This window comes from Cervus elaphus, chromosome 14, assembly GCF_910594005.1.
Source record: "Cervus elaphus chromosome 14, mCerEla1.1, whole genome shotgun sequence".
Classification (NCBI taxonomy): Eukaryota; Metazoa; Chordata; class Mammalia; order Artiodactyla; family Cervidae; genus Cervus; species Cervus elaphus.
In genome coordinates, this window is record NC_057828.1 from 65,323,321 (window position 1) to 65,467,499 (window position 144,179).

At 38.7% G+C, this 144,179-nt stretch overlaps 2 protein-coding genes, 1 long non-coding RNA gene and 1 other non-coding gene across 5 annotated transcripts; 2 read left to right on the forward strand and 2 right to left on the reverse strand.

The window, feature by feature from the left end:
* Window positions 1–9,105: 9,105 nt before the first annotated feature.
* On the forward strand, window positions 9,106–52,715 carry DHX9 (DExH-box helicase 9). 2 transcript variants are annotated; one of them, XM_043923136.1, is made up of 28 exons: window positions 9,106–9,250; window positions 12,340–12,472; window positions 13,315–13,455; window positions 20,087–20,198; window positions 21,165–21,268; window positions 22,815–22,963; window positions 25,311–25,357; window positions 27,003–27,139; window positions 27,645–27,734; window positions 27,831–27,992; window positions 28,135–28,212; window positions 28,735–28,926; window positions 32,914–33,055; window positions 33,494–33,576; window positions 37,171–37,327; window positions 39,377–39,477; window positions 40,823–41,036; window positions 41,217–41,311; window positions 41,588–41,661; window positions 42,825–42,977; window positions 44,647–44,807; window positions 45,573–45,684; window positions 46,275–46,436; window positions 46,548–46,675; window positions 48,118–48,347; window positions 48,502–48,617; window positions 49,549–49,749; window positions 51,749–52,715. In XM_043923136.1, exons 2-28 carry the CDS (start codon window positions 12,362–12,364, stop codon window positions 52,155–52,157), a joined length of 3,861 nt encoding a protein of 1,286 aa, XP_043779071.1. In that variant the 5' UTR covers window positions 9,106–9,250; window positions 12,340–12,361; the 3' UTR covers window positions 52,158–52,715. The 2 variants fall into 2 exon arrangements, with proteins under 2 accessions (XP_043779071.1, XP_043779072.1); XM_043923137.1 differs by lacking the exons at window positions 9,106–9,250; window positions 12,340–12,472; window positions 13,315–13,455; ... (1 more) ...; window positions 21,165–21,268; window positions 22,815–22,963 and adding an exon at window positions 24,363–24,499.
* Window positions 52,716–56,403: 3,688 nt separating this feature from the next.
* On the reverse strand, window positions 56,404–82,052 carry SHCBP1L (SHC binding and spindle associated 1 like). Its single transcript, XM_043923138.1, has 10 exons — window positions 81,489–82,052; window positions 77,769–77,918; window positions 75,781–75,995; window positions 74,731–74,817; window positions 74,441–74,659; window positions 67,960–68,065; window positions 59,827–59,980; window positions 58,191–58,441; window positions 57,437–57,559; window positions 56,404–56,769 (listed from the first exon to the last, which is right to left on the reverse strand). The coding sequence occupies exons 1-10, from the start codon at window positions 81,909–81,911 to the stop codon at window positions 56,518–56,520; spliced, it is 1,980 nt and encodes a 659-aa protein (XP_043779073.1). The 5' UTR covers window positions 81,912–82,052; the 3' UTR covers window positions 56,404–56,517.
* TRNAV-UAC lies at window positions 72,201–72,273 on the reverse strand. Its single transcript has one exon. It is a non-coding gene; the product is annotated as a tRNA-Val (tRNA).
* A 31,370-nt stretch (window positions 82,053–113,422) lies between the features above and the next one.
* Window positions 113,423–114,393, forward strand: LOC122707873. Its single transcript, XR_006344942.1, has 3 exons — window positions 113,423–113,433; window positions 114,087–114,193; window positions 114,318–114,393. It is a non-coding gene; the product is annotated as an uncharacterized LOC122707873 (long non-coding RNA).
* The last annotated feature ends 29,786 nt before the right edge of the window (window positions 114,394–144,179 follow it).

The following is a 144,179-nucleotide window of genomic DNA, read 5'->3' on the forward strand; positions in this document are numbered from 1 at the left end:
GTTTGAAATTCATATCCGTTTACTCTGGTTTTTAATTTTAAAATTAACAAGAAAACTTGTTCAAAATGAGAATTCGAAATGAACAATGGATTCAGTTATCTTTGCTAACCCTTTTTAAAATTGGTTGGGTAGGCAACAGTTGTTATATTTATATCTCCTCCCTCCTTTTACTGACTCAATGGACATGAATGTGAGCAAACTCCAGGATACAGTGGTGGACAGAGGAACCTGGCATGCTGCAGTCCATGGGGTCACAAAGCGTCAGATACGTCTTAGTGACTCAACAACAACAATAGCACTCCTTTTTTGCCCAGGAATAACACATACTTTTTTTTTTTTTCATGTTTCTGTCTTCTTTGGGAATAAGGTATCTGAATTTGAAATTGAACCACAGTGGCTTATGTGAACTTATATTCTACCTCATTGAAACTTCTCTGTATAGCTGTTAACTTCCTAAATGAAGAAAAGTGAGGTTTTTGTTAGTGTTTGTTTCTGAGGATGTCATATCCCTATTTAATGATACTAAGGCCAAATTAATTTTTCAGTGAAAATAAATACTGGATATCCACTAAGCAAAGAGCTCTGTTTTTCTTTTTTTGCTCATCTGAAATTAGCACTTGGAGAGCTTTTAACATGATTAATGAGATCTTGTGAACACAAAGAGAAATATGATGGTTAAACACATGACCAGGGCTGAGTTTAAACTTTGTTATGTTGGGGTTTTTTTAATAATTTTTATTTTATTTTATTTCTTATTTTTGGCTGCTCTGGGTCTTTGCTGCTTTGCATACGCTTTTTCTAGTTGCAGCGAGTAGGGGCTGCTCTTTGTTGTGCTGCATAGGCTTCTCATTTCAGTGGTGTCTCTTGTTGCAGAGCACAGGCTCTAGGCATCCAGGCTCAGTAGCTGTGGCACACAGGCCTAGTTGTTCCGAGGCCATGAGGAATCTTCCCGGACCAGGGAATAAACATGCATCTCCTGCATTGGCAGACAGATTCTTTACCACTCAGCCACCAGGGAAGCCCCCAGTGTATGTTCTTTATACATCAGAGAGAAACATTACATTGCTGCTAAACTGCTAACTCAAAGGCTGGCAAAATAAAGTTGAAAATGATGCAAAACCCAAGAAGTGATATAGAAATTTGCATGTATTATCATCAGAGATCAGATCACAGTTCTACTCTCAGATTTTTTCCTAGGTTGCAAACTTTTGACTGTGCTTCTAACAGTGGCAGATGGGGAATGGAAAATATCTATGGACTCTTGAATGATCCATGTATCACTGTTTGGAACAGTGGCAAATACAATGAGAGAATGCCTTTTGCTAAGTGACTTTAGAGGAACAAGCAGGTCAAAGAGACATAGATTTAAAAAGTTACCATCACTGCAAGATTTGAAGTATTTATGTGTTTATGAGGCTTACTTATATGCAGAGTACATCATGAGAAACACTGGGCTGGATGAAGCACAAGCTGGAATCAATATTTCTGGGAGAAGTATCAATAACCTCAGATATGCAGATGACACCACCCTTATGGCAGAAAGCAAAGAAGAACTAAAGAGCCTCTTGATGAATGTTAAAGAGGAGAGTGAAAAAGTTGGCTTAAAGCTCAACATTCAGAAAACTAAGATCATGGCATCTGGTCCCATCACTTCATGGAAAATAGATGTGGAAACAGTGACAGACTTTATTTTGGGGGGCTCCAAAATCACTGCAGATGGTGACTGCAGCCATGAAATTAAAAGATGCTTACTCCTTGGAAGAAAAGTGATGACCAACCTAGATAGCATATTAAAAAGCAGAGACATTACTTGCCAACAAAGGTCTGTCTAGTCAAGGCTATGGTTTTTCTAGGAGTCATGTATGGATGTGAGAGTTGGACTATAAAGAAAGCTGAGCGCCAAAGAATTGATGCTTTTGAACTGTGGTGTTGGAGAAGACTCTTGAGAGTCCCTTGGATTGCAAGAAGATCCAACCAGTCCATCCTAAAGGAAATCAGTCCTGAATATTCATTGGAAGGACTGATGCTGAAGCTGAAACTCCAATACTTTGGCCACCTGATGAGAAGAACTGACTCATTTGAAAAGACCCTGATCCTGGGAAAGATTGAAGGCGGGAGGAGAAGGGGATGACAGAGGATGAGCTGGTTGGATGGCATCACCAACTCAATGGACATGAGGTTGAGTAAACTCTGGTAGTTGATGATGGACAGGGAGGCCTGGCATGCTGCAGTCCATGGGGTCGCAAAGAGTTGGACACGACTGATTGAACTGAACTGAATGTGTTTATAGGCTGGGAAGGTATGTGACATGACTTTTTGTTTTAAAAATGTCACTCTTGAAGTGGTGTGATGAGTAGATTAGAAGACAGACTGGGAACAGAGAAACCATTAGGTGGCCTATTGCAATTGGTAACTAGTGGTGGAGCCTCAAACTGAGGAAATGGCAGCGGTGATGGAGGGGAGGGAGTGGAATCAAAGATAATTGGAAAAAAGAATCAACAGAAGCTGGATACAGAAGATACAGCTGGCACTCCACATCTTTGAATATGCCACATACTGGTAACTATTTACATAACATTTACATTGTATTTACAACTATTTACATAGCACTTACATTGTAGTTATTAGAAATCTAGAGATGATTAAAATATACAGGATACCCTATAGGTTTTATGCAAATTTATGCCATTTATTTAGAGACTGGTGAATCTCCATAGATTGGTATCTGGGAGGGTCCTGGGACCAATCCCCTATGGATACTAAGGGACAATTGCACTTGTGTTTGTTATTTAGTTCCTGTAACAAATCACCCCTAAATGTAACAGTTTAACATTGGAAACATTAACTCATGTTTCTGCCCCTTAGGAATCTAGGAGCAGCTTAACTGGGTGATTCTGGTACAAAGTCTTTGAAAAAATTGCAGTCAAGCCATTGGCTAGAGCTTTATTCCTCTCAAGGTTGAACCGGAGCTGAAGAACCCGCTTCTGGGTTCACTTACGCAGCTGGGCAGGCCTCTGTTCCTTGCTGGCTATTGGCCAGAGACTTCAGTTTCTCACGACACTATGGCAGCTTTCTTACTCCAGAAAGATCTGAGAGAGTGATCCGAAAGATAGAGATGGCACACAAGTGAGCCAAAACTCAAAACAGAAGCCACAGTCTTTTAAAGCAATCTCAGAAGTGGCTTACTATCCCATTCCGTGTGCTTTAGTCAAAAAGACCAATCCTAGTAACAGTGTAGGATGGGACTACATGGGCTATGTATGCCAGGAGGAAAGGGTCGTTGTTGGCCATATTGAAGGCTGCCTACTCCAATAATAAAAGAATCAGGATTGAGACCCGAGACTCCAAAGCCTGGGGGACGTTAAGGAGAGAGGTTCACCAAGCATTTACATACGACCTGAAGTTCAAAAGAAAGTTTGGATAGGAGATTGAGGTTTAGAGGATATTCACACATTGATGGTAGTTGAAAGCATGTAAGACAGTCCAGGCAGAGTGTATATAGAGTGCTGAGAACAGAACCTGGGCATGACTGGCATTCGGTGTGCTTACAGAGGGAGCTTCATAGGAGTCTGAGATGGAGGGATTGGCGACATGGGAGCAGAGCTGCGCTCGGAGGAACTCCAAAAGCCTCAAATGTGAGGGGTGGTGATGTTCAGAGAAGTTCAGAAGTCTCTTCGTCAGAGGAGAATGTTAAAGCTCAGAGGGAAATGGGCAGTTGGCAGATGTCACCAGTCCCCAAAGGACCAGGGTCTCTCAATCACCCCTGAAGTCATCTTGCAAGCGTGGCAAATCCTGGAACCTCAGAAGTTGGGTACCACGTGAGGTTCCATTCCCAGTCACCTCATCACTGAGCCCCAGGCTCAGGACACAGGCTCTCTAGGGCAGCTCAGAAGTAGCACAACTCACCATCGGCTGCCTGAGCTGCAGGGCAGGAGGCTGGAGCTGAAAGACCAGCATCCAATTCACCCCTGGTTCAAGGGAAGGGAAGATTAAACCTGGGCAGCTGAAGGACTTGCCCAGGCTAAGGACAGTGATGAGCTGATAAATGGTTAACAATTGACTCTGGCAGAAGATTGGGTGGGGAGGTGGGGGTGGGGGGGTTCATGGCTCAGGGGAGGCCCAGGCTTGTAGCATTTGCCTAATTCCATAGTCTAAATATTCTCACCATGGGATGAGGATCAAGATGACAGACTAAGAAGATACAGAGCTTACTTCCCTCCGCAAATGTTACCGAGTCCAGGCTCAGTCTGCTTGCTGCATGACAGGCCGATAATCAGGAGACAAGATGCTGAGGCAAGGCGTAGCAATTTTACTACTCAGTTTTCTCAGGCATCCGAGAAGGTGGCGGACTAGAGTCCAAGACATCTTATGGGGTCTGGATGCTAGCTTCTTTTATAGAACAGAGGAGAGAAGGTGAGGAAGTAAAGTAAAAAGGCGGTAAGTCTTGTGAAGTATCTCCTGGTTTGGTCAGCCTCCATTAGGGAAAGTGTTAATTCCTTTTTTTTCTGCAGCCATTCACAGGTGGACAGGGTCAGGATGTCTCCCTATAAGCTGAATAAAAAGGCACTTTAACATTCTGGCAAAGGGGCAGGTGTTCCCCGAGGCCATGATATACGCTTATAGCTTCAGGCAGCATCTTCTTAGTGATTATAGAAACCAAAGGGATGGAAAGCAAAGGTTAGAGTAAAAGAAACAGATCGAATGTGGAATCAGATTTTATTCTTCCCTGTTACTCAAAGGAGTCAAAAATACATCTACATGTGGAACAACTGTTATGGAAAACTAACTGAAAACTGGCAGAAGAACTAAACAACTAAGGCTGCAAGAAAGACTCCCATATAATTGAGAAGAAAAGCATGGAGTGGAGACCTGTGACCTTGGGAGGCGACAAGGGGAAAAGGGAAATCACACAGGTGGCCCTAGGGAGTGAGCCGGTGAAGCCACAGACTGGGCCTCCCAGTCCTGGGGTCCTCCCAGGAGAGACAAGCCCCTTTGGCTACTTGACTGACCACTGGGACAGATAAAGAAGCTGGGGAAGCCTAGATTCCATTCATGAGGAGTGTGCAGATATTGGTCTGCCATCAGACAGGGTGGAGAGAAGTCTGCCCTAGTGGTTGCTTCTTTGCTGCTCTCCCTCATCTGAGCTGGCTTCCCTGATTTTCAGGTGGTAAAGTGTTGGTCCTTGAACGGACCGGAACCTGGTGGTCCGGAGTCGATGATGAGAGAGTGAAAGAAGGAAAGAGGCTTATAGTCCCTGGGTTATGCAGCCAGCTTCCGCGCTTCAGGGAATCAGCCACAAATAGAGAGAGAAAGAAAGAAAGAAAGACACTGGGACCAAAGCTCTGATGGAGCAAAGGTGTTTTAATCAACATGGCGTGGGCATATATACTGTCTTACAAGGTAGTTATTCTCAGCAAAGATAAAGATTAAAATTCCAGACTTACAAAACACAAGGCATCCCTATTAAAGAGAGAGGAGGGTACTTATCACCATAATGAGAAACTAACAAAGGAAATGCCTGGATTCCTCAGCTCCGGGAAAAGGTGTGCCTCTCCTCTTAATTCCTGAATATTCAGGAATTAATAAGGGCCAGAGGATTCCTGACAGTAAAGAATCCACCTGCCAATGTATCAGACCAGGGTTTGGTCCGTGGGTTTGATCCATCAGGAAGATCCCCTGGAGGAGGAAATGCAATTCACTCCAGTATTCTTGCCTGGAGAATTCCATGGACAGAGGAACCTGGCAGGCTACAGCTCATGGGGTTGCAAAGAGTCGGACATGACTGAGCAATTAACACTAGTCTGAGCTAAGAGAACACCCCAGCCCTACATACTCCACAGCACAGCTTGGCAATGAACCTAGTACCCCGAGACCTGGGAAAGACTTGATCTAAAGATGCAGAGGCAATGCAGGGGCCTGGGGTGGGTCTAGGTGGGGCAGCAGTGGCCATTGTTGGCACTCACTCAAATGGTGCCACTGAAGCCCAACCAGATTTCTGATAGCACGGTCACTTAAACCACCGTGACCCCTGGTCACGAGCTGGCGAATGCTCTGGCCCCACTCACTCCATACCACAGCATTGCATTAGATGTGGGATGGCCATAACAGGGGATAAGACATGACTCTGGGCTGCTTCTGAGCAGAGCCACAGATGCCTACACAGGCAGCGCACACAAGCCTGTCTTACTTCACCACTCCCCTCCTTTGAAGCAAAGGCTCCAGTGTGGGGAGAGGTAAAGATATACACACTTAGAGCCTTCCCTCATAGCTCAGATGGTAAAGAATCCATCTGCAACGCAGGAGACCCCGGTTTGATTCTTGGGTTGGGAAGATCCCCTGGAGAAGGGCTAGACTACCTACTCTAGTATTCTTGGGCTTCCCTTGTGGCTCAACTGGTAAAGAATCCGCCTGCAACATGGGGGACCTGGGTTTGATCCCTGGGTTGGGAAGATCCCCTGGAGAAGGGAAAGGCTACCTACTCCAGTATTCTTGGGCTTCCCTTGTGGCTAGCTGGTAAAGAATCTGCCTCCAACGCGGGAGACCTGGGTTCAGTCCCTGAGTTGGGAAGATCCCCTGGAGAAGGAAAGGCTACCCACTCCAGTACTCTGGCCTAGAGAATTCCATGGACTGTATAGTCCACGGGGTCACAAAGAGTCGGAGGTGACTGAGTGACTTTCACTTCACTTCAATTAAAAAACTTCAAAGATATACACTTAAAGGGAACAAAGCCAGACTGAGTCCAATCCCCAGGGCTTTGGCTCAAGCAGCTCAGAGGCAGACCAGTGACAGTGTGGTGACAGCCGCTGTGCAGAGCGAAAGTCCCACCTCACACCCTGCACAGGCTCTAGCTACTTCAGCACCAGCCATGACCCCCTGATAAGGTGATGATGGCAGGCCCACCCTGAGAAAAGACATCGCTGCTGGCACATCAAATCCAGCACTCACATCAAAGACACTGGGCACACAGTTTATATCGGATACTCCCACATACAAACACCTATTCAAGACCACAAGATAACTGTTTCACCTAAATTTATAGACACAGAGAAATGTAAGTAAAATGAAAAGACAGGAACCACTCTCAATTGAAAAAACAGGAGACAATCTCTGAGAAAATAATGAAAGATATATGTAATCCATCTACCAGGCTATGAGTTCAAAACATTGGTAATAAAAATGCTGTGTTTTTTATCTACAAGAAAACACCTGTAATTCATTTATGCTAGTTTGGTTTCCCTTATCACAAAATAAACAAAACAAAACAAAACCCTGCTGGTTTAAGTACCCTTGTAATGCAAGTTCGTGTGCCTGACAGTGAGGCCAAATAAACTGTTGTTTGCAGCAGAGAAAGGTTTACTGCAAAGCCATTCAAGGACACAGGAAGCCTATGCCTTAAAAGCCCTGAGCTCCCCAAAGGGTTTCCGCAAAGCACTTTTAAAAACCAGATGGGAGGGGGTGGTCTGCGATCAGCTTGTCACAATTCTCTGATTGGCTGAAGGTGAGGGTGGTGTCACAGGGGTTTAAAAAAATTGGTCCTTAGGCTCCAACTGACTCACGGTCATAATATCTTCCATTTGCTGGAGAGGGGAGGTTTTTTACGTCTGCAAAATAACTCAGGAAATGTGCATCAAACAGTATTGTCTAGATACTTCAGAGAGAAGCTTTGGGGGAAGATTTGGGGGAAGGCCTGTCCCAGGAAGCTCCCATGGCTCCAGCTCGGTTACACCCTGAAAGGGATAAAGAAACAAAAGATTAAGGTGTTTTCCTGAATGGTTTTGTTTTTAGTTGAAGACAGCAAACCCATGAGGAAAATAAGATTGAATAAATGCTGTGTTATTCTAATCATAGGAGAAATACAGTTTTAAAGTGATTAATCACAGTGAGCTAGAAGAATTAGGAAAAAACTTAGTGAAAGAGGTGAAAAATAAGGATGGTAGGTATGATGGGGTCAGATAATTGATTAGTCTGGATTCTCTGGAACAATCCCAACTTTAAATACTTTGTACTACTGACTCTGTGGGAAGCACTAGAGTTCAAAAATTTAAGTGACTACTACAGTAGTTAAGAATACAAATTATTCCAAAGACTGAAGACAAAAGGATATCCAATTTGAGCAAAAACCACCTTACAGTTTTTAATCTATTCATTTTAGTGAGTATGTGATATGTACCGCAGTGGTAGCAGGGGAAAACCAGTTCTGACTCCACTCTGGAACTATCTGACTTGCTTTTAGTTGCTTTTGATATTATAATCATACATAATGGCCTGCCTCAGAGAATCCTGCCCCTCTGCCTGTTAAAGTGTCTTTGTTCAGAACCCTGTCCAGCTGTAGATGGCAGGAAGGAAGAAATTAACACATCCCTGTCTGAAGCTTCTCTTTCTAGGAGATAGTTGCAAGATTAATGGCCTTTCTCCTTTGTTTCTTCACCTCCCCCAATCGTGAGTCATTTGACACACAGGAGACATTCCTCTTAAGAGTATTTGAATCACTACAGCAGCATCTGTTGAACACCTATTGTATGTCAGGAACACACAACAAGCCCACTTCACATGGAGCCTCATTTAACTACCCTAACAAGCCTCTGAGGTCTTCCCTGGAGGCTCACCAGGCAAAGAACTCACCTGGCAATGCAGGAGACCGGTTCCGTCCCCGGGTCGGGAGAAGGAAATGCAACCCACTCCAGTATTATGGCCTGGGAAATCCCATGGACAGAGGAGCTTGGCGGGCTACCGTCCAAGGCATCGCAGAGTCCGACACGACTTAGGAACTATAACAAAAACCCTATAAAGTTACCACCTAACATTTCAGTTCTGTCTTGGAAGGGCACCTCATCTACCACAGGTCCCTATGACAAAAGCTGCAAAACATTTTAATGCATTAAAATGCTACGGGGCCCCCCAAGTTCCCCCAAACGATCAAACAGGAGGTGGCTCTGCTACAGAAGCAAGCCAGGCTAGGACTGCGGGCGCCATTGGCGGACCCATCTCCCAGGCGACCAGAAGCTAACGGCCGCTACGTAGCCGCAGCCCCGCCCCTCCCTCGCGGCGCCCTGGGCCGCCCCAAGCCCCCAGCTCGCTTTCTGCGCAGGCGCAGAGCGCTGGCTCCGCCCCCTGGCGCCGAGATCGCAGCCATTTCGCAGCCGCTTTCTTGCAAGTTGCGGTTCGCTCGTCCGGTTTCCGTCGCTAAAGGCCGGTGCTACGGACGGTCCTAAGAGGGCTGTGCTCTCGGGCACCAGGAAAGCGGACGAAGGTAAGGGGAAGACGGCCTTGTGGTTCTCGTTGGGCCGGCGTGAGCCCCGCGGCTCTGCAGCCGGGCTTTGTTCGCTGGCGCGGGCGGTGGCGGATTAGGGTGGGGGTGGGGAGCCGCCCCCCAGGGTTCCCGGATTGCGGGCTGCGCGCTGCCCGCCGCGCTGCGCTTGCGCTGCAGGTGGGGTCGCGGGGGGCGGGGGCCGAGTTGTTGCCCTGGTTGTTCTCGCAGCCATTCTCGGCCGGGTCTGCGGAACAGCCAGGCCGCACTTCCTCCTTCGGCCTAGCGCGGCGGCGCGGCTCTCGCCGCAGAGGAAAAGGCGGGGGTGGGTGGGGGCGTTGAGTCGTCCTGTGGGGTTGAGCCCGCCGAGGCGCCACGCTCGCCTTAGGGCCCTTCGGTCGTTGAAGCCGCACAGAACGGGCTGTTGTCTCGGGGGCACTGTCCTGCGGCCGCTGTAGACAGAGTAAAGGGGTGAGGCAGCGTCCCGGCCCTTCCTCTCCAGAGATTGTGGTGGGGGTGGGGAGGCAGTCGGAAAACCGGCGTCTGCAGTTTTCCGTAAAGAGGTCGCGAGGAATTAGTGTCAAGGGAGAGAGCCGCTTGAGATCGGGTGGCGAGGGCAGGCGTCCGGGAGGAGGTAGACCTTTGAACTGTCGGCCGTGGGGCGGAGGATGCGTCAGCGACGGAGGAGGGGGCAGAACCGCAGAGGCCGAAGGGAGTAGTGTTAACGGGCAGGCGTTGGAAACTGAAAGAAGGCCATGTGACTGGAGTGTGGTGAGAATTTTAAGAGAAGCAAGGATTCGGGGGTAGCTAAAGTGGAGGAATCGTTGAGGACGTCATTCCCGGACTCCGGGTGTGCAGAGTGGTAGCAGGGAGATGGGACAGCTGCCTTGGAGGCCGAAGTGGGCAGTAGATGAGCAGTGGATCCGGACTACCTGGCTGGAAATTCTGGGTCCCCAAGGTAGGCGCTCTGTCTCTTGGGGCAGGTTATTCTTGACTTAGTTTACTCAGCTGTAAAAAGGGAATAATAATAATGCTTTTCTGCACAGTGTTAAGGTTAAGTAAAATAGTTCACATAGGTGCTCCTTTAAGGATACCGACTGGCACACAACGGGGGATAGCTCTAGAGGATCTTCAGGGACTGGGTAGATCCCAATTACCGTGAGTAACTTGGTGGATGGTGGTGCCATTTGGGGAGATGGGAAAACTGGGTTTGGGGGGAAGAACAGATTTGGGGAAGAAATTTAAAGTTGTTTTGACTGAGTATGCCAAGGTAGCATCCAAATGGGTCTGTTAGATGAACTTGGTTTTGGAGGTTAAAAAGACTATGAAGTTATAGTATATATTTGGTTATCATTAGGATATGGTTGGTGTTTAATATTACGGAGCTAGATGAGACTGCCGAGGGAAGAAGGAATTTGATAATGTAGTCCTTCGTATTTCATGTTACTCGTTCACCTTGAGGGTTTGTTTCTTAAGTTAATTATTCATGATTGGAATTTGTAGATAGATATTCTTAGTTTTCCACAGCTTTTCGTTAATAGGGTGTCTCCAGGTGTCTCCTTAGTTGGCAGACAAAGGCCCGCATCATCAAGGCTTGGTTTTTCCGATGGTCAATTGCAGACGTGAGAGTTGGATCCTAAAGAAGGGTGTGGGTGTTTGTGGTGTGTGAGTGTGTGTTAGTCATATCCAACTCCTCTTTGTGACCCAATCGACTGTAGCCCACCAGGCTCCTCTGTCCATGGAATTCTCCAGGCAAGAATACTAGAGAGGATTGCCATATCCTTCTTCAGGGGATCTTGCCCACCCAGGGCTTGAACCCTGGTCTCCTGCATTACGGGCAGCTTCTTTACCGTCAGAGCCCCAAGGAATTGATGCTTTCAGATTGTGGTGCTGGAGAAGACTCTTAAGAGTCCCTAGGAGTGCAAGGAGATCAAACTGCATCCTAAAGGAAATCAAGTATGAATATTTATTGGAAGGGCTGAAGTTGAAGCTCCAGTACTTTGGCCATCTGATGCTAAGAGCTGACTCATTGGAAAAGACCCCGATGCTGGAAAAGATTAAAGGCAAAAGAAGGGGGCTGCGGAGGATGACATGGTTGGATGGCATCACCGACTCAATGGATTTGAGTTTGAGCAAATTCCAGGAGATAGTGGAGGACTGTCTGCCTGGTGTGCTGCAGTCTGTTGGGTCAAAAAGAGTCCGACATGACTTAGCAACTGAACAACAGGGTGACTGTGACTACAAATTAAACTTTATACTAGGTCCAATTTGATGACACAACTTAGGTGCTAACAAAATACACTGAACATTATCAGAAGACAGGCTTAATGCTTGAAGTGGGGTTTCTTCTCGCATCACAGCAAAAATTGAATTTGTGGTATATTTTCTCTGGTTCTAAATTTAGTCTCAGATACTTAGCTAGTAATTTAAATTCAGATTTTAGACTTAGGCTAAATATCTTTTGCTATCTTATAGGGGGAGTAGAGGGAGAATGCTAACAAGTGCAATATGTTGTACTTCAAGAAGATGTAATATTGTCAAATTTTAATGAATATCAAGGCCTAAAGATTTGGTATAAAATATTTAGGTTCATTATTTTTAGTGTAAGTACTGATTAATTTATGTATTTGGACTTACTAACAATATATTGCCTACAGCTTTGAGGACAGTCTGCTAAGAGACCATGTATATCTCCCATTGTTGTGAGGATTAGACAAAACACATAAAGTGCCCCTTGTAAAAAGGAGATTACATAAAATGTCTTTTAAGAAGAGGTAAAAATCACATGTAGTTACCTAAAGATAACCATTTGGGGGGATAGTTCTTTTCCAGTCTTGATTTATTTATGCATACTTTCGTGTAGTACAAATTATACTTAGTATTCTGCTTTTTTTTTCTTTTAACAAAATGTGGTAGACTTTCCAATTTCATCATTAAAATTTCTTAATAGTCTATGTTAATAGCAGCATGATAGAATATCCTGTGCTTAACATAGATTTTCAGTAAATTTCAGCCATTGGGTATTTCCAGATTGGTAATTTCCACAGTTTACTCTTATAAATAATGCTGTTTCTAACTAACTTGTTTCTTAGGTCTTAAGAAGACACTTGAATCATGGGTGATGTTAAAAATTTTCTGTATGCCTGGTGTGGCAAAAGGAAGATGACCCCAGCATATGAAATCAGAGCAGTGGGGAACAAAAACAGACAGAAATTCATGTGCGAGGTATTTAAAAAAAATACAGCTTACATTTATGTGACTTTGAGGCTTATTTTTAATTGTTTATTATTATTAAATAATAATTAATATTAATAATTATTAAAATAATTATCTTAATAATTTATAATTATTTTTAATAATTTAAAAGAATAATGTTTTCTGTTTGGAAATGTTAATGTGTTGTACATTGGGATAGGTCCTTTATTGTGACTTGCCTGCTATTTCTGTCTCATTCTAAATCATTTTCAAGTGATGTGAAATCAATCTTTTTTTTTTTTTTTTTAATCAATCATTTTAAAAAAACTTTGGGCGGCACCACACAGCTTAGGGGAATCTCAGTTCCCTGAGCAGGGGTGGAAGCGATGCCACCTGCCGTGATGGCACGAGTCCTAACCAGGGGACAGCCAGGGAGTTCCCTGGGCATTACTTTTAAAACAACCTGGTAGAACAATGTGTTTTTCACACTTTATGCACTACCAGTAGTGCAGATTAGAAAAATTGGACTGTCTTAGTAGGTGCGTTCTCGTCAGAGTGCTTTAAAATAAATACAGGTAGTTTATTCTTTGGTCTTGTGAAATCAGATTTTAATGTGGGACTTAATGTTGCATGAGAAGAGATTATCTGAGCCACATAAGTTAGCATTCTTGTTTTTGGATTAGTTTATCACTGGACAGTATGAATTGCCATTTTTTTTATAAGATAGCCTGTGAATTCTCTTAAGTGTGTTATTTTCACTATGTTTATAAAGTATATCTCCAGTAATTAACTGTAATCCCTTAATGGTGTAGTGAAGTATGAATTTTTTAAATCCCCAAATTACCCAGGTCACTCTTATTTTTTTCTTGAAGGTTCGAGTGGAAGGATATAATTACACTGGCATGGGTAATTCCACCAATAAAAAAGATGCACAGAGCAATGCTGCCAGAGACTTTGTTAACTATTTGGTTCGAATAAATGAACTAAAGAGTGAAGAAGTCCCAGCTATTGGGGTAAGTATGGCCAAGCACTTGAGACATAAGGTTATGCTAATCCAGTATGTATGGAGGCGCAGCATGATAGTTTTTCGGTGTTGTTTTCAAATAGTATGTTAATGTGTTCCTTAGTGAACCTTGGGAGTGATGTATTTTCTCAGAAAACTGGGATAATTTTCTAAAGATTTGGATCTCGTTTTCGTTATATACCTGTCTTGGGGATTCCCTTGAGTCTGTATGTCTTAGGGTTTTACACATTGTCTTCATTCAAAACGGATTTTTCAGAGCCTGTTGTTTTCTGTGTACTTCAAAAATAACATTTTAAACAATGTAAAAATCAGTAACATTTTAAGATACATTTGCTCCCATTGACATTTTCTTAGCAGAGTTAAAGTAGTATTTAGTACAGTAGAATATCATTCTTGTGTTTTTGATAATGTAATTATTTTTAATTATATTGTGTGTGTGCAGCAAAAGTTACGAAAAAATAAACTCTTAACTAAAAAGTGAAAGTTTGAATTTTCACAAGAATAGTGGTACTGCTGATGTTTTTTAAAAACATTAAAAAAAATCACATGATTTAAGCAGATGCCTTAGGTGTTACATGAAAGATCCAGTTTTTATAAAACCTTTAGGAATAATATATTAATTTCAGCACCTTTCAATGGGTTTTTGTATTCTGACTTGCTTATAAAAGTAAAAATACATGTTTTTTACCTTTCCATTGCATTTACCCAGGAATTGAATTTACTATCTAGTATGGTGTACCACTATATAATTACAAGATTTTTAATTAGATTGGTTGAACCATCTGTAAAATGAAGAGATTGGACAAGACGACCTTGATTCTTTTTCAAATATTTGACCCATTGGCCTCTGTTCCCTGTGTTATGACCTGTTCTAGTTGTGTGTGTGTTTTTTTTTAAGCCTCTTCCTAGGTCTGTTGGTGGCAAACTCTTTCGTTTCTTTTATGTAAAAATGTTTTTATTTTACCTTGAATAGAAGAAAATGCAATTCTGAGGTGCCGGTTTTCTTTCAGCACTTCAAAGATCATGTTGCACTGTTGTCTTCCATTGTTGTCTGATGAGAAGTGGGCAAGTAATCAAATCATTTCCGCCTATATGTGTTTTTTTTGGTTGCTTTTTTCCTTTGGTTTCCAGTAGCTTGGCTATGATGTAACTAGACATGGTTTTCTTTGTATTCATCCTGCTTGGAGTTTGCTAAAATTCTTGAATCTGTAAATTTATGTCTTTCATCAAATATGGGAAACTTTTGGCTATTGTTGGGTTTTGTTTTGTTTTTTTCTCAAACATTTCTTAATTTTTTCTTCTTTTTCTGGGACTTTCATGTTGACATATGAGAAACCTTTTGAAACTATTTTGGAGGTCCTGGACAGTCTTTTTCTCCTCCTTTCTCTAATTTTCAGATTAGATGATTTCATGTATATGTTGAAGATAATCAGTATCTTCAAGTTCACTGATTGCTTTCACTGTTGGTTCCATTTTGCTCTTAAGTCTGTCAGTTTTTTTTTTTCCCAGATACTATCTTTTTTTTTTTCCCTAAGTTTATTGCTTTTTATTTTTTAAACAGGTTTTGTTTTTCTGGTGGCATTTCTTTTCATTCATTGTAAGCATACATTCATGATATGACTGAATTTCTTTTATGTCATTTAGCATAGCTACAATAGCTGCAATTAAAATTCTTAACTGCTAATTCGAACATTGGGGCCATCTCAGGGTTGGACTCTGTTGATTGTGCTTTTGAGATTTTTCCTCTTGGTATGTCAAATGATTTTGCATCATATCCTGGGCATTGTGACTGTTACGTTTTGGAGACTAAATGATGTTAGTCCTCCAAAGAGTATTTACTTTGTCATTGTGTTGTCCAGCAGTCAACTTAGATGGACTCAAGCGCCAGCACTATCTTTTGAGTGATAGTTCCAATCTCACTTAAGTTTTCTGATCCTGTGCTAGGAGGCTTGAAATCTCTCCTGCGTATATATAGTTTAAAGCTTAGCCAGATATTTGGGGAAAGTTTGTACACAGAGTTTGGGATTCCTGTTTGTTTCCTTTCCAAGATTTCTCACTTTCCAGCAGCTTTGGTTTCGCCAAATTCTTATCCTTTGATACTTCCGACCAGAAAGACTGAATTTTCTATTGAGTTTTAGCTGTCTCAGATGGTCTTCCCTAGTAATAAAAGGCATAATAACTGGAATTATACTTTCTATTTTTTGCTTTCTCATTTCAAGTTCCTTCTAGACTTTGCCAGATTTTGTTCACTTTTTAGTGCCTGTGTATAGCTGAGGGGAGTTTTAGGGTTTTTGTTTTTCTGGAGTTTATGTTAGCTGCAGGAGTCAGTGTAGTAGGAGCTACCGGGCCCTACCAGAAATAGCATCCTATTTTCAATTTTTTGTTGTTAGCATTGTAACACATTCAGATCTTTTCCATTAAGGCTCCAACTATGCATTTTCTGCTTTCTCCCTCACTTCCACACTGGCCTTCTTGCAATTCCTCAAGTTAGGCTAGCGCCTTTTCCATCTCAAGACTTTTGTACTTGACTATTCTTTCTGCCTAGAGTGCTCTTTCCCAGCCATTGAAAGTTGGAAATCTCTTGTTAATTACAAATTGAAAATTATAAATCTGCTGTTAGCCTGGTGTTCTATCTCCTTTCACTATTTGATTTTTCTCCATAGCACTTACTAACTTCTAGCCTGGTGTTTCTTAACTGGGAGTGATCTTGTCCCCCAGGAATGTTAGGCAGTATGTGGAGACATTTTCATTACAACTGGAAGGGGATGGTGGTCTTATTGACATCTCATGGGTAGAGGCCAGGGTTGCTGCTAGACATCATACAATATACAGGAGAAAGCTTCCTGAAACAAAGAATCACCCAACCCAAAATGTCATTTATACTGTAATTGAGGACCCCTCTTTTAACCTATTTTTTGCCCCTAGATCCTCATACTATAGTTCATGAGAGCAGGGGGGTGGGGGGGTGGTTCCTGTGTTTAATTTGTTGCTGTCTCCCTAGTATCTAGAATAGTTCTGGTCCATATAATAGGCACTTAATATTTTTTGGTTAGATGAATGAGGGATGAACTTGGAAAAATATTATATCACAAGCCAATCTTTCCCATACCATCTATATTTTACCTCCCCATCCTCACCAAACCCTGTGTCACTTCACTTGCCCTTTCATGCAACAGAATGTACTTGCCAAAAAATGACTTATTTCTAAATGCCAGGGATACTTAAAACTTTTCTTTATTGTGGAAAATGTCAGATGTGTGTCAAAGTAAGACTAGGAATAATACCATAAACCCCTGTGTTGCAGCACTTTTCACCATGACCAGTCATGATTCATCTCTTAATTTCTATCTGCCTTCTTCCTTTTGGATTATTTTTTGACAAATAATTAAAAAACCAAACATCCTGTCATTCATCTGTTACTATTTCAGTTTGTATTTCTAAAAGGTAATCCTTTTAAAAAACATAGCAATTCCATTATCAAACCTAAAAAAAATTGTTTCTTAACATCCCCAAACACCCAGTCAGTACTCAGATTTTCCTGATTGTTCCATGAGTCCATTTTTAGTAGTTTATTTAAATTATGTTCCGAATGTTGTCTGTGTGCTACAGTTGATTGATGTCTGGTGTTCCCATCAGTAGATCCTCTCTCCCTCCCCCTTTCTCTCAATTTTTCTTTGGAATTTGTTAAAGAAAGCATCTTGTTTATTTTTTAGTTTCTCACACTTCAGATCTTGCAGATACAGCCCCCAGGTATCATAAAGGATTTCTGTGTTCCTCTGTTTCCTGTAATTGGTGGTTAGAGACTTGATCAGATTCCAGTTTGATTGGAGTAGAGGGGCAGGCACAGGAAAGATGAAGTCTATTCTCCCATCAGGAGGAGGCGCGTGATGGGGCGTTAGCAGCCATTGATATCACTGTGGATTTAATTCTTCAGTAAATTTCTTTGATTTTTTTAGTTCAAATACTTTTATAACAAGAAACCGCCTTAAAAAAAAAACAGAACCTCTCTTTATCAATAATTTAGTTATTCTGAGGTATAATTTATGCATAAAATGTTAAGATAAATGTTTGATTCTTTCCCTTTAACAGTTAAGTTTGTCCCTAGTATCTTCTGCTGCTTGCTAAGTCACTTCAGTCATGTCCGACTCTGTGATCCCCTAGACAGCAGCCCACCAGGCTCCCCCGTCCCTGGGATTCTCCAGGCAAGAACACTGGAGTGGGTTGCCATTTCCTTCTCCAATGTGTGAAAGTGAAGTTGCTCAGTCGTGTCCGACTCTTAGTGACCCCATGGACCGCAGCCTACCAGGCTCCTCCATCCATGGGATTTTCCAGGCAAGAGTACTGGAGTGGGGTGCCATTGCCTTCTCCTCAATTAGGTATTATTCCCAGAATTGTTATGAACTCATTGATTCAAATATGTAACATGTTAATACATTCATTAATCTTTTTGTTGCTGTGTAAGTTAGCTAGTAGGATCTTCTTCAGATTGATTTTTCAGTGTGTTTAACCTTACCCTTACTCTGATCACTTTCTTGCTTTGTGGTGTATCATATGTTTGACTCAACTTGAATTTTACTATTACAGATGTGGAATCAGCCATTTGTTAAGATCCCTGGTTCTATTTACTGGGGGATGGTGTTTAGAGACCACAAATTGAGTGCCAAGAGTTATTACTACTAAATTGGTCATTGTTTTAGCCTTTCCAGTATACAAAGCTTGGGAAAATTTTTTCCAAGACAAGGTATATTTTGAGTTCAACCTAATGCTTCCAGTTTAAATTCAGAATGGCAGAGCTTTTTGTTCACCCTTTGTGTGCATCTGTCTGTCTATTATCCCCTCAAACCAAAACTGTGTTTCCTTGCAGTGCCCTAACATAATTACTCTCTTGCTTTATTCACCAATACATGTACAACAGTCTCATGCTGTAAATTCCAGTACTATTATCAATAATGCAATTACTGAAAAATTTAAGTTTTTGCAGTTCTTTTCATATTTAGGGTATATCCTACTTGGTGGTGTTTAGTCACTAAGTCATATCTGACTCTTTGCAACCCCATGGACTGTAGCCCATCAGACTCTTCTGTCCATGGGATTTCCCAGGCAAGCATTCTGGAGTGGGTTGCTATTTCCTTCTCCAGGGGATCTTAACAACTCAGGGATCAGACCACATCTCCTGCCTGGCAGGCGGATTCTATACTGCTGAGCCACCTGGGAAGAAGCCCCCATATCCTACTGCAGACTTACAAATGACTGCACTTTCACGTTAAATAATTCCTCTTTGTGATCATACTGTCATCTCTATCCTCTGGTTTGTTTTCATTTTGCTTTAACTTTTAGGGATCATCTTTGTAAAACTGGACAATTACATTAAATAGTTGCATAATTTTGTTAAATTAATGAAACAAGTGTATTTAGAAAAGTCTGACTTCTGTCCCTGCCTCCTCCATCTGTTTTCCTGTTGGGTTTTTGTTTTTTAGTTATTAGTCAGCCTTCTTTTTTCTAACTGTAAGCCAAAAAATGATGTATATTAATATTCCTTACCCCAGCTCTTTATTTTACTAACAGTATCTTGTGTACACTTTTCTTTTTCTTTACTTACCTGCTTTTCACTTCAATAGTACCATAGTTTATTCAGCTAACCTCTACTGACGGATTTTTGTGCTTTTTACTGTTACTTAGAATGCTAAAATGAATAGTCTATGTATTATGCATGTGTATGCATATAAATTTTTGTATTTCTGCTAATCTGTCTTGGGCAGAGATTCGTTGAAATTGAATTGCTGGATCAAAGGATATTGCATATGTGCTTTTGCAGGCTGTTACATTTTCTTTATCTAGGCAGGTTTCCGTAGTGTAGTGGTTATCACGTTCGCCTAACATTTTCTTTCTTTGTAGGATAAGAGTTGAATTATTTTGCATTTCAGTCATTTCCAGTGATTCTCAACAGGGGCAGTTTTGGCATGTCCCCCCAGCCCCCATTGCATTTTTGACTAAGAACAGGGGGAGGGTTGCTACTGGCATCTCGTTGGTAGTCCAGGGATATTGCTAGACATCCTGTGATCAAAGCATCATTCCCACTTTGGCCCAGCTGGTTCATTCTTACTGGAGCTGTTAGTAATTGCCCTCCACTCTTCCCCAGTAGTATATTGGACACCTTCCATCCTGGGGGGCTCATCCTTCAGGGTCATATCTTTCTGCCTTTTCATACTGTTTATGGGATTCTCCAGACAAGAATACTGGAGTGGGTTGCCATTTCCTCCGGTGGACCACATTTTGTCAGAACTCTTCACTATGACCTGTGCATCTTGGATGGCCTTGCACAGCATGGCTCATAGCTTTATTGGGTTATGCAAAAAGGTAAATGATCTATATAGCATAAAGTGATCCCAGTTTTTGTGTGAAAATTATATTCATCTACATAATTATGTAATCTCCAGAGAGAAAATTGCGGATATTTTTACTACCCTTACCTTTTCTGCCTGAAATGAGAACATAATAGTTTTATAATACTGAAAGCAACAATATTAATATTATGAGGAAAAGAGGGGGCCTCTTCCAAGTTTTAAAGAAGGTCTCTGAAGGCAAATTTACTGACCTTCCCTTGACTTTTCCTCTTGCAGGTAGCACCCCCTCCACCCTCAGCTACTGATTCATCTGATACCACAGCAGATGACGGAGGTTTACCAGCAACCCTGGGAGGACCTCTTCCTCCACATCTGGCTCTCCAGGCAGGTAAGGACTTGAATGTGTGCACATGACTGAGAATAAGATACACAGTCTTGCACAGTCATCATCTTTTTCTCACTTGGACAGATAGAAATAACTATTCTGAACTCCTAATGTGGAGAGAACCCAAGATCTTCATAAGTTTGCAGCTGCCACCGGGTTATTTAATCTCTTATAAAGTGGTACAGCTCAATTCCTTTCTGTCATTAGATTTTGATCTCTGGGTAGATTTTGCACAGGCTAGAATATTTGGTTAAGGGGGTTTTATTTACTGCCCTTTCTTGTTTTTAACTTGATTCCTGCCAAATATTGTAGGCTTGTTTGTTTGTCATAAGGGTCCCAGTCACTGCTGAATTCTGTATATATCAAAACTTCCATTAGTGTGTCAACTGTAGGGTCAATTACCTGGAATATTTGTCAAATTACCTATGTCTCAGATCCAGTGTTTATGAAACAAGGATAACAATGTTTACTTACAAGATTATTTGAGTAAACTTTTTAAAAGTATCAATAAACAGTTTTAGGCAATATTAACTACAATTTTTACTCTGGTTTCTCATTAAAATTCATCACTTTTTAACACCTTAACTTCTTATTTCCATCTCTAGCACTAGCATGTAGCTTTCTTACAGGGTCATATCTAGCGAAGAAACAGTTACCATTTAATCAGTTATTACATATGTAACAACTTAAAACAGCTACATGATAATGTATGCCAGGTTATCAGTCACTTTTTTTTTTTTTATCAGTCACTTATGATCATTACTAGCAGCACCCCACTGCATACCATCTTTGCAGTTAGTAATTTAGACCTGTATTCAGTGAGGTAACACTTTGTAAGTAAGTGAGAAATTTCAGGTCCGTTTCTAATAATAGAGCTCTGAAGTCTAAATTAGGAGTAGTTTTTAAAATTATTCAGGTTATTTGTACAATTTGATTCATTAAAAGAACATCATTTTCTTTCCATAATAGAAAATAATTCTGGAGGTGGGGGCTCTGGCTATGTGCCCACCTGGGATCGAGGTGCCAACTTGAAGGATTATTACTCAAGAAAAGAAGAACAGGAAGTCCAAGCGGTAAGGCTGTAAACCTGTGTCACATCTGCTAGAATGTGATTTAGGACTTGGTTCATGGCACGGTTTAAAATATTTGCAACTTTATAATTTAATGATTGTTTTAATTAATTATTTGAGACTGGTAGTTCACGCAAAACACCGACAACCTAAGCTTCCTGTTAATTCTGTTCAGTAGAATTGCCTATGAAATAAAACTTGTTTTTCCCTGGTATTAATAAAATGTCTCTTCATCTGCTTTGTAGGAAATTTAGTTGCCTCAATAAACCTCATTTCTTGAGCACTTGCAGTAAAAGTGCTTTGATAAGGCAGCTTACTTTTCTAACTTGATAGATCGATACTTTATTTTTTTGGCCGGATAGATAGATAGATACCTTATTTTTTTGGCTGTGTGTGCAGCATGCAGAATCTTAATTCCCTAACCAAGGATCAAACTCATGCCTCTTGTGGTGTGGAGTCTTAACCACTGGACCACCAGTGAAAATCTTTTCACTTTGTTCATTTAAAGTTTTCAGTTCAGTTCAGTTGCTCAGTCGTGTCCAACTCTTTGTGACCCCATGAATCACAGCACTCCAGGCCTCCCCGTCCATCACCAACTCCCGGAGTTTACTCAGACTCAGGCCCATCGAGTCGGTGATGCCATCCAGCCATCTCATCCTCTGTCGTCCCCTTCTCCTCCTGCCCCCAATCCCTCCAAGCATCAGGGTCTTTTCCAATGAGTCAACTCTTCGCGTGAGGTGGCCAAAGTACTAGAGTTTCGGCTTCAGCATCAGTCCTTCCAATGAACACCCAGGACTGATCTCCTTCAGGATGGACCGGTTGGATCTCCTTGCAGTCCAAGGGACTCTCAAGAGTCTTCTCCAACACCACAGTTCAAAAGTATAAATTCTTTGGCGCTCAGCTTTCTTCACAGTCCAACTTTCACATCCATACATGACCACTGGAAAAACCATAGCCTTGACTAGATGGACCTTTGTTGGCAAAGTAATGTCTCTGCTTTTTAATATGCTATCTAGGTTGGTCATAGCTTTCCTCCCAAGGAGTCTTTTTAATTTTATGGCTGCAGTCACCATCCGCAGTAATTTTGGAGCCCAAAAGAATAAAGTCTGACACTGTTTCCACTGTCTCCCCATCTATTTCCCATGAAATGATGGGACCAGATGCCATGATCTTAGTTTTCTGAATGTTAAGCTTTAAGCCAACTTTTTCACTTTCCTCTTTCACTTTCATCAAGAGGCTTTTTAGTTCCTCTTCATTCTTTGCCATAAGGATGGTGTCATCTGCATATCTGAGGTTACTGATATTTGAAGTTTTAAAACCAGCCTGAAAAAATTGGTCAAAGGTTTCTTAGGAACAGTTTAAATGTATAGTACATTAACCAATAGCTTGTTTGTACGATAGGACCGTCACATGGAGTAAAAACTAGTTCTGGCTCAGTTTTGACTAGGATCAGAAGCTGTTAAAAAGACAACTTTTGCACTTCAAAGCATGGTACAAAGAAATTGTTACAGAATCACGAAGCCAAATTTAATTATCATTGATTCAACAGACCCTTGAATCTGAAGAAGTGGATTTAAATGCTGGACTTCATGGAAACTGGACCTTGGAAAATGCTAAGGCTCGTCTGAACCAATATTTCCAAAAAGAAAAGATTCAAGGAGAATATAAGTACACCCAAGTGGGTCCTGATCACAACAGGTTTGCTTGGTTCACTCTTTTCCTTCTATAGTAAGTTAGGGTTTTGTAGTTATTGTTCTTGTATGTGGCATCTGGTTCAGTTTGTGGATGAGTAGCAGATGGTGAAAAGATAAGTTACATTGACCAAGAAAAATTGTCACTGATGTGTAATGTGTAGTTTGCTATGGTTTTCACTTAGGAGTGTGATTTTAAGAATAAAATCACAAAAGTATTCTGTATGAGAATAAAATCTGCAAAAAATCTGCTGTTTGTGTTGCTAGACTTCTGGTTCTCGTATGAATCTGAGAGGCAAAAAATTGTAGCCTCAAGTAGTGGTTTGTCCATGTTCGACTTAAAAGTCAGCCAGAGATAGTGGGTTTATTGTTCTCTGCGGTATTAGAAGTAGTTATAATATTTATTTCTTTAACGTGTCAAGTTAGACACTTAAAAGTTTAGAGTCTTCAGAGAGAGATGGTGTTGGATCTAGAACCAAATTTCCCATCGGCTTTGAAAGTTGGCTGTGTTCGAGTTCTATCAGTGAAGTTTTAAGGGCCTGTTGCGAAGCTGAAGGAGAGCCTCCGTCTTTGTATGTGAGTTAAATTAGCACACGTTTGTTCTGTTAAATTTCATAAAACTGAACATACAGGGAGGAGGAGGTTCTCACAGTGACAGTATGTTTCTCAGCCTGCTTGCTGTTCTTCCTGAGAGCATTCCAGGGTGTAGTAATTATTACTCCCAGGAAGGCTCATATGGATAAGACTCTTCTGGGGGCACTAATATTTTATTGAAAGGGAGGGGATGTTTTAATGAAAATCTGGATGATTTAATTTGCTGTCCTTACATGAACTAAGTCAAAATGCATCAAAACTGTTTTCCTTAAAAATAAGTGTTGCATCTAGCAACCCTAAAATAATTATTACTGAAATAAAACTTTGATATTGATCAAAATGATGTTCAGAGCATTGTTCCCCCTGCTTCCCAATGTTTTATTCAATCCTGAATTCTCAAATACTTAATTTTGACATCTGACTTTATTAAACCATCAGATTATAAAAGAAAGATTCGTTTGTTGATGATTTTTTAAATTTTGTTTTTCTACACTGATTGGGCTTGGTAGCACTTGATAACTTTAAGGGCAGTTAAATAATTTAAGTATGCCTGAAACTTACTGTAAATTTTTTTTTAATATCTTAATTGACTTCTGATACAAAGAGTTAAAGAATTCAGGCTGTGACAAGGAAGGCAGAGGCAGTTGGGGGAGCTTGGACAGCATTGCTCTTTGTATGTCCTTTAGAGGCATAACAGACAGCAACACTAGAGGTCTGTGTTCATACACACATGTGCTGCTGCTTAGGCTGAACTAAGCAATCACATGGGAAACTATTGTAAACTGATTTCTGGTGTTGCTGTTCCCCCCTAGGTGGAGGAGAATGAGATTGAGTGCTGACTTTAAGCCTGGCTGAGAAACATACTGGCATCGGTGTCATTAATGAAAGGGTGGATGTTGTTTCCCTGAAAGCCAGTGGCCTTTGACCCCTGAAGCCGCTGTGCCTGAAGGTCAGTTCACGAGGTATAGGAAGGAATCTTAACATTTTTTTTTTTTTAAGTCTCACCTGACCTTTTTATTCACAGCACAAAGCCAAGGTTAGAATATACCTGAGCAATGGAAGGATCAGAAAGCATAGTTTTCAAAGGGCAATTTTCCCCTTTTTAAAACCCAAATTTATTCCCTAGTGTCTGCTAGCTGTTTTAGCTATAGTTTTCAAAAATATTTTGTTCTCCAAGACTTGACTTAAATAACCTAATTTTTTTTGTTATTAAGGGCTACTTCCAACTGCAGGCAGATACCAGACCTCTGTCTCCAGCCACTGACATGGGCTCAGTGTTCGTATGCCCATGTGTATGTGTGCATACGAGCCTATTTTTAGCTGATCATAACAGATTGAAATCATTAGTGGGTGGCCCATGCAAAGGATCTTAACCACAACTATAGTTTAAGGAGAGTGTTGGACCTATTTTATTTCTTGGCCTCAAGCTAAGTGGAAAATTCCTTTTCACTAAATGTTTTCTAGCTATTCAGACGGCAGCCTTTGAAATACAGTTTAAAGTAAGTAAATATGGAATCAAAACTCCTAACATTTTCTTTCCATGAACAGTTGGCTCATCAACTTTGATTACAGCTGTCTCATGCCGTGTTGTACATTATTTGCCGTTTATATACTTCATTTGTTCTAGGAGTGAACAGAAATGTTTACAGTGGTTTTTTGCTTTGATTTGCCTAAGCAGTTGGAAAGCCTGATTTAAGAATCCTGGATTTAATAATTTCTAATGGTGAAATTTCTAACCTTGTTTGTATATGTTGTTACAGGAGCTTTATTGCAGAAATGACCATTTATATCAAGCAGATAGGCAGAAGTAAGTGTTGTTGCTTTCCTAATATTCTGAGTCTTGTATAGCGTAGTAGTATTCATTATAGTCTTGAGCCACATATATTATTAATTTGACAGAGTCCATGCTATAAAGTACCATTTAGGGTGTTTTAGAATATTAGTGATTAGCAGGCCCAGTTTCCCAATTTTACGTGTGAAAAGAGATTGTGCTAGTATTGTATTTCAAAGGGTAAGAGGTCGTAGGCTGTTGACGAATCTGCCAGTGTCAAAGAATTAATCTTTCCATTGATACAGAAAAGATAAAGCTCCTTCAGGTAAAACTTACTCAGTGACATTTAGAAAGGAGTTAGTCAGATGATAGGATTGGAGGTCTAAAGGTGAATGTGAACATTTAAGAGTCATAGAGTCAAGAAAGAAAGGTGAGAAAGTTACCCTTTAGGCATTTAAGGAACAGACTGGAGTTATTCATAAAGGAAGTAAAAAGACAAGCATATACATGAATTCTTTATTCTTAGTAAGTATAAAAGCAGGCAGTATGTCATGCTTGAAAGTAAAGAATAGCTCTGTGTACCTGATTTTCTTTTTTTTTTTTTTTTTTTCTGATTTTCTCACTAACAAGTTTTATGATTTCAACTAAATCATAACCTATGTTGCTGGGACTCAGTTTACCTCACTACAAGTTGAGGAAAGTGGGTAAAGATTCTTTCCAGCTTGAGAATTACACAGCTACCCCTCATGACTTCAGTGTATCAAAGACTTACGATAAAATCAAGTCTTTGAAAGAAGCCCTAGGAGATGATGTTTAATTTTTTTAATCCTAGACTTTTAAGAATAAATTACTGAGTGGATAGGAGTTTTAAGCTTTTTGGAACATAGCGACAGTCATTTGTTTACATTGCTGCTAAGTCGCTTCAGTCGTGTCCGACTCTGCGACCCCATAGATGGCAGCCCACCAGGCTCCCCCGTCCCTGAGTTTCTCCAGGCAAGAACAGTGCAGTGGGTTGCTATTTCCTTCCCCATTAGGGAATAGCAAACTTCTTCCAGATAAATATTTTAAGCTTGGTGGGTCACATATATGACACATTATTATTTCTGTCTTATATTTATGAACTCTTTACATGAGAACCTGTCTGTTCCTGGGCCCATAGTCAAACTCTAGTTGAAGTGTTCCTAGTGAATGGTTTCACTCTTGAGAGAGAGAATTGAGTAACTGTGACAGAGACTATGTGGCCTTAAAGCCTGAAATATTTTTTGACCCTTAATAGAAGAAGATTGCTTGACTCCTGGTCTAGGCACTTTGGACCCATTTTCATTCCTTTGATTTGCTCTTGATCCTTTATTTTTCAGAAGTTAAACTCTTCCGTTTTAATGCTATATGATGTTGATAATGACAGCTTCGTTGAAATAGTTTTATTTGCTTTTTAATGTAAAGATTTGTATGTGGTATGTGTCTTAGTGTGTGCCTATAACCAGGATGGTCAGTTATTTTGTTGATAAGCTGTTAATGATATTGGTTTGAGTTAGCAGTTAGAATGAAAAGGAGCTTAGAACTCATACTCTGTATTTTAGGTCAGCTTTTGTACCTAACCTCCTAGTTGCTTATGATGAGATATTTCTTTACTTAGACAATTTATCCTTTTATCTGTGGTAATTTTGAACTTAAATTATAGGGATTTTTGCACGTGAACATGGATCAAATAAAAAGCTGGCAGCACAGTCCTGTGCGCTGTCACTTGTCAGACAGCTCTACCACCTTGGCGTGATTGAACCTTACTCTGGACTTACAAAGAAGAAAGAAGGAGAAACAGTGAGTCTTTAGACTTAGTAGCCCAGAGAGATAATACGAGATTCAGTTTTGTTGTTGTTCAGTCACTAAGTCTTGTCCCACTCTTTGTGACCCCGTGGACTAGCCCGTCAGGCTCATCTGTCCATAGGATTTCCCAGGAAAGAATACTGGAGTGGGTTGCCGTTTCCTTCTCTAGGGGATCTTCCCAACCCAGAGATCAAACCCTGGTCTCCTGCATTGGCAGGCAGATTCTTTACCGCTGAGCCACCAGGGAAGCCCGTGAGATTCAGTTTAGCTCTTCTGTTTAATATTTGGCTAAAGGTGTTTGATCATTCTAGGACTCTTACCTCAAGAAATGGAAATGGCCATCGTTAAAGTAATTCTTTCATAAAGGAACTGACTTCTTGTTGACTTTAGGTCTATTGTAGGCCTAGTATCAACTCCATACTCTTAACCCTCCCGTAGTAGATTTGAGTAGTGTTCATATGTATGTTACACGATTCTGATGACTCTCCCTTTTCTATAGGTGGAGCCTTACAAAGTGAACCTTTCTCAAGATTTGGAGCATCAGCTGCAGAACATTGTTCAAGAGTTAAATCTTGAGATCGTGCCCCTAGTAAGCATACAGCTACTTAGTTCTTCACTTTTGTATTGACCTTCTTTAGTCAGACAAGCAACTGGTATTTTTGGTTTTCTTTGTTTTTTTTAATAGCCTGAAGATCCCTCTGTGCCTGTTGCACTCAACCTTGGCAAACTGGCTCAGTTTGAGCCATCTCAGCGGCAAAACCCAGTGGGTGTGGTTCCTTGGTCACCGCCACAATCCAACTGGAATCCTTGGACTAGCAGTAACATTGATGAGGGGCCTCTGGCTTATGTGAGTGCAACACTGTTGTTGAGATCAGACTTCTGTGTTTTACTTTTGAACATACTTCATTAGGATGTCTAGTTTTAAAGAAATGAATTCAGCTTCAAGCTGAATCATGCTTTTGTGTGACTGTTGCTTTCCCATTTTACAGGCTACTCCCGAACAAATTAGCATGGACCTCAAGAATGAATTAATGTATCAGCTGGAACAGGATCGTGATTTGCAAGCAGTAAGTCTGAAGTATTTAAGAGCTTCAAAACAGTGAATAACATATTTTACCCCTTTCTAGGAAGGAAAATCAAAGATACTAATTTAACTGCTAATCCTAGTTACCTCTGAGGGTAGTAGTAGTGAGTTAAGGGCCTGTGATTCTTAATGTAAATGAAGAGATGAGAGTGTAATAACTTTTCATGTGTGTGTGTGTTGGTGTTTTCTGAATAAAGGGACTTAAAATGTTAGAAGAAAGGGAGTGTATATGTAATGTCCAGGATAAAAATGAGGAAAATAAGGATGTGGATAAGGCCAAAAGATAGATTTTTTTCAGAAATTTAATGGAGAGAGGTTGTTCAATTAGATGTGTGTGTGTGTGTGTGTGTGTGTATATATTCTTCTATGAAAAAGTATTTTCTGAGTATCCAGGCAGTGGGAAGGAGTAACTTTTCCTAGAGATGGCAGCTTTTTTTTAGAATTAAAATAGTTGCTTCTAATATGTATATTGGTTGACATGTGAAGTGTAACTTTTCTAATACAGGTCTTACAGGAGAGAGAGTTACTGCCTGTGAAGAAATTTGAAAGTGAAATCCTGGAAGCAATTAGTCAGAATCCAGTTGTCATTATTCGAGGTGCTACTGGATGTGGTAAAACCACACAGGTTCCCCAGTTTATTCTAGATGACTGTATCCAGAATGACCGAGCAGCTGAGTGTAACATTGTAGTAACTCAGGTAAGTAACAAGCCAGTTTTATGAGGCATGTGCCTGTTGTGAATAGTGTTTGAGAGGTGGATGCATCTAGAAGCTGGAGCGTTCCTAGTTCTTTGATCAGCTTCCCTTTGTAGTGACATAAAAGTCTGAAAGTGGTAGAGCATTAGGCCCCTTTAAGTTAAAAACAGAAAAAAGGCATGAAAAGAATTTAAGTTTTGTGTTAATCTCCAGTATCTTTCACTGATAAGGTAAACTGAACCATATGGCAGATTCTCAGTGTCTGGGCTTGAGGGAGTCTTCAGGCCTCATTGAAGTTCAGTTCAGTCGCTCAGTCGTCTCCGACTCTTTGCGACCCCATGGACTGCAGCACGCCCGGCCTCCCTGTCCATCACCAACTTCCGGAGTTTACTCAAACTCGTGTCCATTGAGTCGGTGATGCCATCCAGCCAGCTCATCCTCTGTCACCCCCTTCTCCCTCCTTCGATCTTTCCCAGCATCAGGGTCTTCTCAAATGAGTCAGTTCTTTGCATCAGGGGGCCAAAGTATTAGTTTCAGCTTCAGCATCGGTCCTTCCAATGAATATTCAGGACTGATCTCCTTTAGGATGGACTGGTTGAATCTCCTTGCAATCCAAGGACTCAAGAGTCTTTTCCAACACAGTTCAAAAGCATCAATTCTTCGGCGCTCAGCCTTCTTTATAGTCCCAACTCTCAAATCCATACATGACCACTGGAAAAACCATAGCTTTGACTAGACAGACCTTTGTCGGTAAAATAATGTCTCTGCTTTTTAATATGCTGTCTAGGTTGGTCATAATTTTTTTCCCATGAGCAAGTGTCTTTTAATTTCATGGCTGCAGTCACCATCTTCTGTGACTTTGGAGCCCAAAAAACTGAAGTCTGTCACTGTTTACATTGTTTCCCCATCTATTTGCCATGAAGTGATGGGACCAGATGGCATGACCTTAGTTTTCTGAATGTTGAGTTTTAAGCCAACTTTTTCATTCTCCTCTTTCACTTTCATCAAGAGGCTCTTTATTTCTTCTTTGCTTTCTACCATAAGGGTGGTGTCATCTGCATATCTGAGGTTATTGATACTTCTCCCGGCAGTCTTGATTCCAGCTTGTGCTTCATCCAGTCCAGTGTTTCTCATGATGTACTCTGCATATAAGTTAAATAAGTAGGGTGACAATATACAGCCTTGATGTACTTTTCCTGATTTGGAATCAGTCTCTTGTTCTATGTCTAGTTCTAACTTGCTTCCTAACCTGCATACAGATTTCTCAAGAGGCAAGTCAGGTGGTCTGGTATTCCCATTTCTTTGGGCCTAAAATAAGATAAAACTGAGAGTACTTTGTCCTTAAGTTTACATCCAAACCTTGGTTCTCTTTATCTTATCATCTTAAGGTTCAATAAAAACCAATCAGAACAAGAGTAGACAAGATAGAAAAACAGATAAAGGATTGACTTTAGCAGAATGCTTATTATGTGCTGGGTTCTATTTTAAACAATTGATACCTTTGAGCTCATTTAAAGTTTATGACTCTTTAAGATGTAAGTACTGTATCATTTAGTATTTTTCTTTCAGTAACTTGAGGCACAAAGAGATTGAAAAATTGCCTAGGATTAACACAGGAAGTGGTTGAAACTAGTATTCACAACCAGTCTGCCTTCAGTATTCCCCGATTTGACTGCTACGTTCTGTTACCTTACCAGCTATAAGCAATGCCGGCAAGTCTGTCCCACTGTTAGGGAAGAGGTAATTACCCTTCCAAGTCTTCTTAGGTAAAGCAGTTCCTCTCAGCTGTAACCCTGTACTTCTGGCATTTGGAAGGAGAGCATTGCAGGTAGCCGGGTACCACCTCTGAGGCTAACTAGGTTTGTCTTAGGGATTCTTAACCTGGAAAGTATAATTGATACTCAGGGGAGTGTCTTGAACCTTGAACCTTGCGCTCCCCCCACCCCCGGCAAAAAAAAATTGTGCATATTCATTTATGTGGACATGTGCAAACCATGTTTTTAATGTGTTTGAAATGAATATGTGTCTTAAAATTGCCCTGTATATTTTATAGAAGAGTTGGGTTTGGGGAGGATCTAAAAATGTTGACCAAAGGAATGCATTTAAAATTGATGATATCAAAAGCTTGAAAAGAGGATTGGTGTCCATTTTTCTGGGATAGTACCCTGAGCTTTTTTCTTCTCAAACTGTTCCTTGGTTGTCCTTCTCACTCCCCAAACTAGCTATGATTTCTTTGCCTCACAAGAGACGTTCTAACTCCCAACTACACCTATCAGTAAAGTACTGTTCCTCTTAATACTTCTCTTCCAAGAGACGTGTTGTTCAGGAGGATGCCGTTGTACATAACATTTTGAGTTCTCTTCTGCCCTCCCTGTCCTGCCACTCTCCATTTTTACACTCAGAGCAATTCAGCAAGATGGGCAAAAATGCAGACTCCAAGAAATAAGCTGAACACCTATATTTTCACTCGGAAGTTGTTTGCATGTCATGAGTAGGAAAAAACTTAACTCCTGCTCGAGTAGGAAGTGATTTTTTTTCACCTCCTGTCTGACTTAGCAAATCCAAGTTGTTCCAGACAAAAATAGCTTCTGTTTGTTCTAAACAGAATAGTTTCTGCATTATGGTCTTCAACTTTGTATGATTTGCTCACTAACTTGTGCCCCCTCCCAAATAACTTGGATAGTTCCAGTGGGCTTCATCTGTAGAATTGCACAGATTTCTATAAGTAGCCTGTAACAAATATAAAAGCAAGGAAGCTAGTGTGGAATGGTGGATCGAGGGTTATTCTGTTTCTTTGCATGTAAAACAGCTTTCAGTTATTCACTAGTTTTCCTTTATTGTTACATCCTTCATAAAGTAGTAAACTTATGGAGTTGAAAAATGTTTCACAGAATTATTCCATCTTCCTTCTCAGGGTGGAGATGGTCACCTAACTTCTGCTTGAAAATTTCCAGTGGTGTGGAGGGATAGCCTATGTCTTCTGATTCCAAGGCAGCTTTCAGTTATTCACTAGTTTTCCTTTATTGTTATATCCTTCATAAAGTAGTAAACTTATGGAGTTGAAAAATGTTTCACAGAATTATTCCATCTTCCTTCTCAGGGTGGAGATGGTCACCTAACTTCTGCTTGAAAATTTCCAGTGGTGTGGAGGGGTAGCCTATGTCCTCTGATTCCAAGGCAGCCTGGAAACATTTAGTCTTAAGTCTACATGTACCTTTGTAGCTATACTCACAGGATATCATATTAGCCATAGTATCTACTAAGTATAATGCTGTTTTGTATACTTGGATGATAGGGAAATCTTTGGAAGTTTTCAGAAAAGTCAAGGCCCAACACTTAAAACATTAACCCATAGCATCATCCTTATGATTCAGCCTGTTTATTCCTACATTGCAGGAAATAGTTATATACATTCAGTTTTCCCAGCTACATAAGCTCATCAAAACTAGGAGTGATTTCATTCTGGTTTGTGGTTTTTGTTTGTTTTTTAATCTTTTTGTTTGTCTAGCACCTTCTGTGGCACCTGATACTAATGTGTTATGACTACTTACCTTATGAATTAATAAATGGGTGAATGGTAGATTCAGCAAAGGAGATTGTTCATGTTCATAATAACTTGTACATCTCAGTTAAATAGTTCTTTAAAGCTGTGCCTTCACTTAAAACAACAAGCTCTCCACCACATGTGATCGGTTTCCCTATTGAAAGATCACTTGATACCATTAAGAGTTAGGGCCAGTGGTGAAGAAATTTCTATGAAAACCTTGGAATCCCTTTATTTACAGTGTGAAAAACAGCATTTTAAACATGTCTGCCATAGGATTAAATTTTTTTTTTTTAATTTTGGATCTTTCTAAATGTATCACTATTATTCTTTCTATTGATTACTGAACTGGCAGTGGGTCAGGTTTACTACAGTAATTTAATAACCCTAATAAGTGTAACTAATTTTGTAGCATTTAAATCACTTTGTTTGTTTGTTTGTCTCAGCCCAGGAGAATCAGTGCAGTTTCCGTGGCAGAACGAGTTGCGTATGAGAGAGGAGAAGAGCCTGGAAAAAGCTGTGGCTATAGCGTTCGATTTGAGTCCATACTTCCTCGTCCTCATGCGAGTATAATGTTTTGTACTGTAGGTCAGTGACGTGTTTTATTTTTGCCTTTCACTTGGGGTGCACATTGTGGTGTTTGTGAAGAAAACTTGATAACAGCACAGAATGACTAGAAATGATAAATCAAGAGCCCAGTCTTGGAATTCTTGTTTAAACGGAACTTTTGACAGTTTTCCTCTTAGTATGATACACTTCTGGTTGTTGTAACACAGAGCAAATGAAATCAACTTAGGTTATGAGAGTAACATCTTTTTCATACTCTTCATTAGGCAAGTGTGTTTCAGAGTACAAATCACTTCTTAAATAATTTATGCCAGTGATTGTTTCTTTTCTGAAATGCTGGGGTTATAGTAGTTGAAGCATGGATGATTGTTTAGAAATTTATTTCTTTGCACTTTTCTGTACCTCCCTACTTTAACATAGAAGCTCATCTCTAGTGTTTACTCTGATTTTCTTTTCAAGGTGTGCTCCTGAGAAAATTAGAAGCAGGCATTCGAGGAATCAGTCATGTAATTGTAGATGAGATACATGAAAGAGACATAAATGTAAGTAACTTGAGAATTATAGTAAGGTACTGATACTAATACTCTGAACAAAGAGAGATGAAAGTAGAATATCTTTATTTCCATTTTCCCATACCTTACAACTTCTGACAAAATTATGTACTTTAGTCACTAAGATGTTGGCCATTCTATTTTAGCAAAGTCATTAAACCCTTTTGTTGTTAAAGCAGAGTTCTAAAAGTAAAGACCTCTTATTGTAAAGTATAATTTCAGTGATTACTAAGCTGTAGCATAATTCAGCAACTGAAGTGATTTATCACTGAATATCTGATGGAATATTAATAATCAGTTTTTCTTTGAATTGAAAATTTGTGATAAATTGTACTTATTTTTTCCTTTTGGCCATGTGGCTGGTGGCATCTTAGTTCTCTGACCAGCATTGAACCCATTGGACTGTTGGACCACTAGGGAATTTTAAAATTTAATACAGTTAACAGTGTTTTTTGGATTTTGTAGTTTTAGTCTTTTTTGATGTTAATGGTAATAATACCAGAATTAAGAAAAAAACTAGATTTTTCACATCTGATCTTCTTGGTTCTTAGCAAAACTTGCATAGAATTAACTTTTTATACAGTTAGTATAACTCAGAGATTGATCCCATAAAGCAGTGACTCTTTTCTATGACACTGTTTTACATATCTAAACGAAGATGTTAGTGGATGGATAGTAAGTCACATTCAAACTATTTCCAAATTGCTGTTACTTAAAACATTCGTTAGCGCTCCTCCTTCTTAGCAAATCCTTCCATCACCATTGTTGTTAATCATATAGTTTTAACAAAATTTTGATCGGTTGTGCTACAGCAAATTAAAAAAAGTTTGCCTGGATGACCTTTTTAAATCACAAATCTAGCTGTTTGGTTGGATGACATATTTGCTGCTTTTGTCATTCAAAATCCTTTGAAAACGCTCTAATTAATCAAAACTAAATGTTTCAGTATTATCTTTATTACTAATAGGTAACACGCAAATGTTCTTAGAGTTTAAATTATTCCAGATCATACTAGAAATATTATGGATCATTGTTACTAATTTCCCCCAAAATAAGTGGTTTCGGTTAGCTTTTCTTGAAAGCTTATCAGGTCTATATTAATGTATTGTTCATTTGGTAAAAATGGAAAAACAACTTGGCAGAAACTTATGTTCTCTTTCAAATGAACCTAATCTAAACTTGTTACTTTAAGAGGGAAAACCCCAAAGAACTTACGAGACCAATTACTGGAAACATTTAGCAGTGTGGCTGGATAAAAAGTTAATATACAAAAGTCAGTTGCATTGTATATGTTACCAACAGCTAGAAAACAACTAAAAAGAGACCACTGCACTGATCAGAATGTCCAACAACTAAGACTGACTCCAAAAAAAAGACATGCGGAACCTCTATAGGAAAAATAAAACTTCATAACAAAATTCTAGAAAAGAGCAGGTTGTATTCATGGCGAGAAGGACTTATGTCAGTTCATCTGAAGTTGATCCACATTTAAATGTAATTCTAATCATATTTCCGGTAGGTTTTTTTTTTTTTTTTTTTAATGGGATGATTGTAAATAGGGCAGATTTATGGCCAAAAATAACCAGGACTCCTATAGAAGGGCAGAATGAAGGCTCTTGCTTTACAGATGTCGGGACCTAATTTGAAGCTCTAGTAATTGAGATAGTGTGGCACATGGGATGACCGTTTGACTGACAGAGTAATACAGAGTATAGAAACAGATTGTGTTGTGTGGAGCTTTGGTGTAGTAGAATGAGTGATAGATGTCACGTCAGATCAGTGGGAAAGGGAATGGACTATTCAAGAAATGGAGCTGGAAACAAATGGTCATCTATAAGGAGATGCTTGAATAGTTTTCGATCCTTACCTCTTAGCCAGATATAAAAGATCAACTGCAGGTAGATAAGGATCTAAGTGCCAAAGCAATTTTAAAACTCTAAACCAGAATATGTAAGTAGACATCTAAACAGCAGTACCCAGTAAAAATATAATGTGGCCCACATGTGTGATTTTTAATTCTCTAGCCTTGTATTTTTTTAAAAGGTGAAGAGAAATATAAAATTAGTATATCTAAAATTTTCATCATGTGATCAATATAAAAAATATATCAAGGTTTTTTGCATTTTCTTTTTCATGTTGGGTCCTCAAAAATCTGTATTTTGCTCTTAGAGCACATCTTAGTTTAGATCAGGCACATGTCATGTCCTCAGTAGCCACAACTCTATGGGGCAACAATAGTCCCAGTCCTTCTAGAAGAATTTCTTAAAACGTGAGATGCATTAGCCATGAAACAAGACTGATGTGCTCATCTAAATTAAGATCAATTATTCATTCAAAAGATACTTTAAGGAAAACCACAAGCTTGAAGATTGCAATATAGCCAACAAAGGATTAGTAATATATAAACACCTGCAAGTTAGTAAGAAGAGTACAGATGGCTCAGTAGAGAAATTTGAAAGAGGAGTTATATTTGGCTAATAGACATGATGTGGTGGTGTGTCTCATTGGTGAATAGGAAAGTACAGACTTAAGACCATAAGATACTTCTTCATATCCATTTGATTAATAAAATACAAGTGATGATACCAAGTATTGAAGAATATAAATGTCATCTGGATCTCTTATCCATTGCTCCTGGTGGCTTATGAACCGGTGAAATGCCTTAGGAAAATACTTGAGCATTATCTCCCTAAGTTCAACATTTCACACCCTCTGAGTACAGTTCCACAGCTACACTTACTCATAGAAACTTGGATATGTACCACAGGAGGTACACACAAGAATGTTCAGAGTGGTGAATGTTTGGAAGATTAAGATCCTGAAGACGGCATAGATACCTGCAGAGGGTATCCCCAGAAATCTTCTGGTGAATTAATGGGTATATACACACATTGTGATATTTAAATAGTTTTGTCAGACTGGTTACACACGTGGGTGAATCTTAGCAGTGCTATAGTGTGTGAAAAAGGAAATCCCAAAAGGGGACGTAGAATATCGTACCTTCTCATAAAGTTAAGAATAGGTAAATTTAAAAATTCTGTGTATTCATGCATATATATGTCTGTGTATATATATTTAGATACACATGTAGATCAGAGGAAATACCATCTTCAAGTCCATCATTCTGCCTCCCCAAGCTAGAGAGATCCATCATTCTGAATCTTTTATTATTCCTTTTCATATACATTATTAAATAAGTGCCTTGATCATTAATTGTTTAAATGGACTAAGTACAACCTTTTCAACATTTTTAAAATTAGGTTTACAGGTGATTGGGAAACTGATTATAGGCTCATCGTGACTTTCCCCCTTTCTCTAGTTTGTGCAACTGAAAATGTAAATTTCATTGAAAATTTCCTCTCATTAAATTTTTTTCTTCTCCCTTCCCCTACTGTGACAGCACTCATTTCGAATTCCCACAACGAATAGGCTACAACTGTTAAAAGTGCTGTTACTGTATCCCACTGTAATCCCTCTTCTCACAAGCCACCTAAAAAACAAGTTTCACTGATGTCTTTTTAGGTATATCTCAAGAGCAAGGACTTCTTAATTCATTTGTTTCTCCGTTTGTGTTTGTTTTAATAGACTGACTTCCTTTTGGTAGTGCTGCGTGATGTGGTTCAGGCTTATCCTGAAGTTCGCATTGTTCTCATGTCTGCTACTATTGATACTAGCATGTTCTGTGAATATTTCTTCAATTGCCCAATCATTGAAGTTTATGGGAGGACTTTCCCAGTTCAAGGTAAATATTGTGGGGGTAGGGTGGGAGGGTGAACATTTTTTGTGCAGTAGTGTATAGTTTTCCTTAATCCTAGAGATTAGAGTAATAATCTCAAGGATATTTAAAATGAAGTCTAAATTAGGGTATCAAATACATCATAACATTCTTGGGATTTTAATCAAACAGTAGTGAATGATCACAACTTGAGTTTACTTATCCAGTAAATTGTGTATCCTTTACTTATAGCTAAACTTTTAAGATTCTGTACAGTCAAATGTAAATTACTATGGCCTATATATATTCATGGAAAATGCTGTTAAAAGTTTAAGCTGCTGGGGCCAAATTAACTAGAGAATCAATCAAGTAGAGCCAGAGCAGGCTGATTTTGAAATGAGGTTAAGGTGAATGTTTTGTCAAGTTCATGCATTTCTGATTGTTAAGAACTTCTTTATTTGGAAGATTTTTATCATCACCATATTCTATGATAGTCATCTAGTAGCTTGATTTTAAAAATAAATTACCTGGTACAGTCTAATTTGAGGACATGAAAATAAGCTAAAAAGTTTTCAGTGCACATATGGAATGATGAATAGCTGTGTCAAGATGCTAACTTTTGAAATTGAAAATGTAAGAGTAGCTCTGAAATAAAAGTCAGTGCACTCATATTTCGTGATGGTACAGGTTAATAATTCCCAAATGGCTTTGCCTGCATACTGGGATTCAGAAAATAAGTAAGTGGATGGCACATGGTGAGAACCAGGTTAGCTGCTGTAGTGAGAGGCTATATAGGTACATGTGAGGGAGGACTTGAGTAAACCCTGTGGTGTTAGATTACAGCTGTAGACATCTGTAAGAACTCATGTTTTAATAGAAGTGAATAAATGCAGACAAGTCTGGATCCATGAATTGGTATACATATATTTCCTAGCTTTGTCGGCCGAGTATACCTAGAAGTAACGACATTCTAGTATGATACCCAGATCTTGTTTCCAGTACCATTCTCCAATTAAAGGAACCAGATGTCCTTAAAGAAAACTGATTCTGAGGCAGGGAATACATAAGATGAGCCTGAAACATCTTGTAGTACCAGAAAATAAGGAAGTGCTTAAAAACAGTGAAGGAGTCAGAGGGACATAGGAATCAACGTGTAAGCTCTCAGTGGCCAAAAATGGAATAGTTAGAATAGAAAAATAAAAAACATAGTATTGGATTATAACCTGAAGTGTAAAAATGGGTATCCATGGGGTCGCAAAGATTTGGGCACGACTGAGCCACTGAACTGAACTGATTAATTTATGCAGTGGTTGAATAAAGATGTGGGTAATAAAGACACAACCCTCGTGTGAAGAATTACAGAAAAAATTATGTAGATACTCTCTTAAAAAGTGACTCTCTAACTCTGTATCTTCAGTGTGCTCTGCTTAACGACTTGCTTCCAAAGAGTAATGTAGGGAAATGGGGAAACGAGTAACTTGGCAAACACTGCCGCAGCATGATCAGGTTAATAACACCAGTGATGAGTCATGTTGATATGTACCTTTGATATAATGTGATGAGAATGGTACTCTGGGGCTTTTTGGTGTAGTGGGGAAGTGTTGAGAGTATGAGACATTTGCGAAACACTTCTGGAATGCCTCAGAGAACCTCAGGAGCATAATTGATTAGTAGATGTTCCAGCCTTTGCACCAAGGTCCTTCTTTAGTAACTGATAGGAACCCATTTTATAAGGATGAACTATGGTTTATTATTAATTCTATCCACATGTAACACACCACGGGAGTATACAACATAGAGCACAGTATACAGTCCGTGAATGTTAGTGGATACCCTGACTGGCTTTGTGGGAACACGTATGTATAGGAGATGTCTCACCCTCCTTCAAGGTTTAAGAAATGGGAACACTGAATTTGGTTGGGAAAACAGGTTATTGCGCCTGAAATTCCTTGGCAGTTGTGAAGAATCAGATTGAAGGGCATGAAAGTACTTTTGAATTGTGAATTAGAGGATGAGTTTTAAAGACTGCTCATTCTGAAAGTTGCTATTCCTTACCCGACTGCATTGTCCTGGCAGAATACTTTTTGGAAGATTGTATTCAGATGACCCACTTTGTTCCTCCACCAAAGGACAAGAAGAAGAAGGATAAGGATGATGATGGTGGTGAGGATGATGATGTAAGTGAACTTAAGGAAGAATTTTCATTATGGGCAAAATTTTTATTACAGAAAATGATTTCAGTGAAAAGATGAAACGAGTTAGCATTATTAAAAAAACCTCTAAAGATTGACTATAATGTCTATCATTGAATTCTCTGATGTATTTTAATTCACTGATGTATTTTACTCCAAAAAATTCCACATTCAGTGAAAAGTTTTTTTCATACGAGTTTTATCTCTGGCATAAAGGTTTTTAAAAAAAGGAAAGAGGAAGATATTTAGTAACTATTTTGTATGACTTTGCTGCTCTGTTTTCCATGAGTCATAGCACCTGGAAAACTGGTAGGTACAATCTTGTACCTCATCCCAGATGTACTGGGTCAAAATCCACATTTTAAGATCTCCAGGAGACCCATATGTACAGTAAAGTTTAAAGCAGCAGTTGTAGTCCTTGGTTACACAGACTATATGGTGATGATGTTAGCACATGGAGAGAGTATTAAAGTGGGGGGTAATGAGGGATATCCTAAGAAGAAACAGGAAAGAAAAGTTGACACTTATCTCATAGTGCTTAAGAGTTGGACCAGTGATATTTTAAAATGCGTCTTGAGTCTGGAAATGTGAGCAAAATGAAGACTACAAGGCAGCCAACAATGTAGAATATAATAAACATAACCTCAGATTTTTTTTTTTTTTTTGAGGATTGGTAGTTTTAATCAGATAATTTGAAGATATAAATGAATTATATTATGATTTATGTTCTCAAATCTGATGAATTAGAAAATTTATGGGGGGGTGGGAATCATAACACATTTGTTTCTCGTTACTGAAGGTTTGGGTTATCTTTGTTTCTCAGGCACACTTTTTGGAAAATACCAACCATAGTATTTCAGATGAAGGTGATCCAATATCCTGTCTGCAGGACTCATTTTAGAATTAAAGGACTTAATATTTAGGGTGAGATGAGTTTGGAAATTACACAGAGAAGCATTGTGTATATATAAAGTAATTATACAGTAATTGATACAAAGAGAGGATCATAGAAGCAGTTCATTAATCGGTAAGGAAAATATTTTTGAAAAACCAAGTTTATAGTCAAGAGAGAGAAACTTGGTAGAAGGAGCCGTTAGTAGTTTCAGTCAAATGAAGAGTTTGTGCTTTGAATTTTAGTTATAGGACATGTTGGTCAGTAGAAAAATTCAATGGTTTTTAAAAATTAAATTTCTTCTACATGCTAAATACAACTGAACAGCTAGAGATAATAAGGATATTTAGGTGTCATTTGAACATTGAGAACACATCTAGTTAGTTGTGAGTTGTGGTGATTGAGACAGTCCAAAATATGTTTCCCTATTTTTTGCAGGCAAATTGCAACCTGATCTGTGGTGATGAATATGGTGCAGAAACAAGAATAAGCATGGCTCAACTGAATGAAAAGGAAACTCCTTTTGAACTCATTGAAGCTCTGCTTCTGTATATTGAGACCCTTAATGTTCCTGGAGCGGTGTTGGTCTTTCTGCCTGGCTGGAATTTGATTTATACTATGCAGAAGCATTTGGAAATGAATCCACATTTTGGTATGAGTCTTTCTTGAATTTTCAACTACTTGAGAGTGGAAAATGAATGATTTTGCATGTTCCTAGCCAGTATGTGAAAACAAAGTTTAATGTATCAATTTTTGATTAAAAAGTACATAATGTAGGCAGTTTTAAACTAGGCTCCTTTTTTAAAACCTGAACTTTCCCATATTGTTACAGGAAGCCACCGGTATCAGATTCTACCTCTGCATTCTCAGATTCCGCGAGAGGAACAGCGCAAAGTATTTGATCCAGTACCAAGTGGAGTAACCAAGGTAACAGGAGTTACAGGGTTGCAAGTGCCTTAGATATTAAGTGGGACAGACCTTCAAAGAGCTATCCAAAAATGTTGTAAATGATCTAAATTGAGGAAGGAACACAGGTCTTTTCTTCATGAATTTAGTGGTTTTTCCGTTATACAGTCATTGAGTGATTTTTTCAAAAAACTTCTGTAATTCTGTTGTCACTTACTACATAGGCAGATCATTCTTTTTGAGTACATGATAAAATATTTTCCTAAGTGTAATTTTTTAAATATCATTTCTTCACAGATTATTTTGTCCACAAATATTGCTGAGACGAGCATTACCATAAATGATGTTGTTTATGTCATTGACTCCTGCAAGTAAGTTCACAAGGAACCCATTGCCTGGGATATAAGACAGCTTTAGAAAGTTTTATGTAGTGTCTAAAGTCAGTGAACAGAATCAGAACACTTGATTTTTAAAACTCTATTCTCTTACCATCAAAATTACTGTGCTGTATCTGTATGTACTGAGTTACAGGCTACTGAGTGATTCTTGGTGTTGATCATCATATCAGTTATGGTAGAAAGTGACAGAGCTTAACATTGGCTTCTAGCTGCTTCTCACTATTTTTATCTGTTGGTGTTTTTCTCATATGCCATTGGGTGTTTCCATTGACCACTGCAGTACAATAGTTAGCTGTTTGGTGTGTAAAGATATCCAATCTTTAGGTTGTGACAAATGTCCTACTTGTAGGACACTCACTTAGAATTAAGACTTCGTATTTGTATGAGATGGCCTAGGAAACAGCCAGGGAGGCGCTGTGTTATAGGTAAATAACACAGAGAGGACAGAAACGTCAAAGCTTAGTTCTGTCTAGCCAGCCTGTGCTCCTTGCCTTCTCTGTATAGCCCCTAGGCCTGTCCTGGAAGTTGAAAAAGATTTGCCAGTGCCCATGTCAGGCCAACCTCAGTCATTTAGTGACAGCTGCCTGTGTGTGACATTGACAAATTCTCAGTTTGCTACACGGCTCCAAGAGTACCTTGCTGACAATGCTTGGTGAGGTCATTTAATTAGAAGTACTACATGTTCCGGTTTAGCACATAGTCTTTCGATCATAGGTTGCCTAACAGTTACACTAAACTTTGGAATAGAATTGGCTTGATAATTATCATTCAGTTACCTGTATGCACCAGATCCTGTTTAAATGCTATATGTTCATTAATTCACAAAATGTTTATAAATAAAAGCACTATGAGGTAGGTGCTAGTATTATACACGTTTTCAGATGAGGAAAATGAATCACAGAAACATTAGTAACTTGGCCAAGATCATCCAGCTGGCAAGTGGCCCGTGTGTATTGTATCCCCTCATAGTAGGTTGACAGCTTAGGGAGTACCGAGTCAAATTCTTGGTGCTGCTCACAGACAGACCTTGCAGGTAGGCCTAACTATCTGGAAAGCACCTGCCACTTAGTGGAAATATAATAGCCATGTATTGATAGTACTGTGAGTTTTAGAATTAACCGCCCATTCCTATTTAGGCAAAAAGTGAAGCTGTTCACTGCTCACAACAATATGACCAATTATGCTACAGTGTGGGCATCTAAAACAAACCTTGAGCAGCGGAAAGGACGAGCTGGCCGTGTACGCCCTGGATTCTGCTTTCACCTCTGTAGCCGAGCTCGTTTTGAGAGGTAAGACCAAGTCTTGAGGGAAGAGAAAGATTTCCTTTCAGCCTTTTAACACACACAGCCCTTCCCACACCTCTGCCCTGACATAACGTAATGAATTCAGAACACAGTGCTTCAGTTACGTTCATTGCAGGAAACTTAGCTGAGATATAAGATTATGGTGAGAATGAAACGAAATTAGGAATTATCAACAGTGGCATATTTGATACTGGTATACTGTTTATTGATAACCTTTTAAAATAAGCATGACATGTTTTCCCCACCCAAAAAAAAAGAAATATGTGCATTATTCTGGCACCACATAGGGAGTACTGATATTTGTGAAATGATTAGCTTTCTGAAAAAATGTTAAGATAATAGCACTTTTGTGTTTATAGACCACACAACCACCCAGCACATCACCTCTGTCATATGATCTGCCTCATGTATGTGAGAGACAGAGGGCATTGTTCACCTAAGGAAACCAAAGCCTAAAGAGCTTAGCAGACTTCTCCAGTGCTGAAATCCAAGTCTGTTAATGCCTTTTCCATTTCCATTTATACCACAAAGCCTTTTGGGGAATGTTAGTGGATGAGACCAATTGCTTGGGAGAGACCAAGGGATGAGACCAGACTCTGGAGCATGAGTGCACCATCTTCTCAGTTTGTTGGCTCTCCAAATAAAGTTGTTATTCCCTGTGTGCCTCCCCGCCCGCCCCCCCCCCCCCCCCGATATTTTTACTATACTTCATCTTAGCCAAAAGGCCGAGACGCGATCCCCGATATTTTTAAATAAAAAAAGATACTGTCCCTGAATTATAGACTTAAGATATCTACTTAGTTGTATGTTTTCTGGAAGTCAGTGTGGTGTACATTAGCTTTAACAAGTTGATAATTTTAAGTGTAGGTTTATTTCAGCATCAGAAATTAATGCAGGCAACTGGCTGCAACATGGTACTTAGTTCTTTTTAAAGGTTGGATTTTCCTTTGAACTGAAGAAACATCTTAGAGTAAAATCAGCTCACAGCTAGTAACAGCATGAATAGATCTGAGATTTTTGTTCTTTTTTTCTGTAAGATAAGGTATAGGTATGCTATATGCGTTTATGTAAACCTGATTTAAGCTGATCTAAGTCGTGCCAGCAATGTTGGCATTCACCTCCAGATGGTCCCTCTGAATCTTCATTACAAATAGTTTATGTAGAATAAGCCTGAATTAGAAATGTAGGGACTTGCATTTTAATATTATTTGTACCTAATGTATCACATAACCTTAAACATTCACACTTTTTAGGCCTTTATTTCCCCATTCTACAAAATGAGATGTGAAGTTACTTAACCTTTTGGTGTCTCTTTCCTCAGTGGGGAAAAAAAGTAGTGTAATGCTAACTTCATAGGATTTGTTTGAGAATTAAGTATGTCAGTAATGGGAAGTATTGAGAACAGTGCTCGACACACAGTAAACTCTCAGTAAATACTATTATTATTGTTAATTTATTTTTAGTAGTTTTTATTAATAAAATTTTAAAAGGTTAGAGAGTCTTGTCCAAGAGAGTCTTTGTAGTAAATATAAGTGTTCTTTGGTAATTGTGGAAGGATGAGGGAAGGGCCTGATTTGCTCTCTGCAGTGTTTTTGTTAATTAAATGTCTGTGTACACAAAAGAAGATGGTTATTTTATGCTTATTTTCTCCTAGACTCGAAACCCACATGACACCAGAGATGTTCCGAACACCATTGCATGAAATTGCTTTGAGCATAAAACTTTTGCGTCTGGGAGGAATTGGCCAGTTTCTGGCCAAGGCAATTGAACCTCCGCCTTTGGATGCTGTGATTGAAGCAGAGCACACACTTAGAGGTACCCACAAATACAGATTTGCCTAACTCATGTGAACTATACCATCTGTCTTGTCCTGACAAATAACACTTGACAAAGGAGTCAAGAAGAGGATGCAGTCCATAGGACTGTGAAAGTAAAACTTCCAGTGTTGCTTAATGTACTTAGTATGATCAGTATATAAAATGAGCAACATTTTATATAATGTGAGTCTCATTTGGGGAAAAAGGGAGAAAAGGCAGGTGTTATTTCTTAACCAATATTTAAGATCAGACAGTGAATTATTCATGATGCCCACAGCATTTTATGTACATCTCTTAGAACCTCTGTTTTCTAATCACACTTAGAGAAGCAATGTATAGTGGGAAAATTAAGAGCATCAGAGCCAATTTGAATTTTTAATCTCATGCTCATCTGCTATGTGAACTTCAGAAATTTATTCTCCAGATTTCATTTCTTACTAAAAATTATTAACAGATGGTGTCAGACTTGTTACAGCATGTTTAAGCACCTATTATAGTTATTACTGTACTTACAGATTTCTCATGGACTGTACTCAGCTTTACAGCCTACAGGGCCTAATTCTAGTACTTTCTTCATGTTAATTTTGTTCTGTTTTTGAGTGAAGAGAATTGTTGATACGGTCATGATGCTGGGAGTTGGCTTGACAAATGATGAAAACTTCAGTCAGTATCTGAACCTTAATCTGTAAAGATAAGTTTCATCTTTGCCGGGGTTGAAGGGGTATTCGTTACTATTTCTGCTTACAAAGAAATCTCCCTACAGAGCTTGATGCATTAGATGCCAATGATGAGTTGACTCCTCTAGGACGAATCCTGGCTAAACTCCCCATTGAGCCTCGTTTTGGCAAAATGATGATAATGGGATGTATTTTCTAGTAAGTGCTTTGTTTTATTGCTTACAGTTAAATGGTAAAACAGTTTCAGAATTTTATCCCCCTCCCAGTAAAAACAGGATGGGCCCAAATAGAAGAAAAAGCTAAATATTCCTCAGTAGAGAAGTGGCATACGTCAGATGCTGAGGAAAGTGTGAAATGAGAAGAGACTATTCTAGTAGATAGATACCTGGGCCTAACTTGTTGAGACGAAGAGCACAGATTTATCACAAGAGAAGTGTGCAGTTCCTCTAGGAGGTTAAGCAGCTGTCCAAGAAAGAGAAAGATTAGGAAAACAGGTGTATTTTGTTCACAAGTTTTGAAGATTAAGAGATTTAGTAAGATGAGGGAGAATGGGAAAGGAAAATATAATACTGGTCAATTTATGGTAAATAAGCATCCATTAACATCAAAGCTCATTATGTTTTTTTCTTTTTGCATCTGGAGAGCAGCTGTAAAATTCTTTTTAAACCAGTTTCAGTACTAAAAAAGCAATATGATAGCTAATAAATACCCTGACCCACAATTGACTATACTACCCGAGTTGCTGGAACAAGAATGTGATTTAGACTGAATTTCCCTGTCTCTTTCAGTGTGGGAGATGCTATTTGTACCATCTCTGCTGCCACCTGCTTTCCAGAGCCTTTCATCAGTGAAGGAAAGCGACTGGGTTATATCCATCGAAATTTTGCTGGAAACAGATTTTCTGATCATGTGGCCCTTTTATCAGTATTCCAGGCTTGGGATGATGCTAGGTATGGGCTTGAAAGACAAAAGATTTGTGACATTTGAATGAACTGTCTTAGTTTGTAATCTGTATCAAGTTATTTAGGCTTTGAGCATAACTTCTTAACCTGTTTGTTTAGAATGGGTGGAGAAGAAGCAGAGATACGTTTTTGTGAGCACAAAAGACTCAATATGGCAACACTAAGAATGACCTGGGAAGCCAAAGTTCAGCTCAAAGAGATTCTGATTAATTCTGGATTTCCAGAAGGTAAGATTCTCATATCTAAAGTACCTTAATATTATACATTAACATTGACAGTGCAGTATATTTTAGCTTTAAACATAAGGCCTTCTGCTTTCTTTGTATTCCTAGCTATTTCTTAGTTTTTTGAACTCTGGTGATAATCAGTTTTTCACATTAATTGAATTTTTTTTAAGGGTGCAAAAGGTTATAATGTTCAAATTACAATTTTGTACAATTATGATTACTAGATGTTTTGAGAATTGTGCTCCTTTGGGAGGTTTTTTTTTGTTTTACTTTTATTGGATTATAGATGCTTTACAGTGTTGTGTTAGGTTCTGCTGTACGGCAAAGTGAATCAGTTCGTTATACATCACTGTCTTTCTTAGATGGAGGGGTGTGCTTTTATTTCCAGTCCATTTACTTTGTGAACAACAAAGGCCGAGCTTTTTGCACTTACAGAATGAGCAGTTTGTTGAATTAACCTCAGGTAGTGGTTTGTGAAGTGATGTATTAATTTGCCGATCTGTTCATTCTTAGATGTGAAGTAAACTATTGCGTTAAATTTTAATTGGCTTTGAGTAAGTTTTAATGGATAGCTAATCATAGAGGACTTTGATAAATGATATTGGAATAGTAACCCAACTGTTCATTTCCTGTGTGAATTTGAACTATTGTACTTCTCCAACTAGATTGAGACAGAGTTAATTTTCTGAAACATTGAGAATTGAAACACATAACCAGAAACAGCTAGTTGAGAGACAGAAGGACTACCTTCTGGGCCATATCTAAATAACTAAACATTTTTCTTCTGTTGTAAACTGACTAAATTTGTACTTTTTAAAATCAAAGGAAAATAGGACATTTTTGTATGATAGACTCTTTACAAAATTCCTGAGATGCAGATATGACCCCTGTTTTACAGGTGAGGCAACTGGCACAGAGGTTTTAATTTACTTGTCCGCACTCATTCAGTTTGGAAGTTTATAAGTGGTGTACAGGCTTTTTGGAACAAAGTTTATCCACACTCTTACCATCATACTTTCCATGTGATGGGCTGGGCATAAAGCATTGTTTGGGTGAAAACATCAGCATTTTCTAGTGTGTTCCTCTTGGTCACCATTTCATCTTCTGTAGAAGGAACAGCTTTTTAAGAGCAGCAGGTGGAACACTGGTCATATCAGTCTAGCTCTAATCTAAGAGGAGATGGTTAATTGGGACTTTTTTTTTTTTAAGTACTAGAAAACACATTTTAATTTTACTAAAATTGTGAAGACTCAGCAGAATTTCTCCTTGCATTAATCTGAGTGCAAGAATGCTAAGAACAGAGGCAGTTAGATGGGTTATTTGAAAAAGAGAGAATGAGGGAGGAGTTAATTCTTATAATTGTCATTTAATTTTGGTAAATGCAATGTGAGAATTAGCCAGATACTTGATTTTTTTTTTTTTAATCTCCTTCCTCTTAACAGAGTGTTTACTGACACAAGTGTTTACTAACACTGGACCAGACAATAATCTGGATGTAGTTATCTCTCTCCTGGCCTTTGGTGTGTACCCCAATGTGTGTTACCATAAGGAAAAGAGAAAGATTCTCACCACTGAAGGGCGTAATGCACTTATCCACAAGTCATCTGTTAATTGTCCTTTTAGCAGCCAAGACATGAAGTACCCATCTCCCTTCTTTGTATTTGGTGAAAAGGTAAGAAAAGAGAGGTTTAGAAAACTTTTACATTTAAAATCCAGATTACTTTATTAATATGTAGTGGGGACATGAGTTTTAGTTCATTATTATTATACAGTAGTTGACTGACAGTTGGAATGTCAACTTTTTCCTCTTGCCTCTTTATCTTCAGATTCGAACCCGGGCCATCTCTGCTAAAGGCATGACCTTAGTCACCCCCTTGCAGCTGCTTCTCTTTGCCTCCAAGAAAGTTCAGTCTGATGGACAGCTTGTGCTTGTAGACGACTGGTATGGATTATCAGATGTGAACTCACCTGAATTCTTAGAATTGAAATGTAGCAGAATTCAGCTGCCAATCTATTTGTGAAATATGGCAAAATTTGATGGCATAAAACAATGTTTTTTATGACACTGTCTTTTCTTGGAGAGTAGTATATCTTAGGCTTATGGTTCGTAGTTGATAGTGAAGTCTTAAATTGATTATACTTATAGAAGCAGATACATTAAATCAGAGGTGCCCACCCTCTGGGATCTAATGCCTGATGATGTGAGGTGGAGCTGATGTAGTAATAATAGGAATTCAATGCACAGTAAATATAATGCACTTGAACCATCCCAAACCATCCGCACCACCACCCCAGTCTGTGGAAAAAGTATCTTCCACAAAAATCAATTCCTGGTGCCAAAAATGTTGGGGACTGCTGCATTATTCATTGGAGTCCCATCCACTGCCATGAATACCACACTAAGGAGTTAGAATCTAATTTGAATTTATTTGGATGCCTCTTTTTTATGCACATTTCATATTGCTCAGAGACTAGTGGTGTCTGTGTAGTAAGCACTTCGCAGAATTGAACAGAATTTAATGGTTAGGAGGCTCAGTCATACTCATGGAAGTTTACAGAACTCTGAGTCTCCTGTTTCATTCTTTTATTGGAGGCTGAAGTGATCTGTATTGCTAAGAGGACTTCGCTTGGTAGACTTCGTGGTTCACAACTCCTGCCAGTAGCTAGCAGTGAAATTTAAGAAGTTGCTTTAGCTTATTGTTACTCTTCGTACCTGTGTTTGCTAAATCTAGGGCCATTACATTTGTTGAAAGTATTGTTACTTGGAAAAGAAGTTAAGTTTATCCCATCACTTGCCATGGGTGAAATTGGGAGGTAATAGTCTTTTTCTGTGTGTACCACCTCTCATTTTTAATCATTTTTCCCTAATTTAGGATCAGACTGCAAATATCTCATGAAGCTGCTGCCTGTATCACTGCTCTTAGAGCAGCCATGGAGGCTCTGGTTGTTGAAGTAACCAAACAGCCTGGTATCATCAGCCAGTTGGATCCCGTTAATGAACGTATGCTGAACACAATCCGCCAGATCTCTCGGCCCTCAGCTGCTGGTATCAACCTTATGATTGGCACTACACGGTGGGTACCACAGTAACTTTTCTTTGAACTAAGCAGAAGAGACAATAATGTTACTCTACATTTAGTTTATAGAGGCCTTGTTATTTAAAATTCTATACAAATTCTAAATGAAGTTTAGTTTGGTTAACACATTCAGAGAAAAGAGTGTTAATGATACGTTACACCAGTGCATGCCAGAGATAGAAAGAGACCTTGGAAGTACATACAGAGTCCAGGAGAGGTCCCATGACGGGAAAAAGTGACAGACCCACAGTCCTCTTCCCACAGAACTGCTTTGCCCTCTCTATAGGAAAAATGATGAGGGGTTAAATTGCTGCTGCTTCAAATGAAAAGCATCAGAGTTTAATCTTTAAAATGTTTTATTTGCTTCAGTTTTTTTCACCTTTAAAATTTTTCTTTGCCCACTGCTTTTTACTCAAAATTTTTGATACCTGTAGAAAAGGCAGAACAGTAGTACAGTGAACTCTTACCTTAGGTTTCCATGATTGTCAGCATTTTGTGACACTTGCTTTGATATATATATTACACATAACTTCTGTTGAATCATTTGTGATTCAGTTGCAGGTGTTATGACATTTTACATCAGTATGCTTCATGTATCTTAACATAGCTACAAGTCACACCCCAAAAATGTGTTAAAATAACAGTATCTAATATACAGTCGTTAAAATTTGTCATTCAAAATTATTTTTCAATCTCCCCATCAGAAATCACTTTTAAAGTGTTAACTTACTATACAGAAATGCTGTGTGCTTTATGGATTCTGGCATTCCATTTTGGTTATAACTGAGTTAAGTTTTCCTTTGAATTAAACATAGTACTTAGGGTGTCGCATACTGTGCTAAGTGCTTTTCTGATATTAGCTTGTTTTAATGCTTAAGCCACCTGTGATGTAGGTAGATCATTATCCCTTTTAATATAAATGAATAAACTAAAGCACAGGGAAGTTAAAACCCGTGATCACCCAGCTAGTGAATGGTGGAGCTGGATTCTCAAATAGGATCACTCCTGAAACGGCGCTCTCATAACGGTGGTCTGCCCCCAAGGTCGGTAGTACAGAATGATTGAGAAAGAATCTTCAGAGAGAAAGATGGAAAATGAGTGTCCCAGGCATGGTATAAATGCAGTACTCATAGATGTTTAGGAGATGTAACTTTTGTCTGGAAGGGGTGGTGATCAAGGAGGCTTCACATACAAGCTGCTCTGTGAAGGACGAAAGGCCAGGAACTAGTAAGGATGGAATAGAAATAAGAGGTTAGGTTGCGTGAATAAAATGATGGTCTGAGTTACAGTCAGGGGGATTGAAATGAAAAGTGACTAGATTAGAAAGATTTACAATCGAGTCAGTAAGTATTGGTGATGGATTAAAATGGGGAGAGCAGTGTAGTGAGGGAATGAAGGCAGATCCCACGGTGTTTCTGGCTCGGACAGCTGCTGAATTGGTAATGCTAATGTCTTAAGAAAAGCTGCACAGGAGGGATGAGCAGATTGGGGTTTGTTAAATTGACATTTTGGTGAGACATCTTGATTTTCTGCAGTTTCTCATTAACCCTCCTTTCTTTGCCATATGAAGCCGATTTAGATGTAAGTAAACTACCCAAAGGCATTTTGCAAAAACATTTTTCAGAGTTAATACAGGAAAGTATTTTGTGGTAAAGGTCAAATAATTTATTGCCAGGTCAAATTATTACTTTCTTAGAATGCCATATGTTTGAGATGAGTGAAAGTTGTAAGCACGTGCAAAATTTTAAGATTTTTAGAATGAAGCAGTTTAAGAACTTTAGAAAAACAGATATTTATAGATATGCCTCCTCTTGTGTCTGTCTTGGAGTTAGCAGGTTTATTTCATTTCAGCTTAATTTGTGCATTTGACTGTATTATTCCCTTTGTGTATTAAATATTCAGATATGACTAAATGTTAATATTTTGTGACTAGTTGAGAAGTGTTCAGGATGCTTTGCTAAAGTGTGACAAAGTGGTGGTTTTGTGCTTCTCCTAGGTATGGAGATGGTCCCCGTCCTCCCAAGATGGCTCGCTATGACAACGGGAGTGGATACAGAAGGGGGGGTTCCAGTTACAGCGGTGGAGGCTACGGCCTTGGAGGCTACGGCACTGGCGGCTACGGGGGTGGTGGGGGCTACGGTGGGAGAGGAGGCTACAGCGGCGGCGGCTACGGGGGAGGCTCCAACTCCTTTCGGGGAAGCTATGTTGGAGGTGGAGGTGGTGGCGGCGGCGGCGGCGGCTTTAGAGGGCTTTCCCGAGGTGGCTATAGAGGAATGTCAGGGGGAGACTACAGAGGGGAGAGTGGAGGAGGATACCGGGGGTCTGGAGGATTCCAGCGAGGAGGTGGCAGAGGGGGCTATGGGGGTGGTTACTTTGGACAAGGAAGAGGAGGTGGAGGCTATTAAAGTTTAGTTAATGTCAGTGTCTATGCATAGACAGTTTTAAAAAAAAGCATGCTACCCATTTTCTCAAGTTATTTGCTGCCAGTAAGTAAACCCATTTTCCACCTGTTCTGTAGTTCATTGTAGCTTAAACTACTAGACATTTAGTTATATTAGTGATTTTGTTTATATTATGTAAAATATAATCTATAATAAAAGTACCACAGTTTGTATTTTTTTTTCCTTTCAGGAGTTGAGAATTGTCTTTAAAATTAACTTGGTATTTTCTTGACTTTAGTTTAATACAATAGAAAATAAAGTATTACATTGAATAATGGCCATGTATAGTTAATTGTTGATCTTACACATTAGAATAATTTCACAATGCCAGTTAATTACATTCATTAGTTTTAAACGTCAGAGGGAAAAACTACTTCATTTCATAACTATACTAACTGATGTCATTACCTACAGTAGTTAGAATAAATAGCCTTGGAATGCTGTTGTTATTCTTGCATTAAATACTGGCCGGTACCCAATTGACATGGATCTCTGTACCTGAATAAAACTTTTGACCTAGGACTGAGTATTTTTCCTTTTTCCCCAAGCTTTGTCTTTGAAAAATCTAAGACCAAGGTCAGCATTCTGTTTTTTCCTGGTTAGTTTCCAGTACTAAAATTAATAAAAATTAATCCAAAAAACTAAGCGAAGCCTCACCAGTGCATAATGTTTAGGTGTTTGACAAATAACTATATTAACATGTATTTCAAAGGATATTTGTTTAAGCTAGGTTATTTTATTGGAGATGTATATACTTTGTTTCCAGTGAATTTTCACATTTCTCATTTCAGTAGCACAGTATATAGTGTAGTAGAGATTACAAAGTTCTTTGATTAGAACCGAGTTCATATCTTAATGCTGCTGACATGTGAATGATCTTAGACAACTTATATTTTGTCTTAGTGGCATTTTCAAAATCCTCTTCTCGTGGATTATCTTCAACAGTTAACTGCTGACTATTCCAATTTATTTATAGGCTCTCAAATCTGTATCTCCAGCTGAGATTTTCTTTCTGTGCATCAGGCCTTTGTTAAAAAAACCTGCTTACTGAAAAATAGATTGCTGTCCAGAAACAAAACTTTCCAAGCTGAAGAAAACCCCCTAATTCACTGCATCTTGTGTGTCTCACAAAGAATGAATTAGCAACTCCTTGTACCTCGTGCTGCTGAGGAGTCCTTTCAGTCCTTCCGTTTGTATGTAGCCACTTGCCACTTTTACTGCTTCTAATAAATTGACAAGAGACTTAGGGTTCCCATTCTGTTCTTTAGTTGAGACTTTACCATAGCTGCTACTGGCATTGCAGTGGAGCAAAGAAAACCCCTTACAAAAAAGGGGGTTCTAATTCATTCCTTTTCCTTGCACACCAACACCACTCTTTTCATCTTTATTTGTCCAATCTTCACCTCCAAAATCCTAACATTTCCATCCCCAGCAATTAGGATGAAATATCCTTAACAGTCCTGCATTGTAAACCTCATTTTTCTGCATAAGCAGAGACCCATTGGTAGCATTCCTTTAAAACAGTTAACATTATTACTTCCAATGCACAGTACAGTGTGGAATACAATGGCTACTAGGACCCAATGCCTGTACTCCAAAATTAGTCTAGTAGGCCAACCAGGTACATGCACAAAAGGGAAAAGAGCAGAAAAAACGGAACCACTTTAGGTTCTGAGTTAGAATCTCTTCTAAATGTACAGGTTATGTGTTGGTTTGTCCTGGAGGAGGAAGCTTCTTAAATCCCACTTGAGTAGGATTAGGATTTATCATCCCTTGATTTAGAAAATTAAGATGGGTGGTAAGTAGAAGTGCCCCTCAAAGATGTCCACATCCTAATTCCCAGAGCCTGTGAATATGTATCTTGCATGGCAAAAGGGGCTTTGCAGATGTAACTGAAGTTAAAGACCTGGAGATGGGGTCATTACCCTGGGTTATCCAGGTGGGCTCAATCTAACCACGGGTTCTTAAAAGTTCAAAGGAGGGGGCAGAAGAGTTGGGTCAGAGAGGCAGAAATTCAAATCAGAAAAGGGACTCAGTCCATTGTTGCTGGCGTTGAAGATGGAGGAAGGAAGACATAACCCAAATGCAGCTGGTCACTAGAAGCTGGGAGTAGCCCCCAGGTGACTACAGTTCTCAATCCTACAACTGCAACAACAGAATTCTGCTAACACTCAAGTGAACAAGGAAACATCCTCCCCAAAAGCATCCAGAAACACTGATTTTAAGCCCAGTGGGACCCATGCCAGACTGCCACCTATAGAACTGTTTGATAATAAATTGGTGGTTTTTTGGTAGGACTGATGCTGAAGCTGTAACTCCAATACTTTGGCCACCTGATGTGGAAAGCTGACCCATTTGAAAAGACCCTGATGCTGGGAAAGATTGGGGGCAGGAGGAGAAGGGGACGACAGAGGATGAGATGGTTGGGTGGCATCACCGACTCAATGGACAAGGGTTTGGGTGGACTCCGGGAGTTGGTGATGGACAGGGAGGCCTGGCGTGCTGCAGTTCATGGGTTCGCGTAGAGTCGGACACGACTGAGCAACTGAACTGAACTGAAGCCTCTTAATATGATGGAGAGAAAAATGTTAAGGGTGGGAAGGCGAAGGAGGGAGAAAAATGAAGTTCTTAGAAAATCTTAAAAACGCTTTGCGTATGCTTCAGTGAACTGAGAATGGGGAGCAGGAGGAACTGTATTCTGAAGAAGGCCTGAGAAGTAATTGGTTGGAAACCAATGGAAGCAACCAGAAGAAGGCAGGTGACCAATGATTGAGAAGTTTGTTCATGCAAGGCTATTGCTTTCTGTTCACTCTCAAAAGGGTCTATCTGTTCATCACTTACTTTGCAAGAAACAAGGAAGTAAAGAATTGGAAAGGAAAATCCCCACTTTTGACAACTTATTAAATTCATTATAAAGAGGCTTTTTCTTAAGGCCTCCTCCCTAAATTATTTATTATTATTAAATTATTTTTTATGTCATTTGGCAAAGACAACCTTGTGTTTAAAAAGCTATTCAGTGAAATACTGAGGAACATTTATTAAATTCTCTCAGCCTTAAGAGATTATAGCAACACAGGGTCACTTTTACTAAATTACAGATAATCAATTTGCAGAAGGAAAGATGAAGGGCTGAAGCCTGTGCTTATTTCCTTTTATATCCTGAAATCAGCGTAAATTGTGCTTTGTGAAAAAGACCAGTTTCTTAAAAAACACCCTGTTGTACAGCACACCTGGCAATCCAATTTAAAGGTTATATTTTGTAGCTTAATTTGCACTTAGATATAACCATGTGATTAGATTCTGGCCTTGGCGGGGCATAAAAGTTGAAATAATGTGTATGACTTAGTAGAGAGGTCTTATCCCTTCTGCTTGGCTTGAGCAACAGTTGCTATCTTAGACCATGTGGTGATTTTGGATGAAAACCATACAAATGGAAGACAGAAGAAATTTGAAGCACTTTTAATTTTTAACACAACACCTAATACTGAGTACCTGAATACCTCTGGGTTTCTTTAATATAAGCAACAATACCTCTGGATTTCTTGAATATAAGGGAGAAATACATTTTCTTTGTTTTTTGTCTTATTTTGACTTTTTGTGTTTCCTATAGTTAATCCTATATAACTTACCTTACCTTATTCCAGTTACCTGCACAGATAGGTAGGAATGAATCAGGAATTGGCCATAAACTACGTAAAAATCCTAATGCTTCTTATTGGACTAAGGCTATAAGAAACAATATTCAGGGACTTCCCTGGTGGTCCAGTGGTTAAGACTCCATGCTGTCAATGCAGGGAGCTTGGGTTCAATCCTTGGTCAGGGAACTAAGATTCCTCTTGCCCCAAAAGAATTTTAAACCATATTTGCTTTTGGAATGGGTGGTGATGGTATTACCACTTAGCTTTTATGTTGTGTGATATTTCAAAGACATTTTTAAAAAACATTAAAATGAATCTTCAGTGAGAAAGCATTAAATACAACCAGGTTAGCTCACCTAGTGTGTGTGAGTTGCCCAGGTGTGTGCGACTCTTTGTGATTCCATGGGCTGCAGCCTGCCAGGCTCCACTGTCCGTGGGATTCTCCAGGTAAGAATACTGGAGTGGGTTGCCATTTCGCTCTCCAGGGAATCTTCCTGACCCAGGGATCAAACTGGGGTCTCCTGCATTGCAGGCAGATGCTTTACTGTCTGAGCCACTAGGGAAGCCCTTGAATATTTAATTTTTTTAATTAAATAAAATTTGAATTTAATTAAAACTACCATTTCTGTGGGATATGAGATTTATTAAACAAATATCTGAAATATAAAACTTTAAATCCAGATGCTTCAACTTGTTACTATTCTAATATCCCCCTTTAAGTTTGCTTCTATTTTATTATTGTTCATTTCCAAATTCAGATTTTGCATTACTTTGGAGAGCATATTATCATCTCTTTTATCTCCTGAAGCAGCCCCTTTGTTGAGGGCTTCTTCTGCTACAATAAAAAACTGTTCAGTTGGTTGAAGAATGCTTACTCCATAGCCATTGTTGTTGTAAATATGATTATTAGTCATCTTCAATTTGGGTGCTGGAAGAACCTGTTAAATTATTCAAGGAAATTAGGTTTTCAGTAATTTCTATAAAAATATGAACTGATGAACATTTCATAAACTCTAGAAGTTAATTCTTGAGCTCACACATTTCCTTAAAAAACTGAATCTCAGTTTTGAACAAGTGTTATTTTCCTCACACTGGATTAATGTAATATTAACTACAAAAATGTTTGAGGAAATAGTATATGAAGTTTTCAAGTTTATCGTTAACTATACAAGTCGAGAGAGGGACCTAGAAAGGTAGAATTTACACAAATAGAAAAGAATGGGAAAGCATTTCACTTACAAATTATTGCTATTTATGTTTTAATTGGTTAGCTTAAATTATTTTACAACTTTTGAACGACTTAAATATTTCTTAATATATTTATCCTCTTTATTTGCTTTACTTAGCCAAATATATTAATACTACAAGTCTGGCTCAATGAAAACAAAATCTAAAAAGAACTTACCCCTTTCTCATATTCAAAGTTATTTACTAAGAATTTAAGTTGAAATAATTATAAGACTAAATTTGTTTCCTGTCAACTATCATCTAAACAGTATTTTAATTGTTTGTACCATACTTAACAGACTAAAATTTAAGGCTGAAGCTAATATTTTGGTATCTTTCTAATATTTATAATTCTTACGTTAAAAAACATGAGAATACCTTCATATTAACTCCACCTAAGGTGCTTTTTGAACTGTCACAGGTTCTGAGGTTATTACAGTGATGAATTTCATTTCTTTCCAGAATGGCTACGCTCCCAGGATACAGTTCAACACCAGCACCCTGTAAATTAAAAGCAAATAAAACAATCTACAAAACACATGTACACCTCCAAATTTTTCTTTAGATTTGAAAATTGTAGTTCTAAAATTAGCAGTCTAAACATATTAAGTTACATGAAAATACAATAGTACAATTTATTGTGGAAATAATGTTTAAAACATTGAAAACAAACTGTGTCAAAGAATCATTAGACCTATAGGAAGGCTGAAGTTGTATGGACCATTACATTGCTCTCTACCCACCCGAATCACGTCTTAGAAGGGAAGATCTTACAACAATTATTCTCAGTAGTTATAAAAATTAATGTATATGTACTTAAAGTCCTTCATAATGCTGCTAAAATCTGTTAACCTGACTCATAATCTGTTTATAACCACTGATTCTTAGATTTTTTAAAAAAGCACACATCACCAAAACTAATTTCTTACTTTGGCAGTTCACTTTCCAAAGTATACTAAGTGTATAAAATGACATGCTTGTACTTGTTCTCGTTTAATTTACTTTTATCAGTTTCCAAGCTTAATTATAATTCCATTCAAAGATAAAACAATTGGTACCTTCTGTTTACATATTAAGATCAATCAAAGTTATATACAGCCAAATAAAGCCATAAATTTTATAAATAAAATACCTGGGCACCAGTTATTTCACTGTCTGTAATGGTCAAAGCAGCCCCTGTAAGAACACATACTCCTGTTCCTTCACATTTTAATACACAGTTTTCTAGAGTCATGTGACCAGACTCTACCACCACAATACCATCAACTGTCCCTTGTTGTATCAAAGATAGATGCATTAGTTTCACGTTATCAGCTTTGGACACCACAAAACTGTCATGAGAAGGTTCAGAAGTAATAATAATTTCCTCTCTCTTTCCAAATCCTGATTTATAGGGACAAAAATACACAATTAAATGAGTACTTCCAAAGCTTAAAGCCCGTTAGTCATTCAGTAATACTTGCTATTACAAGTAACATTTGTAATTATTCAGTCAACCATTTAGACACTTAACTATAATGTAGTCTTGTTTCCGTATTTTGATGCCATGATGGAAGAATCTGTGTTTATAATCAACCTAAATGTAAAACTATGGTACTTAACACACTTATTCCACTACATATTTTCCTGTATTACATAGTGAGCAGTAATCTACAAAATGTGTAAGATACAAAAAGTATCTTACCATAACCTGGTTTCAAAACCATAATAAACCATAATAAAAAAGACTGGCAGAGACTCTTGAATTAGGTTATAAGATTATTGTAATCGTATCTATAATTTTGCTCTAGTATTCCTCGCAATCACCTAACATCTATCCAAAAAGGAGGGGTTGTATATTGAAGACAACAAATTTTTAAAATTAACAAATATCCTTATTACCCATATAGTTCAGCAAAGTGAACATTACAGTCATCAAAATCTAGTGGAAATTATGCTCAATTTTTGAAATAATAGCAAAGTTTAAGTCATCTGTCTTGTCTTTTGGCCAGACAATGGGAATAACCTTAATATTAAAGGACAGAATTAAAGTCACTAAATATGTTCAGAATCTAAAAGAAATTTAGTAAACTCTGCTTTTTTACTTCTGGTTTAGTAAGTTTCCATAGAATTAAGCTTTTAGAGAAAATACTGAGTATATTTTAATATAACCTTACATTTGGGTTTTCTACTAAAGTACTATGAAATGTGGCGACAGAAGAGAAAAAAGTAGTTTAGATAAAAAATAGAGCTGATAGAAGATATTGTGAGCAGGTTTTTTTCGATTGTTTTATTCTGACTTTGATTGTTTATCACGGGGAAGCAGTCTCATTGATCTGCTCTGGTACAGTATGTCCAAATGAGGTAATCTGCACAGATAATATACTACTGGACAGGTGCATATGCACATGCATGCTCAGTTACTCAATCGTGTCTGACTCTTTGTGACCCCATGGACTGTAGCCCACCAGGGTCCTCTGTCCATGGCATTATCCAGGCAAGAATACTGGAGTAGGCAGTATTCTTTCCTCCTCCAGGGGATCTCCCCAACCCAGGGACTGAACCCTCATCTCCTGCATCTTTTGCATTGGCAGCTGAATTTTTTACCACTGAGCCACCTAGAAGCCCACACTGGACAGGTGAGAAAATATTAACTGGAAAAGACACATAATTTTTGTGAAACGCAAAACTCTGTTCTAATTTCTAGTAATCTGATTAACCATGTTTATAATATACAGCTTGTCCAGAATACATTGCTAGTAAAAGATTAAAAAGGATGCCTTGCTAACCCTTTATAACAATGTCATCAGTCAATAAAGCAAGATTTACAGCTTGATATTCTCCTGGAAAAATAACGACTGTATCTCCACTGTAACAGCTATCCAAAGCCAAATCCAAATCATCATGCTGTTGGAGAAGTGTGTCTGGAGATAAGTCCTTTACCTGAAAAGAAGAAATAGAACAGTAGATCCAACTGACATAGGTCATTTAAATCAGTTAATTCCTTGGTAATGTGCTTTTTCACATTATCTTATAGGTAATGCACTGTTTAAATATTGTGTATATTTATGTTCATTAAATGCCCAAAGAACAATGAAAGGAGATTTTCCTTACAATCCCTAACAATTTTTACAGCTACTAAATACAGCCAGAAGTTATTGTGACCTTTACCTCCTAAGCCTCCCAACAGTTCTTTGAGGTAAAATATTATTATACCCTTGTAATGTTAAAAAATTGAAACTCAGAGTAAATGATTTGCCTATGGACACAGAGAGAGTGAGTGGTAAAGCTAAACTTTAGGTCTAGGTTTTGATGACCCCAGATTTCTTTCCTATTGGAAACTACTATTTTATTTTCTTTAACTCAAACTGACCCTAAAATTTTGGTAAGCCATCAAAAATTTATTACAGATTCTAAAACTAAAATGAAAAAGTATCAGGAATTTGCACTGGGAGTAGAAACGGTGAAAGAACTTCATTATTAGAACCAGTAAGAATGAGAAATTTTAAAAATAAAATCTGAAAACTAAATATATACCATGAAAAAATGTCTATTCTTTTATCACAATAGAAATGGCATTATCATTCATGTATCTTTTTTCTTATTATAAAAAACAGAAAATTGAAACAAAGCATAACAAAAATGGAAATTTTAACAAATTTTTACCTAAATAGAATATATTTATGAAGCTATTTTCCTTCTTGTCTTTTTCCTATGCATATACTTACATGCATAATACTGATGTATCAAAGTTATGTAATAATACATCACATAGATGTGTATATACTTATTTATTTGACTGCCTGAGTCTTAGATATGGCATGTGGGATCTAGTTCCCTGATTAGGGATTGAACCTGGGCCCCCTGTATTGGAAGTGCAGACACTTAGCCATTGAGCCATCAGGGAAATCCCAATGTGTCATAATTTATGTTATGATTTTCTATCCTTATTTAGATGGCTTATAATTTTTCAATATCATGAAAATACTACCACAAATAAACTATGCACATCTCTGGTTATTTTTTTAGGGTAAATGCTAGATTGAGAATTACTGTCAAAAGGTATAAAACATTTTAAGCCTCTTATATACATATTGCTAAACTGCCCTCCAGAAAAGTTTAACCAATTGAAACTTGATCTGGGAACTCACTTTTCTGCAAGCTCATCAGAATGGGGTATCTTTTAAATGTATAAAAATATTTGCCATTTTAACAATTTTCGCTGCCTAATTTTAATTTTCCTTGATAAGCAGGAGTGAACATTTTTCTAGAAATATATATATGAAACTCTTATAATAATCCTCTCTAAGTCAGCAAACCAAGATAGTCATTTGTGTTTGTATTACATCTTATGTACTCATACATCTGTGGCAAACAGTACAAGGATTATCTCTGTAAACAGATACTTTGGAAAAACTCTAGAATCCATCTCATTTTTTTCCCCTAAGTTTTTTGTTTGGGTTTTGTTTTTTGTTTTGTTTTGCTGTGCCATGCTTGCGGCTTGCAAGATCTTTGTTTCTTGATGAGGGATCAAACCCATGTCCTCTGCACTGGGAAGCTTGGAGTCCTAACCACTGGACCACCAGGGAATTCCCATCATTTATATTTTTCTTTTTCCCCCTTATCTCAGAAGAGGGACTGGTAAGGAAACTGACCTTTGTTTTACCTCCCTCACTTCATGGCAAATAGATGGGGAAACAGTGGAAACAGTGACTGACTTTATTTTGGGGGGCTCCAAAATCACTGCGGATGGTGACTGCAGCCATGAAATTAAAAGACGCTTACTCCTTGAAAGGAAAGTTATGACCAACCTAGACAGCATATTAAAAAGCAGAGACATTACTTTGCCAACAAAGGTCCGTCTAGTCAAGGCCGTGGTTTTTCCATTAGTCATGTATGGATGTGAGAGTTGGACTGTGAAGAAAGCTGAGCGCTGAAGAATTGATGCTTTCGAACTGTGGTGTTGGAGAAGACTCTTGAGAGTCCCTTGGACTGCAAGGTGATCCAACCAGTCCATCCTAAAGGGTGTTCATTGGAAGGACTGATGTTGAAGCTGAAACTCCAATACTTTGGCCACCTGATGTGAAGAGCTGACTCATTTGAAAAGACCCTGATGCTAGGAAAGATTGAAGGCAGGGGGAGAAGGGGATGACAGAGGATGAGATGGTTGGATGGCATCACCAACTCAATGGACATGGGTTTGGATAGACTCCAGGAGTTGATGATGGTCAGGGAGGCCTGGTGTGCTGTGGTTCATGGGGTCGCAAAGCGACTGAGCGACTGAACTGAACTGAACTGAGTGAGGATGGAGGAGCTTTGCAAGTAGAGGCTGATAAAAAGCATTTAAAGACATACTATACCCAAAGCTACCTGGGACAAAGGATGAAGGAAGGGACAAGAAAAATCCTACAAATGAGGAAGTTGAAGAGGAAGATTCTTGGGGTAATTCTTGGGGTAATAAGAGCTACCTCATATCCTGGGAAATTAAAATGAAATACACAATCTCAGGGATGGATGCATTCTCAGAAAAGACCCGTAAAGACCTTAAGCTTGTGCTTCTGGCTGATAACGGCCCTGTGCAAGCAGAACATGAAAGCAATTGGCAGCCTGACATAGCTTTGAAGAGTACCTATTCTGCAAAAACAAGATTTTTTATTTTTAACTGCAGGTTTTTAGGGAAATTTCTGTCAGGTCACTAACTGTATTTTAGTTAGTGACATAATATGGACTTTAGCAGCCATACACAAAATAGAGCCTTTGCAAAAATAGCTTGAAAAATTCACTAAACATATTGACAACTGCAGTCCTCAACAATCAATACAGCAAACCCTGGGGATAGGATAGAATCCAAGTCCCAGAGTTACCACATTATAATATTAAAAATACCCAGTTTTCAACAAAAATTTTAAGACATACAAAGAAACAGGAAACTATGGTCCATTCATGAGGAAAACTAAAAAGAAAAAAAAATTGACAGAAACCACCTGAGGAAACACAGAAAAGTATCTGGACCTTTTCTTTGGAAAGAATATTTGACAAAATAGCAGTTGAAACCTTGAACAAACTTTAACACTTCTGTGCATCATTGAACATTATTAAGAAAGTCAAAGGACAACTACAGAATGAGAGAAAATATATGCACACATATATCTAAAATGAATATAGTATCTATATAAAGAATTCATAATTGATAACAAAAAGACAAACAACCCAACTAAAAACAGGCAAAGGACTTGAGTATATCTCTCTCCAAATAAGACATACAAACGGTCAACAAGCACATGAAAAGATGAAGTGAAAATAAAAACCACAATGAGATACCACTTCATATCCTTTAGGATGACTATAATGAAAGAGACAGATAAGTGCTGATAAGAATGTGGAGAAATCAGAACCCTCATACATTGCTGGGGGGAATATGAAATAGCTCAGCCACTGTGGAAAACATTTTAGTGGCTCTTTAAAAGGTTAAACATAGAATTACCATACTCAAAAGAATTGAAAACAGGTAGTCAGACTAATATTTGTATATGTTACCATTCACAATAGGTGGAAACAACTCAAATGTCTATGGGCTGATGAATGGATAAGCAAATCGTGGTACATACATGCAATGGAATACTATTCAGCCATGAAAAAATGGCATACTGATACATGTTCCAGTGTGGATGAACCTCAAAAACATTATGCTAAGTGAAAGAAGTCAGACACAAAAGGTCATATATAGTATGATTCTATCTATATGAAATATGAAGAATAGGTAAATCTACAGAGACAAGAGATTGGTAGTTGTCAGAGCCTGGGAAGAATGAGGTCAATAGTTGGATGGATATAGGGTTATATTTGGGGGTGATGAAAATGTTTTGGGACTAGATAGAGATGACAGTTGCACAAGATAGTGAAATAATATTACTAAATGTCAGTGAACTGTTCACTTTAAAATAGCTCATTTTTTAACGTGAACTTCATCTCAATTTCAAAAAAAGGGAAAAAATATACAAGAAAGAGAAAGAATAACCAAAAGCACAGTCTCTCTGAGGAGTCAGGTAATAGCAGACTCAGTAGTGCAGATGGAAGGGAACTGATTATTCTTCTTTGCACCTGGTATATTTTCAGACACACTTTACCACACACATTACCACACTTTCTGAAGCATTACAGGGAAACAATGATAGATACATGACTGAGATCTGAATGGCAAAATGGTAATATTAGTAGTTTACATTTTTGTGGTAGGCACTTTGCTAGAAGATGTACATAAATTATTTTACTTAAGCCTAATGACTCGATAGGATAGACTTCATTACTCCTTTTTATAGATAAGGAAATAAGAGAAACTATGTAAGTTTTTAAATCCAACCCAATTATTATGAAGAAAAACTATGAATCAAACTAGATTTCTATTATTTTAAAGCTTATATTCTTCACCACCACACTATCCTGCCTTCTAGACAAAGAAGGAGCAGGATAGAGTTCTATGATGAACAATGGGGACATTGATATTTGTCCTAAATATAGGAGAATAACTAATGCTGAACCTTAGTTTAAGCACTGAAACAAATACTGCTTATCTCTGTCAGGAATGATTCAGAAGTCAGACTGAGTCTAAACCTAAAGACAATCATCACAATTTGAGAGAGTTAGAGAAGTAAAGACATATTTAGTTCAACTGACTGGAAGGATATTTAGGACATTAATTCAATAGAGAATACAGGAGGACTAAGGACAGGCTGTGTACAAAAGAACAGTAAGTTCAAATTTAGGGTTGTTGTCTGTTAGTGAGACATAAGGTAAAGATGCTGAGAAGAACTTGTAGTGATGTTGATCAGCAAAAATGCAAGAGGGGATAAATTTACTGAAAAATCACTGCATGCCAGGCACTGCTAGGTATTTTATACATAGGATTTAATTTCACCCTCAAAAAAACAAAAAAATAAAGTTTAGTTGTGGTATTGGTGGTGATAGTTGTGATGGTGGTGGTAGCTGTGGTAGCCATCATACTAGTAGGAAACATTTATCAAGTACTTATTATGTGCTGGCCATTATTCTAAGCACATCACAAATATGAATTCATATAGTCTCTATAAATAAAGGACACAGTATTAAAAAAAAAAGAACACAGTATTATCCCTATTTTACAGACGAGGAACTAAAGCACAAATGGGAAAACAGCTTGTTGAAAATCACATAACTAATAAGTGCCAAAACCAAACTCTGCATCCAGGCAGTTTGGCTCCAGAGATCATCCTCTTAATCAGCACAGTTTTTCTCTCTTTTTAAAGCACTCTGAAAATAAAGAAATTGGGGTTCAGATTTAGGCAGCTTCCCCAAAACAGGCTATTTAAACACTGGGCTACCTGACTACAAAGTCCATGCCTTTTCATTACACGACTTGTAAAGATCACCAGCATAATGATAATGGGCATAAATAAAACTGTTTAAGTAGAGAGTATGCTGCTAAGTCGCTTCAGTCGTGTCCAACTCTGCGACCCCATAGATGGCAGCCCACCAGGCTCCCCCATCCCTGGGATTCTCCAGGCAAGAACACTGGAGTGGGTTATCATTTCCTTCTTCAATGCATGAAAGTGAAAAGTGAAAGTGAAGTCACTCAGTCATGTCTGACTCTCCACGACCCCGTGGACTGCAGCCTACCAGGCTCCTCCATCCATGGGATTTTCCAGGCAAGAGTATTGGAGTGGGATGCCATTACCTTCTCCGAAAGAGAGAGTATAGAGCAGGTAAAAGACTAAAGAATCTTCAAAGTTGAGAAAACTGTTAAAGGCTTATATACACAGCTGTGACTTGGTACACCAAATTAAAATATTTTGTCCACCTCAAAGGTAAATCTAAAATCAAAGATCTGAGCAAAGTAGAAATTGATGATGCTGCCTTACGAGAGTAGTCTTCCTCTCATTGTCCTGTTGTCTGAAGTTTGTGGATATTTACTTACACAAATGAAGACAGGGTTGCAAAGCACTGAATAAAAATTACAGAAATATTTTACTGTTCTATAGGAAAATAAAGCCAAAAACAGATTTAAAAACAAACAAAAAGATAGGCAAAAATAAAAATATTTTAAAAGGGTGGAGATAAAATCTATACCTTACTTTACAATGATGTTTCCAAAATATGTTTACAAGTGTAGTTGGTGGAATAATTAATGTTATTGAAAATCTGATCCAGTAAGCAAATCAAAGGAAAATTAAATTTTGCTTAATAAAAATTGGTAGGATAACAGACAAGACCAGTCTAATAGGCCAGGCTTTATTTTTATTCACTCTCCTACTAGGTATTAAATACCATCCTTTCTGGACTTCTTTTAGTTCCTCATATATACCCCATACTCTGTCAAACATGTACTCATTTACTATTTAATGAAAAATGCTCAGCACACACCTTAGGCCAATCATCATGCCAGGTGACTAGATGAATGCTAAACATACTCCCCTTGCTCTAAAGGGCTAGTATATTAATAGTAAAGGAGACAGACATTCAGTAGGTAGCCACAGAAAGTATTTAACACAGTTATGATAAGGAAAAGTGACAGTAAGGGAACAAGCAGGGTGCATAGGAGTATGTAGTCTACGTATTCTGGAAGGTTGAGCAAGTTTTTTTCTGTGGAAACGACATTTAAACTGAGACCTAAAGGACATACAGTAGCTCTCTGAAACAACATGGTGTACGCCAAGATGTGGTTTAGTGAGGGAGGAAGGGGTATATGAAGGTGATGAGGGGATAATAAACTCACAGAAGGCTGTAATTAACAACTGGGTGGATGGTGGTGCCATTTACTGAAACAGAGAACTCCAGAATATAAACTAGTTACTGGATAAGATCATGAATTGAAGTACTCAGGAGATAATTAAGGGGTGATGGGCAATAGGTAGAGACATACAGGTTTGGGGCTCAGAACAAAAAATGTGGGCTGTGGATACACATTTTAGATTACCAGTGTATATAAGTGAAGTCATGGGAAAAGATCACATAAATCTCTTAGGCATATTATAGTGCAGAAAAAAGATAAGTTCCAACCATTCAGAGGACAGAAGGAGGAAAAAAAAAAACAACAACTAGAGAGATTGAACCAGCAAAGTATTGTAACAGAAGACAAAGAAAAACTATTCAAGGAGAGAGCTGTGAAATACTACTGAGAGGTCAAGTGAGAGGACTTAGAACATTTCCCCGCTTGGGCTAGTTAAATATACACTCATCCTTTAGGTTTCATCTGAGTTGTTTTTTTCAGCCAGCATTGCCAGAATTCCTAACTCTGCTTATGTACCCTTCCTAAGGGCCTCTTGTATATACTCCTATCATAGCATTTATTATTATATCATTCTGTGTTGCAACTGCAATAGCCAATTTACTTATCTGTGTCTCCACCATAGGGCTTCCCAGGTGGCTCAGTGGTAAAGAATCTGTCTGCCAATGCAGGAGACGTGGGTTTGATCCTTGGGTTGGGAAGATCCCCTGAAGAAGGAAATGGCAACCCACTCCAGTATACTTGCTGGGAAATCCCATGGACAGAAAAGCCTGGCAGGCTACAGTGCACAGAGTCACAAAAAGAGTCGGACATGACTCAGCTTCCACTAAACAACATCTCCACCATCATTCAAACTGGTCAGATGTATGGAAGAAGCAGGACTGTGGGTCTGCTTCAAAAGTGTATCTCCCTCAAATGCAGTATTTCTCATATTTCTCTCCCATAGGTGCTGGCATGGCACCTGGCAACAAGATTAGTACTCTGTAAATAGTTGTGGACATTTATTTATTTAGTACCTATTATATGCCAATCACTGAGCTGGGTGTAATGGAGGAAATAAGACATTAATGTCAGACAAGAATCCAACCTTCAAAGAGCTTGTTTTCTAATTATATGCAGCTAAAACTTAAATTAACAAATAAGAATAAAATGTATTTCTTACCATGTCAGCAGTCATCACTTTTGCTACGACATGTGTTATGGTCTTTCCAAAGTTTCTTTTTCCTTTCCTACGCCTCAGAATTCTTGGAAAGAAAGGTCCATGAACTCTGAAGTTGAAAACATTTATTTTTAATTAAATCAATATGAAAAATACTGAAGGTACACCTACTTAAAACTTGGTACTAAGCATCTTTGAGAAATAGGTTCCATTCATTTTGAGCTTCTTGAGAGCAATGAGCAACTTGAGAGTGATGGTGTAATTGAGATCTTTTAGATAACGGAGTGTTTAAACCATTGAACTCTGAAATCTTTTCATTTTAATGAAAATCTGCATGCAACTCACTACAATCAATACCTCAATCACCTTAACTTTTCAGTACAGTAGAAAATTTCCTGATTATACTTTCATAATACATTGAATTGTAGACACTCAAAGCAGAGAGAGGTTATGTCTATGCTACTGAGGTATAAGAATATTTGGGGACCTGCCTAATTTGAGAGACTATGTTTAATTAATATTGTTTTTGTTATCTATGGAGAATTTATTCTTTGAAACAGGATAAGTTAGCTTATCAAACAATTCTAGCTTCTTTCTTCATTGTTTTTAACTGATTGCTATTCAGCACTTTTAGATAATTCCATTCTTTGTCTTCTTTCTGCTTTCCTTTACAGTTCCTATTTCCTATTAATCATTTAAGTGTTATCAAAAGAAAGGAAAAAAATTAAGTATAACTTTTATCATTACTGTCAGCCATATTTACCTTATATGTAATCTTTTGGGTTCTCTGCAGCACTTTGATTATTGCTTGATGCAGCCTTAATACCAGTATTTTTCAGCTTATGTTTCAATTATCAATATTTAAAATAATTTATTGGCATATAATTAATGTATAAGGCTGTGCTAGTTTCAGGTGTATAGCAAAGGGAATCAGTTATGCATAAACATATATCCACCCTTTTTTTAGATTCTTTTCCCATATAGGTCACTACAGAGTATACAGTAGAGTTTCTTGTGTTATAACAGTAGGTCCTTATTAGTTATCTATTTTATATACACTTTGTAGTGTGTATATGTCAATCCCAATTTATTTCTCTCCCCTCCCCTTTATACCCTGGTAACCATGAGTTTGTTTTCACATTTGTGACTCTACTTCTGTGTTGTAAGTAGGTTCATTTGCACCCTTCTGTTTAGGTTCCACACATAAGCAACATCTCAGTTACCAATATTTTTGTGAAGCTTAAAATTACAGAGAACTGTTCCTAAGTATTTATCATTCCAATGATTAAATTTTGAACTCTAAGATATTAGCAATGTCCTCCAAAGGAAAATTTTTATTTAACATTTCAACATCAAACCCATTCAGCACTTTTATACCTATTTAAGCAAATTTTGATTTGAGAAAGAGAACTATTCATACATTTTTTTCACCATATATCTAATTACTAGTTGTTCAAAGAGTAAAGCATCTTACATGCAGGAAATAGTTTATCATACAATCCTAGCTTTAAAATTAAAGGTATTTTCAGTATCAGGTATGTCAGTGATTTTCAAAATTATACTTTTAATAAGGTATAATTTACATAACACTCATTTTAAGTGAACCACTCTATGAGATTTCACAAATGTATACACCCATTTAACTCAATCATAACACTCAAGATATAGAACATTCCCATCGTACAAGCTCCTTCATACATCTTTGCAGTCGGTCCTCAACATCGACTTTCAGAAACCCACTGATCTCTTTGTCATAGATTTTCCTTTCTTGTAATTTAAATTGGAGGATAATTGCTTTACAGTGTTGTGTTGGTTTCTGCTACATAGCCATGTGAATCAGCCGTAAGTATACATGTGTCCCCTCCCTACTGAACCTCCCTCCCACCCCTCACCCCATTCCGCTCCTCTAGCTTGTCACAGAGCACTGGGTTGAGCTCCCCGTGTTACACAGCAACTTCCCATTAGTTCTCTATTTCATATATGGTAATGTTTCAGTGCTGCTCTCTCAATTTGTCCCTCCCTCGCTTTCCCCAGCTGTGTGCGCAAGTCTGTTCTCTATGTCAGCATCTCTATTCCTGCCCTGCAAATAGGTTCATCAGTACCATTACCTTTTTTGTAATTTTAAAATGGAATTTTAAAGTAGAATATGCTATGTACTCTCTTGTGTCTGGAGTTTTTCAGTCAGACTATTTTGAGCTCCACCATGTTATTTTCTGTATCAGCAATTTCTTTACATCACAGAAAAATATTTCATTATTCAGTTCAGTTCAGTTGCTCAGTTGTGTCCAACTCTTTGCGACCCCATGAATCACAGCATGCCAGGTCTCCTTGTCCATCACAAACTCCTGGAGTTCACCCAAACCCATGTCCATTGTGTCGGTGATGCCATTCAACCATCTCATCCTCTGTTATCCCCTTCTCCTCCTGCCCTCAATCTTTCCCAGCATCAGGGTCTTTTCAAATGAGTCAACTCTCCACATCCAAAGTATTGGAGTTTCAGCTTCAACATCAGTCCCTCTAATGAACACCCAGGACTGATCTCCTTTAGGATGGACTGGTTGGATCTCCTTGCAGTCCAAGGGACTCTCAAGAGTTCTCCAACACCACAGTTCAAAAGCATCAATTCATTAGGATTTTCTATATACAAGATTATGTCATCTGCAAGTAGAGATAATTTTCATTTTCCTTTTTGGATCTGGATGAATTTATTTCCTTTTCTTTCCTATTGCTCTGGCTAAAACCTCCAACACAACTGAATATAAGAGTGGACCTGAATATAAGTCTTGTTCCTGATCTTAGGCAGGGAAACATCCATTCTTTCATTGGTAAATATGATGTTATAGGATTTTCACCGATGGCCTTAAAACAGGTTGAGGAAGATCCATTCTATTCTAAGTTTTCTTAGAATTTTTATCATGAAAGAGGAATTTTGTCAAATGATTTTTCTGTAACTTTTGAGATGATAATGTGGCTTTACTGTGTATTATATTGATTTATTTCCATATGTTAAACCAACCTTGTATTCCTGGGATAAATTCCACTTGTCACAGTGTCTAATCTTTTTCATATGTTGCTAGACCCAGTTTGTTAAAGTATTGTTGAAGATTTTGCATATATATATATTTATTTTATTCATTTATTTTTTATTTAAGTCTTTTGGCTGTGTCCTGCAGCATGTGGGACCTTAGTTCCATGACCAGGGATTGAACCCACATCCTGTGCATTGGACGCTCAGAGTCTTAACCACTGGACCACCAGGGAAGTCCCTGCATCTATATTTATATAGGATATTTTCTGCGGTTTTCTTGTGATATCTTTCTAGAGTTTTGGTGTCAAGGTGATAATGGCCTCATAGAATGAGTTCAGGAAATAGTTCCTTCTCTTTTTATTTTTTGGAAGACTTTGCAAAAAAAAAAAGGTGTTGGCTTCCCTGGTGGCTCAGTGGCAAAGAATCCACCTGCCAACACAGGAGACACAAGAGACACAGTTACAATTCCTGGTTTGGGAAGATTCCCTAGAGTAGGAAATGCAAACCCACTCCAGTATTCTTTCTGGGAAAACCCAATGGACAGAGCAGCATGGCAAGCTACAGTTCCTGGGATTGCAGAGTCAGACATGATTGAACAACTAAACACATACACACAGGTAGGGCTTCTTTACCCTCTTGGCTTCTTTCAAGATTTTTTTCCTATCTGTGGTTTTCTTCAGTTTAAACATAATATGCCTATCTGCACATTTTGGGAGTATTTGTCCTACTTGGTGTTCTCTAAGCTTCTTGGATCTGTGGCTTGGTGTCTTCATTTAATTTTGGAAAATTTTCATCATTACTAATTTGAATTTTTTTTTTCAGCTGCATTTGCTTTCTTCTCTTCTGGTATTCCAATTGCATATATGTTACATTCTTTGAAACTATTCCACAGTTCTTAGTTTTTTTTTCATTATCTTTTCTCTTTGCATTTCAGTTTGAAACAATTTGATTGACATATCTTCAAGCTTTCTGATTCTTTCCACAGTTGTGTCCCATCTATTTGTTAGCCCTTCAAAGGTAGTCTTCATTTCTATTTACAGTGTCTTTGATTTTTAGAATGATCTTTTAATTAATTCTTACAGTTTCCATGTTTTGCTTGAACATTATCCATTTTTTTCTTGCATGTTGTATACTTTTTTCCATTAAAGTCCTTAACATATTAATCATAGCTACTTTTTTTTTTCCTGGTTGCACTGCATGGTGTGTGGGATCTTAGTTCCCTGACCAGGGATCGAACCTGTGCCCCCTGCAGTGTAAGTGCAGAGTCCTAACCACTGAACTGCCAGGGAAGTCCCAATCATAGCTATTTTAAATTTCCTGTCTGATAAATTCCAAAATCATACTTGAGTCTGTTATTGATGCTTGCTTTCCCTCCTCAGACTTGGTTTATTTCCTTGCCTTGTAGCATATCATAATTTTTTTTGAAACCCACACATGGCTAACGGAAAGTGAGATAGATTAATTATTAATCCTACCAGGAGGTAGCCTGTGTTTATTTGCTGTAGTTTTATGAGTCAGAGGCTTCAAATTCCTGTAATTTCCAATTTTCGGTCTCCTCTATATATCTTCAGGCTTTCTTTAGAAGACCCAAACTACTCTTTAGAAGAGTCTGTGTCTTACAACTCTTTTAACTATAATCCAGTTATTATACTGGAATCTTGTTGGTATGGTTTTAAGATTTAGCAGAGAGAAAGTGTATTCTCTTGTGATTACTTATCAGTCTTTTACTGAGTCTATGTCCCTGGACTGTGACCTTCACAAGTGTTTCTTAATCCTTTCTTTCCCCAGACAGGAAGGCTAGAAGGCACTAGAGTCAGAGAAATGCCTTTCCTCTAGGTGGCAAAAAGCTCTGGTAAAGACTTTTCTCCTGGAGAATAGCAGATCTTTATTATGGAGAATGCTCTGGGTATATTTCATAATGGGTACTTTTCCCTTCACCCTGCCAGAGTGATAATAGAATATTTCTTGGCTCTTTACTGAGAACCTAGTGAAACTCCTAGAGGTAAAATCCCACAAAGGTATGGGATCTCCCTAATAACTGCAGCTCCCTGTCTCTTTCATACTAGTTATCATTCAGCATCCAGCAATCTATCAAAATTACCATTTAAATGTTCTTATAATTTATGGCTCTAGCTGGTTCTGTTCAAGATAAGCAGATCTTAGCGGTGACTCTCTGAATTTACCTTTCTCCAAATTTCAGGGTGGCAGTTGTCCTGTGATCTCAGTTCTCTGATGGTTCCAAGAGAGTAATTTTCAAGTTTGTTCAGCTTTTTTCTTGTTGTAAGGATAGGAATGATAACTCACAAGCTCTTTCCATGTCAGAGCTAAATCCAGAAATTCTTGGTTCTTTTTTACTATAGTTTTCATTTTTCTGTTAAGATTCTCTGTTGCTCAAATTTTGGGTCTCACTCCTTTTGCAGCTCTCTCACTTTCAGAATATCCCAACTAAATTTCCAGCTACTCTGTCAGCCCTGAACTCTGTCCTTTGTGTCACCTTGAAATGGTAAGATGGCACTTTTTTGCTACCTGAGCTATAAGAGCTGGTGATGACCCTCAAACCAAAATGCCACAAATTCTCACTCTCTACTTTGCATTTTATATGTGGACAATGTCTCCCTACTCTTTCCTTATGCTTTGGCCAAAATTAAGAAGATAAAGTAGAAAGGTAAGGAAACCAAAACATTGATTTCAGTGAATTCAGTTAATATACTGGTAGTTGTGCCTGTGCTTATCTCATAAATTCAGTTCAGTTCAGTTCAGTCACTCTGTCGTGTCTGACTCTTTGTGACCCCATGGACTGCAGCACACCAGGCTTCCCTGTCCATCACCAACTCCCAAACCTTGTTCAAACTCATGTCCATTGAGTCAGTGATGCCATCCAACCATCTCATCCTCTGTCGTCCTCTTCTCCTCCTGCCTTTAATCTTTCCCAGCATCAGGGTCTTTTCCATTGAGTCAGGACGCAGATGGGGGACACGTGTACACCCATGGCTGATTCATGTCAGTGTATGGCAAAAACCACTACAATATTGTAAAGTAATTAGCTTCCAATTAAAATAAATAAATTAATAATAATAATAAAAAAGAATGACCATACAATCTTTTTGTTTCCATTTAAAGTAGAGCAGGGCTTCCTTTGTAGCCCAGTGGTTAAGAATTTGCCTTGCAACACCGGGGACGTTGGTTTGATCCCTGGTCTGGGAGGATCCCACATGCTCTGAAGTGGCTGGGCCTGTGCGCCACAACTGCTGAGCCCGTGTTCCCAGAGCCTGAACTCTGTAACAGAGAGACCACCATGGTGGGAAGCCCTCGCACCGCATCAAAGAGTGGCGTCCGCTCGCTGCATCTGGAAATGGCCAGCGCACAGCGATGAGGACCCACACCTAAGACAACCAAAAAAAATGAATAGATAAACAAATAAATAAATCTTATTAAAAAAATAGAGCGAATTATTACCGGAGGCGTAAATCTTCCCACATTTTCAGTAATCCACAGAGCATTACTATCTCATAGTACTTTTTCCAGCATTCTACAGCTTCTGCCTCAGATGGATCTTCTTTAATATTGCTCTGATACTCAAAGAGTTCAACTCGCTTGTTTTTATACTTCTCCAAAGTTTTTTTGAAACGTTGTGCAATAGGACCAGGTATAGTTCCATCTTGTATATCACACCACCTGAAAGGTATCAGTACAGTGACAATGTTTATCTTATATAATGTGATGAGTAAGTTTTTAACTATACTTACAAATTAATTCTTTCTTCAATCAAAGCAGTATAATTCTCACAACTTTCTTCATCATCCCAGTCTCTCCAAAGAAAGTCATAAAAAAACCTATGACAAATCAAATTGAGATGACAGTGATCAAAATCAGCCAGTACCATATTTATAATTAAAAACATATCCTGATATCAGAAATCTTTATATGAATCTTAATTGTTTAAAAAAATCAGTCAGTTCAGTTCAGTCACTCAGTCGTGTCTGACTCTTTGCGACCCCATGGACTGCAGCACACCAGGCTTCCCTGTCCATCACCAATATTTCAAAATAAACTTTCAGTGAACTAATATTAAAAGCAAAACTTCAAACATTAGATGATCTGCATTATATTTCAAGTTACTACAGATAATGTTTCTTGAAGTGGGATTGTAAAATGCATGTTCTACATTTCATAGACTGTGGCTGGTATTGTTTACCAAAGAAATAATATCTGACATAGAATCATATTTTATATTGGGGGAGTATTAGGAAAACAAAGACATGCCCCCCGATATTCTGTATTATGCTTACATATAGCTTCTCTCAAATTGTATCAATGTGTAAGAAGCATTCATAATGGGGATGATGACATCTGGTACTTGTAATGCTTTTAAATGTGAAAAATGAAATCTAATATATTTAAGATGCTTAAATATGAGCAGAATATAGTAGTTTTGTTTTTTGGGTTATTTTTTTGCCACCCCATGCAGCCTTCCAGATTTTAGTTTCCTGACCAGGAATTGAACCTGGGTCCCATCACTGAAAGCCAAGGAATACCCCAGAATTTAGTGTGACTTATCTCTAGAAGTTTTTAAAATTCAATTTTTGTAAAATGCAAGATTAAACACCAGCAAACTTATTGCCCACATAAAATACCTCACAAGAGAGAATATTTTAGGCACGAATATGTATATTAAAAGTAGAAAAATTGAATTCAGCAGTGAGTAAAAGTTAAATAAAGTACCTATATGAACAAGACTTACATATTAAATCAACTTTTTTAATATGAGAACTTTCAGAAGTAAAAAACTCTAATACCTTACAACTTCCAAGGCCAAAGCAATATCATGTAAATCAGAATCTTGCCCTTCAACAGGGTACACTTCCAAGAGAGGCACGCTATGCTCTAGTTCTTCCAAAATCTCATCAACCAAATCTCTTGGAATATTTGCAATGTTAGAAGAAAAGGGCTCAGCAACAGAAACAGTAACCTTGAAACGAGATGATGAGCTTTGGCGTGGTTTACAAGTTACCTAAGATAAATATAAAGTTTGTAATTGTGAATGAAAGTAAATCATAAAGATTCTTCCTTAAATATGAGCTACTTATAAAATTTCTTCTTTTAAATTTTTATGACTTCTCTAACAATCAATGTACATAATAACAACAGATCAATACAGAATAAAATATCAACACAAATTTTCAAACTACTTCTTAAACAATTATTAGTTTTTAAGGTTCATGAGAGTAACTGTCTGTCTCCTACATAATTTCTAAGTTTGAGTTGCCAGACTTTTGGATTTAATAAAACAGTAGTATTTAAAAAAAAATTGGACTAATTTTGCCATGAAGGTATGTCTTAAAAAATCCTATTGTCTGTATCGGACACGAAAGCCTGGCCTGCTGCAGTCCACTGGCCACAAAGAGTCCAACACTACTGAGCAGCTGAACTGATTATCTGTATTACAGTATTAGTAAAAGAAAGGATTATAAAATACCAAAAAAGTAGAATGGACATAATAAAAAAGTTAAGTCCTAAAAAGAAAAGTAAAAGGTAAAAAAGTCCTTAGGTTGAATAAATTTAGCTTCATAAACAACATACTTGTGTTTGCTTGTCTTATTTCATCACAGTAGAGTGATAACCTCTAAGTGCACGAAATCACTGAGTTGACAGAAGCTTTATTTCTTTTAAAGTCTTTATTGCCATTGTTACAATACTGTTTCTGTTTTGTTTTGGTTTTTGATGGGGAGTCATGGGGTCTTAGCTGTCTGACCAGGGATCAAACCAGCACACCCTGCATTGAAAGGGGAAATCTTAACCAATGCACAGTAGCTTTAAAAATTAATAAATTACACTAAGTATTAGCACAAAATATAGAATTACAGAAGTTGGTAAAAATTTTCAGCTGTAAGATGAAAAAGGTTTAAGGATCTAATATATAACATAGTGACTACAGTTGATAATTTGTTATTCAGTCACCAACTCATGTTCAACTCTTTGTGACCCCATGGACTGCAAAAAGCCAGGCCTCTCTGTCCTTCACCATCTCCCAGAGTTTGCTCAAACTCATACTTATTTTCTATATAACACAGATTTGAATTATTTTCAGATACTGTGTAATGTAATGAGTTTCAAACACAATTTTTTTCTTGTCACCAAAACCACAGATTCGAAACATCTATCTGAAGTAGGAGTACCATTTGTGATTGCAAATATCAATTTCTACACAGGACACTTGACCTTTAAGGCAATCAGATTTATGATGTCAAATATGCTACAATATTTAACCTATAGACCTATAAAAGCAAAATCTTAGATAAAAGCTTGGAAGTAGATGTATTATACTAAAAAGGCACTTTTCATATGAAAAAATTTCATATTTTACCAATAATTTTCTGATCTAGTTTATTCTCTCATAATATAATTAAACCACATAATTAAGATAAATGAAGATTAAAGATAAATGGGGAAAAAAGACCCAAATTAATTAAAGCATAATTTACTAATTTTTAAGAAGTGCACTTTTGTTATTTTTACATTATTTGAGCAATTGAAAGTAGGCTAATAAATATTATCTAATACTATGAGATTTGATTTAATGATAACTGTTTACAGGAAAATGTGTGCAAATATCCCTCCTTACCCTCTTTTTACACTGTTAACTTGTTAAGAAACTTAAATAGATGTAAACTTTTGCCAACCTTTGTTTAAGTATCCAAGCCTCAAATTTATAAAGTTACATTTTGGTCTTAAAAAGAACTGATAATTTCACACAAAGAAAAAGGATCAGGTGAAAATTATTTACCTCAACCAATATACCAACAAAAGGGATAGAAGATTCTTCATATTTCACAAAGAATAACTCAGGATTAGCTTTCCAGACTCCAAGCCATTTGTCTTTCAACTTTAATTTTTCTGATAGATATTTACTCATAGCATCATCAGCATCTTCTGCCTAGCAAAACAATGTACACATATAAATATATGAAATTATAGATTTATATGTAAGTATTTTTACTGATTTCTATTTAAGTATGCAGCCCATATGCCCTTAAAATAATGAAAAAACTCAGAAACAATAATTTTAACTGAATCTATATTTAATGAAAAATAGAAACATTAATAAATTAGAATACATTTAAAAGATATCTATTCACTCAATAGAGTAATTCAGAAATGAGACATCTACTTATTTATTTTTTAAGTAATTTGTTTTATTGATCTTCTGAGCAATTTCAGTTCAGCCACTCAGTTGTGTCTGACTCTTTGCAACCCCATGGACTGCAGCACACTAGGCCTCCCTATCTATCACCAACTCCTGGAGCTTGCTCAAACTCATGTCCATTGAGTCAGTGATGTCATCCAAACATCTCATCCTCTGTCATCCCCTTCTCCTCCAACGTTCAATCTTTCCCAGCATCAGGGTCTTTTCAAATGAGTCAGTTCTTTGCATCAGGTGGTCAAAGGATTGTAGTTTCAGCTTCAGCATTAGTCCTTCCAATGAATATTCAGGGTTGATTTCCTATACGACTGACTGGTTTGATCTCCTTGAAGTCCAAGGGACTCTCAAGAGTCTTCTCCAACACCACAGTTCAAAAGCATCAATTCTTCAGCGCTCAGTTTTCTTTATGGTCCAACTCTCACATCCATACATGACTACTGGAAAAACCATAGCTTTGACTAGACAGACCTTTGTCGGTAAAATAATGTCTCTGCTTTTTAATATGCTGTCTAGATTGGTCACAGTTTTTCTTTCAAGGAGCAAGTGTCTTTTAATTTTGTGGATGTAGTCACCATTTGCAGTGATTTTGGAGCCCAAGAAAACAAAGTTTGTCACAGTTTGCCTTGCTTCCTCATCTATTTGCCATGAAGTGATGGGACTGGATGCCAAGATCTTAGTTTTTTGAACGCTGAGTTTTAAGTCAGCTTTTTCACTCCCCTCTTTCACCTTTATCAAGAGGCTCCTTAGTTCCTCTTCGCTTTCTGCCATGAGGGTGGTGTCATCTGCATACCTGAGTTATTGGTATTTCTCCCAGCAACCCTGATTCCAACTTGTGCTTCATCCAGCCCAGCATCTCGCATGATGAACTCTGCATATAAGTACATAACCAGGGTGACAATATACAGCCTTGATGTACTCCTTTCCTGATTTGGAACCAGTCTGTGGTTCCATGTCCAGTTCTGACTGCTGCTTCTTGACCTGTATACAGATTTCGCAGGAGGCAGGTCAGGTGGTCTGGCATTCACATCTCTAAGAATTTTCCAAAGTTTATTGTGAGCCACACAGTCAAAGGCTTTGGCATAGTCAATAAAGCAGAAGTAGATATTTTTCTGGAACTCTTTTGCTTCTTCTATGATCCAACAGATGTTGGCAATTTGATCTCTGGTCCCTCTGACTTTTCTAAATCCAGCTTGAACATCTGGAAGTTCTTGGTTCACATACCACTGAAGCCTCGCTTGGAGAATTTTGAGCATTACTTTGCTAGTGTGTGAGAATGACGGCAATTTTGAACATTCTTTGGTATTGCCTTTCTTTGAGATTGGAATGAAAACTGACCTTTTCCAGTCCTGTGGCCACTGCTGAGTTTTCCAACTTTGCTGGCATATTGAGTGCAGCACTTTAATAGGATCATCTTTTAGGATTTGAAATAACAACTGGGATTCCATCACCTCCACTAGCTTTGTTTGTGGTAATGCTTAAGGCCCACTTGACCTCATATTGTAAGATGTCTGGCTCTAGGTGAGGTTATCTGGGTCATTAAGATCTTTTTTAATATAGTTCTTGTGTATTCTTGCCACCTCTTCTTAATATTTTCTGCTTCTGTTAGGTCCATACCATTTCTGTCTTTCATTGTGCCCATCTTTGCAGGAAATGTTCCCTTAGTATCTCTAATTTTCTTGAAGAGATCTCTAGTCTTTCCCCTTCTATTGTTTTCCTCTATTTCTTTGATCACATAGGAAGGCTTTCTTACCTCTCTTTGCTATTCTTTGGAACTCCGCATTCAAATGGGTATATCTTCCCTTTTCTCCTTTGCCTTTCACTTCTCTTTTTTTCTTAGCTATTTGTAAGGCCTTCTCAGACAACTATTTTGCCTTTTTGCATTTCTTTTTATTGGGGATGGTCTTGGTCACCGCCTCCTGTACAAGGTCACGAATATCCATCCATAGTTCTTCAGGCACTCTATCAGATCTAATCCTTTGAATCTATTTTTCACTTCCACTGTATAATCATAAAGGATTTGACTTAGGTCATACCTGAGTGGTCTAGTTACTTTCCTACTTTCTTGAATTTAAGTCTGAATTTTGCAATAACAGGTTCATAATCTGAGCCACAGTCAGCTCCTGGTCTTGTTTTTGCTGACTATATAGAGCTTTTCCATCTTTGGCTGCAAAGAATATAATCAATCTGATTTTGGTGTTGACCACCCGGTGATGTCCATGTGTAGAGTTGTCTCTTGTGTTGTTGGAAGAGGGTGTTTGCTATGACCAGTGCGTTCTCTTGGCAAAACTCTGATAGCCTTTGCCCTGCTTCATTTTGTACTCCAAGGCCAAACTTGCCTGCTACTCCAAGTAGCTCTACTGTAATTATACATAGAAAAACATGGTTATTATCATGTTTAAAAACCTAGTCATGAATTTTTTCTGAACTTTAAATATTTAATGACCTATTTATAATTTACTCAGCACATAAAATTTTAAAATAAAAATCCATTCTATAAAACAAACGAGTACACTAAAAATTCAATCAATATTTTGCTCATTTGGTTTTCTGCATTTCAATTCAACTACCTCAGGATGATAATCTAAACTATTATGAAACTCAGACATTAAACTCTGACTGATTAATGACACAGTAAAACAGGAAAAGGAGTACGTCAAGGCGGTATATTGTCACCCTGTTTATTTAACTTATATGCAGAGTACATCATGAGAAATGCTGGGCTGGATGAAGCACAAGCTGGAATCAAGATTGCCAGGAGAAATATCAATAACCTCAGATATGCAGATGATATCACCCTTATGGCAGAAAGTGAAGAACTAAAGAGCTTCTTGATGAAAGTGAAAGAGGAGAGTGAAAAAGTTGGCTTAAAACTCAACGTTCAGAAAACTAAGATCATGGCATCTGGTCCCATCACTTCATGGCAAATAGATGGGGAAACAGTAGAAACAGTGGCAGACTTTATTTGGGGCGGGGTGGGGGGCTCCAAAATCACTGCAGATGGTGACTGCAGCCATGACATTAAAAGATGCTTAATCCTTGAAAGAAAAGTTATGACCAGGGCACTGATAAGGCCTATCTTCCTTCAGCTCTCAAAAAAACTGGAAAACGCTACGTGATCTGTTTGAAGAAAAAACCGAATTGGAATTCCTTTAACAGGGCCTGGGAACCTCTACCAAGGTGAAGTCCTGTGAGCGTGGAGTAAATTTACAGTTGTGACATGCAGGTTCCATGAGCTCTCTGTGCCCGCATCCGCACGGAAGGTGGCCCCGCGTCCCTCGGGGTCCGCTGTCTCCTTGTCCTCACCTTGTAGCCCTGCAGCACTTCGTCGCAGTACAGCGCCACCTTCTCCTCCCGCCACATGCCCCGCATGGGAAACACGCACACCGGGGGCAGCGGCTGCGCCTCCTCGTCTTCCTCGGGCACTGAGAGCTGGGCCTCCTCTTCCTCCACTTCCTCCTCTTCCTCCACTTCCTCCTCTTCTGGCCCCTGTCCCCGGCCCTCGGTCTGAGAGCCCGGCAGGAGCTGGAGCCGCCGCCGGGCCGCGTCCCGGCCCGCTTTCCCCTTCAGGGGGCGAGGGGAGGCCACCACCGACCGCACCGTGGACGCGGCGCTCTTCAGGGCTGCCGCCATCACCGAGTCCCCGGTGAGCGCCGAGACAATCTCGCCTCGCCGGCCGGGGTTGACGGCCCGAACCGCGTCCTCAGGCACCCGGGACCCTGACGCCATCCCCTCAGCACCCTGCGGGCCAGCGGCAGCCGTTAGTCACTTTTCCGCCCCGGGCCGCGCGGGTCAGTGGGCGAGCCGTACCTGCTGGTCCCGCGACGAGCGCGGCGGCTCGAGGGGATGCCGCCCGGAGTGGGTTAGGGGCATGAGGTGTTGGCCGCGGGTCCGAACCTGAGGGTTGGGGGCGGGTAGGGATGCTGTGGGGCGCGACGGGGGCGGGGCGGGATGGATGGAAGGTTCTGGGCGAGCTGTTGGCGGGCGGGGGAGGAGCACCACAAGATGACGCCCGCCCGGCGCGCCCGCTGTGTCTGATGGTGGTGGTGGTGGTGGTTTAGTCATTCCGTTTTGCCCGATTCTTTGGGACCCCATAGACTGTAGCCCACCAGCCTCCTCTGTCTATGAGATTTTCTAGGCAAGACTACTGGAGTGAGGCGCCATTTCCTTCGCCTGGGGATCTTCCCCACCCAGGGATCGAACCTGGGTCTCTTGCATTGCAGACAGAGTCCTTACCAACTGAGATATCAGACGCTGGGTCTAATCTCACCTTGCCCTCTTTAGAACCGTCTCTTTAGAAACGGAATTCTCTCGCAAAGGAAGATTTTTGTAGGGTCCTCATACGTTTTCAGAATGATTGTGAGACACCCTCCAGGTCCTCAGAACCTAATATATGTAGGTGGTAGCTAACCTTCCATGCACACGTGTCTGCACAAATACAGCCTGAAAGAAAGTTTATTTTTATACTGAGTGGCAATGGTAGCTGGACCTTTCTGGTTATTACTAGAGGAAAATCTAGTGACAAATCCAACGACCTAGGTTTCCCCCCAGTTTTTCACAAGTTTCCCAAAATAAAATTTTCTTTACATTTTAAAGAAGACACTTTCTGCCAAGAAGGATAGGTTTGGTCTGTTTTCATGTCCCTTTTGTGCTGCTCAAAATTCTCACGTGAAAGAATATATTTTGTAACAGTTCAACTGGACACAAATTTCCAGCTGGGAGTAATGTGTGCAAATGAGGAACACTTTCACAATAAAAGTCTGCTCAAGATAATAGTTTTGGAGAACAGAGACCGTTCGTTTCTGGTATTTTTGCTATTGAAAGTAGTGTTGAGCCAATTGGAATAACTTTTGTTTACAGTCTAGCTGTGAAATACTGCGCTGGGGCTGACAGCTCCCACGGAGAGGAACAGCATTGGGAAAACACCTGCCTGCCTTCCTGCTCATCTGGAAGGACACTGTGTTAAATTTGCAGTTTATTTTGAGGAAAATATTAGTATTAATACCGTGTAACTATAGTTCAGGGAATAATTACAACATTCATCATATTTGACTCTTAAGTTTTTTCCTTTTGTCAGAAGTCCTGGATTTTTTAAAAAGTTATCCCTAACTATAGATTTTACTCATCAAAAAGAAAAATAAATTACATTAGCATTTCTTGAAAAAGTTTGCTTTTAATGAAATTTGGGCTTTTTACTCTAGGTTCAGAGTAACAGAGACCACTTGTCTTAGTCAAAAGTTAAAAAAAAAAAACAAACCAAAAAACAGCAACAACCTCCCACCAAAGAAAAAGAAGAGAAGAAAACAATTTGTTAGGAAGCTGCTATTTGCCAGGCAGTGCATAGATGCCTAAGTTATAGAAATAAATGACAAGATTCTTATCTTCATAATCCTAGTGAAGGGTGCAGATGGGTGAATAGGTGGTTGTCTTTGGTAAGGACTATGATTAAAAAAACACATATACACATATATACATATATTCTCCACACTGTGAGAAAAAAGGTCTTTTCTTCCCAGAGGTGATACTTAAGCTGAATCTTGATTCTGAAAGCAGTATCTGTTCCCTGAGCCAATTTGGCAATATGGAAAAGCATAATAAAAAAGGAAATTTAAGTAAATTTACTTTCAGTACCAGGCAATAACAACTGTTAAATTTTGTAATATTTTTTCAATATTTTTTCCTATCACATTATTGCAAAGTTTTGGTCCTAATAATTTCATTTTTTATTTAGTGTATCATAAACATTTTCTTATCATTGCAAATTATTTAAGCACATCATTTTCAATAACTACATTCAATTGTTTGGTATGGATATAATTTCCATAAACCTATGCTTTCAGATACTGGTTACATTAATTTTTATAATAATAAATATGCAATTTTAAATATCTTTGTGCATAAGTTTTTGAAAATTTCAGATCCCCACCCACCAGAAAAGTGGGGTTCCTGAACCATTTTAAGGCTTTCAGTATTGCATAATTGTTTCCCAAAAAGAATGTATTAATTTCTACTTCCATTAGCAGATAAGATTCCCAGATGGGCTGTGTGAAGGCTATAGGTGTCTAAGGCAGGGATAGAATGGGGGTGGAGTAGGGTTAACATTCTAGACGGAGAGAGTTGTTAATGGTTTTACAGAGGAGTAAAATAACTTGGCCAAGTAACTTGGTTTTATTGGAATAGAGGGGGCAAATTAAGACAAAACCTCTGATTTGAAAGACATGCAAAAGTCATGTCACAAAGAGTCACATATATGATGTATTAAGGAGTTGAGTTCCAATCATATTGATAAACTGTCCCTTGCTGTGCCTAGTTGCTCAGCCATGTCCAGCTCTTCGCGACCCCATGGACAGACAGGCTACAGTCCATGGGGATTCTCCAGGTAAGAATACTGGAGTGGGTTGCCATGCCCTCCTCTAGGGGATCTTCAAAACCAAGGATCAAGCCCAGGTTTCCCGCATTGCAAGCAGATTCTTTACCATATGAGTCACGAGGACTGTCCCTTGTACAGCTTTATATTCCACTCTCTGATCTAGTACCTTCAGTATCCATTTCCAGATAAACTTTCCCACTACCTGCCAGTACATATGGGCTACTCCTTCGTGTTCTTGTCTTCCCTTGGCAAACCCAGTACTCCTCTGGCTGGGTTATGTTGTATCTTAATCTTATTTATTAGACTGGGTGACCAGGAGGAAATATGGGTGGATCGTCAGGAGTGGCGTAAGACACTTACGTAAGACAGAAGCCTATGCATCATCTCCAGGCACAGGGGGAGCAGGCTTTAATGGGTTGCTGTATGCCCAGAAAGTTCAAGGGAATCTGGGGATTCAGTATTTTCAAATGTGTCAAACAAGATGTCCCCAAGTCTCAGGATCTTACTCCTTCCCAATCAGAGCCTCACTTACTTTGGTTTAGCAATCTTGCTCTGGCTGAGAACTCAACCTACTCTGAAGCTTCATTACTCTTACAAAAGCCTGGAGCTATGTTTTTCCTGTCCTTCAACAGTAACTGAGTATTTTTATTTGCTGTACTGGAGGCCTCTGGCCTCAAACCTTAAACTGGCAAGTAATTACCTCAGCCTTTCTTTGTCTTATGCCTGTGAAGAGAATAAATAAGACTTAGCAAGAGCAATTTGATTCTATTGTCATTGTTCAGTCATTCAGTTGTGTCCAACTATTTGTGATCCCATGGATTGCAGCATGACAGGCTTCCCTGTCCTTCACTATCTCCTGGACTTTGTTCAGACTCATGTCTGTCAAGTTGGTGATGCCATCCAACCTTCTCATCCTCTGTCATCCCCTTCTCCTCCTGCCCTCAATCTTTCCCAGCGTCAGTATATTTTCCAATGAGTCAGCTCTTTGCATCAGATGGCCAAAGTATTGCAGTTTCAACTTCAGCATTAGTCTTTCCAATGAATATTCAGGGTTGATTTCTTTTAGGATTGACTGGTTTGATCTCCTTGCAGTCCAAGGGACTCTCAAGAGTCTTCTCCAACACCACAGTTCAAAAGCATCAGTTCTTAATGATCTAACTCTCACATCCATACATGACTGCTGAAAAAACCATAGCTTTAATTATTTGCACCTTTGTCAGCTAAGTGATGTCTCTGCTTTTAAAATAAAGCATAAGAAGGTTGAGTGCCGAGGAATTGATGTTTTTGAACTGTGGTGCTGGAGAAGTCTCTTGAGAGTCCCTTGGACGTGATGGGACTCTTAGTTTTTTTGAATGCTGAGATTCTATAGTGCTTATAATTACTTCTTTCCCTAACTTCTCAAACTCCCGATGTTGTACCACCAGTGAAGCCCTTCCCTTTCACCCACAGTGAAAGTTTTAACAGTTTCACCTGCATATCATGCTAGGAGCTACCCGCATTCCACCCACTACCAATGACAGTGTCCTCATTGACAGTTGGTAATCCAGTTCCAAAATATTATCTTATCATCTGCTTCCATTGGAGAAGGAAATGGCAACCCACTCCAATAATCTTGCCTGGAGAATCCCATGGACAGAGGAACCTGAAGGGTTTGCAAAGAGTTGGACATGACTGAGCAACTAACACACAGTCTGCTTTCATACCAACTGTTTTAGGTTAGGTCTCCTGGGAATCAGATGATGATTTGCTTAAAGAGAATTCGAGGGAGTCTTTTTGAAAACCATATCTGTAAGGAAATGAAGGAAGTGGAAATGGTAAAGAGGGCTGTTGGATTCTGATACTTTTTTTTTTTTTTTGGATTCTGATACTTTTAAAACGAGTCCTCAGCCATTCCTCTTGGCAGCTTGGGACTGGGATGGCTCTTTAGTTGAATGGGCCTCTGTACCTCTGGATCTTCCAGTCATTGAATGTGAGCTGTTCAAAAAGAGAGAGCATCACCTGGATGTGGCAGCTCCCTTTATAAGAAACTGCCAAACTGTTCTCCAAAGTGGGCTGTACCATTTCGCATTCCTTATAGCAGGGAATGAGAATTCCTGTTTACTGCATGTCCTCTCCAGCATGCAGTATCATCAGTATTCTGAATTTTGTCCATTCTAAGGGATGTGTGGTGGTGGCAGCTCCATGTGGCTGAGGCTAACTGCCAGAGAAGGATACAGATGTGAGTGTTCAGTAGGCAGCACTCTCAGCAGCTGGGAAAATGACTATCTTGGTTCTAAAAGAGGGGTGGGGGCAGCTCACCCCAGCATCCACTACTTGCAATTATCAGAACTGGGATATAAGATAGAATGCTGCTGCTGCTAAGTCGCTTCAGTCATGTCCAACTCTGTGTGACCCCATAGACGGCAGCCCACCAGGCTCCACTGTCCCTGGGATTCTCCAAGCAAGAACACTGGAGTGGGTTGCCATTTCCTTCTCCAATGCGTGAAAGTGAAAATTGAAAGTGAAGTCGCTCAATAGTGTCCGACTATTAGCGACCCCATGGACTGCAGCCCACCAGGCTCCTCCGTCCATGGGATTTTCCAGGCAAGAGTACTGGAGTGGGGTGCCATTGCCATCTCCGTAAGATAGAATAGAACTCTACAAAATTGGACTCAGTGCTGATTCATCTGAGCTATTGGTCTAAAGAGTGTTAGTTGCCGCACTTGAGATTATTAAGTCAATCAATTTTAGCTTTGAGAACTGATGGGGAATTAGGCACCCTCCCTGGACTTATAAAGTATTAGTCATCCTTTCCCTAAGGCTGGGAGTCAAGGGTTTTAAGGGATGGAGACATGCAAAGGATTTGAAAAGTTTGAATGCCCATGTAGCTGATCTCTCTGGACTCCTGTCTTTGAGCTTTCTTCTCTTCTAGCACTTTTTCTCAATTCATTTCTTTGCTTAAGTTAATGTATATAATGATCAAGAGCATGGACTCTGGCCAGACTGCCTGGCTTCAGTGGCTTGGCTGTGATATAAAGGTAAGTTTCTCCTCCTCTCTATGGCCTTAGCTTCCTTACCAGTAAAATGAGACTCAAATAAGCTTGTGGTAAAAAAAAAAATGGTACAAATGAACTTATTTACAAAACAGAAATAGAGTCACAGATATGGAAAACAAATTTATGGTTACCAGGGAGGGCACAGGAGTGGGGAGGGATAAATTGGGAGGTTGGGATTGACACATACTACTACAAAAAATAGGTAGCTAATAAGAACCTAACATTTAGCGCAGGGAACTCTACTCAATACTCTGTAATGACCTGGATGGAAAAACAATCTGAAAAAGAGTGGATATAGGTATAACTGATTCACTTTTTTTTTTTTCTGATTCACTTTACAGCAGAAACTAACACTGTAAATCAACTATACTCCAATAAAAATTTAAAACTAAATAAAAATAAACAAGTTTGTGTTATGAGTTTGTCTATTTAGCTAGTCCTTGAGATACATCCTATCAGTGTTAAATCAGTCTATACTTTTTCACAGCACTTAAAACAATTGTCATATTTGATTAGTAATTCTAACTGGCAAGGCCTTGGGTGCTAAATGAGGCCAATTCCACTCTATACCCTGCGAAGAGGAGGGTGGGGGTGGAGTGGGTAGGGTGGGGGGTGTGTGTGAGAGAGGGGTACATATTTCCTTGATATGGTTTTCCTTGCCATCGTAGTAGTAAAATGCATGGTTTTGATAGTTGAGTGGTGCCCCAAAGTGGAAAGAGCAGGTTTGCTGCCAGGCCTGTGTGGACACTAGGGTTCCAGTCAGCCAAAAATGAGGAGTCTGTGGGTTCTGTGTACATGGCTAGTTTTCACATTGGGGTTTTGTTGAAAAAAACCTCCAGGTTTGTCTTGTTTCTCACAAGGATCTTGAAGGGGATGCCTGGCTATCAGTTCAGTTCAGTCGCTCAGTCGCATCCAACTCTTAGCAACCCCATGGACTGCGGCACACCAGGCTTCCCTGTCCATCACCAACTCCTGGAGCTTGCTCAAACTCATGTCCATTGGGTCCACGATGCCATCCAACCATCTCATCCTCTGTCGTCCCCGTCTCCTCCTGCCTTCAATCTTTCCCAGCATCAGGGTCCTTTCCAATGAGTCAGTTCTTTGCATCAGGTGGCCAAAGTATTGGAGTTTCAGCTTTAGCATTAGTCTTTCCAATGAATATTCAGGGCTGATTTCCTTTAGGATGGACTGGTTTGATCTCCTTGCAGTCCAAGGGACTCTCAAGAGTCTTCTCCAGCACCACAGTTCAAAAGCATCAATTCTTTGGCGCTCAGCTTTCTTTATGGTTTAACTCTCACATCCACACATGACTACTGGAAAAACCATATCTTTGACTAGATGGACCTTTGTTGGCAAAGTAATGTCTCTGCTTTTTAATATGCTGTCTAGGTTGATCGTAGCTTTTCTTCCAAGGAGCAAGCGTCTTTCAATTTCATGGCTGCAGTCACCATCTGCAGAGATTTTGGAGTCCCCAAAAATAAAGTCTGTCACTGTTTCCACTGTTTCCCCATCTATTTGCCATGAAGTGATGGGACTGGATGTCATTATCTTAGTTTCCTGAATGTTGAGTTTTAAGCCAACTTTTTCACTTTCTTTCACTTTCATCAAGAGGCTTTTTAGTTCTTCGCCATAGCAGAATTGAATTTGAGAAATCTAAGGTCCTGGATATCTTTCTTTGTCTCTCATTCCCAGGGATCTGAACACTAGCAATTGTCCTACCTTGTTCCTGATGTTTTCTTCACTGGCACAAGCCCTTCCTGCTTGTCTCCACCTGTCAAAATTCCTCTAGGCCATGTTCCAATACACGTCCCTTGTCAGAACTTAAGTTTCTCTCCTCTCTGCCCTTTGTACCCTTGGAGTGTATAAGTTCTTTTTTCAATTTCTGAGTTGAAATGTGTATTTGTCCTTCTCCCCTGTTATCTCCTTGATGCCCACTATAGAACCTCTTTCAGCACAGAGTTCTCACATTACCAGGTCTTAGCATATGTGTACTTAAATTCTTTAGATTAATGTGAATATTTGTAAACTGTTTTTCTCTTTGAGTCAGGCTATCTGGGTTAACACCACAGGTTGTCTCCAATATACAAACAATCTAAATGTCAAAATTTTATTTAAAATTTAGAACTCATTATTTTTTTATCAGAAAGTATTTCTGATCAAACCTTCTTTTTCTTCCTAGGTCACTTTGAGTAGAAAAAGCAGACTTGTAAATACTTTCAATTCTGAAGCCCCTAAATATTAATTATTTGAGGTCTTCTTTAGTCTTTTTTTTGTCTTCAAGGGAAAGAACAAAGCCCTGATGAGCAGTAACAGCTAGCCCTAGGCAAAACACAGAGTAGATAAGGCTTACTGGCATTTCAGAGATTCACCCAGCCTCAGAGTTTTTGTTTATATTTGTTTATATTTATATTTATCTCAAGGAGGGACTTGGAGTCAGGAGCAGTGCAGACCCACCTGGAATAAACACAGAGATGGAATAGAGGCTGGAGTGTAATAAAACCAGCTTTGGGATTGGAGGAAGGTACTGGAGAGATAGCAGAGACCTGGAGGATTTGTGAAATGTGAAATAAAAAGAGTCAGTTATGGCAAGGGGTTTTAAAATGGAGCCAGGAGGCAATTAAGGAGGTGGACATTATGCATGTCCTCACCAGGTGGAACCAGGAACTTCTGAACTGAGCCAAACCACAAGTCAAACCACAAAGACTATAAGAGCACCTGCAGCTTGTCCCAGGAACAGACTTTTACTGCCCTCTAGAGATAATCTTGGTATTCAGTCATGTTTAACCAAGACTAGCTTCTGCCTCCAACTCCAATTAAAAGTCTTTGTAGGCTGATTCATGTCAATGTATGACAAAACCCACTGAAAAAATAAATAAATAAATAAAGGAAAAACAAACAAACAAACAAACAAACAAAGTCTTTGTAATGCAAACCTCCCTTCTTTGCCTTTAAAAGACCCTGACTTTTACTTCCTAGCAGGATACTCTTTGGGTTGCTACTGAAATTTGGGTTGCTACATGCCTTGAATGGCAATTCTTTGATCCCCAATAAAGGTTTTTTTCCCTGATTATGCCCTTCTAGGTTTCTTTGGGTTGAAGGGTGTCAGAAGTGGGATCTGAAGTACTCACAAGGCCACAGGACTGATACCTCTGGGAATCAGCGTACACCCAGACCCTCTTGCGTTCACTGTTTTCACAGCTTGCCATCTCCTTCAACTAAGTTGAGGCTGAGGTTTCCACCTTTCTTTGGGATCAGGTGGGCAGTTGCCCTGGTGCATGTTGACTGTCTCACTGTGCCAGTTTATCACTATGCTGCTAGAAGGATTTCCCTTCTGGTGAGTGTTCTGTTTTCTTTGCATGCTTCTTTAATTGTGGAACTGTCCTCTTCTAAGTTCTCCCAAGTATCCTCCCTCAGAGACCCAAGCAGATTTTAAGTATAAAAACTATGGTCGTTGGAGTTTCCTGGTGGCCTAATGGTTAGGAATTGGTGCTTTTAATGCAGAGACCAAGATTTAATCCCTGGTCAGGGAACCATCCCACATGCCACATGGTAGGGCCAAGATATAAAAAAGTAAACAAAACCCAAAAAAAACATGGTCCTTAATTTTATAAATTTCTTTTTCAATGGATTAATATAACACCACATATCTTTAAAATTACAGTGGCCACAATGGAGTTGTTTTGAAGTCCCTAAACTTATTTTTCTGCACAAAAAACTTGAGAACTACAGAACTAAGCAGATTGAATGGGACACTTTAATTGGCATTTAGAGGCCTCTAAATGAATCCAAGATTCAAAATCACTTCCCTCCAAGATGAAAATTTTAAACTTCCTGAGTAGGTTTCTCAATCACAAAAGTCTCATAACTCTTCTCTGTCAACCCCCACCCCCATCCCCCACTCCTCAGTCGGCCCGTTGCCCACCCATCCTCCACTTCTGCTTCCCTTTACCCTTCCTTTGCTGAACTCCCCTTTTAGTCTGGAGGCCCCAAGACCTCCCTTGATCTTCCAGCCCAACCTCTTCCACTTAAACCATTTCAAATCCTTCCCTTTAAATTGGAACCCAATACTGAAGGCCCCCTTTTATTTATTTATTTGGCCGCACTGCACAGCTTGCAGGATTTTAGCTCCCTGACCAGGATGATTGAACACTGGTCAACAGAAGTAGAAGTGTAGAATCCCAACCACTGGACCTCCAGGGAATTCCCAGAGCACCCTTTTAAATGTAACTTACACACTTTGGACAAAGGCAGAATTGCAAGATATGGCCAAAGAATTTCCCAGGCCATTATGCAAAGGAATTTAACATTGTTATCCAAACCTATGAGACTCTGTTTCCTGATCTTTATCAATTAGTCCATATGCTCACGCAAGAAGGTCAGGCCCAACACAGGATGGCTAAAGCTAGCTGGAATCATCCTCTAGAGAATCTTCAGTGGATCGTGATGACTGATTCAAAGCCCAAGAAATAGCAAAAACCTTATGAAGCCATCTCCCGGGCCTTCTCAAAACCTGTTGATTGAAATAAAATCCAATCATGCACTCAAGGATTGATGAACCTCTGTGTAACTATTACAACCGACCTAAAATTGTTTTTAAGGAAAACCCTGGACTCCCTTTAGATGCAGTCACTCAGGTGACCTTTAACACCTTGTTCATAAACAGCTCAGATGAAGATCTCACCATTCTAGTAAAGTGAGCACAATTTAATAGGGAAACCATGGCATCTCCCAATGTGGCTAATCCAGCAAACAAATCAACCTAGACTATTCAAAATTCAAATAAATAAAAAGCCTCTAAAATCATAAATTCACAGCTTCAACAGCTAGAAGACTCTCCCTAGGGGATTCAACAAACTAAATTAAAGCCTTCAAACTCTCAAATTTTCTGCCATTTTTGTAAGAAACCTGGTCACTGGATAAAGGATTGCCTTAAACTAACACACTGTAAACAATCCTCCCACATTAAGCCTTCAGCTTCTCTTATGGACAGAAACTGCTCTAAGACACACAAGGGGTTCTTCCAGTCCTTCCCTCTCTTATGGGCAAAACCTCTCTTATAATTGGAACTGAAGACCTTACTGTCTTAATTGACACTGAAGCCACAGTATTCATGCTCACCCACACCAAACTATTAGACAATAAAGAACTGCCTGCAATGCAGGAGGCCTGGATTCCATCCCTGAATCGGGAAGATCGCCTAGAGAAGGAAATGGCAGCCCACTCCAGTATTCTCGCCCGGATAATGGCATGGACAGAGGACTCTGGCGGGCTACAGTCCAAGGGGTTGTAAAGAGGTGGACAGGACTGAGCGACTAACACTTTCACTTTCACACCATCCTCAAGCAACCCCTTCCTCAGAGCACATTCACATGGTGACGATGTCTAGTAAACTCCTTTTAGCTTATAAGTCCCTTACCTTTCCAACTGGACTCCTTCCAGGACAGCTATTCCTCCCTCCTGGTCAATTCTGCTCCTGTCAACCTCTTAGGGAAAGACTTTAAAAATATCATGCTGCCATATTTTTTTCCCCTAAAGGGAAATTATCCTTGAAATTGATATAGCCCCCTCAACAACTCATGGCATTCCAAGCTCCTCAATCCCACTAGAAGTTTTTGCCCTTAAGACAAGTTTCTAAGATAAACTTAAAACTCCCCAAAGAAGTCCCTGAGAAACTCTGGGCAAAGTCCACAACCAACATCAAGTGGATTCATTCAGCATTCCCAATTCAAATTTTTTAATTTTCTTGGGCTCCAAAGTCACTGCAGATGGTGATTGCAGCCATGAAATTAAAATACGCTTGCTCCTTGGAAGAAAAGCTATGACCAACCTAGACAGCATATCAAAAAGCAGAGACATTACTTTGTCGACAAAGGTCCATCTAGTCAAAGCTATGGTTTTTCCAGTAGTCATGTATGGTTGTGAGAGTTAGACCATAAAGCTGAGTGCCAAAGAACTGATGCTTTTGAACTGTGGTGTTGGAGAAGACTCTTGAGAGTCCCTTGGACTGCAAGGAGATCCAATCAGTCCATGCTAAAGGAAATCAGTCCTGAATATTCATTGGAAGGACTGATGTTGAAGCTGAAACTTCAATACTTTGGCCACCTGATGTGGAGAGCTGACTCATTGGAAAAGACCCTGATGCTGGGAAAGATTGAAGGCAGGAGGAGACGGGGATGCCAGAGGATGAGATGGCTGGATGGCATCACCAGCTTGATGGACATGAGTTTGAGAAAGCTTTGGGTGTTGGTGATGGACAGGGAAGCCTGGTATGCTGCAGTCCATGGGGTCGCAAAGTCAAACACGACTGAGCAACTGAACTGAACTGAACTGAATTCAAATTTAAATTGACTCTGGTAAGCCTTTTCCTAATATTGAACAGTATCCTTTAAATCCTGAGGCCTTAGCAGGAATTAACCAATCATAGAGGACTATGAGACACAAGGCTCCCTAGGCCCTGGCACCAGTCCTTGTATTACACCCATTGTCCCTGTTAAGAAATCTAAGGAAGAGGATGGAGATTTGTCCAAGATCTGAGGGCTATTAATAACATTGTTATCCCTTGTCATCCAGTTGTCTCCAACCCTCATACCCTTTTAATGGCAATACCTATGTGCTTAGTCATTTAGTCGTGTCCGACTCTTTGCGATCCTTTGGACGGTAGCCCACCAGGCTCCTCTGTCCATGAGACTTTTCAGGCAAGAATACTGGAGTGGGTTGCAATACCTACAGAGAGTAAATTTTTCACCATGATAAATCTCTGAAATGCACTTTTCAGCATACCTTGTGGATCCTGAGTCAATCTTTATTCACTTTCATGTGGAAAGGACAATAATACACCTGACTGCACCGAAAGTTTTTTCTACTTTTCACAGATCCTAAAAGCAGATTTAGCAGATGTCGATTTTCCACAAGTGTCTACCCTCTTAAAATATGTTGAAGAACTTCTTTTCTGCTCCTCTTCCAAGGAAGCAAGTGAGCAAGATAGGATCCGTCTCCTCAAGCTGTTAGTAACTAAAGGTCTTCAGGTTGCTAAAGAAATGACACCTTGCTCAAATTCAGATCAAATACCCAGGACACTTGATCTCAGATCAAGGACTCCTTTTAGAACCTAATAAGATTCACAGGGTCTCGGATTTCCCACAGACTGAAAGACAACTTCAAGGATTTTGGGGTCTGGCCAGATACTGTAGGAACTGGATACCTAACTTTTTCTTAATTGCCCAATATCTTTATGCATTGCTCAAAGCTGAAAGACCAGATCTCTTAGAGGGGGAGGAAAATACATTTTACGGCTTTCCAGAACCTGAAAAGTAGACTTCTCAGCCTCTGCTTTAGGACATCCTAATTACCAGCTTTTTATATTCCTCTTTGTGTAGGAAGGGGAAAAGAATGCCTTAGAAGTGCTTATTAAAAGGCACACGGGTCAGCATTGACCCCTTGGCTATTGCAGTCAACAATTAGACCTGTAACCGGACGTCTTCCCCCGTGGCTGAGAGCTATTTCAGTGGTAGCAACCTTTGCAAAATCAACTGAGGAAACAGTTATGGGCTGTCCACTCATCATCTGTAGTCCCCATGTGATATAAGCCTGGCTCAAGTCTCATCACCATAAACTCCTTTCTGCAAGCCATCTTACTTCATATGAAATATGGTTACTGACTTCTCCTCACACAACCCTTTTCCACTGCAACAACTTGAACCTTGTAAGCCTGTCCCTTCACCTACTCACCAAACTCCTCATGACTGACTGACACTAACTCAGCATTATTAATCCTTAGAGCTGACTTACAAGAAACTACTATTGCTAATGCAGAGATTGCATGATTTATGGATGCTTCTTATTTGAAAAATGGCAAAGGTGAATATCATGCTGGGTATGCAGTCACCTCCTCCTTTGAAGCTATCGAGGCAGCCCTGCTGATGACTGCTACTTCAGCCCAGCACACAAAATTCTCTGCTTTAACTAGAGCTTGCATGCTAGCAGAAGGCGAAACTGTGAATATCTATTCAGATAGTCACTATGTCTTTGGGGGTGGTTCATGACTTTGGCATGCTTTGGAAAGTGAGGGAGCAGGGGGACACTAGATCAAGAATGGAAATTGGGAAGATTCAGTTTCCATTTGTTGTAGCCATCATTTAGGTGTTTGGGCATTCAAAATTAAATTCAGCTGACTTCTGCATTAGCTGACTTCTGAGTAAAGATCTGAAGGAAGTCAGAGGAAAATCTTTGACTCTGACAGCTGCAAGGGGAGATAAGTTTCCTGTTTCACCCAGTCATTCCCAGAGGGCAATTCAGATATAAAGAACACGGGTAAATAAGGACTAGCTACAGATTTATAACATTCAGAAAACTAAGATCATGGCATCTGGTCTCATTACCTCATGGGAAATAGATGGGGAGACAGTGGAAACAGTGTCAGACTTTATTTTTTTTGGGCTCCAAAATCACTGCAGATGGTAACTGCAGCCATGAAATTAAAAGACGCTTGCTCCTTGGAAGGAAAGTTATGACCAACCTAGATAGCATATTAAAGAGCAGAGACATTACTTTGCCAACAAAGGTCCGTCTAGTCAAGGCTATGGTTTTTCCAGTGGTCATGTATGGATGTGAGAGTTGGACTGTGAAGAAAGCTGAGTGCCGAAAAACTGATGCTTTTGAACTGTGGTGTTGGAGAAGACTCTTGAGAGTCCCTTGGACTGCAAGGAGATCCAACCAGTCCATCCTGAAGGAGATCAGTCCTGGGTGTTCATTGGAAGGACTGATGCTGAAGCTGAAGCTCCAATACTTTGGCCACCTCATGTGAAGAGTTGACTCATTGGAAAAGACCCTGATGCTGGGAGGGATTGGGGGCAGGAGGAGAAGGGGACGACAGAGGATGAGATGGCTGGAGGGCATCACCGGCTCAATGGACATGAGTTTGAGTAAACTCCGGGAGTTGGTGATGGACAGGGAGGCCTGGTGTTCTGCGATTCATGGGGTCGCAAAGAGTCAGGCACAACTGAACGACTGAACTGAACTGAACAGATTTATAAAGACTTTAATGTTGCTCGCATATTATTTTCACATTTTTCTATATGTTAAGCATTTATTTTTTGTTTAATTAATTTATTTTTTAATTGAAGGATAATTGCTTTACAGATTTTTGCTGTTTTCTGTCAAACCTCAATGTGAATCAGCCATAGATATACATATATCCCCTCCCTTTTATTTAAATAAGGTTTGTATTGGGCAGAAAACGCTGAGTGAGTGCATCTGAAGATCTAGGAATTGTAGAAGTTTTGTATGGTGGATATATGGTTTTTATTTTGAAAGTGCACTCAGTAGGATGCTGTGAAATATAGTTTTATTTGTTTTTCCTTTTGGTTTTCTCAATTGAAAAAAATAGATATTAATAAACACTCCAGTCAGAAATTTAATTTTTCTCTCTTAAAGCACCAAATTTCCCCTCTTCCTTAACTCTTTTTGTTAACTTTGTAAACAAATATTCTGAAGGTTGGGAGGATACAGGAACTTTTTCTGATAAGCATGCATGTCCTCACTTTGGCCAGAAGAGGGCACTAGAGAGCTTCTGGGCGGTTTAATCCCAAAGGGCTGGGTGGAGCCTGAAGCATTCCTTTAGCCCCGCCAGCTCCAGCCCTGACTCAGAAGGAGGCTACACACCAATTTGCTAAAGGACAAGCTCAGACACATTTCTTTAAAGTCTAACATTTCTTTCACCTCAAATGTGATGTTCTGTTAAATCTTCAAACTTTGGCAATGAGTGCTTACTCCCTGATACTTGTTTTGTGTTATGCTGTTGCTTTTAGCTCTTTTTGAGGTAAATACAGGATTTTAATTTCGTTTTACAGAAACCACCCAAAAGAAAAGAAGCACCAGACATGTTTCAGGGCACATGCATTCGACTACAGAGAGGCAGTCCGGCCTATGGACAAAGCACAGCCTGAAACCACTGACTGTAGCTCCTCTGCTGAAGAGCTAGTGGCCCAAACTTGCCTTGATGCCTATTAGAAGTCTTACATTAGAAGTCTTGACAATAAAGGACACTAAGAATGACAATAGCTAATTAGCCTACATTTTGAAGAGTGCACAGATCTCTAATAGTAGAGCAAATATGTTTAAAATGGATAGTGACCAACGTAAGGAAGTAAGAAAGGCACTTTTAACCACTGTGGATGAAAGTAGAAACTGTTAAAGACTTTTAGGAAGGTAATTTGGCAAAACTTTTCAAAATCTTAAATGTGCTTGACTTTAACCCAGTAATTCCATCTTTAGAAATCAATTCCCTTTTGTACGTGCACAAAGATGTTATACGTAATGTATAATGATGACGATAATAGCATTTAGCATTTACTATGTGCCAGATATAGTTGAAGAACTCTATTTATGCTGATTGGTTTATTTCTAAAACCCATAATCTCCACTTTACTGTTGAGGAAACTGAGGCACAGAAAGGTTAAGTAACAACTATGAAGTGAAGGAGCTAGGATTCAAATGCATACAGTCTAAGCCCAAAGTTCATGCGCTTAATTGCTACACCTTGTAGTATGTTATTGACTGTTGCATTGTTTATAATAGCTTAAAACTGGAAACAACCTACATCTGTTGCTGGTGGTGTAAATAACCGATGATAACATCCAATTTATCAAAATAAAGCCAATTTAGATATGCTGATTCAGAAAGGGCCCCAAAAATATACTGTAGAGAAATGGGGAAAAGGATAAGAAGCAGTTCTCAGAATAATACACATTATATCCCATTTATGGGTTTTTAAATTACAAATTTATATTTGGACATATATAAAAGCATTCGTAAAAGGATGGAAGGACCTAAAGACATCAAACTATACTCACTGTCACCTTTGAGGAGGAGAATGGTACTGGGGATGGAAGCGGTTGTAAAATGGAACTTTATCTTCTACCCTATATAATTCTGTTTTACTTAAATTTTTTTTTGGGGGGGGAGGGTTTTGTCATACATTGACATGAATCAGCCATGGAGTTACATGTATTCCCCATCCTGATCCCCCCTCCCACCTCTCTCTCCACCCGATTCCTCTGGGTCTTCCCAGTGCACCAGGCCCGAGCACTTGTCTCATTCATCCCACCTGGGCTGGTGGTCTGTTTCACCATAGATAATATACATGCTGTTCTTTTGAAACATCCCACCCTCACCTTCTCCCACAGAGTTCAAAAGTCTGTTCTGTACTTCTGTGTCTCTTTTTCTGTTTTGCATATAGGGTTATCGTTACCATCTTTCTAAATTCCATATATATGTGTTAGTATGCTGTAATGTTCTTTATCTTTTTGGCTTACTTCACTCTGTACTTAAATGTTTTAAAATAAAATATATTTATGTACTACAGTAACACCCCTTCAAAGAAAGAAATTGATATAGAGTAAAAATAGAAATGAGTATTAGCAAGCAGTCCAATCAGCCCCTTCACATCACAAATGAGGAAACCGAGGTATTAGGAAGTTAAAATGGAGTGTGTATTGTTATATGTGCGATAGCTGAACTAAGCTAGAGCCTGCCAGCCTGACTCCTGCCCCAGGCTTCTTTGTGTTATACTGTTTTGTCTTTCCCTGGTGAAACAGCTGGAAATGAGTCATGGACCATCTTAATGTGATTTCACAGTTACACTGTATCTCAGAGATTCATAATTATGTGGGCTTTAGAAAGTTTTAGAAGGATATATAATGTCAGTCATTCGATCAACTAATATTTATTAAATCAAATAATTAGACATTAATAGTTAGATGCTAACTGCTGTGTGCCAGGTACTGTGCTAGGCCCTGGACATACAACATTAATCCAAATAAACTTAGTTGTTGCCCTGAAGAATTTTGAGAAAATGTTTACCACATTGTTGTTGTTTACTTGCTGAATCATGCCTGACTCTTTTGCAACTCCATGAACCATAGCCCTCAGGCTTCTCTGTCTATGGGATTTCCCAGGCAAGAACACTGGAGTGGGTTGCCATTTCCTTCTCCAGGGCATCTTCCTGACCCAGGGATGGAAACCCACACCTCCTGCTTAGCAAGCAGATTCTTTACCGCTGAGCCACCAGGGAAGCCTGTTTACCACATTACCACATATGAAAAAAAACCACACTTGACGCTGTATATGCAGAAGAAAATCCACAAACATGTTAAGAGCATGATCTTAGGAATTTTGGGGGTGGATGGGTTATGTGGTTCTTTACATAGTTCCATGTTTTCTTTTTCTTACAAGTTTTCAATTTGCATGCATTTCTGTCATAATAAAAATATATTTTAAAGAATCAAATAGCTCTTTGTCTTAAGTTTCAAAGAGTATTGAATTATATGAAAAGAGAAGAAGGCCATTGTACTAGAGGAAATAAAATGTTTCCTAGGGGGACAAAAAGGTTTGGGCTAGCTCTTCTACTCCTGACTTTAAACTGTCTATGGAATTCCCAGAGTAAAGGCTTCCCAGAGGGCATGGAATGGAGGTGGGAGACATCTTTTGTCACATTACTAGGGAACATCAAGCATAAACTTCAAAGGAAAGGGCACCAGGAGCCAGCTCAGTTAAGCCTCAGGCTCTGGGAAAAGACCGCTCAGCTTAGCCCCTTTCAAGCTATGAAATTTCGAGAAACATTGTTTGCCTTTCTGAACTTCGGTTTCTCCATCTGTAAATGATAACAAGTTAGAAATTGTATCATTGGGGGACTTCCCTGGTGGTATAATGGCTAAGCCTCTGAGCTCCCAGAGGCCTGGGTTTGATTCCACCTGCCACAGCTAAGAGTTCGCATGCCCATGCAACCAAAAAAAGATCTCCCATGCCACAGCCTGGTGCAGCCAAATGAATGAAAATAAATATTAGGAAAAGAAATCACCTCACTGGGTATTTATAAGAATTACATGAGATGATGTTTGTAAAAAGCTCAAAGCCATGGCTGACACATAGTTGTGCTTAGTTTATGTTACTTGCTGCTGAGTTCAGCAGCAGGATCTTATTCTCATTTCCCTGACCATCCCCCAGACTCCCACCTCCCCGACCACACAGTCCACACACACATACAGACCCTCACACTAAAACACACAGACCGTACCACAGAAAAATGTCATTAGTGCAGTTTTAGACTGTCATACACATTAGCTCCAGTATTCTTGCCTGGAAAATCCCATGGGCGAAGGAGCCTGGTAGGCTACAGTCCATAGGGTCGCAAAGAGTTGGACCCGACTGAGCGACTTCACTTCACGTATTAGCTCCTATACTCAACAGTCAGACTAGAAATGGAATTACCCTGAATGTCAAAATACAATAAAAGAGAATGATATGTTAGGAAAAAATTTCACATTATTGTTTAGGCTTCCTCTATGTTCATAGAAAACATGTTAATATTTTACAATATTCATTGCTTCATTTTCCAAATCCCTTAAAAATAGCCATGAAAGGACTCTGAAGAAAACCGGCCATATGGTAAGGCAAGAAGGCTTAAGCCTGAGTTCTGGGACTCCCAAATGAGCAAAGGCTTGGGTGCTCCCGTGACATGTGACCAGCAGAACTATTCAGCTTGAAGAGACCCCATGCCCTTTGACAATGAGGATGTCCACAGCCCCTGATGACTTAACCCTTACTCATCATCCAGCACTGAAGTTGGTGCTTCAGCACGTTGATGCTTTGAAGAACCATTTGTCAAATACACCAATGCTACTTGTGTAATTATACAGCGCCTGCTAGATTTTGAAGGAAAGTAAAGATATTCAGTAAGCCTCCACGGAAATCATAAGATTTTCAACATGTAGCCCTACTACTGAGGTCCCTCTTACAACCACAAAGGGATCCAGACTGGGTACAGAGCCAGTACCAATAAAGGCAGAAAGAAAGAAAACCAGAGCTCTGAATCAACCATGCTTGAAATTTGTAACTACCTCTTCTCTCTTCAATTATATGAGCCAATAAATCCTCATGCTTTTTTTTAAAAAAAAAAAAAACTACCAATAATGGATAAACAGTGGTAAAACAAGTGAGTTTCCTATTCTGGTTTTGAGTCGTAGAACCAGATTTTTTTTTCCTCCCAGTTTTATTGAGCTGTAATTGACATATGTCACATATATCATGAAATGACCATCATCACAGTAAGTTTAGTGAACATCTATCATTTCATGTAGATACAGAACAAGAAAGAGTTTTGTTTTCTTTCTGTAATGAGAATTCTTGCAGTTTACTCTTAACAACTTTCATATATAACATACAGCAGTGTTATCTTACTTTTCTTACAACTGGAAGTTTGTACCTTTCACCTTCATCCAGTCTTCCTTCCTTACCCCATGCCTCTGGTAACCACAAATCTGATCTCTTTTCCTATGTCTGTTTATTTGTTTTGAAGTATAATTGATCTACACTGTGTTAGTCCTTGTAACACAACATAATGCTTTGATATTTCTGTCCATTTCAAAACGATCACCACGATAAGCCTAGCTATGATATGTCAGCACACAACGATGTTGCGTAGGTTCTGACTATATTCTCCACACTGTGCATTTCACACTCATGACTCACTTATTTTGCAACTAGAAGTTTGTACCTCTTAATTTCCCTCACCCATTTCTTTCCTCTCTCCACCTTCCTTCTCTGTAGCAACGACTTGTTTGCTGTTTGTTCTCTGAATCTGTACCTCTGTTTCTATTTGTTATGTTTGTTCATTGATTTTATGTTTTAGATTCCACATATAAGTGAAATCATATGGTATTTGTCTTTCTCTGTCTGATTTATTTCACTCGGCATAATGTCTTCCAAGTCCATTCACGTTGCTGCAAATGAAAAATTTCTTTCCTTTTCATGGCTGAGTAATATTCCTATGTGTATTGTTCCTATATGATATTCATATATGTGTATGTATATACACACATGTATATATGCACACATGTACATCTGTCATAGAGCCAAATTTATGGAGCATGGACTTAGTCACACCAAAGTGTCTTTTTAAAAATTTAATTAAATTAATTAATTTACTTATTTTTGGCTGTGCTGGGTCTTTGTATCTGCAGGTAGGCTTCCTCTAGCTGTGGTGAGCGGGGGCTCCTGCTCATTGTGGTGTGTGGGGGTCTCACTCTAGTGGCTTCTCTTGCTGTGGAGGGTGGGTTCTAGGGAGAGTGGGCCTCAGTAGTTGTGGCACATGGGCTAAGTTGCCCTGCAGCATGTGGAATCTTCTTGGACCCGGGATCGAACTGGTGTCCCCTCAATTGCAAAGCGGACTCTTAACCACCACCAGATCACCAGGGAAGCCCCCCCCAACTTTTAACAGTAGTATATTTGCTCCCTAACACTAGGAATTACAAATCCTATGTCCTTTGGAATACTTCTCAATTTGGATTCCTCTCATATGTATTAAAAGTCTAAGCCATAAGCATGTTTTACTGAGGGACATTTCCTAAGTCAACTTGCTGGTTGAAGGTTTGGAAGGCTCACCAAGTGGAACAACTGCTGCTGGGTGAGAGGTACCAGAGCGCTGGGTGGCCTGGGACTCCAGCCAGATGTGGGCTGATGGAGCGACTTAGAGTCCAAGGGAAGTCCGGGAAGAAGCACTGTCCCAGGGAGTCATCCACCCATCTTTCTTCTGCATTTGTTGCCAGAGGAAACATACCAAACACTAAGGCAAGAGGGAGCGAGGTACATTTTAGATAAGGAACGCTTGACCTAAGACAGAATTTCTCTGTTTCCTTCTCTTTGCTCCCAGAGAGAGTAAGGGAAAAAATGTGCGAGTGTAGCGGTGAATGGAAGTGTGGTCACGTCTTTGCTTTATAAATGCTGAAAAACTTGAATCATTGAATACCTTGAGCTGGCTTTTGCCTGTTTAGATAACAAAAACCATATTCAGGCAGCCCAGGGAAGAATACAGTAGTGGGGATTTGGAAAACTAAGCAAGGCCAGTTCAAAACAGTTTCCAGTTTGACTTATAAATGTAATTATTTTATCTTGTAGCCTTGAAAAGTTAGTATCTTTTAAAGAACTTAGAATCAGAGGGTAACTAATGAAGGAGAGAAAAGAATGGAATGATCTGGGGTAGAATGACTTGGCATGGGTTGGAAGCCCCACCTCACCCCATCATACAAAACAACTGAAGATTCCATTTCCATTCTATTCATAATCCAGTGCATATTCCCAGCCTGAAATTAAAAGACGTTTGCTCCTTGGAAGGAAAGCTATGACAAACCTAGATAAGCAGAAACATCACTTTGCTCACAAAGGCCCATACAGTCAAAGCTATGGTTTTTCTATTAGTCATGTATGGATGTGAGAGTTGGATCATGCAGAAGACTGAGCACCAAAGAACTGATGCTTTCAAATTGTGATGCTGGAGAAGACTCTTGAGAGTCCCTTGGACAGCAAGGAGATCAAACCAGTCAATCCTATAGGAAATCAACCCTGAATATTCATTGGAAGGACAGATGCTGAAGCTGAAGTTCTAGCACTATGATGTGAAGAGATTGTGAGGCGAGCAAAAGTAACGCAACTTAGATTAGGAGTAGGCCTTCCTACTATCAGGTAGCTTTTGCTTAACAATGACCACTGTTTGCCAATTAGGACCAATTAGCTTTCACCGATGTTTGCCAATTAGGAAATTAGGAACGGGGCGGAAACCCCCAGGAAAGTCCCGCGTGCGCGAAGGTATTGACCAATGAAATTGCTTTGCAAACGTGTAACCAATCCGCTTCTCACCCTATAAATTTGTGTAACAGCTTGGGCTCGGGGCTCTCTGACCCGCACCACTGCGTTGGTTGCGGGCGGAGAGTCCTGGCTCGAGTCAGTAATAAACTTCCCTTCCTGCGAGTGCATTGTCTTGGAGGCCTTCTCCCCGCTGGGGGATTCGGACATCGGGCATAACAGAGATGACTCATTGGAAAAGGCCCCGATGCTGGGAAAGATAGAAGGCAGGAGGAGAAGGGGGCGGCAGAGTATGAGATGATTAGATAGCATCACAGACTCAATGGACATGCATCTGAGCAAACTCCAGGAGATAGTGAAGGACAGAGAAGTATGGCATGTTGCAGTCCATGGGGTCACGAAGAGTCAGACACAACTTAGTGACTGAACAGGAAGTATTCTTGCCTGGACAGAGTTCCATGGACAGGAGAGCCTGGTGGGCTCAGACATGACTGAGCACACACACAACATCCCCTTTTGCAGCTCTATCAGTCTGTGGTTCATATGCCATAAAATTCATCTGCTTTAGCCCAATATCTTTTAAAAACTTCTTTTAATAAACTGCTTAAGTATCCAAAGTCAGTTCCTGTTTCTATTATTTGTAACTAAAAACTGAGTTTTTTTACAATCATAAAATGATTACAGCATTTTCTTTGGGATATTTTATTGCCATTTTTATTATTGTAATTAAGTCATTCATGAGTCTCTCTTACAATGCTGTTCAATTGCATTTCTTTGACACACCTTGTAACACCCATGATATTTTTTAAAAATAAGGAATACCATAAAGATGACATAAGTCAACATTAAAGTAGACTCTCTTTTGAGGACCTCCACCTAACTGACCTACCTGATGACCACAGCAGTAACTCTTAGGGTGAGGTGGCTGCTCTATTATGTTTGAGGTGTTTGTTTTTCAGATTTGAAAACTTTTCTTTCTGGCCACACTGCCCAGCTTGTGGGATCTTGGTTCTCTGACTCAGGCCCTGGGCAGAGAAAGCACAGAATGATAACCACTGGACCACCACAGAATTTACTGTTCTCAGAACTTTTAATGTCAGTTAAACTTTTTGTTGTTTAACCCACGTCTAATTTGACAACTTGGGCTTCCCAGGTGGCTCAGTGGTAAAGAACCTGCCTGCCAGTGCAGGAGACAAGGGTTCGATCCCTGGGTCAGGAAAATCCCCCTGGAGAAGGAAATGGCAACCCATTCCAGTATTCTTGCCTAGGATATCCCATGGACAGAGGAGCCTGGTTGGCTACAGTCCATGGGGTCACAAAAGAGTCAGACACGATTCAGCAATTAAGCAACAACAAAATCTCACAACTAAACAAGTTTAAGTGATTCAATCTTGTTGTGAGTGTCCAGGGCATTTGACTTACTTTTCACAGAAGCAATTTTCTTTCTTTTCATTCTTATAGTTTTTGATTTGGGTAACTTAAAAATTAAACTATGTACTTAAACACAGATGGAAATGTCAGAGTGAAATGTTCCCAATCAGAAAACCCGTTTTTGGAGGCTGCTCCTGTCTAATACGCTTGTGATACAGCATTAGGGACTTCAGCTGTCCCTGCATCAGTGTCAGAAGCTGGATTGCTCCACAGACATGTCTTGCTCATCACCAGAAGGGAAACTGAAGACCAACTTAGGAGCCGAAAGCCACTTGAGACTTCACTTGAAAACTGACAGGTGAAACAGAGGAACAGAGTCTCACCCAATAGAATAATCTGGTAAAATATCTAAATGATAACAAAATTAAATCAGAAATGACAAGCTGCTGGGTTTTTCTGTTGTCTTTTCTCTTTTTTTGTAATCTGAGGTCTCAGGTCTTACACGTTAAATCAGTTTATCTAGAAATCTTGTGTAAAATGGACTGGGATTTTACAGTAAAACAGTAAGATATGGACAGTATTTTCAAAAGGTATTTTAAAGATAAATCTAATCACACCTTTTCAGCATTCAAAACTCAACCTAAATCCCACCCCTCAAAGCTATACCCCAAGAAACAAAGATCCATAGCCTAAGAGAGATAGAGGAAATGAATACCCTTTGGAGGTTCTTCTAGCCAGAAAGTAAACATGGCCAAACAATGGAGCATGGTTGTGGTATTTTTCAGATATGAGCTAAATTCAGTGTGGTGTGTTACCGCGCACAATTTGCTCAGCATGAAATGTTCCAGTTCACAAGGACGTGTGGGGAGTATCCCCAGTTTATTTCACCTGCCACCGTAAATTTGAGAGGAAGATCAAGTCTGAAAGTTATTTTTCCCATTCTAAGGTTTACTTTTGGTTTCTAAGGACTCCACGCTTCTCAGGGCATCGAGGCCATGAACAGCTTGGTTTTCACTGTAAAGTTACAGTAAATAATGTTGGTGGTTTTTAGAAACACAGAATAAGGTTGTCTTTGTCAGCAACCTACTAGAAATAGACTGTTGATTAACCCCTGCACAAGGTCTGATGTTTAACTTCTTGAAGTAAACATTTGCAGATCACAGCAGCATCTCGGTAGGTTTGACATACCACTTCAGGTGGAGAGGTGTTAAAAGTGTTCATGGTAAATTACACATTTGATCAGTGTATCTGTTCCCCATGTTTGATCTGAAAGTGAATTAAACTTATCAGTGAAATCCTTCTCTCAGATTCTAAACTATAAATTCAAAACAATTTCAAGAAAAATATTTACTACTTTACAATTTTAATATGAAACCATGATTTCTGAAATTAAGTGTGCAGCTGAAAGCTATGAAATCTTTAACAAGTTTTAAAAACATTTTTTAAGTGTGTTGGCTAAATTTCTAGAACCATGGTAGGAGTTGAAACATTCTGGTAGTTGTTAGATTTCTGGAAATAATTACCTGCAAGGAGATTAACACCTCTCAACTCGTTAGTGACCTAGGTCTTCTGTGCTATTGTTCATTGATAAAAGGGCTATTTATTCATCAAACTGGACCCACCCAACCAAACAAAGAGACCCTTGGCTGTTCAGGTGGACTCCAGGTCAAGAAAAAGGACTGCTCATTTCCTCAAGACAGAGCTTTTGATCAGTGCTGTGTGGCTAAACTAAAAAGTTTGATGGGATTTTAAACAAGGTTTTAATGGCATTTCGGAAACCACCACCAAATACCCTCCACTAAGGAAGCCAAGTATTGACACAGATAGAGTCAGACAGGAATTTATTCAGGAAATTACCACAATATGCATAGAATTCTTTTGGCATCTACTGTCAAGGTTGATGAATATTTTACAAATAAATTATTCACTTTGGCAAACCTGAGGATGTGATACGGGTCTTATTTACAACTATCAAGCTTTAGTAACTCGACATGACAAAACTTGACAACTTTTGTCAACTTGACAAAATGGGGTTGAGGTTGCAAGATGCTGGGGTACAACAGAAAAAAAGGCTAACAAAGTTCTTGTTCCCCTGGACCTTATAGTCTTGTGGTGGAGACAGACTGTAAACATCTTTTTACAGTATGTTTTTACAAATTGTGATTAGTGTTTTATTTTATTTTTTATTTTTATTTTTTTGTGATTAGTGTTTTAAAGGAAATAGGGCACTGAGAAGAAATTAGTGGAGTGGAACTGATTAAATAGAGAAGTCAGAGAAGTCTTCTCTAATTTGGGACTTGTTTGTTTTTGTTTTTTCTGTTTTTTAAATTAAAGTGTAATTGAGGTACAACAGCTGTAAGTTACAGGTGTACAATATAGATTCACAAGTTTTAAAAGTTATACTCCATTTATTCCCTGGAGAAGCAAATGGCAACCCACTCAAGTATTCTTGCCTGGGAATTCCATGGACAAAGGAGCCTGGTGGGCTACAGTCCATGGGGTCACAAAAGAGCTGGATATGACCGAGTGACTAAACAACAACAACAACAACATATTCCATTTATAGTTATAAAATATTGACTATATTCCCTGTGTTGTCCAATATATCCTTGTAGCTTGTTTTATACATAATAGTTTGTGTCTCTTAATCCCTTACCCCTAAATTGCCCCCCTCCCCGTTGTTAACCACTAGTGTGTTCTCTGTATCTGTGAGTCTGCTTATTTTTCGTTATATTCGTTACCTTGCTGTGTTTTTTAGATTCCACATATAAGTGAGATCATACAGTATTTGTCTTTCTCTGTCTGACTTATATCACTTAGAATAATGCCTTCCAAGTCGATCCATGTTTCTGCAAATGGTACCTTTTCATTCTTTTTTATGAATGAGTAGTAATCCATTAGAGATACACCACATCCTCTTTATCTGTTCATCTGCTGATGGACACTTAGGCTGTTTCCATATCTTGGCAATTGTAAATAATGCTACTGTGAACACTGCAGGTGTATCTATCTTTTCAAATTAGTGTTTTTGTTTTTCTCTTGGATATATACCCAGGAGTGCGTTTGCTGGGTCACATGGTAGTCCTGTTTTTAGTTTTTTGAGAAACCTCCATACTGTTTCCACAGCGGCTGTGCCAATTTACATTCCCATCAACGGCGTATGAGGGTTCCCTTCTCTCCACATCCTCACCAACACTTGTTATTTGTGTTCTTTTTGAAGCCATTCTGAGTTGGGGACTTTTAAATTGAGACCCCAATGATGAAAAGAAGTCATTCATGGGAAATCCAAGAGGAACAATGCATGTAGGGGCAATGTAAGTGCAAAGGCCCTACCAGGCAAAAGTCTTAGCATGTTGTAAAAAACACTGACAGAGGCTTGTGTGACTGAAGCATCTGAACCAGCTGCTGTTGGAAGAATAAACTGAAGGATTATAAAAACAGAAGTGTCTGTGATCAGTTACGGTATTATTGCAGAAACACAGGTGAAAGATGAAAGCAGTTCAGGTAGGGTAGTGGCAATAAAGGTGGAGAAGCATGTTCAAATTCAGGATCTATTTTAGAGAGAGAACCAACAGTTCATAGTGACGGACTAGATGGGTGGGACGAAGGAAAGGGAAGCATCAGGAGTCAGTCCCAGCCTTCTGGCTGTAGCAACTGAAAGATTAGTATCCTATTTACTAGGATGAGGGAGTCTGAGTAGACTAGGATATATGGAGGAAAATTTATACATTCACTTCAAACATGCTAAATTTGAGAAGACTCTGAGTCATCTGAGCAGTTAATCATACAACTGGAGTTCAGAGAGGAAAGCTGAGGACCAAAAAAATCAGTGTCTAAAACAAAAAACAAGTAGAAATGGATGCGTTCACCTAGAGAAATTATGGGTAGAGAGTAAAAAAAGAAAGGGCTCAGGAAGGATTCCAAGGAACTCCGTGTTGAGAGGTGGGGGTAGAGTGGATTAGAAGGAGCTGGAAATACAGACCAGGAAGGAGCTACCATTGGAATGTAAGCAATGTCAGCCGACTCTGCTGTCCTGACCGGGCAGAGCATTCCAGGGAAGGAAAATCTCAGCTGGAAACTGTTGAGGAACCAAGCGTAATGAGAACAGAAAATTACCCAGCTGCCATTATGGAGGCTTTGGTAACCTTGACAAAGTTCTTTCAGGTTAGTTGAAGGACCAAAAGTGGGATTAGATCCTAGAACCCAGAAATTTCACTTCTCAGTTATTGGGAACAAGAAACTCTTGCATGAATGCACCAGGAGACTACATACACCAGATGGTCATAATTACTTTGTTCATGGAGTAAATTACTTGAAATGACCCAAACTTGCATCTTTGGGAGAATAGATAAATAAATGGTGTTTATTCAGAGAATGAAATAGTATAGAGTTATGAAAGTGAATGTTCTATCATGGGTAAATCTCACAAACTTAATGCTGACCAAACCAAACCAAACCAAATAAAAAAACCCCAAACTTTCCAAAGGCCACAAAATAACTGCAATATAATTCCATTTATATAATGTTTCAAAACTGAAGAACTAAACAATACATTGTTTAGAGATACATATTAATAAAAAGGAAATGATAACACAAAATTCAGAAAGCCTGTTACATAGGCCGTATAGGGATGCTCAGAGTTTATATATGTGTTATATATATGTATCGGAGAAGGCAATGGCAGCCCACTCCAGTATTCTTGCCTGGAAAATCCCATGGATGGAGGAGCCTGGTGGGCTGCAGTCCATGGGGTCTCGAAGAGTCAGACACGACTGAGTGACTTCACTTTCACTTTTCACTTTCATGCATTGGAGAAGGAAATGGCAGCCCACTCCTGTGTTCCTGCCTGGAGAATCCCAGGGATGGGGGAGCCTGGTGGGCTGCCGTCTATGGGGTCACATAGAGTCGGACACAACTGAAGTGACTTAGCAGCAGCAGCAGCATATATATGTATCTTTGGTGGCCTAAAAATAGCCACCTAGCTTTGTCCACTGAATAGGCCTAAATGCATTTACCAAGCCTGCAGCAATGAGCACTGTTAGCACCAAGATCGTGATCTCCAAATATTTTGTACTAAAAGTAACAAGGACACTTTGGGAAAAGAACTAATTTCAGGTATAGGACAGGGAATGTACAGGACAGGCTTAAAAATCTTGTCTTAGACTACTACAAGGAATGTTTTGAGATTGCTAAGAATGTGTCAAAAGAACTCAGAAGCCTAACTGAAAGGGCTCCCACTGACAAAGATGGGAAAGTTTAGGCAGCCATAGGGATAAATACTGCAATAGATTGGAAAACATATCACATAAACACCCAGACTATTATGTTTGTTTCATCCATGTTGTTGTCTATAGAAATGATTGGTTCTTTTTAATTGTTATATTCTATTGTATGGATGAATATAATTTATTATGTTAACTATATTTAATATATATGTTATAGTGTATAATAATATTATTACATATTAGTTTAATAATAACAAAGGGATATCACGTTGCTGACAAAGGTCCATATAGTCAAAGCTATGGCTTTTCCTGTAGCCAGGTACAGATGTGAGAGTTGGACCATAAAGAAGGCTGAGCACTGAAGAACTGATGCTTTCAAATTGTGGTGCTAGAGAAGACTCTTGAGAGTCTCTTTGACTGCAAGGAGATCAAACCAGTCAATCCTAAAGGAAGTCAACCCTGAATATTCACTGGAAGGACTGATGATGAAGCTGAAGCTCCAATACTTTGGCCACCTGATGTGAAGAGCTGACTCATTAGAAAAGATCCTATTGGGAAAAATTGAGGACAGGAAGAGAAGGGGGCGACAGAGGATGAGATGGTTAGATAGCATCACAAACTCAATCGGCGTGAATTTGGGCAAACTCCAGGAGATAGTGCAGGACATGGAAGCCTGGCGTATTGCAGTCCCAGGGGTTGAAGTCAGACACGACTTTGCAACTGAAAAACAAAGCAATAATAATTATTATTTATCATAATTTTTGTGGCCATCTGGTTGTTTATAGATTGGGGCTAATAAGAATAATGGTGCTACAAATTTTCTTACAGTTGCCTTTTTACTATATACATTGTACACGTGAATATCTTCATTTTGAAATCTTAAATCTTTTTCCAAAAAAAAAAACTTTTTCCAATTTTTCTGTTAGGTCTTTTTCTTTCTTATTGATGTGTAGTTCTTTATATATTCTGGATACAAGTTGGTTTATCAGTTGCAAGTATCTCCTCCCAGTTTGTGGCTTGCTTTTTCCTCCTGTCTTAATGCTGTCTTTGCTGGTGAAGACAGGTTCCTAATGTATTTCAATTTATAAATGGTTTCCTTTATGGCTAGTGTATTTTGTGTCTCACTTATGAACTCAAGATTTTGAAAATATTCTTCTAAATTACTTTCCTGAAACTATTGTTTCATCTTTCATAGTTAGACTTTTAATTCACCTAGAATTAATTTTGTAGATAATATGAGATAGAAGTCAATATTTACTTTTTCCTAAGTGATACTGTTGTAGGATCATTTTTTGAAAATACTATTCTTTCTCCACTACTTTGCGGTGCTGCTTTGGCATAAATCAAGAATCTATAAATATTTGATTCTGTTTTTGAATTCTGTATGTTCAGTCTATTTGTCTACTCTGTGTCAATGCTACATCATTTTATTATTGTAGCTTTATTTTGATATCCAAGTGTATATATCTTTCAACTTTGTCTTCAAGATTTTTTGGTTATTATAGAATTGTCCTTTGCATTCCTTCATACATTTTAGAACAGGCTCATCAATTTCCATGGAATAAAAAGCCGTTGGGATTTCTGATAAGGGATTACACTGAATCTTTGGATTAGTTGGGTAAAAAATAAATTTGCAATGTTGATTCTTCTAACCCATGAACATAGCATATCTCTCCATTTATGTAGGGCTTCTTAAATTTCTCTTAAGAATATTTTAAAAGTTTTCTGTGTAAACATTTTTTCTTCATAAGATTTATTCCTGTGTAATTTGATGATTTTCTTGATATTGTGTCATTTTTAGTATTTATTTTCTAACTGTTCTCATATGGAAATATAATTGAATTATGCATATTGACCTTGTAATCAGAAACTTTGTAAAATTCTTTTATTAATTGTAATAGTTTATCAGTATTTCTTTTGGATATTTTTAGATACAAAATCATGACATATCTGAATAAGGTGTGTTTTATTTATTTCTTTCCAACCCGTCTGGTTCTTGTGTCTTTTTATTATCTTCCTGCAGTGGTTATGGATTCAAGGCTATGCTGAATAGAAGTCGTAAGAATGGTTTCCTTATTTGTTAACAGATCTCAGGGGAAAAGCTTTGAACACTTCATCATTAAGTTAGGTGTTTGCTATACGCTCTTGTTAGATATCTTTTATTATATAAAGAAAATTCTCAGTGGACTTCTCTGGCGGTCCAGTGGTTAAGATTCTGTGCTAACACTACAGGGGACATGGGTTCAATCCCTGGTCAGAGAGCTAAGACCTACATACATCACAGGGCGCCAAAAAAGAAAGAAAGAAAGGGAAAAAGAAGGAAAAAAAGATGTCTCTTCTAGTCTAGTTTGTAGGAGTTTCTCTTTTTTAAAGTTGTGAATGGGTACTGAATTTTACCAAATGTTTTTCTTTTACATCTGCTGTCACAAACATCTGCTTTTCTCCTATATTCTGTTACCATGGTAGAGTAGTTTGTTGTACTTGAAATTTTCGTATGCGTGATGTTTACTCCAATGATTAACTCAGTTTTCCTTCATTTCCAGTGTGTGCTGTGAGGAAGCGATCCTGTTTCCATAGCAGCTATGCCATTCTACATCCCTACCAACAAAGTTCAGGTTTCCAATTTCTCCATATCCTTACCAAATCTTGTTATTTTCTGGGTTTTTTTTTTTTTTTTTTTGGTAATAGCCATCCTAGTGGATGTGAAGTGATATCTTATTGTGATTTTGGTTTGCATTTCCCTAATGATTAGCAATGTTAAGCCATTGTTGACATTTAAAAATATCTGATACAAATTATAACTTAACTTCCCAGATAATGGAAGGACCTTAAAATACTTGGTCTTCATTTTCCCTCTTACTGTCTTACTTAAAATACTGTATAATTTAATGATTATCATCATATAATTGAATTCTAGCTGTAGTTTTAAATCCCGCGAGGTATTATTATTGTTTCATAACAATAAATAATGCAGTCACTATTGAGTCAGTTTCCCGAGAATGAAAGCTAAGAAATGTGCTCTGGGCCACCTTGGCTGTTCTCACACCCCTTTGTTCTGCGTTCCCCTGCTCTGCCCTGTATCACAAGGAATTACATTTCCCAGGCCCCCTTGCGAACTGCTCCTCTGGGGTTCACTCAAAAGGATGGCACTGGGAAGAGACTGAAAGGTATGAGGGAGGGAGAAGCCAAGGTATTTTTCTCTTTTTCACTGTTTTAGTGAAAAACAGTGATATCTCCAGCAGTCACTGTGCCTTTCCTATCCCTGCAGCTGCTATGGAGTGACCCTCTCCTCCGGGGTCCAAGCACCTGCTGGACACTCCCCCTGGACACTGTGTTTGCATCCTCCTGCTGCCTGACCGTGGCCTCTGGGCTCTGGTAAGCCCTCCCCCTCCCATTGCCCCTGCTGGTACCCGAGCTGCCCCCCTAACCCTATGAGGCTTGTCAGTGCCTCCATCACCTACATGACCAATTCTTTGTATTAAAATCCCTTGGTTCATAGGTCTTAGAGTGGTTTTGATTTCCTCACTGGACCTTGTTAAACTCTACAAAACTCAATTTTTCACCAAAGTATCGCATTAAGAAGATGATACATATTCGGGAAAAAAGATCCAAAAAGAGGAGTACAATAAGGTATGCATGCATTTAAAAAAATAATTTTATTTACTTATTTCCTCTTGGCTGTGCTGGGTCTTCGTCGCTGCACAGACTTTTCTCCGACTGCGGTGAGCAGGGGTTACTCTCCAGCTGCAGTGTGCAGGCCTCTTGTTGCAGTGGTTTCTCTCGTTGCAGGGCACAGGCTCTAAGGCATGCAAGCTTCAGTAGCTTCATGCAAGCATGAGGGCTCAGTAGTTGTGGCTTCTTGGCTTTGTTGCTCTGCAGCATATGGGATCTTCCTGGATCGGGGATCAAACCCACGTCTCCTGCCTTGGCAAGCAGATTCTTTACCACTGAGTCACCAGGGAAGCCTGGTGTTTGCTCATTTTAATTCTTGAGAAAGGTGTGGGTTGATTTCTGTTTTATTATAAACCTGGGAAGCTCCAAATCAATGTTTGCCAAATGGGAAAAAATAAATACATTGGTATTTAGGGGAAGGAAATGTTGTTTTTAAGAGTCTAATTTACATGTTTAAAACAATAGAATGCTTAAAAAAGAAAATGTTAAGAATATATAAAAATAAGCCAGTTTCCTCTGGAATACTGCAGATCATTATTTTCTTTTTGAAAAAATTCAGTCCATACCTATTTAGAAAATAAAAATATTCAATCATGTTTTAAAAAACAAATTTAAATTTATTGTTTTAAAATTTAAATTAAATAATAAAAACATATGGGGCACCTGCTTTGTGCTACATAAGTCTTATGAAGTATACGAAGACAAATAAGACAAAAATAGTTTAAAAGACAAAATACAGGAAGAAAAAAATATGCATGTCTGAAGATGTGGAAGTCCATGTTTAAGATCTCACTTCACTTAAATTTAACTAACTTTTATATAATACCTATTCTGTTTTATCATGTCCTGTGCTGTGCTAAATCACTTCAGTCACGTCTGACTCTTTGCGACCCTATGGACTGTAGCCAAGTGTGTCTGTCCATGGGATTCTCCAAGCAAGAATACTGGAGAGGGTTGCCATGCCCTCCTCCAGGGGATCTTCCCAACCCAGGGACTGAAGCAGGGTCTCTTATGTCTCCTGCCTTGGTAGATGGGTTCTTTACCACTAGCACCACTGGGAAGCCAACAAAGATTTAATGTTAAGGTACAAGTGATACAGCACTGATTTCATCTTCTACCATTTTCCCTGTATTCTCCCATTCCTGCTATACTGAACTTATTAATATTTTTCTCTCTTGAACAAGCTAAGCATGCAGCAGAGGCAATGGAAGATAATAAATAGAATACAAATAGAATACATAAAAGTAATAAAATATTGATGATGGGTGCTAGATTCTTCCTTTTTTTTTTTTTTTTTTTAGAGAGTTAGAGAAAAGAGGTATAGATTTGGAAAAGTACTAAACTAGAATGAACACTGTAATGGATTGGAGTTAGAAGCATTGGTGTGAACTTATGGATTCAGTGTTTTCAGGGTATGGAAATACATGTATATACTTCCGTAGGATATACACATTCCCTGATTCTGACCTAGAGCATCTCCCCTTTCCACCACATCCAATAGCAACAAGCACATCAACAGTGCAGAAGTTGGCTGCTACATGCTATTCTCCGCTAAAAGAAGAAGGGACTCCTTATGAAAACGGCTGATTCCAGAGTTGGTGCAGCAAGAGTGAAACATGAGTGTGAAATATTTTATCATGCCAGACTGAAAGGAAATATTCAAAGAATTATGGGGACATGTCAAAAGGACACAGAAGTTGATCTGAAAAGAGTTCTCACTGGCCAAAATGGAGACTGTTTGAACAACAAAATAATGTTTGTAACAGTTATGAATCCATAAGTCCTTAGTAACATAAATTAATAAATGAATACATTGAAGGTGAGAAATGGAATATTTCCTGCCTTATCAGTAAACAAAGGATGTCACAATGCTCAGCAATTGCAGCCCTCCATCATGAGGGCTAAGCCCTTAGCTCGTGAGGGCTAAGCTCTTAGCTGATGAGGGCTAAGCCCTAAGGGAGCTCAGGAAGGAAAGATTACCTGTCACCTAGGAGCCGTCAGCCTGCAGCCACTTCTTAAGTTGTTTTTGTTTAGTCACTAAGTCGTGTCCGACTCTGTGACCTCATGCACTGCAGCACACCAGGCTTGTCTGTCATTCACTGTCTCCCAGAGTGTGCTCAAACTCATGTCCATTGAGTCAGTGATGCCATCCAACCACCTCATCCTCTGTTGTCCCTTTCTCCGCCTGCCTTCGATCTTTCCCAGCATCAGGGTCTTTTCCAATGAGTTGACTCTTCGCATCAGGTGGCCAAAGTATTGGAGCTTCAACTTCAGCATCAGTCCTTCCAATGAATATTCAGGGTTGATCTCCTTTTTAGGATTGACTGGGTTTGATCTCCTTACTGTCCAAGGGACTCTCCAGAGTCTTCTCCAGGACCACAATTTGAAAGCATCAATTCCTTGGCACTCAGCCTTCTTTATGGTCCAACTGTCTTATAGGATATACTTCAAAAAAAACAGTAAAAAATAAGTTATGGTTCTTGTTTTTCTAATTGCATATCCTTCTTCTTTACCTTTCTAATAATAATTAATAGCATATGGTAAAGGTAAACTCTTCCTGGGATAAAGCTAAGATAGTAAAATAAGCATATGCATTTGATGACCTTACTTTCCAAACATCTACTGAAATAGTCTAGCAAATATAAAGTGGATGTGTTTTACCTAACCCTGGAAAATAAAGACCTATCTCACTTACGTATCTCATGATTCAAGGAGTTTTCACAGAGCTAACATAACCAAGAAGGGAGCACCAGCCTATTGGCAGTTTCGATCCCCTGGAGAAGGGAATGGCAACCCACTCCAGTATTCTTGCCTGGAGAATCCCATGGACAGAGAAGCCTGGCAGGCTACAGTCCATGGGGTTGCAAAGAGTTGGACACAACTGAGTAACTAACACAACATAATAACTAGAGTAAGATAGGAAATGGCTTTGACTCATCTTTTTTGCTTACTAGGAGAACTGGCTGGTTCACGAATACTTATTAGCCGCCCACCCTGGAGGAAGCCTCTTTACAGGTTTGCCCCCAGGGAAAACATGCCTGGCCCTGTTCTCAAAATCACTCAACAAAGAGGAAGCCTGCGTGGAGACTTACTCCAGGGAGATTGTGATCAGTGTAGCTGAAGACTCCTGCTCAACGGAAGCAATCAGAGAATAAGCAAAATATGTTTTAAACAAACCCAGTTAAGACAGATTGTAACTGAATGAACATCAAATTATGGGAAATTAAATGTGTGAATTAGGGCTTGGTCAGTTATCCCATGCAAGTGGGTGCATGTTCAATTGTGTCTGACTCTTTGTGACCCCATGAACTGTAGCCTACCAGTCTCCTCTGTCCATGGGATTTCCCAGGCAAGAATACTGGAGGGGGTTGCCATTTCCTTCTCCAAGGGATCTTCCTGATCCAGGGACAGAACCTCTCTCCTGTATTGGCAGGTGGATTCTTTATCTCTGAACCACCTGGGAAGCCCCAGTTATCCCATAAGGAGAACAAAAAGGCTTTGGAGATTATTAGATAAAAGGTAAGAACATAGAATGTAGATGTTAGTGATCTAATGTTGTCTTTAATGAATTGCAGGAAGCAAAAAAGGAAGAGAAATGAAAAAGTGAAAAGACATTTATAAGTAGATATGCAGTAAGGATCACTGAAAGAGATGTACACTTAGATATGTTCTGATAAAATTTACAAATTTTAAAGACAAAGAAATGTTACATATGTCAAGAAAGAAAAATATTTTTCTACAAACTAAAGATAATCAGATTGGATTATTCCAGATTTTCTCACTCTTTGTGACCCCATGGATTACACAGTCCAAGGACTTCTCTAGGCCAGAATACTGGAGTGGGTAGCCATTCCCTTCCCCAGAGGATCTTCCCAACTCAGGGATCGAACCTGGGATCTCCTGCATTGCAGGCGGATTCTTTACCAGCTGAGCCCACCAGGGAAGCCCAGATTTTCTCCAAGATGGATGAAATACTGGAAACAAATCAAATAGAATTTATAGATTACTTTTTCAAAGGAATGAACACTTTTGAAATATTTAGTCTTCCTATCCAAGAACATGATTCATCTCTCCAGGTGTCAGATTATCTTTCATGTCTTTGAGTAAAATTGTTAGTGTTTTCTGTTTGGGCCTTGCTCATGTTTAATAGATTTAATCACTGGCTTTATACAGATTTTTATTTATTTGTTTTTCCACTGTATTTTTTCATTATATTTTATAAGCAACTATTACTGGTACATATTGTTACAAATAATGACCATTTGTCTATTCCATTTCAAAATGTGCATTTTTTTTCTTCTCTTTCTGTAGTGTTTAGCACCTTCAGCACAACGTTGATACTATCACTCTTTGCTTTTCCTTACTTGAATGGGATTGCATTTAATGTTTCACAAATAAGTATATTTGCATGGTGTCTGGTAGGTCAGTTTTATCAAGATATATTCCTAACTTATGAAGTTTAAGTTCTTCCATGTTCTATGAACATCCCATGTTCATAGGACATGGAATTTTTATTGAATTATTGTTTGTCATCTTTTGAAGATGATCACTTTTAACTTTAATCTATTAATACAGTGAATTTTATCCTTAAATTCTGTAAAGCTGATGCATTTTTATATTCTTCTGATAAACCCAATTAAGTAAAATACTCATCTATTTATAAACTGTAAGATCTACCTTTCTCAGTTCAGTTCAGTCGCTCAGCCGTGTCCAACTCTTTGCAATCCCATGGCCTGCAGCGTGCCAGGCCTCCCTGTCCATCACCAACTCCCAGAGTTTACTCAAACTCATGTCCATCAAGTCAGTGATGCCATCCAATCAGCTCATCCTCTGTTGTCCCCTTCTCCTCCCACCTTCAATCTTTCCCAGCATCAGGGTCTTTTCCAATGAGTCAGATCTTCACATCAGGTGGCCAAAGAATTGAGTTTCAGCTTCAACATCAGTCCTTCCAATGAATATTCAGGGCTGATTTCCTTTAGGATGGACTGGTTGGATCTCCTTGCCGTCCAAGGGATTCACAAGAGTCTTCGCCAACACCACAGTTCAAAAGCATCAATTCTTTGGCGCTCAGCTTTCTTTATGGTCTAACTCTCACATCCATACATGACTACTGGAAAAACCATAGCCTTGACTAGATGGACCTTTGTTGGCAAAGTAATGTCTCTGCTTTTTAATATGCTGTCTTAGGTTGGTCATAACTTTTTTTCTAAGGAGCAAGCGTCTTTTAATTTCATGTCTGCAGTCACCATCTGCAGTGATTTTGGAGCCCCCCAAAATAGAGTCTGTCACTGTTTCCACTGTTTCCCCATCTATTTGCCATGAAGTGATGGGACCGGATGCCATGATCTTAGTTTTCTGAACGTTAAGCTTTAAACCAACTTTTTCCCTCTCCTCTTTCACTTTCATCAAGAGGTTCTTTTGTTCTTCACTTTCTGCCATAAGGGTGGTGTCACATGCATATCTGAGGTTATTGATATTTCTCCTGGCAATATTGATTCCAGCTTGTGCTTCATCCAGCCCAGCATTTCTCATGATGTCGTCTGCACATAAGTTAAATAAGCAGGGTGACAATATACAGCCTTGATGTACTCCTTTCCCTATTTGGAACCAGTCTGTTGTTCCATGCCCAGTTCTAACTGTTGCTTCCTGACCTGCATACAGATTTCTCAAGAGGCAAGTCGGGTGGTCTGGTATTCCTATCTCTTTAAGAATTTTCCACAGTTTGTGGTGATCCACACAGTAACTTTCTAGTACTTAGCATTTTTGCATCTTTGTTCATTAGCAAGACTGTGTGTAATTTTGGGGGGGGTTGTGCTAGTAACTGTATTTTAGAGCTAAAACCATGGTTATGTCTGATTCATAGAATGGGCTGGAAAGATTTTCTTAACCACATGTTTCTTTTCTTATTTAAAACACCATATATTTATTTTTATTTTACTTATTTACTTGGATGTTCTGGGTCTTAGTTGGAGCATGCAGGATCTAGTTCCCTGACCGGGGATCAAACCCTGATTCCCTGCTTTGGGAGTTCAGGGTCTTAACTGCTGGACCACTAGGGAAGCCTATTAAACATGTTTCTAAATAGTTTCTATCATGTAAAAATTATTGAAGCTACATGAAGAAATTGTATAAAACTGGTTAATTATTTTAGAATGGTTCTTTAACAGATTCTAATTTCTTCTAATGTTTTATGTATTCATTGTTATTACCCCTTCTTGAGTCAGAAGTAGTATTTATGTTATGCTTTCCTAGAAAATTGTTCATGTCAAATAGCTTGTCAAATTAATTTTGCATAATAATTAACATTATCTAAGAATGACTAATCTCACTATATGCATTTGAGTCCCTTTCTTGCTTTTAATGGTGTTCAATGATTTCTACTAATTTTTTCTTGGTTAGTCTTACCAATGGTTTTTGTTTTATTGATATTTTCAATAAAGATTGAGATTATTTTTCTCAATTAAGATTACATTTTATATTTGGTTTTGGTTCTTAGTTATCAGTTCACTTCTTTGTTCTTCTAGTTATTTCTTTCTTTATTGGAATATTTTTTGTTATATTTTCCTTTAACATTTTTCTTAAGCATCTTCATTTATTTCTATTTATTTTGGCTGCACAGACTCTTCATTGCAGTGCATGGGCTTAGTTGCCCCAGAGCATGTGGGGTCTTAGTGCTCTGACCAGGGATTGAACCCACATTCCCCTCATGGGGAGGTGAATTTTTAACCACTGGATCACCAGGGAAGTTTCTCTAATTTCCTGAGTGGAATATTTAGTTCCTGTATTCTCTTTTTAATTTAAAATTTTTTCATCAAAGTAATATATACAAACAAATAAATTATCAAGTAGTACTAAAGGCTTAAACCAAGAAATACTAGTCTTTCCTCTTTCTGCCACCAAATATAATTCCCTAGGGGCAGCCATTTTCAATTCTTCTAGCTGTGTCTTCTGCTATTTATCTCCTTCTTTTTTATAATTATACCTACCAACTTATCAATTTTAGACAGACTCTATAGATTACTTATTACAGTAGTTGAAGATTTACCTCTGTACTTCCTTTCTTCCATTCTTAAAGAAATTTGCTAAAGCAACAGCCAATGTATATATTTTTCTGATTGTGTAAATATTATTCACTATTGAGCCAAATAATGTCCCTTAAGCATGCATTTTTTTTCTGTACACCTTTCTAGTTTTCCTGCAATTAATAATTGACTCCTTTTTTATTTGCTTGTGTTTTTTCTGTACCTAGCTTTAATTTTTTTTTCAGATGCTCCTACCATTTATTTTTCCAACACACTTAGCAATAATTTTTCCAAATGCCTAATCACATCAGATAATCTATGATTTCCATTTTTATTTTGCTGGATACTTTTCCCCAAAGTCCTCCTGAATCTAACATGAACTGATTGCCCTCCAGGCTTGGTGTACAGCTATTAAGATAGAACATTTCTTTATCATCCTCCTGTAGCAGACCTCCTGTTCTCTAGGTCCCATGCGTATTGTTGTAGATTATTAACAGTCTGGAGCATAAACTCTAGCTAGTTTAAGTCCCAAAAAGTTTATTTGACATGTAAAATCATTGAAAGGGCTAAAGGAAGAACCTCTGGTCTGAACTTCCAGGACTTCTCCCAAAGTAATACATAGAAATAGGTAGTGGCTGACTTTGCCGTGATCAGGAAGCTGCTGGATCAGGAAGCTGCTTCCACAATGGCTGGCACCAGAAACAGGTCACCTCTGCCACATCCAAAGCTGCTGAATCTAAAAGCCTCCTGTTAAAATGGGAAGATCCCTGGGAAGCAGGAAGCCATAGCTGCCAGCTCTTCTCCACCATCTGTATCAATTTCTACCCTCATGTAATTCAGTTTCAAATCAAATTCTTTGTTTCAGCTTGGCTCAACCCAAATAATCTGAATATGGAAATTTAGCTGCAACTTAAATGTAAATCTGGAATAAGGGTCTTTCCTGGTGGTTCAGTGGTAAGTCTCCATGCAGGAGGCCCAGGTTCCATCGCTGGTCAGGAAACTAGATCCCAACTCAGAGTTCACGTGCCACAGCTAAAAATCTTACATGCAGCAACTAGGACCCGGCACACTCAAAAAGAATTTATTTTTAAAATCTATTAAATTCTGGAATAAATATCTTTCAGCCTTCCAGTCTCTGCATTTCAGAAAGGTATTCTGGGACAAGGGTGAAATAGGTGTTGTGCAAACCATTCTACAGTATGTGTGCAAGTCCTCTTGGCTAAACAAAATTCATTGATACACACCCTTCTTCTCATCCTTAAGCTTCCAACAACCACCTATTTTCACTCAATAAAATGCAAGTAAACTTTGTACAAATGAGAACATCCTTACCATCATTCTAAAAAGAGACCCAAAATCTTCTCAGTCACAGCATTCACCTCTGAGTGATGCTCTTTTCTACTCTAGCTCAGTCACAATCCTCTTCTGAGAACATGTGACATGTGGACTCACCACTACCGACACTCCCTATATGAAACAGCAGAGGAAAAGGGAAAAGCAAGCAGAAAAGAATATGAACCCCCTAAAATGTTAGGTTGCCATAATAGCCTGCATCACCTGCCAGGATTTCTATAGGAAAGGTAAATACATCTTATTCCTATTACTTTGACTTGTTTAAGCCTCTGTATTTTCAGCCTAACGTGTGATCTAACTTTTACAGTCACTCAACAGTAGCAATAACTAAATCAGCTTTGATAAGAAGAACTCCATTTCGATAAGCTTTTTCTAATGTGGGGTGGGGTGGAGAGTTGGAGGATCATTTCATGTATGTAGCTTAACCAAAATCTCCTTGTTATCAATTGGAGTTCTAATTGGAGTTTCAATTGTTATTCTAATTGGAGTTCTGTCCAGTCCCTGATAATCAATCTAAACTATTGCATAACACAATAAATCACTGTTGATTTTAACCTTTGGCCACCCATCCTTCCAGGCAAAGCAGATAACCCATATTGCTGTTTAAAGCTCTTCCCTCTAAGAGGGGAATTATTTTTCTAGGCCCCTTATGTAAAGTTCTAAGTCTTTTTTGTTGTTGTTATTGTTTGTTTTGGTGAATTTATGAATCTGTTATTATTATTTGCTCTGCTTAACAGTGTGTTATTTTAAAATCTCTTTTCTATCTTTTCAGTTTTATTGAGATATAATTGACATACAGCCATGTACGAGTTTAAGGTCTACAACATAATAACTTGACTCATATATATGATGAAATGATTACCAAAATAAATTTAGTTAACATCCATAATCTTATTCAGATACAAAAAAGAGAAAAATTTTTCTTCTTTGTGACGAGAACTTTTAAGATTTGTTCTCTTAGCATCTTTCAAACACACCACAGAGCAATATAAACTGTAGTCATCATATTGTAAATTTACATACCTAGTATTGTTAACTTATTAATTGAAGTTTTGTACATTTTGACCACTTTTATCCAATTCACCCCCCAATTCCCGCCCCCAACTTGAAGTTCTAATGCTATGACAGTCTGCTTCTTGCTGGTACCAGTGTATACTCCAAAAACCATCTGCAGATGAGGCTTGAAGTATTCTTCCTCAGTTAACCGATGATAGTGGATTTCCACAAGGCCATATGTGTGGTTCAGAGAGAGTCAGTGTGTAGCAAAACTGATAAAGAATGAGCCACCTGTTCACACAGCTCACCTGTCCTTCAAGGGCCTGCTTCAGACCAAATTCAGTCCCTGCTTCCATTTAATGATGGAGCGTGCTGGTCATGTCCAACTTTTCACTGTGATGGATTGAAAAGAAAACACCCGGTTTGTGATGAGTAACCAGGGTAATTAATCATCTAATGTGTTTCATCTTTATCAGGACCCAGTTTTGAGATTTATTAAGAGATACACAGAAGAAAAGGAGAGCAGCTATTTGCTGAAGAGAGAAGGACTTGGTGATAAAATTCAAAGGAGCTTCGATAATGATTCTCTTTTAGGCCTGCCGCAGGTTTCTACACAGCATTCCAAGATAGTCCACGGGTAAAGTCAATTGCCATTGTATTTTCTGTATGTGAAGGATCAGATACTTGCACTGAAGCCTGGAGCAGCTGACATCCTTCTCTTCCTCTAGATCTATTCAATGTCAGTGTCTTTATAGGTTACTTAAGAGAGGTCAGAGATGTACACCCAACTGTGTTACATATTAACAAAAGCCATTCCACCAAGTGTTCTGCCTTTTTCTCAAAGTAGAATTGCAAGGTGCATCATTGTATATTTCTTTTTGGAAAGAATATCCTCATGTGACTAAACAACTGGAATCTCGGAAACTTTACTGAGGAGGCAGGACCATGCACTTTTGTGGGCCTTTTCTTCCATCCTTTGGCACACAATGACATCTGCTTACCAAGACAGTGAAGGTGTCCTGCTATCCATGTTAGTGAAAGCAAAGTGCTTCAGCTTAAGACAGAAAAAAAAAAAAAAATGCACTTATCACATCAATAGCTGCATACAAGATGTGGCATTTTGTTGATCTGATTCAGTAAAGAGATCAAAGGTGCAGCTGTATACTCTTCCTAATTAAGCTTATGATTCCAGAATCTATTTGTCTCCTGCACAGGTGAATGTCAAGTTCAATGCAGATAAGATGAAGACTAGTATTCTTGTTTGTTTCAAGTCTTTTAAACCCTTTCAAGCACTGACTTCTATGATTCTCCCAGAAATTTAGTATTGCTTTCGGTTTGCTGTTTTGATTGGGAAGGCTGTTCTTCTTGGCCTTTTCTTTCCTTTCTTTCTTCTTCTTCTTCTTCTTTTTTTTTTTTTGGCCATTTGCAGGATCTTAATTCCCTGAACAGGGATCAAACCTAGGCCACAGCAGTGAAAGTGCTGAATCTTAACTGCTGGACCACCAGAGAATCCCCTACTTGACCTTTATCTATTGTAACGGCCTTTATTTCTTGGATTGGGAACCAATACTAGAATTCTACCAACCGCTGAGTACACTATTCCAATTATATACTGTGGAATAGTGGAAGAAACCAGAAGGTGGGCTCGTAAATATCAGGACCCACTGTAAGATGGACTTGAGCCCAATGGCATTTACGACATGACCTATATAAGCCAAACTCAACTGAGTGACCACAGTAAAGTTCTTGGTTCCCAGGGATTCACGGCAGCTCAGAGCTCAGTCCAATAATCCATGAAGAGTATTTCTCTTTCCCCAGTGTAGTTACCTCAGTAAATGACACAGGGTCTTTTGGAAAAATCCAGGAGCTTCATTTATTCATTTCTTTCATCCAAGGGTAATAAAAACACCTACTTTATTGGGCTGTTTTGGGGGATCTGCGAGAATAGCTGTAAAGCATTACATAGGTCCTTCCACATAATATATGATCATTAAATGCTGATACTTTCTTTTTTTGATCCCAGCAGTGGAAATAGAGGAAGAAGCAGGTGGTACCATTTAAATCTAAATGTTGACTTTCAGTCTGTCCGTGTACACACTGGTATATTTAAAACTAGAAACCAATAAGGACCCACTGGATAGCTCAGGGAACTCTGTTCAATATTATATAACAGCTTAAATGGGAAAAGAATTTGAAAAAGAATGGATATATGTATAACTAAATCACTTTGCTGTACATTTGAAGCTAACACAATAATTAATTGTTAACACAAATTAACACAAAATAGTTGATATTTAATCAACGGTGTGCCAATATAAAATAAAAAGTTTAAAAAATGTTGACTTTCAGGCTAGTTGATCAGGAGTCCAGAATCTTGGGTTTCACAGTGTAATTCTGTCAAATACAGTCGCTACAGTACATTAAAAAAATTGACCTCCACGTGAAAGCCATTCAAAAACTATCCAGGCACGTTTGTGATTTTTTTTCGCGTAGGAGGTTTTATTATACACTAAATTTTCTGGAAAGCAAGAATCATGTAAATGAAGCTATAGCTATATTGTTTTGTTCAGAACTTCACCATTACTTGTTTCATTATTTTGGAAAAATTATGTCACTAACCACAAGACTGCCTGTGATCTTTTATCTTCAAAACAACACATCTATGTCAGCCTATATTTGTAGCTATTGTACTCAAGGTGATTCCACATATAGATGTAGACACATGACTGACTACTTTGGTGCTGTGTCTCCTGGTAGAGTTGTGTTTAAGCATTTACACACTGAAATAGTAATACCTTCCCTTTCCTTCTTTATGCTACAGTTAGAATACTATATTGATTTAAGAAAATAATATGTATAAGTAGATTATATTAACTATGAATTTCATTTCAGAACAAAGGGGGTATTACAAAAAATTATTATAAAAAGGGGGCATGAGGTCAAACTGGGCTGAGAATCACTGTTTCATATAATACCAATTAATTTCTGTTATCTCAGCTTTTTTTTCTCTTTTTCTCTTTTTTTTTTTTGTTATCTCAGCTTAACTCAGCATAGAATACCATTAAATCAAAGCCAACAATTAGAGCTATTCTCAGCTGCTTGAATTAGCTCACTGAATCCAGCATCTCTCATGGATACATGCCAAGTGATAAATTCAGCCCAATCTAAAATTATGTTCCTGCCTCCTGATCTAACATCCTTAGAATTCATTACCACACATATTCATTGTCCAGGGTTTGGACAATATAAATGAACACTTAGAAGCAGCCTGACAGTTTTTGACTCTGTGTACCCTCCACTCCTACCCCACACAGGCTTAAGATCTACTGCAGCAGGTATGACATTTGCTAAGGCCTTGCCTTCAGTAGACACATCCTTTAAAGTCATCACAAGTGGCAACAAGTGTTTTATCACTGGTGCTTGGACTAGCAATGTCCCATTTTTTTCTCATTATAATTTTCTGATACTGTTTCATAAAAAAAAAAAATAGTTCTTCTTGCATTTTGTGGAGAGATCAAAAATGGAAATTTTCTTCTGAGTAATGCTAGATAATTTCAGAATTATATTTTACCCCCAAACCCTCATTGAATTATTAGTTAACGAATATTTATAGCGTATCTACTATGTGCGAGACATTAGGTAGGTGTCAGGACTGGAAGACTGGCCTTGTCCTTGCTCTCCTGACATGCACCGCACGGCATGCAGGATCTTGGTTCCGCAGCCAGAGATTGAACCTGTACCCTCTGCAGTGGAAGTGTAGAGTCTTAACCACTGGGAAGTCCCTCCCATGACATGTTAAAGACACTGTTCACTTCCTAAGTTCTGCAGAATGCTTTTTAAGGTCCACCCTTAGTTTTATTTTTTAAAATCTCTTTCCTCAGTTCTTCATGAGATGAAATCTTTCCAGGCTTTATATTTGTTTTTATCAAGAACAGTGACAGTTGAATGGGTCCTTTTACCTGATTCTGGATTACACCTGAGTGTCTGCTAATTTAATCCAAACAGCACGTACCTACTGTATGCAAAACATTGTACTAGGAGGTGTGGCTAATAATCATAGTTAGCGCTTACTGAATGCTTAACAGGTGCCAATTACTTTCAGTTTCTTTTTTAACTTTTTTTTCAGTTTCTTTGCATGGATAACTTGGTCAGTCCTCAATTGCTCTATGAAGTTTTGCTATTATTCCCCCATTTTATAGATGAAGAAGCTGAGGTGTTAACTGGCTCAGAAATTTGCTCAAAGTCACACACCAGTAATTAAATTCAGCAGTTCTACATCCAGGGCTAGCACTCTTCACCACTTCTTTGTGATAAACAAGACACTAAGTTGAAAAATACGAGTTGCTTCAAATAACTTGCCATCAAGGGGAAGCTTTGAAAATTACTATAGCTTATTATTAGTTAAAAAAGAGCTAATAAAAAAAAAAGAGTCAGTCAAGATATATGAAGTTTCTTAGAAAAACTAGCTCAGGTGATTTTTCTGTTGATTTTTTTTCTCTTTCACTCTTTTTTCCCCTCTCGTGATTCGGTTGAAATTGTGCTTGTCTGTGTTGATTGATTCTTTTTATCTTATGATTTATCTGCTCTGCTAAAATGAAGAATCCCTTGAAAGTCAGAGCCACATATTATTTATCTTTTTATCCCTAGCACTTAATATATAATAGAAGATTGCTAAATATCAGGATTAAATAAATTATTATATTCCAAATAAGCAGCAGTAATTATTCATACTTAGTATTTACCAATACATGTCACCTAAGGGCACAACAGTATTTTAACACCTTTGATGAAATAAGTTTTGAAAATATTCTTATAAGGAGAGTTGAACATTATTACCCTGTATCACAATCAAGGGCTTAATTGTCAAAAGGTCAAGTGGCTTACCACAAGTTACAGAGGAAAAAACAGCATTTGAGTGTTTCTCTTTTTATTACCAAAAAAGGTTTCCCCCCAAGTTAAGTGAATGCACATTAAAAAAAAGCAAAACCAAGAACAGCAAAGATACTTTATCAAAACCAAGCAATATTTCATTACAAAACATTAACTTATATTAACTTTATATGAGTAAGTTATTTTGAAAAGCAACTATAAAAATCATGTTCTGAAACTCCTTTCCATGCTATTTTTGTTTTCTAGACATTATTTTAATAATCAGGGCTATATCCTCCCATGAGATCTACAGGGCGGATATGAGATAAGCCACAGATGAGTTAACTTGTTTTGGCTTAAATAAGGAAATGTGGTTGGTCCAGATGCTTCCATGTCCAAGCACATCGGGATCTAGTAGGCGATAGAAACCGGGCTAAGACTCAAATAAGAAGGCTGGTTTTAGCTAATAACAAAGCCTATTCCTTCAGTGTTTCTGTAGACAAAACCTTTTTTTTTTAAGAAAAATATTATTAACAACATAGTTATAGAACAGTTCTTGGTTAAAAAAAAAAAACTTCATCAAAGGATGCTCATAGAATCTCAAATCTCTAACTGTAAGAACGGTTTACTTTGACTGTTATATCTGTTCCAATGACTGTTTTCTCAATCTCTGTTCACAGCTTCGCCATCCCTTCTACCTCACCCTCCCACGGCAGAGGTTTTCCAAGTCCTGCCCATTGTGTTACTAAGTAGATTTCACTCTTTGTCTCTTTTGTGAAGTCTATGACAGTCTCCTACATGGTATTCCTGCCTCCAGTCTCTCCTCTCTCTAGTCGTTTTTCCTCACTGATCTAATACAGGGATTTATTTACCTGAGGACCATCGGTGACTCACTCTTGCCCACAGATCAGAATACAACCTCCTTAATATGATACTCATGCCCTCCCCAATTTTTATCATCACCTTATCTTCTTCTACTTCCCTGAAACCCTGGACTCTGACTACAAGTGTCTTCTTGCATTCGCCAGATGTCTGTTAACACCTTGAGTTCATTCACACACATGAAGTTTCCTTAGCCTGCAAATCCCTTCCTCTGTACTCATCACACGGCCGATGCCAAGACTTCCTTCAATTTCCAGAATAAACGTGACCTCCCTGTGAAGGATTTCTCGACTCTCCCAGCTACTGATTGAATCATTCTCATTCCAAACTCTTGCTCCTCACTGAGTAGTCTGTCGATGCACTGCATTTTCCAGCTCCTTTCTAATGAGGTGGGGCCATGTGACTTTCTTCTGGTCCAAGAGCCATGAGTGGAAGTGACATGTGCCACTTCTGGTCTGAAACACCTAAGAGCTGGTACATGACCTTCCAAAGCTCTCTTCTGTCAGCTAACTAGGAAGGTCTTGTGATGAGATGGCAGAACCACAAGATGAAAATGGCCTAAACACGCCACATGTTGGGGATGGGGTGGGTGTGCTCTGGAAAGTCCTCTGAAACTGCATTAGAGTTCACATAAGCGAGTAATAAATTCTTGGTTAAGTCACTGAGTTTTAGAGTTTATTCATAACCTCACATATCCTATTTCAACATTTTGTGTCTTTATGTAGTCTTTTATTATGCTGAATACAATAACATGCTAATTGTTTTTCTCTTGTACTATGGACCCTCAAGTTCAGGCATTATGCCTTATTTTGCATCTAACACAGTCATAACGACCAAAATTGAACTTGTTGAAAACTGACTCAACATACTTAAAACCTTATCCCCAAACCTATTCTTCCAGCGTTTCCTATCTCATTAAATGATGTCACCATTAACTCAGTCACTCAATCCAGAATCTAGACATTTCTTTCCTATTGTCTTCTTAATCTTCTAAAGTCAAGAAATAAACCCAGGAGGTACTTATTCTACCTCAAAGGTATGTCTTGAATTTGCCTCTTTCTCCATCCCCTTATCTCTCATTATCTATCTCCTACCGGGAGGGATGACAGCCGCCAACTTTCTAAATGGCTCTCTCCCATTTTTGATTCATTTCTCATCTGCAATGAGAGAAATGTGCTTTAAAATTTGGAGATATTATCATGTTACTTCTATGCTTAGATAGCTTCCAGTTATTTAAGGTTCATTCAATAACTTCCAGTTATTTCTGTATTTATGTCATATTCCATTTCACTTTATTGTAATTATTTTGTCTTCCTTTTTTGGGTGTTCTAAGACCTGATGTAGTGGTGAGGCGGGTAAATTCCCTACATCAACAAACAATTCTTGGACATCAGAAGGGTGTGTCCAAGAATTCAACTTGATTCTGTCACTATCTATTGAGAGATAGCATCAGATTCCACAGGTTAAGGGTTCAGTCTTACAAGATTACCACCTCCCTACACACACACATGCACACACTTCAGACACCAGTTGCAAACCCGGGCTGTTACCCATGCTTCTGACCAACTAACTAGATTGGAGCTTCCAGTGATCCCCTCCTTGGACTTCAGACTCCATTCCTAAGTCCAAGTATTACCTATATCTTTCTGACTGACTTGCTATAAACCAGAGGTTTGCACAACCACTTCTTAGGGTTTGATGAATTTTGCTAGTTGTTGTTCCGTCACTCAGTCGTGTCTGACCCCATGGGCTGCAGCATGCCAGGCTTCCCTGTCCTTGACCATCTCCTGGAGCTTGCTCAAACTCATGTCCACTGAGTTGGTGATGCGATCCAACCATCTGCTGTAGTTTTGCTAGAGAGGCTCACAAACTCAGAGAAGAATTTCACCTATTAGATCCCCAGTTTACCATAGAAGGATATAACTTAGGAGGAGCCAGGGGGAAGAGACACACAGGGCAAGGCATGGGGAGCCACTCCACCAGCATCTCCACCTGTTCACCAGCTGGAAAGCTCCCTGAACCCCTTCCTTCTGAGTTTGAATGGAGGCTTCACTGCTTAGATGTGACTGATGAAATCATTGACTACTGGTGATTAAACTCTATCTCTAGTGCCTCTCCTCTCCTGGGGATGGTGGGAGGGGGAGAGGTGGGACTGTTCAGTTCCAAACCTCTAATCACAGGGCTGGCTCCACTGGCAACAAGCCCTCATCCTAATCAGTCAGTTCAGTTGCTCAGTCGTGTCCGACTCTTTGCGACCCCATGAACTGCAGCACACCAGGCCTCCCTGTCCATCACCAACTCCCAGAGTCCACCCAAACCCATGTCCATTGAGTCGGTGATGCCACCCAACCATCTCATCCTCTGTCGTCCCCTTCTCCTCCTGCCCTCAATCTTTCCCAACATCAGGGTCTTTTCCAATGAGTCAGCTCTTCGCATCAGATGGCCAAAGTATTGGAGTTTCATCTTCAACATCAGTCCTTCCAATATCAAAATATTGAAAATAAAAACCAAAAACCTTGGTCTTTAACTTCAGGTAATCTGGATTATAAAAGACATATCTCTTATGAATGAAATTAGGCACATGTGTGAATTTATCCTTTGCTTGTCACTGACCCTGTCTGTGCTGAGAAGGACTTTCCTTGGCTGTACTGCCTCGGCAGTGGGAAACATTCTATTTTCTGTAGCTTCAGTGCTGCTGTGTAATTATATATCTCAGATAAAGGGATAAAATGAATCAGGACAGCAGCCTGATGACAATGATTCTTTAATGCACTCCACAGACACTGATGTTTTTATAATGAGCTGTCTTAAGATGGAAGTTCCAGAATAAGAAGTATTCCAGTGTTTCAGGATAATGTAAAGCTATCCTGTTACTTAAAATGATCCTAAACACAAAATGAGGAAAAAGTACTGTAACTCTTAATTCTTACACTTTACTTCCATGAAAATGTTCAGATGTTACACATGCTGAGTGAAGAAAATCCACTCTTAAAATTATCAAAAATTAAACTTTAAATACTTAAAATCAAGATTTCAGAGCTGGAACATACTTCAGAGCTACAGGCACAAAGGGTTTTGTTTGGCATCTTGTTGTAACTATTTGAGATTTACTGAGTTTCTAAGGATTTATTTTTGTTGGCATATTTTAGAGGTCAGTGAATATTAGATTGTTACAAACAGATATATTAAGATATAATTTATTCCTATTTTTAGGATCTGCAACCAATTGAGAAAAAAGTAGGCTCACTTTCAGTATAAACAAAGAATCACACTTTCTGAGACATAGCAGATTTACTTTGCATTGACGACAACAGAGTAAAGGTAGTTTCTTAACAATTGTATTAGCCCAAGCTATGTTGACAAAGACCGTAGACTGGGTGGCTTAAAGAGCAGAAATTAATATTCTCACAGTTTTGGAAGCTTGTAATTCCAAGATCAAGGTACTGGCCAATATAGGTTTTTGGTGACAGTTTTCTTCTCGGCCTGTAGCCAACACCTTTTCATTGTGTGGCAGAGAGAGAGAGAGAGAGAGAGAGAGAAATATGGAGCGAGAAGGGTGGAAGCACTTGCTCTCTTGTGTCTCTTTCTTTAAGGGTCTGTCAGACCAGGGCTCTACCGCCATGACTGCATCTAACCCTAATCATCTCTTAAAGTCCTAGCACTAAGTATCAGCATGAAGCCTTGGGAAGTAAGGCTTCAACATATAAAATGTGTGTGTGTGTCTGTGTGTGTGTGTGTGTGTGTGTGTATGTGGTGGGGGTGGGTGGGGTGTTGGGAACACAATCATCTGGTCCATAACAATAATTTAATGAGTTTTTTTGTCTTGAAGCACTCTGGTTATTGGGAGTTGCCATGGCACCAATTTTCAAACTATGTTATTTTCTTTTTCTTTTTTCCCCTTTTTTTACATTCTGTTTTTTATTTCCCAAATTTTAGCAGTTTGCTTTGATTTTCATTTTGTGACATACTGAGAAGAATTCTTTAGAAGTGGTAACTTTCTTTTCTGCCTAGGAAGCCATATGGAATATTTCCACTTATTTGCCTTATGTAGTGATTGTATTGTATTCCTGCTTTATAGCTTGGAGTACTGCTGCTGCTGCTAAGTCACTTCAGTCGTGTCCGACTCTGTGCGAACCCACAGACGGCAGCCCACCAGGCTCCCCCATCCCTGGGATTCTCCAAGCAAGAACACTGGAGTGGGTTGCCATTTCCTTCTCCAATGCATGAAAGTGAAAAGTGAAAGTGAAGTCTCTCAGTCGTGTCCAACTCTTAGCGACCCCATGGACCGCAGCCTACCAGGCTCCTCCGTCCATGGGATTTTCCAGGCAAGAGTACTGGAGTGGGCTGCCATTGCCTTCTCTGAGCCTGGAGTACATTAATTGCTTAAACTTAGTATGTCACAGGGGTCCTTTCTATTCAGACTGTCGTTTTCCAACTCATTCCAGAATACGGGATCAATGCTTCCATTAGCACAAATGTTCAGATGCTATTAAAAACAAGAGTGCCTTATGCTTAAGAAGTTCTACTGATGTGCATGTAAAACTGGACATCTAAAAGACCATCCATCCAGCTCTTTGAAAGAAATTGTCATTCTTGTATTCAATGAATACTCTGATGTCAAATTACTCCCTGGAATTTCTTTTCCATAAAATCAGTTTGAATCAGTATTAATTCTTGCTTTGGGGAAGCACGTCCTTTGTGGTTAACAAATGAGTGTATTGAACATACACCAAAGATCAAAAGTGAAAAGTTAGTAGAAAACTATTATTACTTCAGTCAAATATGACCGGATAAAGGGTTGAAAGCTCTATTCTTAAAATTGTGGCATGCTAACATTTAAAAGCAAGTTAAGGACTTCAATTACTGTATAACATACTGTACAGTTAAAAAAAATGTGATGTGTAGGAAGAGGATTGTTCAGCTCTGCGGTCATTAAGTTACCTGGATATTAGACAGATGACCTTTGGATGAAAATGGACCCTTTCCCCTTCATGTGGAACTAACACCGAATAAGCCTTGTCACTACAGCATATTTATGAAGTCTGAGTGGTTTAACATTAAAGTTTAACTTTTAAACTTTAATAATTCAGGTGGCAACCATGGAAAAAATAACCTGTGTGCATAACTTAAGGCAAACTGAAGTTTTCTTTCCCTCAGTTGATCTTATCTATGAGTCATTTCTTTTTGTCATAGAATTCAAGCTAAGACTATAATGTGTATTTTTGTATAATCATATTTGTCATAAACACTGTATTTTGTAGGTTATTTCTATTATGCTTATAAATTGTTTTTAATTTTTTAAAATTGGGAAGAACTTTATTTATGAGAATCCATCCATTCAGAAATAAATGCCTTATCATTACTGAGGTAATTATCAAGTCTGGGTCAATGTTAATTTGATAATATAATACAACACGAGCTGATGTCTTTGATAAGTCAATACGATTCGAGAGGCAGTAGTATGTAACAGTGAAGACAAAGACTCTGCAGTCAAACTGCCCATGTTTGAATCTCATCTCTGCCACTCACTAGCTCTGTCACCTTAAGTAAGTTACTGAGCTTTCACGTGCTTATCTATAAGATGGAATGGTATAAAACTACCTACCTTGTTGTTTAGTTGCTAAGTCTTGTCTGACTCTTTTGCAACCCCATTGACTGTAGCCCACCAGGCTCCTCTGTCCATGGGATTTCCCAGGCTGGAATACTGGAATGGGTTGCCATTTCATTCTCCAGGGGATCTTCCTGACCTACGTTTCCTGCATTGCAGGTGGATTCTTTACTGTTGAGTCACCAAGGGAACCTAACCTACCTTATAGGGTTATTATAAAGATTAAATAAATTTATATATACTGAGCACTTAAAATGTGATGCAACCTAGAAAATTCCAAGTAAGCACTTGTTATTAGTATGCACAATGGTTAGGAGCATCAGCTCTAGTGCCAGGCATCCTGAATTTAAATCCAGATTCCACCAGCAGCTGAATGACCTTGGACAAATCACTCAATATCACACTGCCTTAGTTTCTTCGTCTGAAGATGTGGAAAACAGGTATGAGGACTAATTGAATTAATAGAGGCAAAATGCTTAGAAAAGTGCCTGAGCTGTAGTAAAAGTGCTAAGTAAATATCAACTGTGGATATTATTAACACAACAGGGAGACTAAGTTATATTCATGTCTCCTAAACATCAAGTGAAATATGATATCAAATGAAAAATGTTATATCCTGTTTTTCCAGCTTGGAGAATTAACTTAAGGTCACATATTTTTAGTAGTAATATGACGCCAAACATCTATCTTGCTTATTTTGAGAATGTCTTTCATTTTCTGGGTCCACATGTCACGGTAAGTCCAAGAATTCAAGGGTTGTTACTCAGTCTCAAGAGGTCAGATCTGATGGACTTTTAGTGCTATGGAGAGGCTATTGCTGCTCCAGCAACATATACACCTCCAAGTTACTGGATCAGAGAGGTTCTAGAGCGATTGCAGAGATTTCCAAACTGATCAAACCACCAAGTCCTCTTTCTCATCTCCCTCCTTGGGTTGACTCCATGATCTAAGCAAAACAATCACCATAATAAACATTAGATTTCCTAAGGTCCCATTAATTACACTTTAAAGAACATTATAATAAAATACAGTATAATGACAAAAATCACTACAAACCCCCCAAATCTTTGGAAATTAAATGCATACTCGTAAATGACCTATAAGCCAAAGTAGAAATTAAAACAGAAATTAGAAAATATTTTGAACTGAATAATAGTAAAAATGACATGGTAGATTGAAACTCATGGGATATAGCTAAAGCAGTGTTTAGAGTGAAATTTAACATATATATTATGTTAAATTATGTTATATAAATAAATTAAATAATATAAATAAATAATAAAAATAAATTAACATATATATTATGTTATGTTATATAAATAAATATATATTTAACATATATTAAGGGGGAAGGGGCTGAAATTAATTATCTAAAATTTCATATAAAAAAGCTAGAACAGAATATCAAACTCAAAGTTGAAGGAAGAAAATAATAAAACAGAAATTAATGACACTATAAACAAGTAATAGAGAAAAATTACAAAGCCAAAAGCTGGTAATCTGTAACAATTAATTAAACTGATAGATTCTAGTAAGTAATAAAAAGAGAGAAAATACCAGTCTCAGGAATGAATAAAGCTCCTGCAATCATTAAAAAGAGAATAAGAAGTTATTATGAATAACTCTGTGCCAATGAATTTGAAATTTGGAGGAAATTGACAAATTCCTTAAAAAACACAAGTTGCTAAAACTGACTATAAAAGAAACAAAATTTAAATAGTTCTATATTTATTTTAAATATTGAGTGTACTATTAAAACGTCTTTTCCTATCCTATTCACCTCTCCCCAAAACCAGGTCTAAATGGCTTCACCGGTGAATTATTCGAAACGCTTAAAGATGAAATAATACTTGAATCAATTCCTCCAAAGAATAGAAAAAGAGAAATAGTTTTCAACTTGTTTTTTAAATCTAGCATGGTCTTATTAACAAATCCTTAAGAAATATTAATAAAAAAAAAGGGCATTTAATATAGATGAACAAAATTCTAAATATAATATTAGAAACTAAATTCAGTGATAGATAAAGATAATAGCACAACCAAACTGAGTTTATACCATAAATAAAAGTTTATTTGAAAGTGAAAGTGTTAGTTGCTCAGTCATGTCTAACTCTGTAACCCCATGAACTGTATAGCCTGCCAGGCTCCTCTGTCCACAGAATTCTCCAGGCAAGAATACTGGAGTGGGTAGCCATTCCCTTCTTCAGGGAATCTTCCCGACCCAGGGATAGAACCTGGTCTTCTGCATGGCAGGGAGATTCTTTACTGTCTGAGCCACCTTTTGTTTTTTCTTTCAATGTAATTCACATGCTAAAAAAATAATATCATATGATGTACAAAATGGAAAAACATTTCAAAAGATGCAGAAAAATCAGGACCAATTCCAACATTCATTCATAGTTTTCTTAAAATAATATTCTTATCTAAGTAGGAGTATAAAGGAAATTCCTTAATCTGATAAAAGGTAAACATAGAAAATGTACAACAAACATATTTAATGGTGAAATGTTGAAAAGTATTCCTCTGAGATCAGGAACAAGATAAAGATGTCTATTATCATCATTTCTATTTAACATTTAATAAGAAGTCCTAAACAATGCAGGTTGAGGGAAAAAAAGAAGAACTGAAAGATATTTTAAAGGAAAAAAACACCCTATCTCTATGCACAAATGACCTAACTGTATAGCTGGGAAATCTAAAAGAATTTTCAAAGATTTGGAAATAGCAAGTGAATTTAGCAAGGTTTTTGGGTTGCTAGATGCAAGGCCAATATAAAGTAGCCAATTGTTTTTTTATACTCTAGTAACAAATAATAGGATGAAAAAGAAAATACTTAGCAAAATATTTAATTTAAAAGTATGCAAGATTCTACACAGAAAACTATCAAACATTACTAAGATAATCTAAAGAAGGCCTAAATTAAATGGAGGGACATATTATTTTAAGTAATGGAAGACTCAATAATGTATAGATATTGTTTCTGCCTTAAGGAATATATTAGATTGAATGTAATCACAAGCAAAATTCTAGGTAGACTTTTTTTTTTCTGTAAATTGACAAACCAGTTTTTAAATTGTTTGGAAAAGTAAAAGGTCAAGAATAATCACCATGGTCTTGAAGGGAAAAAAAAAATGGAGAACCTACACTACTGGTTATCAAGGCTTACTACAAAGCTATAATAAAACAGAACACAGATAACTGAAACAGATTAGTGAGCACTTGATTAGAGATAAAGGTAATAGTGCAGAGTAATGTTGGAAAGAATAGTCTTTCCTATATTAGTGATTAAGCAATAGGGCAGCCATATGAAAAAAGGTACCTTCACCTCTGTTTCACACCATACAGAAAAATCAATTCAAGGTGTATTTAAGTTTTAAATATGGAAGATAAAACAAAAATTTTCAGATCATAGCATAATAAGATATACTATTATCTTTAAAGATTTTTTAAATGAGTATTAAAAACAACACTAACATTTTTTTTTTCTTGGCTAGCCCTGCAGTTTGTGGGATCTGTTTCCTGACCCTGAGATTGAACCTGGGCCATGGCAGTGAAATCACTGAGTCCTAACCACTGGACAACCAGGGAATTCCCAAAACAACACTAATCTTAAAGTTCAAAATTAGGTTATGTTAGGGATTTCCTTGGTGGTCCAGTGGCTAAGACTCTGTGCTCCCAATGCAGAGGGCTCAGGTTCGATCCCTGGTCAGGAAACCAGATCCCACATCCCACGACTAAGAGTTTGCATGTTGCAACTAAAGACCTGGTGCAGCCAGATAAATAAATAAATATATTTTAAAATTAGGTTACATTAAAATGAAGAATTTCTTTCATCAAAGGACTCCATTGAATGAAACAGTATAGTGGGGGAGTGGCCAAGATGGTAGAAGAGAAAGACTCTGAACTCACCTCCCGGCAAGGGTACATCACAGTTGCACCTATTTACAGAGGAGTTATTGATGAGGAAGACCTGGAAACTAGCAGAAAAGATCTTATACAACTAAAGATTAAAAAAAGACTTGTACGAGGAGTGAAGACACAGCATAGTCAAAACGTATACAACTGGAGTGGGCAACCCACAGATGGGAGGATAATTACAGTTATAAAGGTTCTCCCCAAGAAGTGAGGGTTCTAAGTTCAGCAGTGGACTTCCCCAGCCTGGGGGATCCTGCACCAGGAAGAAGAACCCACAGAACATTTGGCTCTGAAAGCCACTTCCTTTCAGGAGAACTAGAGGGTGGTAAGAAATAGAGACTCCACTGTTCAAGGGCACACACAAAATCTAACACTCTGAGACTCAGGGTGGAGCCAGTAGGTTGAAAAGATCCTAAATCAGATCCACGTGTCAATCTTGGAGAGCCATCTGGAGAGGCAGGAGGCAACTGGAGCTTATCTTTATTGATTGGACATAGTTTTCTACATCCCTTATTTTCATGTATTCCTTACCTACTTATTGTGGATATAGATGATTTTACTACTTTTATCTTTTAACCTTCCTACTAATTTTGTACTTGGTTGATTTATCACCTTTGTTATACATTTGCCTTTACCAAGGAGAATTTTCTTTTCATAATTTTAATATTTCTAGTTGTGGGCTTTTCTGCTTAGAGAAGTTCCTTTAACATTTCCTGTAAAGCTGATTTCATGGTGCTAAACACTTTTAGCTGTTTTGTTTGCCTGTGAAAATTGTGATTTCTCCTTCAAATCTGAATGAGAGCCTTGATGGGTAGAATATTTTTGGTTGTAAATTTCCCCCTGTCATCCCTTTAACTGTCATGCCTCTCCCTTCTGGCCTGCAGAGTTTTGGGTGAAAAGTCAGCTCATAGCCTAATGGGAGTTCCCGTGTACGTAACTTGTTGCTCTCCCCCTGCAGCTTTTAATAATCTCTCTTTATCTTTAATTTTTGCCATTTTAGTTACATCTTTTCCCGGTGTGGTCCTTTTTGGGTTGATCCTGTTTGGGACTCTGTGCTTCCTAGACCTGAATATCTGTTTCCTTTCCCAGGTTAGGGAAGTTTTCATTTATCATGTCTTCAGATATGCTCTCTACATCTTTCTCTCTTCTTCTTCTGGGACTCCTTTAATGCCAATGTTGGTATGTCTGATGTTGTCTTCAGTTCAGTTCAGTTCAGTCGCTCAGTCGTGTCCGACTCTTTGTGATCCTATGGACTGCAGCACGCCAGACCTCCCTGTCCATCACCAACTCCTGGAGTTTACTCAAACCCATGTCCATTGAGTTGGTGATGCCATCCAAACATCTCATCCTCTGTCATGTTGTCTTAGGGGTCTCTTAAATTGTCCTCATTTAAACTTTTTTTTTCTTTTTTCTCGTTAGCTTCAGTGATTTCCACTCCTCTGTCTTAACAGTTTGCTGATCCATTCCTCTGTATCATCTAACTGTTGATTCCTTTTAGTATGTTTTGAATTTCAATTAGTATATTCTTCATCTCTGGTTCCTCTTTATGTTTTTAACTCTTTGTTAAAAACTAACTTCTCCCTGTATTCATCCATTCTTCTTTGAGTTCTTTGGTTCTTTGAGCAGCATATTAAAAAGCAGAGACATTACTTTGCCAACAAAGGTCCATTTAGTCAAGGCTATGGTTTTTCCAGTGGTCATGTATGGATGTGAGAGTTGGACTGTGAAGAAAACTGAGCGCCGAAAAATTGATGCTTTTGAACTGTGGTGTTGGAGAAGACTCTTGAGAGTTCCTTGGACTGCAAGGAGATCCAACCAGTCCATCCTGAAGGAGATCAGTCCTGGGTGTTCATTGGAAGGACTGATGCTGAGGCTGAAACTCCAATACTTTGGCCACCTCATGCGAAGAGTTGACTCATTGGAAAAGACCCTGATGCTGGGAGGGATTGGGGGCAGGAGGAGAAGGGGACAACAGAGGATGAGATGGCTGGATGGCATCACCGACTCAACGGACATGAGTTTGAATAAACTCCGGGAGTTGGTGATGGACAGGGAGGCCTGGCATGCTGCGATTCATGGGGTCGCAAAGAGTCGGACACAACTGAGCGACTGAACTGAACTGAACTGATGATCATTATCTTGAACTCTATCAGGTAGATTGCTTATCTTCATTTCACTTAGTTATTCTGGGATTTTATCTTGTTCCTTGTTTGCAACACACTCCTCAGTCACCTCATTTTGCCTAATTCACTGTTTTTATTTCTATATATTTGGTAGATTGGGCTTCTCTGATAGCTCAGTTGGTAAAGAATCCGCCTGCAATGTAGGAGACTCTGTTTCAGGATTCCTGGGTTGGAAAGATCTCCTGGAGAAGGGATAGGCTACCCACTCCAGTGTTCTTGGGCTTCCCTTGTAGCTCAGCTAGTAAAGAATCCGCCTGCCATGAGGGAGACCTGGATTCTATCCCTGAGTTGGGAAGATCCCCTGGAGAAGGGAAAGGCTACCCATTCCAGTATTCTGGCCTGGGGAATTCATGGACTGTAAAGTCCATGGGGTCACAAAGAGTTAGACACGACTGTATGACTTTCACTACAGGCTTCCTTTAAGAACCGCCTTCCTCTCTGGAATATTTGCCTAATCCTATGACTCAGCAATTACATTTCTAGGTATACACTCACAAAAATGTGTGCATGTGTGTATTTTCAAAGGACAAGAATTTTGATAGTAACAGAGTAACATTATTCAAAATAGCCCTAAACTGTAAATGACTGAAATGTCCACCAATCATAGAATGAATAAACCAATTATAGTTTATTTATACAATATAATACCACACAACAAAGAAAATAATAAACTATTGCTAAATACATGTGGATTCATATCAAAAAAACACAATATTGATCAAAGAAGCCATCCCCCCTCCCCAAAACACACGTGATTTCATTTAAATCGTATTTGAAAACAAGGAAAACTAATCTATGGTGACAGAAGTAAGAACAGAAGATACATTTAGGGAGAAGGGAAGCGTACTGATTGTCAGGGGACATGATGGGGCTTTTACATTAGGGTAATATTCTATTTCTGGACCTGGGTAGTGATTACACAAGTGTGTGCACTTTGTGATATGAACTATTGAACTATACCCTGGAATTTGTGTGTGTGTGTTTTGCTTGTAAATTGTACTTCAGTAAAAGATGTCTATTAAAATAAAAGAATGATTAAGTCTAGGAGAGGGAATTCTGAGAAAAAAGTCATTTTAGTAGTATAGTAGTATAATTATAGCATATAATTATGGATGAAGTTTTAACAATTTTGCTTTCATTTGGTTGTTACAGTAAACAAAATTTGGGTGGGAGGAAAAAGTAATTTAGTATTTGTTCAAATACATATATAAACTGGAGATGGAGGCCTTTGAGTTCTTTATGAGGACAATATAAATTCAATCAGAAAAAAATTTAAAGTTGGTATTACCATACTCTCAAAGAGAGTCTTGCTCAAAGAGCTGTGAACTTCTAATTGTGAACAATTGCTAGGCACAGTCACAAAAACAAAAGAAAAGTATGTATTTGAATGAGATAATGAACTATAATGGAATGAAATGTTGAGAAAAAACTACCAATAATAACTTTGGCCTTGAAAGAATTACCCTTTCTGACAGTATTTAATCACCAAAGGTCAACAACTTAGTAGACATTCTGAGTTCTCACAGTAAAACCATTTCATCTGTATATAAAAGCTTATTTTTAAAAAGTCTTTATTAAATTTGTTACAATATTCCTTTATGTTTTGGTTTTTTGGCCCTGAGGCATGTGGAATCTCAGTTCCCCAACCAGGGATCAAACTGGCACCTCCTGCATTGGAAGGTGAAGTCCTGACCACTGGACCACTAGAGAAGGCCCAATAAAAGCTTATTTATCTCTTTATTCTCTACAGTAGGATGCATTCAATATCTGGTTGGCAGAATAATAAAATTTTTGAGATGTGAAATTTTCTGTTCCTTTGACGGGAAAGATTTTGGGTAGGGGAGGGGCTCAACTTTGCTCCTAACTTTTGGAAACATTTCTTTCAAAAATTATCTTTATATTAAGAAAATTCTAGTTTAAATCTTGTGGGTTATGATATGTGTTCATTTTTTGCCCTCTCCCTTTTAAAACTAGTATCACAATGTAAAGATGGCTTAAACTGGGTATGTGGAGTTGGATGAGAAGAATGGGCTTTACCTCATAGAAGAGGAATCTTGTCTTCACTTGAGCCTGGCCACAGTGATATCTTATCTAGTTATGCTTGGACTTGTACCAAGGACCAAGAAAGGATCTATAGACCTAACACCAAGAATCACATGTAGTAGTTAGTGTAACTTTGAAGAGGAATATTGTAATTCTCTTCTGCTGTTGTTGTTGTTCAGTCGCTGAGTTGTGTCCAACTCTTTGTGACCCCATGGAAGGCAGCATGCCAGGCTTCCCTGTCCTTCATTATCTTCTGAAATTTGCTGAAATTCATGTTGATTGAGTTGGTAATGCCATCCAACCATCTCATCTGCTGTCATCCCTTTCTCCTTTTGCCTTCAATCTTTCCCATCATCAGGCTCTTTTCCAATGTATCATATTAATTCTCACCTGATTAGAAATCCCCATTTGATAACCTCAAAACCTTGGAAGTTTGAGAAAGCTTTCCTTTACCCTTTTCTCATCCATGATCTTTAAACAACAGAAAAGAAAATAGCATTGGGCAGTCATCCAGGAAGTGCAGGCTCTCTATTCTCTTGTATCCTTAGTTTCCTCAATCCTATGTATGCTATGTGCTAAGTCACTTCAGTCATGTCTGACTCTTCGGGACCCTATGGACCGTAGCCGGCCAGGCTCCCCTATCCTCAGCCCTAGACAATTACTATTCCTTGCTTCAGAATTATTACACTTTGAAAAGTATAAAACAGAATGTAAATATAGACTAACACCATTATATTATTAGTTGTAACTGTTATCTTTAAGTTGCATTCTAAATATAAAAGATAAAGCTTGGGACTTCCCTGGTGGTCCAGGGGCAA

Excerpts from the sequence above, each read along its gene's own strand:
- SHCBP1L (XM_043923138.1), bottom strand. The coding sequence starts at position 81,911 with ATGGCGTCAGGGTCCCGGGTGCCTGAGGACGCGGTTCGGGCCGTCAAC. Across the intron at positions 59,981-67,959 it reads AAGTGATGACTGCTGACATG|GTAAAGGACTTATCTCCAGA; the intron begins GTAAGAAATACA and ends TCTTCTTTTCAG. Across the intron at positions 58,442-59,826 it reads TGATGACATTGTTATAAAGG|GATTTGGAAAGAGAGAGGAA; the intron begins GTTAGCAAGGCA and ends CCTATAAATCAG.
- DHX9 (XM_043923136.1), top strand. The coding sequence starts at position 12,362 with ATGGGTGATGTTAAAAATTTTCTGTATGCCTGGTGTGGCAAAAGGAAG. Across the intron at positions 33,056-33,493 it reads TATAATGTTTTGTACTGTAG|GTGTGCTCCTGAGAAAATTA; the intron begins GTCAGTGACGTG and ends TTTCTTTTCAAG. Across the intron at positions 39,478-40,822 it reads ATGGTGGTGAGGATGATGAT|GCAAATTGCAACCTGATCTG; the intron begins GTAAGTGAACTT and ends TATTTTTTGCAG.